Here is a 122,036-nt window from a genome sequence, read left to right as displayed (position 1 = left end):
TTTTTAAAATGTGGGGTTCTGTTTTTGAGAGGGAAGAGGAGGAAATAACAATTTAGGGACAATAGCTTCTACCACAACTCCCCAGAATGAGTCAGAAGAGATTCCCCTCCAAATACATTGGGTGAATGGGAAAGAAGGAAAAGAAGGTTCTGTGCAGGAGAGAATGTGGCAATAAGCAGGGCGGCAGGCGAGAGGAGAGGTCACGGAGAGCTTTTCTCCAGATCTGAACCTGAGGCTCAGTGTGTTATCACCTCCTTGTAACTCTGTTGGGAAATAAGACGTGACTTTCCGTTTGAACTCATAAAACAAGACAAAGTTTAGAAAAACAAGGTTTCAGTGATCAGGTCAGTGACTTTAGACTTCCGCAAAATTAGCAACAAGGCCTTCTGGTGCCAGTGACTTTTAAACTGGGAGTGGCCAGCGCCTGGGAAATGCTCCGGAGAATTTGCTGTCAGGCCCTCATCGCTTTTGGTCATTAAGCAAAAAATGTGGAAGGTCAGCAGTATGAAGATCCCTGAATTTGAAGCCCTGAGTTTAAAGAACGAGGAACGTATTAGGAAGAAAGTGTGGCATCATAAAGAGATGAATGACTTTGGACTTAGACCCGCCTGCATTCGAGGCTTGGTGTGGTGGCTTGCTGGCCATGAGACTCTGGGCAGTTCTCTGCCCTTCCTGAGCCGCAGTTCACTTCTCCACGATACGGGAGTAATATCTGTCCCCAGCTGTTTCCATGGGCACCCAGCCACCTGTCCTGTACTAATCAGGGCTCTTTCAGACCAAAGTGACAGGGCCCTAACTCCAGGTGGCTTAAGAAAAGTATATGAGGCTGAAGAGGGTGGAGGGGAGTGAGGGGAGACTAGATGTCTTAGATCCTGTTTCCAGGGAGGGCGAAATGGAGCTCAGAGCTTCTTGGTCCAGGAACTCAACGGCAGGGGACAGGCTCGTTGTTCATCCTCTCTATGTTGGCTTCACTTTCAGACCTGAGTCTCAGGGTCACTCAGCTTTGTTGGGCAATTGCAGACTTACTTCTGGTGCTAAAGAGGAAACGGATACTTCCCAGCTTTCGTCTGAAAAATCAGAAGAAAGGGCTCTGATTATTCTGGCTGAGAAACCTACCTGTCCACTCGTTGCACCACTAGCTGTGGCCAGGTAGCAGGATGATCCCTAGCCTAGGTCCCAGCCACACCCCAGAGACCAGAGAAGGTGGGGTCTGTCACCAGACGGTGGAGTGAGTAGCACTGCGCAGACCCAGCGGAGAAGTCTGTCTACCCCACGTCCCAGACCAGCCTTCACCTTTGGCCCATCTCTCCTCCCTCGCCCACCCCACCCACCCTCTCTTCCTCCTGCTCCACACCTCGGGGGATGGCACAGCCAAAGGCTGAAGCCAGGACTCTGGGAGTCAGGCTATATTCCTCCCTCTTGCTCACCTCCCGTGTGGAATGAGTCACCAGCCCTAGGAGTCTGCCACCAACCCCTTGTACACCTGTCCCTTTCTCCCGTCCCCTGGCCCCCCTCTCACGTCGGCCTCATCGACCTCTCTCCTGGCTGTACCACAGTCCGCTGAGAGCTGTTCTTCCAAAATTGTTTTCTTGTCACGTGTCTTCCCTGCTCAAGGTTTTCTGACGGCTCCTCATCAGTGTCAGCTGCATCAATTCTGGGACCTGGTGCACAATGTTTAAGAAGCAGGGGGAAATGCCATTAAATGTACTAAAATATGAAAGTGTGAAGCCTTTTCCTTTCCTTCTGTTTTTAGTAGTCTCTCTCTCTCTAGCTCTCTCTCTTAATGTGTCATGGTGTCTTTACTTGCCATTTAATGTAAAGAAAAATTCAAATTATGAATGATTAGCACAAACTTTATCGTTCATCTTTATATTGTGCAATGCCAGTTGTACATGCAAATAGAAGAGCCTTGAACTCATATGTGGATTCACTGAAATGATACAATTTGTATTTTGTAGCCTATTGCACAAAACTGACCCAACCGTTTTATCTCACTTCTTCGTATGCACACATATTATCAGACCTCAGTAGGAGCTGGTAGCTTCCATATTAATGTTTACCTTGTACTTGTTCTGAGTGTGAAACTCCCACACAGTAGGTCCACTGGAATCCTGTGCTCGTGGGCCTTCATGAATCCCACATGTGAGTGAGGCAGGAAGATAGTGCAGACGTGCATGTTGCAAATCCTTCTCTGCTATATGCCAATATCATCATCCCACTGGACTTCACTTACAAAACACATGTGCAAAGACAAAACTAGTAAGAATTTCGAGAGAGCAGTAAACCAAGCCCGGGGTCCGGCTGGGCCTGGAGTCCGATGGGACCGCACGGGTCACGTGTCCACGGAGCTGGTCCCGTTTCCTGTCTTCTAGAGAGTGAGGTCAGACTACTCCAGATGAAATCCCTTTATGACGAGGCCTAACCCTCATCTCCTTCCTCTCTCAATTCACGCTTCCCCTGTCTATGTTCCACTGAATTTTTTCTCTTGCAAGGATGAACTTCTTGCAGTCTTCCCTCACACCGTCCTCACTGCCTGAAATGTCTGTGATCCTTCACTCCTTTCGAAGTCTCAGTTCAAAGGCTGGTTCCCTGTAAACGCTGCCTCAGCTCTCCCCGGGAGACTGTGACCCCACCTACCCTTCCCCGCAGGCTGCGACAGCCTGTGACCATTGCATCACCATTGTTCGTGTGTCTACCTCCCCAGCCCCGTAAGCTCTTTAGGGACAGAAAAGGTCTCTCTACAGTTTTGAGTTCTCAGTGTCCTGCAGAATGCCTGGCAAATGAATGACTTTTTTTTTGTCCTTGTAAACTGAATGAAAGAATGGAATCGTGCCTGGCAGGCAGGAGGCATTCATTAGTTAATTGATTCTTTCAAAAATATCTACTGAGTGCCAACTATCTAACGGGCTCTGTGCCATACCTTCCTTCCTACAACAGGTACTTACTATCTCCTGCATGTCCAGGCCTGTGTTAGGGACTGGGGACGCGTTGAGAACGAGGCAGGCAGGCCCCCCCCGCGCTCCCCCAAGCCCGCCTGGCCTTCCAAGGCCTTACACTTTGGTTGGTTCTCAGTAAATGTCATTTTTACTTCCTCCTCCTTTCCCTGTGCCTCCCAAGAGGTAACCGAATCGGTCATACATATTTTAAGACTTTCTCTGCTTCCACCTTCTGCTCAGGATTCTCTTTCTCTGCTCCATTCTCAGGTACCGAGAGATGGATGTTCGTCGACCTTCCAGACTTGTTTTGTTTTTTTTTTCCAACCACTGCAGAAGTCAACACAGAATGAACATGAAACCAGCCCGTCAGCCCCTGTGCCTGCTCGGGCCATCTCATTAAATTATTCTAGAAATTATTCCACCGAGTCTCAAGAAAGTTGCTGGAGGCCGACTCCTGTTTCCAATCTCTTCTCCTCACCCCCTTGTTTCTCTCACACATTTGAGGTTTACGTCCTTGTAACATGGACCAAGCCTGGTAATCAACACTGCAGGGGTCTCCGCTGGAGTGCAGTCGGCTCCAGAGCCCAGCTCAGGCTAATGGGAGACAGAGCGGACTGTTGTTCGGAGGCTGGAGTTCTTGCTAAGACAGGCCTGTTTTCCACCCTCCCTTCCCTTACCCTTGGCCTTGCCTCCACTTCGAGTAATTTCTAAGTGTTCTTCAGTGGAAAAGAATGTCATGAACACTTCTTTTATCCAAGTGGCCTGACTCGTACAGAGCTGATTCTCTCCATTGTTCTCCCAGCTGAGATGAAATTTTTTATGCTTAATCACGGCTAAAAGAAGAACTATTTTGGAAAATCTGAGAAAACTCACTTCAGAAACTGTTTATGACTTAGAGAATGGAATTAGGTTTTAGGTGAAGAAGTTGCCGAAGGGTCAGGCTTTGGGCTGCATCTCGTCCCTCCCCCCACCAACTTCCTGTGTTGAAGCCCAAATCTCCAAGGTGCTGGTGTTCGGAGATGGGCCCTTTGGGAGGTAATTAGGGTTAGATGAGGTCCTTAGGGTGCGCCCCTCGTGATGGGATTAGTGGCTTTATAAAGAAGAGGAAGGGAGAGAGATAATGTCCTGTCCACCAAGTAAGGACACAGTGAGAAAGCAGCCGTCTGCAAGGCGGGAAGAAGGCCCTCATCTGGAACTGAATCAGCCAACCTCTTGGACTTCCTAGCTTCCCGAGGCCATAATTAACTTCCACATGTGTCTTCTAAGTGCGGGTCACCCTCGAATAGTTTGGGTCCCCTGAAGATCCTGCTGTTGAATAGTTTGAGACTGTTCAAGGCAAGGTTAGAGGCTACATTGAACACATCAATGACTTAGCCACTCATTGCACTTTATTGATTTAAATGATGACCCCGCCTGACCTCTGACACATTGGAAAGAGTAGTAGGTTGCTAGATCCAATGATTGCTTGAAATCATTCCCAATTCATGAATAGGTTTTTATGGAATTCTTGTTCCTGAACAAAGTACTGTTTATGGAGTACTCAGCTTTTAGTCACAGCACTTTGGCTCACTCTGCTTCCCTGGGGGTGCTGGAGGAGGTCATCCAGAGGCTCTGACCACAAGGTGACCTGAGAGCTGGACCCGGGCAGTCAGAGGCTCCGCCCCCTCTCCACCTCTGGAATATATGCTCCACCCACCGTGCCCACAGTGGGAGCCGTTTCAAGGAGTCGGGTGTTGTTAAGACCATCATGAAATACATGACCGGTCACAGCGAAGGCCTCTGTGTAAACTTCAAGATTCTGGTGGATGAGTGGGGAGATCCCTTCCTCTTGCTACCGCCCAAGACAAGCCTCATCAGTAAGTTCCCTTGCTCATTTATATACACACACACATATATATACATATATATATATGAGTATATATATTTTGTAAGATCATATATATATAGATCATATATATATAGATCATATATATGATCTATATATATATGATCTTACACACACACACACACACACACACATATATATATATATATGTATATATATAATCTTACAAAACTCAGGGGAGGCACGTATCATTACTCCTGCTCTACACTTTGGGAAAGAGAGGCCCCAGGGCTTGGACGTGGGACGGAGGCTTGGATTCCGAGCTGTCTGACTCCAGTGCATGTGCTTTGTTCACCGCACGGCGCTGGCCTCTGTGCCCCAGATGTCGTTCCATTCCCGGATCCTGCTTTCTGGGATTCTATGTAATTGAGTCAGTGTTTGATGTTGAGAAAGTACAATCCTGCTGGTCCAGGGAGCAGTGAGAATATGTCTGAAGTCGGACGTTTTTTTGCAAAGGCTCCTTTGATGTAGCATTTGAAGAACAGAGTGTGTTTTGCATATCACTGAATTGTCACTTTGTTATTCAGAGAAAACTTTTTTTGAGGACAGTCAGAAAACCTTTGAACAAAAGAGCCTGCCTTCTTATCTGTTTTATTAAGCAGAACAGACTGGACATAACTAATTCTACTCTGGGCGTGTCGAGGCCGTATTTTGCAAGCACGGATCAGGATGGTCTAACATAAACGCTGTCACCCTGGGGCCCTTGCCGGCGACTTGCGGGAGCTTTCGACTCTGCACTGCCCGGCCCAGTCTACTTCGTGTTTTGTTTTGTTTGCTCCTGTTTCCTCGTCTCTCCCCTTCCTCCTGGAGGCGGCCGGCTGTCACCTTTCCTGATGTACCTCCCACCCCCCCCAGTTTCCAATACGCTATATCTGAACTGCTATTCTTTAAAAATCATCTTGAGTTTATTGAATTAGGACCTTTACTTTTCAAAAAAATTCAATCCATTGTGGGTAAAGGTCTGTGGTTTTCCCTAGACCCTCCCCTGCAGGCAATGTGCATGGGCTTATGAGGGTGCTTATTCTGACCTTCATTTCCTTGGTTTAATTCTGGGTTTGGGACTGTGTTTCAGGCACCTTAGCCTGCTGGGAGTCTGGCTTTGAGTAAAATGGCATTACTTACACAGCGGTGATGGATGCTTTTACTCCCAAGTAAGAGATGGCCTCCCCCACACCAGCTTAAACGATTAGGAAATGTATTATCTCACACGACACTGAGTCCAGGCTTCTGGGTGGCTTGATTTAATGGCTTAACTGTGTGATCAGGGCCCCAGACCTTTTCATCCCTTGGTTCTGCCACCTGCAGAACAGCCACGACAGCAACTAGGGTAACATCGGTGGAAATGAGGGAATCCTTGCCCGCGCACAAAACATAAGTTCTTGCCTTTAATCTCATTGGCTAGTTTAAGCAATAAGCCTGTCTTTGGACCAATAAAACCTGCCAGGGAATGCAGTGCTCTGATTGGCCCAGACCAGGGGTTGGCAAACTTTTTCTGCAAAGAACCAGGTACTAGATATTTTAGGTTTTGTGAGCCTTACAGTCTCTGTCACGCAACTCTGCTGTTGCACCAGAAAAGCAACCACAGGAAAGGATGGGTGTGGCTGTTTTCAAATACACACTATTTACAAAACAGGTAGTAGGCCTGTGGGTGAACCTCTGCCCTAGACAAACAAGGCTCCACCCTGGAACCTAAAGATGAGCCAGTGTCTCCAGAGTCCCATAGGGAGGAGCAGGCCTGTGTGAAGACCTGGGAAATGATTCTATTTAGGGGGGAAGGGGGATGGGCACCACTAGCAGGTGCTGGGTCCTTGCGTTGTTTTTTGGAGGACTGGAGTTCGAAACCACTGTCTTTTCAACTAGGGTGAAAAACAAGGAGAAGGACCATGAGTGCTGGTTGACTCTCTAAACATAAATTTGATATACCTGATCATTCAACTGCTTGCTTTAAGAGCGTTCTCTTCTTTCCTCACACGTGTGCTCTAGCCTCAGAAGGAAGCCAGTTTCCCGGAAGGTGACAGGCTCCCCTGACCCTTGCACTTGCTCCTCCCTTTCTTAGGAACAGTGCTCCCCTCCTTGTCACCCCTCTTGGATGAGTCCTAGTCACCTCTCAAAACTCTGCTCCATCGTCAAAGACCTTCCCTAAGGTGGCTGCTTCTCATTTAGGGCCCACACGGCCTGCACATCCTTCCATGAGGGCACGTGGCACCCTGCACCGCACAGACCCGTTTGCAGGCAGGTCTGCCCCCACCTGACTGCGCCACCCTGGGGGCCCTCGCCCCACTGCGGCGCAGCCCCCCCCCCCACAGCAGGCCCTCAGTGCGTATTTCATGAATGAATGAGTGTTTACACATTGGACAGCAAAAGGGAATTAACTACTGTTATAGTACGTTTCAGTGTTATTGGGAAGCTGAGTAGCAAAATGTATAAAACTCTTTTTCCCAAATGTCTTTCTTGATAAATATGAATTTCAAGTGTTCGAGCCTCCGGTTTCTACATATAAATCTGATTTGATGGTTATCATGTGCCTGCGTCATCCTATCTGACTTCCGACTTCAGTTCCACACCTGTGCCGATGCAGTGAGACCCCACCCCATCCCACCCCCACCACCAACTCGCTCGTGAACAGGTGCATCTTTCTCACCTGTGGCTTTTTATTGAAAGGCCAATGCAGGAGTTTCTGACTCTTCAGTCATGTCTGGTTCTCTTCCTGGGTATTTCCAGTGGTCTCTTCGCTGGTAGCTGAATCCCATTCCTGGCTAACTTGGCATTTGCTGTATGGAGCTCAATGGATTTGGAAGCAAAGCTCTCCTCCGGTGGGCAGAGGGTGGGCCTCTCGGTCACCTGCCCACCCCGCAGCGGTGCCCAGGAGCGGTTAATGTGCGGGCCTAGATTATGTTGCCTTCCTTGGTGACCGAGGAGCTGTTTACGTAGCTTCTCTAATCTACAGCTGCCGTACTGATAAGGTAGAGTTATAAAAGGCCCTACATCATAAGGTTTTTATGAGGATTCAATAAGATAATGCATACAAAGTATACCATAGTGTCTGGCATACAGCAAGGACTCAACGAAAGCTACTAATTGATGCCCAAAATGTATGTGTTCGTGTGCATTACTAATTGAGGATATTAATACATTTAATTTTCCTGTCTAGAGATTCCAGATATGACTCATCTAAGCTTCTGGAGGAGGGTTTTTCTTTTTTTAATTTTTGATGTTAGAAATTTCAAATATGCTAACCAAGAAGAGTGAAATGCAATAGAGTTTCTGGACTAGATTCAGCTGTAACAGCAACTTCAAATAACCGTGGTTTAATCGGCTTAACAATAACCCACAACCTTCGGACCAACTATAACCGTGGTTTAAACAACATAGAAGTTTCTCTTTTATGTAAAAGTCCAGCATTGGCATTCTAGAGCTGGTAGGGTGGTTTCATTCTATGAGGGTCTCAGGGATCTTGGCTCTCTCCCCACCCTGATTTTATTGAGGTCTAATCCACAAATAAAATGTTATGTATTTAAAGGGTACAACTCGATGAGTTGATATACACATACAGAGTGAAATGACTGCCACAGTCAAGGTAATACATTCATCCCCTGACAGTCACTGGTGTTTTGCATGTGAGAACACTTGGGGTCTACTCGCTTAGCAAGTGGCAATATGCAGTCACCACGCTGCACATCAGATCCTCAGAACCTACATGTACTCATCTTACAATTGCAGGTTTGTACCTTTGATGGACAGTCCCCATTCCCCCCACCCTGCAGCCCTCAGCAACCACTATTACCCGTTTTTATGGATTTGACATTCTTTTTTAAGATTCCACATATAAGTGATGCCATGCAATATTTATCTTTCTCTGCTGGCTTATTTCACTTAACATAATGCCCTCTAGTTTCATCCACATTGTTACAAATGGCAGGATTTCATTCTATATATAGGGAGTATATACATACCACAGTTTCTTTATCTATTCACCCACTGATGGACACTTAGGCTATTTCTCTCTCTGTCTTGTTGCTTCACCATACATAACCTCCCTAGATCACTTTATGGTCCAAGAGGGCTGCTCAGTTCCAGCCCTCAAATCTACATTCCAGTCAGATAGAAAGTGGCAAAAAAAAAAAAAAAAAGAAGTATGATGTGTTCCAGGTCTGTTTTAAGGGGGATTCCTAGAAGTTCCCACATGACAGTCCCATTGGCCAAAGCTGAGTCATATAACCTTGCCTAGGTGCAAAGGAGATTGAGAAATTTACTCATTATTCTGCATTGCCATGTGCCCAACCAAAGATCAGGGGTTCTAGTACAATTGAGAAAAGGGGAAATGAATACTGAAAACAGTCTCTGCCACAAATACCCACCTACTTCTCCTCATGATACTCCTTGTACTCAGAGACCACAAGTGAGGTCCCTGAAACTTCATGGTATTCTTTTTTTTTAATCCAGTAAATAGGGCCCAGCATTATGCTTGGCACTGACACACGTGCCCAAAATCTAGGCACTGGGGATATGAAGATAAATGAGAAATGGTTTCTTTCCAAATAAAATTAATACAATGTTTTATGTGCTGTACCAGTGGTGGTTACAAAGTCTCACTGGATGTGGAAGAAGGAATGATTAAGCCTCGTGGAGGAGACCGTATAGGGCATGGTCTGAGGAGTTCTTGCTGAGAACGACTTGTTTGAGACCTTGGCAGATAAAGAGCCTTCCCGGGGATGAGCAGACACAAGCCAAAACCAGCCGCTGGGAGCATTCTCAGCCGAACGCAAGAGATTCGTGGTTCAAATAAGTGAATTCAAGCAAAGAATTGGGGAGAAATGGGGAAGGGAAAACCCTAAGGAACCAGAAGAAAAAAGATAGAATACAATAAATTTTCCTTATTTTCAATGATGAAACTTGGCTGGATTTAAATAAGTTGGCTTAGTCCAATTATTTACCTCTGAAATATTGGTTACTTTTCACGGTGAAGAACAAATGTAGCATAATGTGAACGAGACAGAGTAACCCCTGTTAGGGAAATGTTTACAGCATTGTACTATGCAAGTTAGCTGATATGTGCACGATATGAAATTTCTGCTTAAACATAATGGGAAATAATCTCATTGAGAGAGTAATCGGAGCTCTGGGAGAAAGCTTTGCCAATGGCAATGGAAGCATTCTCACCTAGTTTATTATTATAGATGGGGAAATGAAATGATAAAGTTAATAGCTTTCCAAAATCATGGGCATTACTTTGAAAGGAACTCATATCCTCTCATTCCTGGCGATGTTTGTTTCTCTCTCAGCCAATTTTGAATGTGGACACAGAGTTACTTTCTATACTGCAGGCAATTAATGTTTCCAATTACAATTTGTTTTCTAGTTCCGCCTACCACTTACTCATTCTAATATAAGTTCACAACCTGAAAAGACTTTGAAGTGGCTGTGAAACCGGGTGAGGCTGTTCTCATCAGGTCCCTTGGAAACAACGTAAACGGCCTCAATAGTGAAGCCACGAAACCTCCATTATAAAGGTAGAAGCCGTCCACGTCAACACTGGATTCAACATAATTTGCAGGTGCTTCTTTTTCCTGGAACACAAAATAAGTCCAATTTAACCTCGGGAAGAAGAGAAAGCACAGCCAACTATCTACAGTACGCCAAGGGCACCATGGTGCTGGAGTGGCAAGCCAAGTTCGTGGGCCATAGGTGCTGCTCTCAGCAAAAAGAAAAAGGGCAAAATAAAATAAAGGTGTGATTCCTTCAGGCTGTTTTGTCCCAGTTAGTAAGGGCTTTTTGATGCTGATAGAATTGAAAGGCTCCTTTTAAAATAATTTCACCATGTCCTCGTTAAGGAAATGCAACACAAGTTGCCCAGACAGTACATATTATCTTGTAAAACTTCTGTAGCCCCGTGGTTCTGTTTGTTTGTTTGTTTGTTTTACTTTAAATAATTTTTTATTCTTCAGTTACAGTTGACCCACGATATTAGTTTTTTTCATAGCATTTTATATGTGCCTCGTATTTTCACAGGTGTCACTTTTTCACGTGGAGTTGCTTCCAGAAGTTCTTGTACACCACGCTCTTCTCATGCAGAGGAGCTGGAATTTCATGGCCGTGGCTTCTGAGACTCCTGGGGAGGCTGGTGGGTGCTGGCTGGTCCCTGCACCCACATGCTGATGCACACACACGCCAGATGGGGTTTGGGCGCAGCCTCAGGGGCTGGCAGACAGTTTTGTGGACTATTCACAGTCTCTCTGGGGCCCCAAGAGCAAGTCTCAGACTGGGAAGTTCTACCACAGAGATTCCCTCCCAACTGGGAATCCGAGGAACCAGTGGGAAGGAACATGGTGGCGGTTACCTGCTTGAGGATCCGTTCGCTAGAACGCCAACACTGCCACCACTGGCGGCAAGTTCTCTATTACCCGTTTGGGGACTCCTACAATAAACAGCAAAATCAGGGAACGAAAAGCTTTTAAAAATATCAAAGAGGTCATTTCATTTTCCTTTTCAAACTCTCCAGTGTTTTCCCATCACACTTACCCTAACGTGTAAAATCTTTTCTATGACCTCAAAGCTTCTTCTTCCCTTTCCTGGTCCCTGCCTACCTCCGCTCCCTGCCCACGCTCACTTCACTCCCCGAATGCTGCCTTTTTGTCTGTTTCAAACCCAGCGCCATGGTTCCTTTTCCTCCTTCCGGAGGCTTTCTCACCCCCGGTCTCTTCAGGGAGGCTCTTTCTGTCACCAGGCCGCAGCCCAGATGCCACTCCCTGCCCACTGACTCGAATGTAGCGCCCCATTCTGCTGTTTAGGTTTGTGATAGTCCTGGCACTTACCACTGTCCCGATTTTCTTGTTTGTTATGTTTATTGTCAATTTGTATGTAAGTCCCACCACAGTGGGAGGGATCGTGTCTGTCTTGTTCCTTATGTTCTCAAGTTCAAGCAGAGTACAGTACTTAGCATGTAGTTGGTGCTCAGTAGAAAGTTGTCAATTAAATGACTGAGTGAATGAATAAGTGAGGATAGTAGGAGAGAAAGTGGCCTTCATTTCTGTTCTCATTCCACACTATTAGCAGCACAGATGGTTCCGAGAACGAGGGGACTATACTGAGACACTGCGGTTAATCTCAACATCAAGGTGACGTGGCGTAGTGAGGACCACAGAATCTGGAGGCAGACTTGCTGAGTTCTGCTGCTGTGCGACTTCTAGTAAATTCTTTAAACTCTCTGCAAAATGGGTGTTACAGTAAAAGTACCTGCCGTTTGTTCTGAACGTTAGATGAGATAATACATAAAATACTGGAGTAAAGACTGGACCATGCTGGAGGAGGTCAGCGAGGAGACATGATCTCTAGTTGAAGCCTCCAGCTGGAATCAGGCAGTTTGAAGGCTCTTCCCCCCGACCCTGTCCTTGGACTAGGACACCATTCCTACAGCCATTGTTGTTTCCAAGAATGAAGTTTTGAAAGATCAAGGCATTGCTGAGCCCATCTGGATGGTATGTGACTGAACCCAGGTAAGGCCTTCGTATAAACGTTTAAGATGCTGGTGGGTGGTGTGGAGATTTGGGGACCGCTCAAGGCAAACCTGATAGGTCAGTTCCCTTGCTTATTAAATCTGTCACCCACACATTGTAGTGGCCAGTCTGCAAACCAATAGGTCATGATAAATGATAATTGGTCACTTGTTTAATGGGACTTCAAGCCTCTGCTGCCATGCCCTCGTCCGGCAGCCACCTCATTGTCATTCCTAAGTGTGAGCATGCCTAGTAAGCCCCCGGGGCATCCTCACTTATCCCCACGGCATGTGCTACGGAAATTTCTAGGTCTCTTGGGTTTAGCTTTAAATATATTCCTTTCTCTCTCTCTTGCTTTTTTTACTCTGAACCCTTTGAGAGCTTTTATTTTTTATGCGTAACTTAAAATTTTTAAAAATCATGTTTACTGTTGTTTTATTACAGTCGTCTCACTTTTCCTCCTTGGCCCTCCTCTGCCCACCTGCCCCCCACTCCCAGTCAGTTCCCACACTGTTGTCCGGGTCTGTGGGTCATTCATGCAAGTTCTTTGTCTAGTCCCTTCCTCTTCTTTCCTCCATCCCTTTCTCTTTTAATGGAGAAAGCACTGAGGAAAATAAGTGAACGTGTAGTTGTTAGAGAATAACCTTGACTTTTTTCAAACTTAAAAGCAAAGGTGCAGATAATTAGAAAAGTTGGCTGTCAAATGAGATTGGGAAGCGCTGGTCTTTGTGGCGCATTGAGCAAAGATGGGACTGAAAACGCAACGGAACGGAGGGGAGAGCCCGGAGCGTGACGCCTGCGGGCTCTGGCGACAGGCGATGATGTCACCTGGCGATGGGCGATGACGTCACCCAGAAGTGTCCTGAAACCGGCTCGAGCGGGATCTTCCCTGAATCCCACGAGGCCACTTGCTGTCCACTAAAAGGACGAACTGGATCCCTCCCCTCCACAGGGGAAGCGCCAGAGCTGTGTCCTCAAGCAAACAGAGGAAGCCATAGCCTTCGTAATAAATCATAAATGGTTGACTTTGTAGAGTCAACCTTCCTTGGCAATCTAATTGCTAAAACCCAGATGTAAATCAAAGCTTTAAAAAACAATTAGGATGTCTGTAATTTTAAAAAGCGAAAACCAAAACCAAAACCAAAAAAAACCCAAAACTCAAAATCAGAAAATAACAAGGGTTGACGAGGATGGGGAGGAATTGAAGTCCTTGGGTGTGGCAGTCAGGAACGTAAACCGCGCAGCTGCCCGTGGAAAACAGCAAAAAAAAAAAAAAGTTCCTAGAAAAAAGTAAACCCAGAATTTCCATCTGATCAGCAAGTCCTCTTCTGGGGACACACCAGGAAGAACTGACAGCAGGCGCTCGGACAGATGTCCGTACAGTCACGTCCGTGGCAGCGTGACTCACAACAGCAAAGCTGGAGGTTCCCTACTCGTCCCTCAGTGGAGGCCCGATACCCAACAGGTGGTGGGCGTGTACAAGGGAATATTGTTCAAGTTGAAAAGGAAGGAAATTTTGACCTGTGCTGCCACACAAATGAACCGGAGGACACGAAGCTAACTCAGATTAGCCTGTCACAGAATGTCACATGGTGTCTGAATCCACTTACATGAGGGACCCTGGTAGTCAGATTCACACAGACAGAAAGGATCATGGTAGTTGCCAGGGTCTGGGGGAGGGCGGAAGGGGGAGCCAGTGTTTAGTGGGTGTGGAATTTTAGTTCTGCAGGATAAAAAGTGGTCTTGTGTGGATGGTGGTGATGGTCTCCCAACAATGTGAATGTACTTAATGTGGCGGAAGTGAACACTTAAAAATGGCTAACACAGTACGTTTTTTTGTTATGTGTATTTTATCACATAGACCCTTGGCAAATTTTTAATCATTCTAAAACCTCAGTATTTAAGCCTAAGAATTAATAGCAGCCTTATTAGAGTGCTGTGAGATTTAATTAAGAAGATAGATGTCAAGACAACCCTCACACATAGTATGTCCTTAATGTATATGTAATATACAATATTATAATATTATACACACACACACAGGGTGGGGCAGAAGTAGGTTTATAGTTGTGAATATGTAAAACACAATTAATTCTTATATTATTATTTAATCATTGTATTATTTTTCCATATGGACAACTGTAAAGCCACTTTTGCTACACCCTGTGTTTATAAATTCTTGAAATAGTGAGACCAGGCAAACTGCGCTCTTATTGAGTGTGCAACAAACGTTACTTTGATCTGGAGTGTTATGTTACCAACCACACCGGGAGAGAAAAGACACCATTTGCATGTCAGATCAGCACTTTGTTGGGTATTTGACACCCACAGAATCTTGACTGTTACCCCCAGAGCTTCAAGCAACTTTTGAAAAAGTAACAGGAGAGAACTTTTTGCAACCTGGCAGGTGACTTCAGAACCCTCTCTACCCTCAGCCTGTGGATGAGTCTCATGTGCAAGTCCAAATTCAAGCCTTTAGCTACTGGGTGTGTGATCTTCCTTCCCCTTAGCAAACTCCAGAAGAGGGGGGGTGGGAGTGCCAGGAGGAGTTTGCAGGTTTCCAAGGCAACTGTGTAGCTGGAGGCTCCAGAACGACCTCCAGGTTCTCTCCTCAGTTTGTGGCCCTGTGTCACTCGGTTCCTGAACAATAAAATCTGTCCCTGGACCATAGTTCTCTTGCTGGAAGAAGAAAGTTGTCAAGAGAGAAAATCACTATTTTTTCACGAAACCTCTAAAAGAATCATACAAACTGTTGATTTACCTATCTGCTTGCTTTTAAATGGAAAAAGAAACATCTTTTGTAAAAGTACCCTTCATACAAAAGATACTGACATTTTACATGTTTTTCTTCATTTTTTTGTCCATGATATTATTTGTTTGTCAATAAGATCACTGCGAAGATCTTAATGACATGCTGAAAAAAGTCCTGTTGCATTTAAAATTCTTTTTCTGTTAAAAGAAGAGGCTGTGAATATGTGCTTTTGGATGGTTCTTGACTCTCAGGTGAGAATCAGATTTGGGTTTTAGAGCCGATCATTCCCCCCACTGACGTTACGGAAGACCCATTTTGCAAAAGTGCAATCTAACGGAGGGCAAATGGGTCAGTAAACATGGGTGATGATTGAGTTTTCAAAAGAACATTGCTTTCTAGCAATTGTTCTTGAGAAGGGATTTGCACTATCTCCTGAGTATTTTTAAGCCGTGAGCCAAGATTTGTTTCTCAGGGTGATGTACGAGTATTTGGAGTCAGACCCAGAAGCCACCAGGGTTCGGTTTTCACGGTCTCTTCTCATCCTGTGCTTGTATGGCAGCAAAGAAAAACCCGTTGGATATTTCCACCCAGTGGCTCATGTTTCAGCCCCCACTAGTATTTTAATTTTGTTTCAAGCCTAGAACGAAGGTTGATTTTCTTTTAACTTCCTAATTTCTCCTAGCTTAAATTTCATGTTCTGTTTCTCATGATTATTCCTTAATTTCAGTCTTTTTACTCAGTCATTCAATTACTCAACTATCTATTACATATGATACCTAAGTTCTCACACCCTATTCTGTTCAGAGAAATCAGTGCTTTCCACTTACAAAGTCACCCTCGGCCAAAGTGGGACTGAAATTTCTTAATGGCTATTTCACTTGGCAGAAATCTTGTTTTTGATCTTTATGTATTAAGTTCCAAAGTGCGTGCAATTTCTTTTGTATTACACATGTCTCCAATTGGGTGCAAAACTAAGAAAAAACCCTTCTTGATGATGATGATTTTGAGGAGCATGAGTAGGTCTAGTGATGTATCCAGGCCACGAAATAAGAAATTCAAATAAACAGCCTGCAGGAATTACCTCTAAAGTATTTGAAATTGGTTGGGAGGAATTTTCACAATCTTAACAAAAAATTTATTTTCCTTTTTTACCTTTTCTAGCCATTTTGGAGTTCTCCAACAGGATTTAAAAAAACATTCTTTATTCATTGCATTTGCCTTAAACTGACTTTCATTATCATTGAAGCATCTTGTTCCTGCAATTTTTCCTGCAGGTAGAATTTAAACAACAACAACAAGGCACAAATAGGCCTCTGTGGGGTTGATCTGGGAGCCCTGCCCTTTATAAATTTTTCTATGAGAAAACACGTTCCAATGCGAAATGAACAAAAACAGCACCATTCTTTTGTACATTGGACATGGCTCATGTACCAGGTTAAGAGCTTGAAAAGGAAGTAAGATGGATGGAATTCAAGTCCTGGCTCTGCTTCCAGCTGTGTCACATGGAGCAGGTTCCTTAACCACTCTGACCCTCTGTTTCTTCTTTTCTAACCTGGGGGAAAAGAGGACCCACTGGAGAGGGTTGCTGTGAAGTATGAATGATATAATGTGTGCAAAGCACATAGTAAATGCTCAACAAATATTAGCTATTATGATCATATTCTCAAGGTCCCCTTTAGGCCCTGGACTATACAAGCTGGAATTAAAAAGGTCAGAGCTTAGGGCCAAAGTCCTTTCTTACACACCCAGTGGCTTATTGCAGAGAGACATGCACAAGTAGGAATTCATTGTATGACCTGGAAAGTTTCACCATCACTTATGTCTCTGTTTTTTCTTCCTTAGAATAAGTGTAAGTGATAATAAAACCTGCCTTTTTTCCTCCGGTTTTATTGAGAGATAATTGACATATAACATTGTGTAAGTTTAAGGTGTACAATGTATTGATTTTCTACATTTGTAGAATGAGAAATGATGAATACATAGAGTTCGTCAACACCTCCACCACCTCACATAAGTACCACTTTTTCAGTGGTGGTAACACTTAAGGTGTACTCCCTTGTCAACTGCTAGTATATGCTACAGTCTTGTTAACTGTAGTCACCATGCCAACTTATAACTGGAAGTCTGTAACTTTTCATCGTTTTCCCATTTTCTCCACCCCCAACCCTTGGCAACCACCATTCTATTCTATTTCCATGAGTTGGAAAACTACCTCTCCTTAACTCAGAGACCTACTGAGTAAAGGAAGCAGAGAATCTTTGCTGATGGTATTTGAATTAAACAGTGGTATGCTTAAGGTGTCACAAATCTCAGACTTGTGTAATTTTACACTCATCGTCATTCTCCATGGGCAAGAGGGTGAGAGCCCGATGTACATCAACTGTGAATGTGTTGGCCGATGCACCTGCATTGGGATATTTGGGTTCCTCACGTTCCAGTATTTACTCACAGGCTTTGGCTGCATTGAAGAAATTGGGAGACACATTGACTTGAGGTCTCCCAGTTCTGCCACTTACCAGCTATGTAACCTTGAGCAAGTCACTTAATCGCTGAGGGCCCTGGTGAGGATGAGATGAGATGTTGTACAGGACACACTTAACAGTGTCCAGCACAGGCCCATTGCTCAAAACATTAGAGGTGATGATGGTGGTATTAATGGTGGTGATGGTGGTGGTGGTGAAGGTGAGGATGATGTTGGTGATGATTTTGTTAACTTACTGCTTAAATTGTCTGACCTACAACAGCAGAACTATTCATTTTTCTTTCAAGTTGCTGCTGCTGCTGCTGGAGCTGCAGGGGCTTAAAGTACAGACTTGAGCTCTCCAAAGACATTCTCCTTTCTATTTTTAAATATAGGCTTTTTGCAACTTTTGCCCTTTTTAAATTAAGCTTTGGTTCCATATCCACCTTATGTTTTATAAGACATGTAATTTTTAAAACAGAGAGAAAGAGAAAGAGGCGATGTTAAATATGTCTTTCTACATTTTTTTTCCTATTTAATGTAATGAATTTTCTGCCTGTTTTAAAGAAGTAATGACACTGGCAGAGTTTGCACATTGTCATTTTGATGGATCCTCATAGCACATGACAAGATTTGACAGAGTTGTCAAAAGTTGTTAAGTTTGTCAGAATTCTATTTGGTACGATGTCAAGACATACCGTTGTGCACCGAACTACGAATCTAAGGGCTTGTCAGACAAAAGTCTGCCCAGAGACCACCATCTGTGTACTGCGGGCGCCCTGTCCCACCTGCAACCTGAATGGCTGCAATTTTATATCCTGGAGTTCCAGATGAGATTTAATTTGGAGAGAGGTTCCACAGTGACAGTGCTTGTGGTTTTGTACGTGTATGACTTCATGTAGGCTTAGACGAGAAATACCGAATTTCCAGACAAGAACAATTCTAATTAGCTATTTGTAGTGAGTCATAAAGGTAATGCAGGAATGATGAGAAGTATAAGGAAAAAGGGAGGTAAATAAAACCGGACAAACAGACAGAGCACATTTGAGCAATGAAGTATAATTTAAAACATTTTTTTTTGTTTGATATAAGTTGAACATATTTATGAGCTCTGAGTTCAGCCACCAGCTCGTTGAAGATAGAAACTGGGTTTTGAATGTCATTGAGAACTGGTGTTGAAAAATTCAGGCATGGCTGGATCTAGAAGCTCAAAGACTGATGAGTTCACTTGTCTCCTTTCTGTGTCTAGGCTCTGCTTTCCTGTGTTGACTTCATGCTCAGACAGGATTTTCCCAACTGCAGTGATACCTGCTGCTTCCATGGTCCTCAGCTAGTGAACATAGCAGAAGGGGAGTAAGGGGAGGGGGGAGAGCACTCATCCAATATTACTAGGAACAGTTCTAGGCTTGACCCTCACTGGCCTGAGTTGGGTCATGTGCCCTTTTCTTAGCCAATCACTGTGGTTAGGGGGATGAAGTACTCTCATTGGACATTTCTGGGTCACATGTTCATTCTTGGAGCTAAGATGGGAAGAAGGTAAATCCTATTTGACATTCAAAGAAGGGGTGTTAGTCCAAATGAAAATCAAGGTTTTGTTCTCAAGAGGTAAAATAATCGACAGGTATATATTACACCCCTGAGGCCACCTGGTCCTTTCTCCTCTGGTTTACCACCAGATTTCTCAGAAAGGAATATTGTAAAGAAGCAGTCAGAAACACCAGCTTTGGAAGAAGACATTCTGTGTTAAAATTCTGTCATGGCCACTTACTGACTCGGTCGGTCCTTGAACAAATGACTTAGTCTTGTTGAGCTTCAATTTTCTCATTCTAGAATGAAGATAACAATAGCATTCACCTTATTGGCTGCTGAGAAGATTAAATGGAATGTGGCTAAAGGAACACTCAGACACTTGGATCTAGTAAGAATAAAATTAATGTTATATTTCACAGAAGCTCTGCTAACTACCGTCTGCTTAACCCATCCGATTGAACACCACTCTCCATTACTTCTTAAAACATACAGACAGACACCCATGACACATTAATGACATGTTGGATATCTTGACACTTCTCACCCTTTGACCTGCTTGTTCCAGTTGTGCCTTTTATTATACTGGTAGTTACATAAGTAAGTAGTACTAGACCAATGTCATGTAAGTGCCAGAACAGAGTTGTTTCTACAAATTCTCTTTTGAATGCCCTGTGAATATTTTGGAGAGATTTGATAAAAGAGATTGCTTAAAAGAAGTGTTACAAAAGTACATGTGAGCAGACTAGTGTAATAGATTGAGGAGACAGTAAAGCTCTAGAAGGATGCTGCCCCCAAAATGGTTCATGAGGGGTGTTTATTCTAGAACATGATACGGAGCTTGAATCACAGACCTAGACTCAAATAAAAGGCTTTGGCTGCATATCAACTGAACGGTGACTGCGTGTACAGTTATGTGTTTTAAGTTCAAATAATCCCTAAGGTATTCATGATTTTTTAATGACACTATGCCCTTGCTAATTCTTTCTTTCTTTTTCTTTCTTGCCATAAAACAGGCTGTATGATTTTATTTTTTTAACTTTTTTTGTTGTTCAATTTTTTCAATTAACTAAACAATAACCAGTATCAAGTTCCCCCCAACCAGGCACCTTCCTACAGAAAGAAGTTCACAAACTCATGTTTCACATTCTGTATGAAACTGTTCTCTATCCTTGTACCACCCTCTCTGTCTGCCCACGCTCCAGCTCTTTCAGAGCGAGGACAGGTCTTCTTCATCTTTATAATCTCTATTGCCTAACTTTGTGCCTAGCCTATAGTAGGTGTTCAGAAAATGTTTGCTGAATTTATTTCGTAGTGTAGGGTGAAGAAAAATAGAACATCAGCCAGTTAGAACAAGGGTCTTAAAATATACCGTTAGGCTCCCGGGATATTAGAACTGGAAGGAACCTTCACCATCTTCCAGGGGTTATGATGACAGGAGAAATCACGTGGGGATGGCAGCAGTCTACGGACAGCTCTTTTGCATGTCCTTCCACAGTTCCAAGATTATTGGCCCCCTCCCTGCTCTAAGGGACCAACATGTCCCTACAGTCCTCCGGAGCTTTCGCTGTACTAGGACCAAGAATGGACCTTTGCACAAACAAGGTTAAATAAAGCTTTGTATCATTTCAAATCTGGGACATACTGAACTGACAAGGGCTGAGTAATTATGAAGCAAATAATAGCCTGGCACTTGCTGTACAGGGAATTCTAGATAAAGAGAAAAGCACTCTGTAACACCTTGAGTTGTTTCTTTTTTCTTTTTCTTTTTTCTTTGGTCAGCACTCAGTGATCCCAGAGGAGATTGAAGATATTAATACCACCAGATTTGTGTGTGTGTGTGAAACGCTCCCACAAGGTCATCAGTTTAATGTAGAACACATGAGTTTGACTATTCTTCCGAAATCTATTTTTACTGCAGCAAAATCTATGAACTGTGGCTGCCCACGGGCATCTCAGGGAGATGTTTGTTCTTTATGTACTTGTAACTGAAGTAATATTTAGTAAATTAATGGGCCCAATTCATGTTTGAGAGTGTCCAATTGAGAGTCACAGACTTTCAGAACCTCAGAGCTGGGTTTAGCTTGGAGTTTTCCGATTGAACACCCCTGAGCAATAAAATGTTTACCTTTTGTGAACAGGTTCCCACATCAGAACAGGAAGAAAAACTACCTCTCCACTTAATAACTATCACTAATCGAACACTGTCAGCATCCTCCAGCCAAAGGAGCTGGCCCAGACCCCCGGGAGCACACTGGCTGAGCCATCTGGGTTCCTCATTCCTGGTCCAGGGAGAGCATGCACCGTGTGGAGCCAAGGGTGTCGCAGTGAGAGGCTGTTAGGAGGAGCCTATTGTAGGATTTGGGCTTTGGTTGGGTAATCTTGGGGAAGGTCTGATGAAGCAAGGGCCCATTCCAGACCGATGTTGTCAGAGGCGGGGACAGTCCCGGGAAAGGGCATCTCAATAAGTCTTAGCACCGAGGAGGGAGGACTAAAGCGTGGGATAAAGCTGTAAGAGGTAAAGAGGGAGCAGTCCCTTGTTCTGTCAGAGGGAGGGAGTGTTTGGTAATTTGTGGGCTGCACCGTGACCTCACTGTGTCTCACTTTATCGTGGGCTCAGAGTGGCCTTGTCTGACGTCAGTGTCCTGTGAGATTATCCATGTTCAGCGTGAGAACAACACGAGCCTTCCTGCTTTCTCAGCACCAACTATGCATTAAGTGCTTTGCACCCAGTATTTCATTTAATCCTTACAGTTCTACTAGGCAGATACTATGAGTCCCATTTTACAAGGGAGGAAACAGAGATGTGAAGAAATCAATGTCGGCAGCGAGCAGCCAGAGTCAGGACTGACACGAGGCTGACTCCAAAGCTCGCACACTATTTACATGTCTCACGCGTGATCCTCGGGTGCCTTAGAAATGAAGACAGGACAGAGCATCCGTGTGTGGGGGAAGAGCAAGCTGAACTGCAGAACCTTGGCATGAGCCTTCCTGTCTTCCTGCCTTTCCTCTCTCTGAGACCTTAGATGAGCCGCCTGACATCCCCGCCCCCCAGATTCGTGACCCCTCCCCCAGCTCTTCTGCTTCAGTAACATTCATCTCCAATCCATTTGGCCACCTGCGCTTGCCACCTCTCATCTTGGGACTTGCCGAATCCCCAAATGGGGCATCTCTAAAAACTGAAATTCCAAAATTCCCATACTGGTCTACCTCTTCCATTATCCTGTGTTCATCAAACTCATCCTTTTCCTTTTGACTTCTCCCTACACTCCAATCCTATCTCTCCCTCCTGGCTTCATTTTATTTTCTTTCCTTTCTACTTTGGGCTATTTGGCTCATCAGTTAATTTACCAGCTCTTGAAACACTCAGCTCTTTGACCTTCGAATGGTTCTCTCCCCTGCTTTCATGATGACTTTCAGCTTTCACTGTGTGTCAGATGCTGTTCTCAGCCCTTTTAAAAATTTAACCCATTTAATCATCGCAACAATCCTATGAGCTAAGTTCTATTTTACCCTCGTTTTGCAAACAAGAAAACTAAGGAACACATCAAATAACTTGGCTAGGGTCACACAGCCATAGGTGGAGAAGCCATGATTTCAACCCAGGCTGCCTGGCCCCAGGGTTCATGCTGGTGGTCCTCAGCGTGTTACCTGAATCCTGTGCTCTCCTGACTGCCGTCTCCTCCTCACTGACGCCTCACTGGATGATTTGATAAGCCCATTTGGATCAGTGCCTGCAGGGAAGTCTTTTCTTTCAAGACTACGTTCATCAGCTCCTATCGCTTTTACTCCAAATTTCTCTGCACTTCACCTGGTTTCTTTCCTTTTCTTAACAGGAGATATCGTTGTTGTTATTTTTAATTGAGTTATTTGATTTTCTGGGCCTTTCCCTGTCGTGCTAAAAATCTGTGAATGCCAAGGGTGAATTCTATCTACCATGTTCAACCCATAGATTCAACTTCTCCCTTTTTTTAAATTTAATTTTATTTATTTATTTTTAGAGAGAGGGGAAAGGAGGGAGAAAGAGAGGGAGCGAAACAGTGATTGGCTGCCTCTTGCAGGCTCCCCACTAGGGACCCTGGCCCACAACTCAGGCATGTGTCCTGCCCAGGAACCGAACTGGTGACCCTTCCGTTTGCAGGCCAGTGCTCAGTCCACTGAGCCACACCAGCCGGGGCAATAGGTTTAGCTTCTAAGTCAATGCTTACCAAGCCTGACAGCATGTGAAATGCCTCATCTACACACTAGTAGGACTGGAATGTCGGCCACTCCTCCAGACGGGCATTTACTGAACCTGACACGAATGAATCCAGCCTTCTTCTCTCACCCACATGGTCCGTCTGGTCTGACTGGCAGAGTTGAAGCATGGCTTGGATGGCTAGGACTCTGGGCAACCTTTTCTTTCCAGGGACCAAACCACGTTTTCATCTCTCCGCTGGCTGGAATTTTCCTCCATCCCTGGTGAAGTTCCTCCTGGAAACAAAATGATGTCACCCACCTTGGGTTTTTTCATAGTTTTTTTCATAGAATACCACTCACCCTGTGATGCACCCCTGGCTGCCTAAGGACCACTGTGGTCACACAGAGAAGAGAAGCCCACGCCTATGGGCCTGGGCCTCTCTGATCAGGGAATCAACAGTTCGAATACCATGGACACACTTTGATACGCTCAAGAACATGATGAAAGTTACAAAGACCTCTTTACACAGCGGCCAAGATATAAAGGCAATCTGGGTATCCAGCAATAGATGAATGGGTAAAGAAGATGTGGTGTGTATATACAATGGACTATCACTTATCAATAAAAAATGAAGTCTCGTCATAGGTGACAACGTGGAGGAACCTATATAGTATCATACTAAGTGAAATAAGTCACAGGGAGAGACGAATACTACATGGTTTCACTTATATGTGGAGTCTTATACTAACAAACAACCAAACAAAACAGAAATAGGCGTGTAGATACAGAGAACAGACTGATGCTTGCCAGAGGGGAGGGGGCAAGGCGGTGGGTGAAAAGGTGAGGGGGAGTAAAAGGTACAAACTTCTGATTATAAAATAAGTAAGTCAGGGGGGTGTAATGTAAAGCCCAAGGAATATAGCCAGTAACCTTGAAATAACTTTATATAAGGACAGATGATTCCTGGACTTGCCTTGGTGACCATATCATAAGGGGTTACATTGTACACCCAAAACTAATATGATATTGTATGTCAGCTATACTTTAATTTTTAAAACCCCTTTATAAATATGTATATTATTTAAGTAAATATTCTGAAATCTTATAAGAATTTTTATGGTCTACAGATTCCTTTGAAGTTTTTGTTTTTTTCAGAACTACTCATTTTTATGCTCAGTATAGTAGCCCATACGTGGTACTTAGTAAATATTTGTTGAATTGAATTACATGGGCTCAATATCAACTTTACAATCTTAAATGCAGAAACAGTTTGATTGATACATGCATTCCAAAACAGGACTTTAAGTGGTTAATGTTTGACCGTTGCTTCTTTAAAGTCTTTTCCTTAGTACCTTGGCCTCACTAGAGACAAATGTCATTCTCAATTCAACAAGGTTTCAGAATTTTTTTAAAGAAATATTAAAATGGAACCCAATGTGAAAAAACAAGCAAATCTCTCAAAATCAACTAAAAGGCATAACACCGAATGCGTGCATAGTTTGCATGTTCCTTATCACAGTGGTGCGTAACCTTTCCCCCAATTCAACAAAGCTGTTGATGACGGAGGCTCACAACACACCGAATCCGTGGGAGTTGGCCGAGGGCCACGAGTACCTGAAGGTCAAAGCAGAAGGTCTGGGGAGACCCACGGTTCAGAAAAAGCTCTCCAGGGCATTCTGGGGTGGCCACTTCTCCCTGTGCTCCCATTCACGCCCTAAGATAACAAGGCCGATTCAACCACTGACTTGGTTGAGCTTATTGGGCACCAGACCTCCTACTCCTCTGTTTACTTGGTTAGGAGAATGGCTTTGGGGTTAGACCGTGTGGGTTAGAATCTTGGCTCTGTCACTTAACCTTCTCTCAGTTTCACTGTTACCACCTGCCGCCAAGAGCCATCTCTTCCTTTCTGTCTGCCCACAGAATGTGAATCTGTTCAGAAACTGGCTAGACATTCCTGACCTCCAGTGGAAGCTCCAGTGGTGGCTCCACAGAGTGTCCCAGCCCCAGGGTATGAAGCACAATTGGTCAAGACAGTCATAGAAATCTCTTTCCTTTTGACAGGGACTAATCTAAAGGTGAGACCTAGTTACAGCCAGAGAGACGTCAGGGCAAGTCAGCTGACGGTGAGGTGAGGCCAGCATCCATTCTTGAGAAGAAAACACTATTCTTTGCTCTTCCTGTCTGGGTGCTGACATGATCCTAAAAACAAAGCAACTATACTGTGGCTTGCAAAGGAGAGTCAATATGCTAAGAAGGGAAGATTAAACACTGAAAGAGAGAGATTGGCAGTTTAATTGTGTTATACAGCCTGTGAAACAGCTCTGGACTTTGGACTTCTTGAGTAAGAATAGTGAGAAAAACAAACAATTCATTTGTCAAGCCCCAGTAGATTTTGTTACTTTCAGAATGCATTTTTATGTGGTATATTCAGTTATAACTTATAAAGCAAGGATAAAAATAGTGTCAACTGAAAAGGAAGAAGTAAAATGATCTCTGACCATAAAATGGTCATATACATAGAAAACCCTAGAAATTCCATGCAAAAAACTGTTGGAACTAATAAAGTCAGCAAAGTTTCAGGATACAAAGTCACAAAAATTAGTTGTACTTTTTACATTGACAAGGAACAATCTGAAAGGGGCATTAAGAAAACAATTTTATTTACAACAGCTGGAACAATCTTGAGAAAGAACAAAGTTGGAAGTCGGATACTTCATAATTTAAAAGCTTACTACAAAGCCATAGTAATCAACACAGTATAGTACTCAAATAAAACAAAGATAGAGACCCATGGAATACAGTAGCAGGCCAAAAAGAAAACTCTCACCTATATGGTCAAATTATTTTTGACAAAGATGCCAATTCCATTTAACAGAGAAGAAAATAGACTTTTCATCAAATGGTGCTAGAAAAACTGGATATCCAAAGACAAAAGGATGAAGGTGTACCCTTGCCTTACACTGTATGCAAAAGTTAACTCAAGATGGATCAAAGACCTAAACATAAGAGCTAAAACAAAACAGACCCTAAGAAAAAAACAGGAGAAAAGCTTCATGACACTGAAGCTCGATTTGTCATCAGGTCCTTAGATATGCCACCAAAAGCACAGGGAACAAAAGAAGCAATGGATAAAATTCCATCAAAAGAGGGCTTTATCAAAATTAAAAACTTGTTCCTCAAAGAGCATTATCACCAGAGTGAGAAGACAACCTATGAAATGGGAGAAAATGTTTGCAAATCAAATATGTGATAAAGATTAATATTCAGAAAATGTAAATAATAGCTATAACTCAACCACAAACAACCCAATTAAGTGAACTTTAAGGCTTGAATAAACATTTTTCCAAAGAAGATGCATAGATGGCCAATAAGACATGAAAAGATGCTCAATGTCACCCATTGTTAGGGAAATGAAAACCAAAACCACAATTAGATACCATTTTACATCCATTAGAACGAGTATTATTTTTTAAAAAGAAAGAAAATAACAAGCGTTGGCAAAGATGTAGAGAAATTTTAACCCCTGGGCACCATGGGCGGGGAAGGAAAATTGTGCAGCCCTGTGGAAGTCGGCGGGGCAGTTCCTCAAAAAACTGAACAGAACTACCACATGAGCTCAGGTACCACCTGAGCCAGCAATTCCACTTCTGAGCATAGTATGTATCCCAAAGAAGTGAAAACAGGGACTCAAAAAGATATTTTTACACCAATGTTCATAGTAGCGTTATTCCCACATAGCTAAAGGTGGAAATAACCTGCACATCCATGGACAGATGGATGGGTAAACAAAACATGCTGTATACATACAGTGCAATGTTACTCATCCATAGAGGAGGGGGGAATTCTGATACATGTTACCATGTGGATGAACCTTGAAAACCTGCTGAGTGAAATAATCAGACACGAAATGCTGTGTCATTCCACTTATATAAGGTACTTAGAACAGTCAGATTTACAGACTAAAGTAGAACAGGGCCTCCCAGGGGCTGGGAGGAGAAATAGGTGGTGACTGTTGAATGGGTACGGAGTTTCAGTTTGGGAGGGTGAAGTTCTGAAATTCGTGAGGGCGATGCCGGCGCAACAAGGTGAACGTACTCAATGCTACTGAACTGTACACCTGAAATGGTTAAATGGTAGACTCTGCTATGTATATATATTTTAAGATTTTATTTATTTAGTTTTAGAGAGAGGGGAAGGGAGGGAGAAAGCAAGGGAGAGAAACATCAGTGTGTGTTTGCCTCTCATGCACCCCCTAGTAGGGGCCTGGCCCACAACCCAAGCATGTGCCCTGATGGGGAATCAAACCAGGGATCCTTTGGTTCACAGGCCAGCACACAATCCACCGAGCCACACCAGCCGGGGTATACGTTATGTATATTATACCACAATTAAAAAAACAGTACCAATCCCTCAGGGAAGGTACGAACGTTAAATGAGGTAACTCCTATAAAGTGCTAGGCATAATGTTTAACACGCAGATCCCATTAAAACCATGTTGGTATTGCTATCGATACTGTCATTAGAGTCCTTGTAAGTTGTTCCTAAATGTCCTGTCCTTTCAGTGTCTACCGAAGTCCTGGCATTCCCAGGCTAGGCCTCTTCTTGTCCCTGAGCCAATGGTACCAAGCTTTGCTGGACAGAGCCTTCCATTCCCAGAGAAGTGATCCTCATGGCACCCAGCAGAGCCTCAGACCACAGCAGACTCCTCTCCCCGGCCTGAGGAGGGCTGATTCTGACCTTGAGTCAATCAGGGGTACATTGTCTTTGACCACCTTCTATGTGGGGACACAGTGGAGAATAATACAGACTCTCTGTCCTCCAGGAATTTAGTTTCTACTTGAGAAAGACAGGCAATAATCATGTGATTGAAAAATAAGATGCTTTCCAGTAATGAGAACAAAATAGTACAGTATGATGAAGAGTGGGTGGAAAGAATTGTTTTGAAGTAGAGTGGACTGGTGAGACCCCTTTAAGACACCCAAGCTAAGACCGGATTGAGGAGAAGGAGCATGTACGGACCAGATGAATGATTGGTCAGAGAGAGCATCAAGCACCCAGTTCCAAGGTGCAAAAGAGCGTGGAGTGTTCGAGGGATGGCAGGAACGAGGATGCAGAAGTGAGGGTGGAAGTGGCCAGATGTGCAGCTGGAGATCTTGTAATGTCCCGTAGGACTTGGTTAGGATTTTATTTCATGATCCTCCAGCAGGGTTAAACCGTCGGCAGTTTCCAGGAAGAGGAGTTAAGGAGTCTGGTGTTTGCTCCAGCTGTGTGCAGGATGGGTGGTGTCTGGGTAACAGTGGAGACAGGAGAATTTAGCTGGGAGGCTGTTGCACAAATCAGGCCAGATATGGGGGCTTCGACCTAGGCAGTACAAGGGGAGGTGGTAAGAAGCAGAGTTGCGGTTACATTTTGGAGGTCGAATTAGCAATATCTCCTGCTGGCCCGAATGCAAGCTTTCAGGGAGAGGCAAAATCAGAATAATGGACCCCTAGGCATTTGTTCTGAGCAAAGAAGAGTGTGATGGTGCAATTTAATGAAACGGAGAAGATCTAGTGGGGGAGAGAAAGTGACAGAAAGGTACTGGTTTTGTGAAATTTAGGATGCCTGTTGGACTTCCAAGTTGCTATCTGATTCTGGGGCTTTGGGGGTGGGATGAGAATTGAAAATCATAAACACAGGGATGGTATTTGTAGTCTAGAGATAAGAGGGAGTGTAGAGAAGAGAGAGGGCCAAGAACAGAGCCTTGGGCCACCTAAAACATAGAGGACTTGCCACGGGCAGATGCAAAATAAAGAGACCGAGAAAGAGTGGCCCTTGAGCTAGGAGAAAATCCAGGTGGCTCTGATCTTCCAAGGAGCTCTGAGGACTTCTGAGAATGAGGGAGTGGCCGACTGTTGTAAATGCTGCTGGGAGGCACCACTGGCTTGGGCTAGTTGTGGGGCGAAGGTGACCTGGCTAGTGGGGGAGTGGTAGCCACCAGAGCCCAGCCGGACTGAACTGGTTACGGAAGAAGAGGAAGTGAGGACATGGAATATGGACGGGCCTGTAGAGGAAGCTTACTGAGACGGGCTTTGTGTTTGACTGAATGGGGGGTAGAGAGCAGAGAGATACTAGGATGACTTTCATGACTATGGCCTGCCACCAGGTGGGCAGGGGTGCCGGTCACGGATGGGGAGTTTTTGGTGCAGGATGCTGGGAGACTGGGGGTCGGGGAGCAGGGGTGCTGCCCTTCCACTCCACGTCTGCCCAGAGCTGTCTGGAATTTGCATGAACTGAATAGCCCCTTCCTTGTGGGTGGGCTAATGTCCTCAGCCATTAGCGAACAAAATTTAGTTTCATGAGAAACCCATGTGAATGCCCAATAGTTTACATGTAGGTTTTATATCAGATATGTGTCTTTAAAATCTAAAAAACAAAACAAAACATGAGCTCTCAAACCCGCTACGCTGCACCACTGTGGCTTTTTGAGAAGACATTTCTTATTTATTAACAGATACTCTGAACTGCCAGACACTTTCTTTTAATTTTATTTATAAAAACCAATTAGCACATGCTGCTTTCAATTATTCAGATTAATTAACCTCAATCTAGGTACTCAGTTGTGGGAATTATTCCAGAATTACTTGTCAACCCACATAAGTTCTTAAAGATAGTGAAGTGATGAAATAAAAGTTGATTTTTAAAGTTCAGCCAGAGAAAAGAAAAATTAGCTTCTCTGATAATTTTTAATTAGAAAAATACCCATGAAGAACACCTTTCCCTGAAATTTTTTAGATTAGTCTGACGATTTCGAGGAGACGAATACGAATTTATTTTGTTTAAAATGCTAGGAAACAAGTTCAAAATAATCACCAGTACTGTCCCTGCAATAATGTTATAACATGTAAACAAGATTTTAAGAAAGTATCAGCATGCCTGGGAAGGAAAAAAGATTAGACCTTGCTGGTGATTGGCTGCAGGTTTCTCTGTCATTCTGGTTCTCGGCGCCCATCTCTTCGCTCAGTCGTGACAGCAGCGCTCATCTCAGGAAGTCGACTTTAAAGAAGGAGCAAACTCGAGAGGAAAGGTAGGCGTGTATTTTCTGAAGACTGAAGGGAAACACTTCTTGCTGCTGGGGATCCTCTTCTGAGAAACCCAGGGATGTAACCTAATGTGACTTGTGATGTCTACTTCTCCTCTTTCATTTTTGTCAGGTACCTTCCCTGCTCAAAACCTTGTTTAAAAAGCTGTATTTTTTTAAAAGAAGCTTTTAAGTTCATAAAGAACAAAAAGATATGCTGAGAGCTATCCTCCCCGGGCTTCCCCAGTCACTCAATTCCCCTTTCCAGATTCAGTGCTTCCAGCTGGTGTCGTAACCCTCCCTTGCAGAGATTTTATACATTCACACGCGATTACAAATACATGTGTGTTCATTTATCAACTCCTTTCAGAAATAACTTTATATTTTGAGCTAGTTTTTTAATCACAAGGAGATATAAAAACATTACAGAGTTTCTGTTTACACTTTATACACCTTCCCCTGAAGCAAAAGCACAAGCTCAGCACACACTCAAAACCAAAGAAAATGACAGTAATATGATCAGATACAGACTGTATTCCACCCATTCATTTCCAGCCATCCTATTTTCATATAGTAACATATTAGGATGGCATAATATAGTGTATTATATTAGAATAACAGCACATTATACTTCTGTTCGGCGCCTTAGTTTTTTACACTTAACAATATAACTTAGAAATGGTCTCATATTGATAAAGTTCTTTTTCTTTTTCTCTTTTTTAAGGCTGTAGAGTACCTGCATGAGAAATAAATTTAACCAGATCTTTATTGCTAGGCTTTCAGGGGGTTCTCAATCTTTTGTAATTACCAACAATTCTACCATGAATAATTCTCTACATAAGTTATTTTACATGTTTGAGTATATCTGTAGAAAGAATCCTTAGAAGTAAGATGATAGGGTCAAAGGCTATGTGGATTTGTAATTTTGGTATTGCCAGATTAAGCTCCAGAAAAAGTTATCAATTTATATTTTGTGTGAGAATATAAAAATATTATATATAAATATAAAAATATTTATATTTTCCCCAGTTTTGTGTGAGAAAATTCTTAATTCCTCAAACCCTTGCTAATGTAGTTTACTAATCTGAGAGAGGGAAAAGTATCTCAGTGGGGATATAATTTTACTTTTTTTCTTGTTGCAAATACAGTTGAGCAGATTCCCATAGATTTAAGGGCCATTAGCATTTTTGCTGTGGTAGTATCTTGTGTGTTTTTCTATTGAGTCATGAGATTGTGCTTATTGATTGGAGAAAATGTTAATATTTAGGGAAATTAGCTTTCACTCTAAAGTTTCCAACATTTCCCATTAACTTGTTGCTTGTGTTTTTTCCAAAAAATGTAATTTCTCCCTGGCTGGTATGGCTCAGTGGATTGAGCACTAGCCTGTGAACTGAAAAGTTGTGGGTTCGATTCCCAGTCAGGACACATGCCTGGGTTTCGGGCCAGGCCCCCGATGGAGGCACGTGTGAGAGGTAACCCACTGATGTTTCTCTCCCTATGACCCTCCCTTCACTGCTCTCTAAAAAGAAATAAATAAAACCTTTAAAAAATTTTCAAAAGTAAAATTTATCATCCTTTTCTTAGCTTCTGGAGATTGTTTTGTACTTAGTAAATATCACTGTACATTACCAAACCAAATGTTCATAGAGTTGAGAGATAGCATCTCTGAGAACCAGCAGAGAAAGGTCACGTATCCGAGCAGCTGGGTTGGATTGGTTAGGCCACGGTCCCAACAAGCGGAGTACAAGGGCCTGAACCAGATCTTGTGGCAGAGGTTTCTGAGTAGTTGCTCTTGGTGTGTTGCAGATCCCTAGTTACCGGGGCTCAAGCTTCACTGAGATGATTTTCAGCAACCAACAGACGTTCCAAGACAGAGAGAGAGAGAGAGAGACAGGAAGAGAGGTCTACAAGAGGGGATGATTATAATAGTGGAACTTGGCATCCAAGCCAAGTAAAAAGGTGGATGGAGACATGGGAAGTGGAACCAGAGATGGTGAAGAGCTGTTGGGGTCAACGGATTAGGGCCTGGGGGGAGACAGAACGCTGCTGCACTTGGTACTTGGGAAAAAGAATTGGAAACACAGGAAGCAGTCAGTCATCAGGGAAAGGGTGGAGTGCTTAAGACGGAGGGGGTGGAGGCTGTGGCAGAGACTGTTGTGTCTCCATGAAACCCATTTCCTTCACCTCCCGGGGACACAGCTCCACTGAATTCCCCACACGCCCTTTTAGGTGCTTGGGGCCTTGGGACCGTGTTTTGGACAAGGCAACGTGGATGGAAGAGGACTATGAAATTTGGAGGCACAGGGATTCGGGGATTTCCTCAGGAGGGGAGAGGTGCAGCTCTCCTCCCCATCCCTTCCTAAACAGATGCGAGTAGAGAAAAAGCTCCATCTACCCAGAACAGTTCATCATTGTCGTTGTCTCTGGGCTGTGTATAGAGTTGGCACTGGAAAGAATTTAATTTTCTACTTCTGTATATCTCCAAAGTGTCTACATTTTCTTGCAAAAAAATTAATCCTTTGATATTGATGAGGTAAAATACAGTTGAAAAAAAAGGGAAGTAAATTTATAGAGACTGGAAGTAGAATGGTGGTTGCCAGGGGCTAGGAGGGCAAAGCTGTGAGCTGTGATCTAAAGGGTAGAGTTTTGCGAGATGAAAAAGTTTGGAGGTTGGTTGGGCAGCAGTATGAGCACACTTAACTCTGCCGAAATGGACACTTAAAAGTGATTAATGTGGTAACTTTTCTGTCATGGGTACTTTACCACACTTTTTTGAAAGGGTACTGCAAAGGAATTTTTTTAAAGCATTTTGAGAGGCAGAATTTAATACCCCATTGGAATGAACACAAAGTCCAGATAAGAAGCCTTCCAAATACTTAATGACCTTATATGGTAAGCCCCTGAGAAATGATGATCTGATAATTTTAAACCTTGTGCTTCTCAGTGAAAGAAAGAGAGAGCCAGTGGAAATAACCACAGTCGTTTTTCATGAAAATGCCTTTTGATATGGACCACACTCTTAGGGTATAGAAGGAGAATATCTAGAGTTTGTTTCTTAACATTTATTCTCCATCAAAATCTTGAAATAATTAAGTCAGATAAGCTTTGATGTGCAAAACTTCATATAAGTTTACTGTTATGGATATCCTACCAAATAGGTTTCTGGTCAAAGATTATATTATCAGGGATAAAGAAGGCTAAAGGTCATGTTATAATAAAGAAGTCAATTAATCAAGAGGATGTACGAATCTTAGATATTTTTAAGGGGCATATGCTTATCCCTGATATTCTAATTGGGAGCCACCAGCAAAGCAACCTGGTTGGAGTAGGGGTAGAAACAGCTCTTGCAAAGCAGGAGACGTGAGTAGAAACCATAGTAAATGCCCATTACAAAATGTTTGGTTTGATCAGTCCAAGGATATAAACAGGGACATGGTGCAGAATACTGGATGTTAAGATGTTCTGGGAAGTCAGGTACCTTTTTAAAAAATTTTATTTTAATTGTTGTTCGAGTACAGTTTTCTGTCTTTTACTCCCATCCCAGCCCACCCCCCAGCCCTCCCCACCTCCCTCCCATTTCCACTCGCCCCTAGTTTTTGTCCATGTGTCTTTTATACTTGTTCCTGTGAGTCCTTCCCCTTTTTCCCTGAAATTCTCTCCCCTCTGGTCCCTACCTTGGTCCAGCCACAGCAGGGTCCAGGGGTTCCTGAAAGGTGGGTAAGGTGTCGGCGATGGGTAACAGATGACAACATGCCTCAAAGGACAGTGAAGCTCTGTTCCATTTATTGCAAGTACAAGTAGGTTTTTATATTTTCATTTTTGGTAGTGATTAACATTTGCAGGTGCATAGCATGATCAGTTAAGCAGAAAAAATCAATACAAAGGGAACCAGGAAAAGTACAAAAGTTCCCATAGATTCATTTATATTAAACAAAGATTGTTTTGGCCAGGAGAGCCATAAATCAGACAGTTAGAAGTAGCTGTATGTACAGAGTTTGAATGTCTTAATGTTTATTAAAATTTCTCAGAATTTTTCATGGGGCAAAAGGATACGCTAGATTGAGTAGAGGTAATAGGAAATTTATTGCAAGGCCTTTGTGATGTCTAACTTAGCTATCTATTTTTTCTGTCTAAAATGTTTCTCTATGTTCTATAGACTCTGACTCCCTGGTAATTGTTTCTATGTGTTTAGTTTGTAATAGCTAACCAGCTTTTGTTATTTCTTTGCCTAATTGATACATATTCCTATTCAAGGTAAAGAAGGGGCTGTTACTCCAACAACTTTTAGACATACAGGGATTTTGTTCTCTGGTCAAGAAATTATTTTGTGCAACTTCATTGGAATTATGCTAATCAATGAGCCTGAAATACAAGTGTCTAACAATCCCACCACCTTTTGATCACCCAAACAAACATGCAAGGAGAGATAGACAGGAAACCCAGCCACAGTTGCCTCTGCCTTGCAGATGCATCTCAACCGTCCTGACCTTGTCAAGGGGTGGTTGCTGGCCAGCTCCCGACAGGTCCCTGAACAAATCTGTACGACATCCTTTCTTTCCTGCTCTCAAGGCTATAAATTATTGGCATTTGTGGAAGAAATGAGGACATTTGTGAAGCTGTCAATTTCAACTCTAAAATTGGCTTATTTCTTTATTTCTTTGGGGCAAACCTGAATTATTTTATTATAGAATTATGGCTACTAAATTATGCAGAGCATTTAATAAAGCTAACAGGTTTTTAAATATATATGTTTATTTATTTATTTTAACAAAAGACAATATGCTTTTTACTATTGAAGGAAAGCAACCTTCGGCAAAGTAGAGTTCTTTGATACTTGACTATTGCACATTCCCCTCACTTCACATTTCTAAACCTACAGCTCCTAGGTCTGGTTTGCATGACGCCGTGAAGGGAATCCATGAGCATGAAACTTTTCTCAGGCTCCATTTTCATATGTACCTGACAAATTGCACAGCTTTACTTCTGTGTTAATTCCTGTGCCTTCACCATGATGTCACGTGCGTTATTTCTTGGTGATTTAATTCGAAAGGTTTTCTCCCGCTCCAGATCTGAGGAGGTCTCCGTAGCGCTTACCCCGTGAGGACTTGGAGGAGGAAGTGACAGTCAATGTGACCACAGTCTCATAGGTGAGGGGACTTTGTACACACACAGAGGGTGTGATAAAGAAATCATCCACATCACCACTTTTGAATTCTAGTTTGCAGGCATGATTTGGGAGCACGCTTCATAGTCACTTGAAGGCTTACTGGCTCTCTTGGGAAAAATAAAAAAAAAATAAGAAGACATTTAGAACTAAGGGATGGCTATGGAAACATTTGCTTTCTTCTACAAATACTTTCTGACTCTTTTTGTTATAAATAACCCTCCTTGTTCCAAAATAGACCTACCATTTTGTCCTTGAAAAGTTTGTCTGAAAAACTTGATTGCTGAAGCAAACACTTTATTTAGAAAAAAATAGTCTAGAAAATTGTTCCAGCTAGTGTAATTTTCAACCTCTCTAAATGATAATAAATTTTTGGCCACAGTTCTTTTTTTTTTTTTTTTTTTTTACCACTCAGTTACTTGCTGTCTTCGCATTATTACATAATTGTTTCAGGCTTGTGTATAGCTTATCTCCTACCCACAGGGGCCAAGGTGGACTTTCTTCTCTTTGTATGTCCTTCAGGGCTGAGCACACCCCTCTGCAGATGGTACGCATGCAGCAAGCGCTTGCTAAGTGAGTGCATAAAGTCATGAGTTAATGATTATTCAAAGTCTGACGATTTTGAGGCTGTCCGAAAGCCTTCTATTCAATGTATTGTGGATTATGTTATACTTTGTTTTGCAATAAAGTGATCAATATGTGGGTGTTTCATGTTTAGGCATGTTGGCATTTTGAAAATATTGATGACAGAAAAAGTCAGGAGGGGCATCTGGAACTAGAGAGAGATGGTCTCCAAAGTGGAAAGTGTGAGCATGCGAAGAGTCTTTGGGAACGAGGGTGGGAAGAAAGAAAAGGAAGCTTTCTAGCGGTTCATTAGGCACAAGGAACCTCTACATTAGGCTGGTGATCATTAGGCACAACACTCAGATGAGGGCAAAGGGGTAAAGAGGGTTCTGATGTGTATGTGTGTGCCGGGGGTGGGGGGCGGAGTCCCACACAGTACCATGTCATTCTTCCGGCACCGGCGGAGCGCTCTACCATTCAACTCAGTTCTGACTCTGCCTTCCTGGAAATAGCATTAGCTCCCGTAGGCTAATCACTGACTCCTACAGGAGGGCTCCACCCCCACCTTCAGGGGCCAGTTATCACCTGCGCTTCTGACTGACCAGCTATAGACTGGAGCTTCCAGCGACCCCCTCTGTGGGCTTCAGACACCAGCTGCAAGTCCGGGTTGCTACCTTCACTTCTCACTGATGGGCAGTAAGTCCTAGGTTTCCACAACTCCCACCTTGGGTTTGACTCATTTGCTAGAGTGGCTCACAGAACTCAGAGAAACTGTTGACTTACTAGATCACTGGTTTATTGTAAAAGGATGTAAAGCCAGATCGAGGAGATGCAGAAAGCAACGTACAGTAGTCCACCCTTATCCCCAAGGAACATACTCCCAACCCCCAGTGGGTGCCTGGAACCATGGGTGGCGCTGAGTCCTATATCTACTGTTTTCCCTATACATACATATGCAAGATAAAGTTTAATTTATAAATTAGGCACACTAGGAGATTAACAATAACAATGAATGATAAAATAGAACACTTTTGTTATGACAATATAAGTTATGCGAATGTGGTCTTTCTTTCTCAAAATACCCTACTGTCCTTGTTCTCACACTTCTTGTGATGACGTGAGATGATTCGGTGCCTACGTGATGAGATAAACAGGTAAATAGCTACAGTTTTTATGAATAACAGTATGTTGGCCACCGACAATCCAACTTTTCAGGAGGGAAGTAAAACAGTAAAAAATTTAGCTTGGCTTATGGATCTTTTTATTAAAGAAAGTGAGACAAAGAATTTTATGTACAGAACATAGAAGATGGTGGGTAGGCATTTAATTTCTCAGTTTCCATCGCTGGAAAAGTATTTTTTAAAAGATTTATTTATTATTATTTATTTATCTTTAGAGGAGAAGGGAAGGAGAGAGGGAGAGAAATATCAATGTATGGTTGCCTCTTGTGCATCCCCTGCTGGGAACTGGCCTGTAACCCAGGCACATGCCCTGACTGGGAATCGAACCGTGATCCTTTGGTTTGCAGGCCCACACTCAATCCACTGAGCTACATCAGCCAGGGCTGGAAAAGTATTTTTAAGACTTTTTTCCCCCTTGGACCATAATGTTTCTACCTCCAAATTTCAATGTGAGTTGTTTACTTATTCCTCGCCATTTCTTCTCCTTTACTTTCTGTGTAGATGAGTGTTTGCAGGTGTCAACATTTCCTTGAGGCTTGGTACTCACAGGATAATTAGAACTTGCATCTTGAGACAAAATACAAATTCTTTAACTGAGAAATGAAACTAAGGGACTTTTTTTTTTTTTTTAATCTCATTTGCCTGATGCAATGGTCCCTGAAATTGGCTGATGGTTGGAATGCCCTGGGAAGTTTTCCATATATTTTCCACTGTTGATTAATTAATTTCAGTGACAAAAGTAATATGTGCTTGGGGTTAAAATAATTCAAAAAGTGTAGAAGGATGAAAAGTTGAGAAAGTAAGCGACCTCTCTACGCTAAGTGAAATAAGTCAGACAAAGACAAACGCCATATGATTTCACTTATACAGGGGTAGACAAATTATGTTTATAGTTGTGAGTACATGAGATACAGAGTTTATTCCTGTATTGTTATTTATATATTATTTATTCATTATTCATCTTCTTCTTATTGTTATTATTCTGTATCCTTACTTATGATTTACCTTTTACGTAATGATGGCTGGTGATCTAAACCTACTTTTGCCCACCCACATAGGAGGAATCTGAAGAATGAAATAAACAAACATAATACAAACAGACTCATCAAGACAGAGGATGGACTGGCAGTTGTCGGAGGGAAGGGGAATTGGGGGCCTGGGTGAAAATGGTGAAGGGATTAAAAGCACAAATTGGTGGTCATGAGGCAGGATAGTAAGAAGCCAGGAAAATTCCTTGGCAAGTGGAAGGTGGAAACTGAGACAAATGGCTGATTCCAACTGGCCCCATCCAGCACCCCAACACCCCAACTCACTGCCTCCCTCTCTCTCACACAAACGACTCCCTTAAACATTAAGCCCTCATGACCACAGAGACAGAGTTTTGGTCAAACTAGAGATAACATCTAGGCCTCAATTGTGTTTCAGCTCCAGGCCCAGAAAAGCAGCAAAACCAGATGAAGCAACACCATGCTTGGCTTCAGGACCAGATGCAATGACCAATGACCCCCCTACCTTAGTGCCGATCAGTAGAGACCATGACTCTGATCCTACCTGCTCGTTTTGATGAATCAGCATATTAAAAACATACCTGGAAAGCTGACGAATACTCTACTGAGACCCTCCCCCCAGACCTCCCCTAAAATTCCTGCTTTTAGAAGACAGATAAAACATGTTAAGACAAAGAACCCAGTGAAATCCTCTCTCTGGAGCATGCCTGCACCTTCCTTCTGGAGGCACGTATCTTTGCTTTCTTCCTCCTGAGCTCTAAGGGTCCTCACAAGACTTGCAACCAGGAGAGCAGTGGGCAGCGGCAGCTCATCCTGGGCCACCTCCCTGAACACATCTTCAGAGGCCATTCCTTTGCCTCCGTAACTGGTTTCCTGCGTCCATGACGCCCAGCTGGCGCACTTCTGCCTCTGTGTCTTTGTTTCTAAATGGCCAAGGCAGCCCTCTGAGCAGCCTGTTCGAATCTTCCCTCAGAGTGTGCTTTTGCTTTGTATGCTAAATAAACTTCCTCTTGTGTTAGAGTTCTTGGCTCTGAATCCTTTCTTTGCTAAACTCAAGAACTAAGGTCTAATATCACCGCTAATGGGTACAGAATACTCACAGAGAGGTGGATTACAGCAGAGGGAATCCAGTTAATAATATTGTAATTACTACTACATACGGGGCCAGATGGGCACTTGAAACACTGGGGACTCACTCTGTAAAGTGCATGACTTTCTAGCCACTGTGTTGTATATCTGAAAGGAATACAGAATAATACTGAATGCAAGCTATAATTGAAAACTGAAAAAACCCAAACCATTAAACCTAAGGAAAAAAGCGCAAATGCCCTCTCCCGTACTTTGTGCTTTCTAGAATAACTCCCCTGTGCATTGCCTTCCAAAACCTTTTTGTACATAATACAACCACATGCTCGTTTACATCCCCCCTAGCAGATGTAATTGTTCTACAACTACCGTTCTGTGACCTGCTTCTCCGGGCCGCTGTGTTCTGAACACCTTTTCATGGAGCATGTACTACTCCACTTCTGTCTCTCAAACGCATGTGTGCCCCGTGCAAATGATTCAGGCTCACTGGATCAGGTGGGGCCGGGAAGTCACCTTTTCAAGAAGCTCCTCTATTATCAACACGTCTGACAGAAGCTAGTCCACGAACTACCACTTAGAAACCACCGTTTTAGCTCATGTGGCAAAACATGTTTTAAGGCGTATCATTTCCATGTTTGGCTGAAGCTTTTCCTCATTAGGATTGGACCCTAGGCTTTCCTTCCTGTTGCTTGACAAGAAGGAGAAATAAAATATACAACTGCCTCCAAACAGGTTTTTTTAAATGACAATAAAATTCTGCTATCCACACAAGGAAGAAAAGTTTCCTTGGCAACTAGTAGCAAGTATGGAAGATAATAGGTAGAATTTATCATAAAAACAAGGCGATGTTTCTGCTGAGAAAGTCTCAGAGCAGTGAAGCCCTCTAACCGTGGCCCTCACGGTCTGCGTGCATCTGTGAGATCGCACATCTGATTCACGGATAAATGGGTGATAATGGCAAAGTAGTTAAAATGAAATACCTCCCTTTCTTAAAGCCATAATTATATCTCTCCTACCCAAACCGTCTTTACCTTGAACTTAGGTCCTGGTGAATTGCCTTAACTATTTTTCCCTGTCAAGAGATGAAGAGTTTATTGTTGAAAATGCTATCCAAAGTTGTGTGGGTGGAGGTTTGAACAGGCTTCTAGGAAACATTGAAAAGTCCATAAACCTGCGGAGGAGCTTCTCTGCACCCTCCCACCCCCACCCCCCCACCCCGCCCTGCAGTATCAGTAGCTTGTCATCAACCAGCAGTGAAAAGTGTTTCTCTGCTTTTCTGCAGGGTGAGTCATGGCTGGTCAAGTTAAGACTTGCCAAGAGCCCTAATAAAAGAAATAGACATTAGAGTCCATTTTCTCCCTTAGTGAAGATTACAAATGCTGTCGGGGAGGGGACTTGAAAATATTGGATCCATCAAGTCCCTTAGCTGAGAGGCAGGCACCGGCCCCTCCAACCTGAACATCTCCCCAGCTGGTGACGAGTAGCAGAAATGACAAGCTTCCCAGGCATGACGATCAGGCTTTGTTTATTAACCACAGTGTAGCTGCCAAACTGAAAAACAATAAAAGCTCAAAAGAGCTTTTAAGCATATTTTTTACTACACACACACACACACACACACACACACACACACACACACACACACATACACACACAAGAAAAACTGGAATAGAAGCTGAAACACTCAAAGAACATTCTCAGAGATTCCATTTGGGATTTTTTTCAGCCACGAGACTATCTCCCTTTGGAAATTGCCACTTTAAAAAGTAGAACAGCCCTGGCTGGTGCAGCTCAGTGGATTGAGCACAGGCCTATGAAGCGAAGGGTCGCTAGTTCAATTCCCAGTCAGGGCACATGCCTGGGTTGTGGGTCAGGTCCCCAGTTGGGGACACAGGAGAGGCAACCACACGTTGATGTTTCTCTCCCTCTCTTTCTCCTTCCCGTCCCCTCTGTCTAAAAATAAATAAAATATTTTTTAAAAGTCGAACAGAGTGAGAGTGCATATTGCAACTATGAAAACTGAAAGAATGGCATATTTTACTTTGTACTTCTAACTTGGCTTCTGAAGACATAGTCATTAATTAGTGTATCTATTAGTCTCTACATAAGTTATAGTTCTTTGGTTACAGTTAAACATGAAGTCAGATTAACTTAGGAAAAAATAAGATAGACTGAAGAGAAATCACAGTTTTACACAAAGGAGAAATTTGTCATAGATAAATAAGGCCAAAATCATTAAAATTAAATAAGCTTTCTTTAAAGCTAAAATTATTCTCTTCTATCGAAAATCACCTTCACCTTGAACTTGGGTCCTGGTGAGTTTCCTGAACTATTTCAGTTAACAGCAGGCCTTAGAGGAAAGTAAGCAGAAATGCTGGGGAGAGTCCGTGAAGAGGCGGTTTGGGGCTTTGCTCTGAGATGACTCAGCTTCGCCCGCTTTCCGCCTCGTGTCACGCTGCTCAGGTTGCAGACTCCTGGGAAAGGGCTGGACTGGCCCAGCTGGGTAACAGCTGACTCCTCAGCCACTCCTCGGTGAGACATCACGGCTTCTGGTCCCATCAGGACCACATTGAATGGGAGATGAGGAGTTACCCAAATGAGAGTCGGATTCTTTGATAAATAAATAGAAGGGGGAAGAGATGGTGGGCAAACCCAAACCAGAGAAATTCATTACTGTCACCTAGTATATTAATTAAGCTGACTTCAGGGGCAAGCGGCAATAACTAATAGGATGGTGAACAGCAGAGATTTGGTTGTCTCACTGCCTGGCAAGATGTCCAGAGGTTGGTGGTTCCAGAAGATACTCCAAAAATACTCAGGAGGAGTAGACACGGAGATCGGGGAAAGACAGGAGGTGGCCAGAAATGGGGGAAGCGAGAACAGCTAGAAAGAGCAGTGGAAATAGAGCCAAACAGTAGCATTTATTTCTACTACTGGGGGAGATACTGACCCTTTTAAAAGCCAGAGAAGAGGGGAAAACTGATGCTCTCTGTGGGAGAGAGGAAAGTGGCAAAAGTGAGATGTCTTTACTGGTGGCATGGGCTGGAGTCTAAGGCGCAGGTGGAAGGTGCCTACGTACGTACAGAAAAAGTGCATGCGGGCACTTTCACGGGTGGGTGGGGCTGCAATGCCCATCTCCGTTTTTGATGAGCATGGCCACATTGTGTGATACCCCAGTGGCCCGACTCTGGTGACGTGGCAAGGGAAGAGATTTGCTGACTTTAAATGCCTTCCTTTGACTTTTGCTCCTCCTGTGAGGTGTGGTTCGTTCTCGCTGATGTTGCTGAAGCACTTTCCAGCACCATTTGGCAGGGCGACCTGAGGGCCAAGTTCCCACTTCCAACTGCAGAACCTGAAAGGGCTTCATGCATGTCCCTGGCAAGCTGTGAAGGAAAAGAATTTCATTCTGGGCCAAAAGGTGGGAATTATTTCCAATTTACTGTGCAGGGAAATCTAGGTCATGGTCTCTCATGGCCAATGAGAGCTCACAGGATGGCAAGAGAAGTTCAAATACCAGGCCTGTGTGCTTCACGGGGACTGGGGACTCCAAAGCTGCAATTTCTTCCAATGATTTTTTTTTCCTGCTTGGCTGCTCTTTTCAAAAGCAAGTGCTCGGGAGACTGAGGATGGAGAAAGTCGGGCAACGCTGCCTGATCTTCCCTTCCCCAAATCCTGGGAGCACTCTCTGATCTGGTCGGTTGGCTCCTTCTTCAAGTTCTCTCTATACTGACTCTGGGACTCAGTGGACGTTGGCTCAACGTCCCTCAGAGAAAGGTAGCTCAAGCTGACTGAGCGCTTACCAGGCGTGTGGCTAAGCTCTGGGAATGCAAGGTTGGGTAAAACCTTGACGTGGTGGAATTTGTGTGTTAGTGGTGATGGTGTGTGTCGGGGGGACGGAGGTAAATGGGACATGATGATACAATGCGGTCACGAATGTGCCTAAAGTGTACAGGGAGGAGGAATCCTTTCTTCCCTGGAAAAGAGGAGAAGGCTTGCAGAGGAGGTGAAGGGCTTCAGAACCAGCCTTCCCAGAAGGTGTCACTTTGGCATGTAGATTGTGAGCTAAAGACCATCAAGGCCCCCAAAGACTCAGAAAGAGCTTATTACCTCTCCTTTAACAGCCTGACGGAGGTCCTGGCCCAGGAAGAAAATGCTCACCAGAGATAACTCCAAAGCCTATGAGTTAGGTGTGGGTGAGGAAGGGGGAAAACGGTGGGTGTGGAGCAAGGCAGGGCCTGGAGATCAAAGTCTTCTCTGTGTCTCCTTGTCCCTGAACTAATTTATGTACGTTAGCTCATTGAATTCTCAGGGCAGCCTCTGCTGAGGTACTATTATTTTTCCTTTTTTACAGATAAGGGAACTGAGACAGAGAGAGTGACTCAGCAACTTGGTAGTCAGTGGTGAACCTGAATTTGCGCCCAGGTTGTCTGGCTCTAGAATCTGTGCAGCCTGCAGTTTAGATTAAGGCCATATCGTAGGTTTAAAGAGGTTAGGGGGCTTTAGATTTTTCCGTTATAAGTAATCAGGAGTTGACACTGTATCTGCCTGGCTCCAAAGTCCCAAGCCTTCAACTTTTTGCTGTTCAATCTTAAACATAATAAGAGTGCTCATCAGGTTATTACGAAGACATTTAGAAAACGAAATCTCTGCAGAATTAAACAGAGCACAGTAGAGAGACCTTTGATTCCTAGCGGGGTAGGAAGCAGTCAGTGATGGGGGAGACTGGAGAAATGGAGGTGGGTGGATTGAAAGTCTGTAAGGAATTGTGATTCAGAATGCGGCTGCAATCTACACTTTCGAGATGGAGACGCTGTACCCAAGATCACACTTTAAGATCTTCAAGCTGGGAGCCACAGCACCCACTGAAGCATTTAAAAGCAGAAAGCGATGTCCCTCGTTATCTCCCTGAACCCCGACAGACCGTCCTCTATTAAAAGGGCCTGAACTTGGAAGTCAGGGCCTGAACTTGGAAGTCACGTCCTTCGGCGATCCCTTCGAGTCCAGACACAGGAGTCCAGATTCTTTGTGCTTTAGCTAATGATTAAATGTCCCCCTTTCACCTCCCAGTTTTCTCCTCTTTTTCCAAGCAATTTCATGGTAACCATGTATGTATATTGTTTAGTTAGTCATGGCAACGAAGCCATTTGATAGGCCAATTAGCAACTAAATTTAGACGTGATATTGACAGTCCAGCTGCGTCAGCCAAATTTTTGAGATTCTAGCATAAAGGCTTGACTAATCTCCATGACTAGCCAATGCACTTGGAAATGATGGTGTTGTAACTGAGGAGAAAGTTTCTTTAGCACGTTGGAATATATCACTTTGGACTTCAAATACATTGGCAAGGCGATTACCAGGGGTGAGAATGCAGCTCATTTGGTTTCATGTAAAGCAGTCTGTGAAGCAATGATCTGGCCAGGAGAGGAATTCCTTCAGAGGAAAAGGACTTTTTGGGAGAAATGTAGATTTCAGAATTTTAGTGTCAAGCTTCCTTTTATTTTCCTTTTTAGAGAAACAAGTATGGAGCTGTTCACAACCTATCTTTAAAAATTAAACTTATAACAGTCTGTTGCAACGGAAACTTCATATATATGCATCTAAATCGTCATTCCCGGGTTTCCTGAAGGTTTGGTAGTGTTTCATAATTTAAAAATTTTTATATTTATTGATTTTAGAGAAAGAGGAAGGGAGGGAGGGAAGGGAGAGGGGTGGAGAGAAAAGGAGAGAGAGAAATATCAATTTGTTGTTCCACTTATGCATGCATTCATTGGTTGATTCTTATATGTGCCCTGACCAGGGATCAAACCCAAAACCTCAGCGTATGGGGAATGATGGTCTAACCCACCGAGCTACCCAGCCAAGACCACGTTTTATAATTTAAAACATGTGATCTTAAGTCTGATTTAAATAAAAGGGCACTTGAAATTTCACATTAAATTTGTAAATGAATATGTAACGCTGAGAAAGTTTCTCTGCCCATTTTTTCTGATGCCATCAAGATGATTCAACCACATCTCAAATCTCCAAAAAATATGTAGAAAAAAATACCACATCAACAAAAAAGAATTTCAGGCACATTGCTTCCAGGTTACAGTTTGGATTCTAGCTTGATCTCTTGGTTCATCGGGGCAAGCTTGTCCACTCTGTGCAGGTCCCGAATGTTCAGCTGTGCAAGGAAGATGTTCACGATTCCCTGAAGGAAATGAGGACATTTGCTTAAAAGTCTGCTTCAGAGAAAAGGAGTAACATTATTTATTTTACATGTGTATTAAACATTCACCACGGTACTCGTTAGGCAACAGGCAACAGGTTTGTCACCTGCCTGCTGGAGAGCTCTTCCTAGTTTCTCCTCATTGTTGTAACTAACCATTGACTTGAGTAAAACCTTTTATGCTAGATCTCAGTTGGACCTATTCAGTTTATAAGTTCACGGGAGGACATAGCAATGTACCAGCTTTGATCATGTCAAAGTACAGTGGAATAGACCCCAATTTAAAATGCAACAGCATCTGCCTGGCAGATGTGGCTCAGCTCGTTGGAGCATCCTCCCATAACCAAAAGGTTGCGGGTTCAATCCCCAATTCGGGTGCTACATCATCCCCAGTCCAGGTGCATGTGAGAGACAACAAATCAACGTTTTTCTTTCACATCAGTATTTCTCTCTCTCCCTTCCTCTTTACTCTCCTCTCTCTCTAAAAGCTATGAAAAAATGTCCTCAGGTAAGGATAAAAAAATGAAAAAGAATGCAATAACATCTCCATTTATGTGAAATACTCAGAATAGGCAAACCCGGGGAGACAGAAAGCTGATTGGTGGTTGCCAGGGACTGAGAATGAGGGTCGGGGGTGGGGAGCAACCACTCAAATGGGTGCAAAGCTCCTTCCTGGGGCAATGAAAGGGGTTGGAACCAAGCAGTGGGGATGATTGCACGATACTGAGAATGCTAACCGCCAGCAAGTCGTACAGTTTAAAGTTGTATGTTTATGTTACGTGAACATTAATGTCAATTTCAAAATGTAGTAACATCCAATCGTGAGGGCTGGCAGTGACCGGTGAGGGAAAACGATGTTTCACAAGGAGGTTGGAGTCACATGCCTACATTTGGCTTCAGCCCACCCCGCTCCCTTTAAAAATGGCACACGAATTAGGCATCGATCTAGACCAAATGAAGTGGATACATGGTGTGAGCTCTAAAATGGGGTTGCACCACATACCTGATGGTAGGACACTGGACCCCAGTTCCTGGGACCCCTTCTTGCTCTGAAGATGTAGGAAGTTTGCTTAGCACACTTGGCTCTTCACCACTGGGGCTTCGCCTGTTCATTGACTGTAAGCCCGGTCTTGGTGCCCTGAGGTGGCCATATCTGAAACACAAAGCCCAGATGCCTTAGGCGCCCAGCATCTTCTTATCCTCAGGTGTCACCTAAAATGTCACATCACCATCTAAGTAGCTTCTCCACTTATGTTTTCATCTCTGCCTGTTATGTCAGCTGACTACATCTTCATTGCACTTACCCATACTGTTGTTTTGGGGCTTTTTCCTTTTTAGTCTGTTTCCTTCTTTAGAGGGTCAACAACATGGCGGCACAGGTGGATGCTCATACATATTCCTGGGCTCCGGCTTTGGCCTGCGCACTAAGCCAGGTACTGGAGAAACAATGATGAAGCCAAAGCAGGCCTGATCTCTGCATTAATGAATGGATAGCCCAGTGGGAGAGACAGGTGTTAAGCTAAGAGCCACGTAGAAACCTAGAGCTGCAACCATGACCACTGCTTTGAGGACAGACAGGCCGCGTAACAGGGAAATTTAACCTCGTCAGGGAGGGGAGACAAGGCTTCTCCAAAGAAGTAGTACTTTGCAAAGTTTGAAAATCAAGTGGGAATTAATCAGGCAGAGGAGAGAAAAGAGTTCTCAAGGCAGAGGGAAGTCAGTGCAAAGGTGTCGTAGTGAAAGGGACATCACTTGAACGAGACACCAAAGAAGGGGAGGTGGGTGGAGGTCAGACCAGGCAAGCCAAGGTTAGGACTTTTGTCGTTATCAAAAGAGTAATGGGAAGCTATTGAAGATCCTCAGGAAGATGGGGGGGGCGGGTTGTGTGTGATCCAATCAGATTTACATCCTGAAAAGGCACTCTTTAGTGCAGGGGGTGCAAAGGGAAGGGGAGCCGAACTTGATGCCTGACCAAGCTCTCCTCTTCCCCTTCCTCTCTTAGTCCCTCTGTCTGGATGGAATGACAAGGGTGGGACAAGCCTGACCAATCGGATAGCCCTGGCTCTGCCAGAATGACTGTCAGGAATTTAGCAGGAACTGCCAGAAAAGATGCATGAGCTTGCTCTTTGGCTTTGAACTTGAGCACACAAGAGGAGCTGCTGTAGCCATTCTGCCATCATGATATGAAGTTTGATGCCAGGTGGGACCCAAGAATGGGGCTGAGCTGAGAGATGGTACGAGGCTGAGACCTGATGACTTCCAGTATCTTGTTAGTTAAAGCACAGCTGAGGCTGTCCCAGCTTCAGTACATATCAGCTTCTGTACATATCAGTTCCCTGAGCCAATGTTTTCTTGTTTTGCTTCTGCCAAATCTCACCCAAGGGTGAGGGGGTTGATAGGCAACACGGGAGCTTGGAAGCACTTTCCATCTGGGCGTGCCCATCTGCTGCGCCAGGACAGTGGAGGACAGGAATTCCTGTTTCAGCTCCTCCTGCCAAGCAGAGGGACACCAGAGTGGGGGTGGGGACAAGGGGAAAATGGCCTTCGGCCTGAGAAGATCTAATTTTGGATTCCTGGTAATCTCATAGTTAGAATAAGCTGTGTGAATTTATCCTTGTCTATACTAGAAAGTTACTGCGTAGGTGCTATTCTCTTTTGGTTTCCTAGTAAAGTCCCTCTTAGAAGCTCAGGTCTGCTCTTGGATGATCTGAACAGGAAAGGGAGGAAACCAAGAACCAGAAAGGTTGGGGTGCCCTGGAAGCTGTAGGGTGATGAAGGGGGTGTATGGCAGCCACTGAGGCCGAGCTTCCGCTCCAGGGAGTACGCCTGTGGCCAGGCGCCAGGAAAAATAACTTGGCTCTCCGAGTCTCCTACCCATGATGAAGCTCCCTGCTAAGTACCTCCCAGCGCAGCCTCCCCAGGCAGCCTCTCCTGGAGCCTCAGCAAACTCTAGGTTTTTAGAACCAAAGCTGCCTCTAAATCTGATGATTAGTTGAGGCCCTAAAGTTGGTACATGTCGTCCCCCAAAGGAGTAATATCCACAAGGGGCGATAAGTCGGGGAGATGCCACCATCTTGGGCTGTCTTTCAGGATGAAAGAGGCAGAACGGTATCGTCGAGAGAGTTGGACAGGAAATGAGAAGCCATGGGTTCAAGTTTTTGGTCTGCTAACTAATAAAGCAACGGTGAGCAAGCCCTCTTTGCTCTCTTCTTCACCCTCAAGTGAGAGCCTTGGCTCTGACGTTCTTCCGTCAGAGGCTTATATGTTATGGTGGGTAACTGCCTTTTTAAGTTACTTAGAAAGGGAACCCTCTCTCAAGGTTTGGGAAAACTAGCTCCTGTTTAAGAGGACTCCCACCGCTTTCTCAACTGAAGGGAGGACAGCTTCTCTCTCTGAGCCTGCACAGCATCCGACCCTGGATCTTCCCTCCTCGAGTTTTGAATCTAGACAGAGTGCCACGTAGGTAAGTGCGGGTGGGGCTGGGCCTGTGACAGGGACGGTGGTAGGTAATGGCAGGGCGGCGCTAGTGCGCAGGCGCAGTGCACCAAGGCCGCATTGGCCCCTATTGCCCAGTCTCTCTCGCTTGTCTACTTCCCAGGTTGGGTTCCTACTGAGTCTCTGAACCAACCAACAAAACCTCCCTTTGAGCTTTTTCATGAGGGTTAAATGAGATGATCCATGCAACGTACTTAGCAATGTGCCTGACCCATGTTTGGCTAACAGCTCAAACATGTATTATTATTGTTTTCAAAAAGATGATGTAAGTTGTTCTGAAAAACCAGCCCTGGGATTAATAATGGCTGTCGGACTCAAAAAGTGTTTCTATAAAGATTTTCTTTCTCTTCCCCTCACCTCGCTTCATTTACACTCGTACAAAGGCATTTCATCCGCTCTCACAGTGCAATAAAGAAATAAAGAGTATGGGACCGCATCTCTGTCCTCAAGTTGCTGACGGTCCCATCAGAAAGATATGAAATACATATGGTCAATGTCATTTGTTTAAAAATGTCATTTATGGGCTGAATAAGTAGCATAACCCATAAGAAAGTGTTTTGGACCATGTCCAAATATTAAATCAGGATAATTATAAGGAAAGTCCCAATATATTTCCAATCACCACTTTCATAGTGATAATTCTCTCCAAGACAAATTAAAATCAATTGTAAAAATGTTAATACCTTTTTAAAAGAAATGCATTTGGAAACAAAACAGTTCTCACTGACTCCTGGATTAATAGGTAATGGAGGTTATAAAGTACTTATAATTGAATAACGGTGAAAACACAAAATATCAAAACTTTTGGGAGGTAGCACAGGCAGTATTTAGAAGAAAGAAAGATGTAAATGAGTTTGATGTTTTACTCAAGAAGTTATTACACAGTAAACTCAAAGAAATTAGAAAGAATAAAATAATAAAGATGAGGACTGGAAATAAATGAATTGAAAACAAAACAAGAAATAGTAAAATAAATAACAGCGGGTTCAGCAAACTCTGATAAAATGGACAAATCTATCACAAGTCAAATAAAGAGATAAAGAAAAAGTGCAAATAAACCCTCTGGGAGGGCAAAAGGGGCCACGGCCACAGATATGAGATTAAAATCCCCACAAGAAAATACCGTGGCCAGGTTTATGCCAGCGCATTTGAACACGTATCCTATGGCAGGTACAGGTAGCTGCTGTATTTCTGTTATGACAGGGTATGAAAGGCTATGCTCTGATTTGATACGATACGGCATGTTATGATGACACAATCTTAACATCCCAGTGGCTTAAACACAACAGAAGTTTCCTCTTGCTCCTGTTGCAGGACCAGTGTGGCTGTGGGTGGGGACCCGCCTGATGTAGTGACTTAGGAATCCAGGCTGCTGGAGGATGCAACTCCTCCGCCTGTGTTTCTACCGTCCTTGCAGCTGGCTAATCTGGCATTTGAGACCAAGAGCTCCTCCTTGTGCAGCAGGCTTGGAGACATGCTGCTCAGATCTCCATTTAAGAGAGAACCTGCTATGAGCTGTGAAGTTGGCAGATGGCTCCCAGCTATTAGAACTTTCAGGATATGCTGCTGTGTTCTACTCCAGGTCAAGATCTCTCTGGTCAGGGCAGCCCAGTGTGGTTCCTAGGGCCTGGCCATCTCACCACAACCTGGAGCTGCCCTTACCCTTACAGGCAATCTGCATTTGAAGTTCCTGCTGGCCTTGGCCCAGGCTTCCTCCGAGCTGCACCGAGGTCAGAACTTCTTCCTCCCCAGTCTCCTTATGTAACTCTCATCTCACTTGCCCCGTGGGTGTCAGATCCACCATGCGGCCTGAAGGCTTCCCCAGCCTGCTTCTGATCGCTTTCTCCTCTGCCTTTCAAGCATCACCCGTAATACATCTGTTGCATTCCTGACTCCTGACTCCCAGCAGACCAGAACTCGCAGAACCTCTAAGTCGTATTTCACTCTTACTCACATTTTGTTGGCCAAAACTAGTCATTGGTCCATGCCCATCTTTGAGGGGGGTAAAAAGGCTAATCCAGAACACAACTAGATATTGGGGCACATTTGTATATCTATTAAACTACTGAAATAGATATTAATTATTCCCAGCCCTCTTTTTTAGGGGGGCCAGCAAAGCCCCGGTTTTGTTCAGGTGTCTATCTTCTACTCCCTATCCTGACTGAGGGGTAAATTGTAACTTACCAGAGCCAATTACAACCATCCTGTTTACCTTCTCAGTGGTTGGATCAGGAGGAGGAGTATGACCCAATTCTGGCCAATGAGATGGGAGAGGAAGTGTCCTGGCTTTAAAAAGGGACGGGAAGGGTGAAGGCCCTTTTCTGTTGCTGAGATTGTTGTGTGTGGATGTGTGGATGCGTTACTCAGAGCTGAGGAAGTCATCTTGTCGCGTGTCAATGGGGAATAAAAGAAAAGCAAAAAGAAAACTCAGGCTGGTAAACTTCTGCAAGGAGACTTTTATGGAAGAAAAATGAACATTGAGACTTAGTTAAGTCCATGTTCTCTTTCCTCTTGCTTTCTTTTTCTTATGAGACCAATTTCAGTCACACACCCCTCTCTTTCACACCACATCAGCTCTCGTTTGAAGAATGAAAACAACAGCTAGCAGTCGGATTCAAGGGGCACAGACAAAAAAGCTAAAATCGACCAGTCAGGAAATGAGGCAGGCATTCATGATTTTCTTTTGAATCACTATTTTTTGCAAGCACCCAAATGCAAGCAACTGTTGTCTATAAAGTAAAATAAAGTCCTAAAAAGGAAAAAAGAAACACTGGATTACTCTTTCACTTCATATCGGGGAGAGAAACTGCCATTTATGGGGCGCTTATTATATGCCTGACACTTTATTAGGAGCTTATCGGCTGCTGCCTCATCAAGTGACTCTGCGTCGCCCTGTTGCAAGGTGTTAACTCCTGACAAAGCCCATCACACCCAGTGTGAGCCGGCCTAACGTGTCCATCCATCCCCCTCCATTGCCACTGTAGCCCAGCCATCCTGACCTTTTTCTGTTTATGAAACACATCCAGCACGTTCTGTTTCAGGGCTCTTGCACTTGCCATTGGCCTCTACCCGAAATGCTCCTTCCTTGGTCTTCCCATCTGATTTGCTCCTGTCAGTCAGAACTCAGCTAAACCACCCTGTTCTCTCAGAAGCCTTTCTCGACTATTCTGCCTAGAATAGCATCTCTCCCTCTACCCCTAGTCACCTATTCTAGTGCCCTACCTTATTTTCTTTCCCATTGAGCTTATAGCATCTGGAATTATCTTTTGTTTGACTTTGATCTGTCAGCTCCCATTAGACTTTTCCCTCTGTGGCTTTTTCACTGCTGTATCTCGAGCATTTGGAGAAGTGGCTCGCACAAAGGAGATGTTCGACAGTGTTTGTGGAAAAAATGGAGAGATAACACACTCTATTAATATTATATGGCAGAGTACATGTTATTTACAAGGATCAACGTCCTCCAGCCAGAGACCACCAAGAACACACTGGTAGTTGAGCAAGTTGGGTTTATTCCTCATTGCAGTAAAAGTCAATGCACACTGTCAGGGACCACCAGGTAGCTCAGTAACGGGGTGCTAGAAAGGAACTTACAGGTTTGGGTTTGAGTCAGCTGATTTCGATTAAGGTTTAAAAAAGCAGGACACCCCCCCCCCTTTTCTTTTCTCCCTGGATTGGACGTTGTCAGGAAGCAAGGGCAATTTGGTGCTAGAATATTCTTAATAAATCTCGTCTGTGAGGCAGGAAGGCTTGAATGAGGCTGAAACTGTGACCGCTAAGCAGGTGTTGCAGTGTCATTCACGTGAGCCCAGACTGGTCGACATTCGGGGTTTCTGTGGTTCACCAGTGACTTTGTTTTTGTCACACTTAGCCAAGATTATCGAGCGGCCTTGCCTGATGCTGGTGTCTGTGCAACTGTGTGTAAGGGGAGAACATGAAGGCCTCGCTGGGTCGCGCCCGTTCCTGGATGTCAGGGTCTGGTTTTTCTTTCCTGTAAGTGTCCTAGGGCTGGAGTCCTGCGTCAGAAAGTGCAGAAACCAGCCAGAGTATTTCCGGTGGCCTGCTGATAGTCCCCCACTCCTCCCGCTAATTCTGGATTTGCATGGGGGTAGCCACTGATCCAAGATAGTGGTAGAGAAACAGTGTTCCCAGAAGCCAGACAACTCAGACATCCTTATTTCCCAGAGAATTAATTATCATCACAGCACATGCCCAGGCATACCTAATTTTCGAATCATGGATGGCCTTTATTTTCTCACTTTTTTTAGTGTATCTTTTTTCATTACCATTTAGCCCCCCTTTAAACCCCCTCCCTCCACGGCAATCACCACACTGTGCTGTCCATGTCCATGAGTCCTTTTCCCTTTTTGCTCAACGCTTCCACCCACTAACCTCCCTGGGATACCTTCTGAATCTTGAGTGATAGGATTACTCAGTCCTCACCATTGCCTTCAAGGTCATGGTCAAGGTCAAGGCTCTAGGTCACTAGAGCCTTGCTTCTGCTTCGAAGTTTTCTCTAAACACAACTATAGAGTTTTTAGGAGTCTTTTAACCAGTATCCATCCCTACACCCTCTGGGTGCCTGTAACACCCCGTATTCCTCTGGAAACACCCTGCTATAGTGTAATTAGTTGACTGGTCCCCACATACTTGTATCCTTGGGACTTAATTGTCACAAAAAAACTTGGCACAGGCTAGGCTCTCTATAAATATTAGATGGATTTAAAATGGAGATTTAACTTCTGCCTTGAATTCGTCTCACAAAACATTTACTGAGTCTGTATTATGAGCCAGGACATTATGATAAATCAGCTAGTCCTTGCTTTCAGGGAATTAGTATTCACTTCTAGTAGATTTAAGAAAAAGAATGCCTGGCATTTATTTAGGGTGAGGCACCGTGTTAGGTCTTTACATGGGCAGCTGAGTTATTATTGCCATTTTCCAGGTAGAACAACCCATATACTAAGGGGTTAAGTGACTGTGCTGAGGTCAGAAGGGGCGGAGCGGGGATTTTAACTCAGGACAATCTGACTCCAGCAACACTTGCCCAACCATTAGGTCGAAAGGTGCCCTGTAAATTCACAGTTCGGCCATTAACTCAGAGCGGAGGTCCTGTACCCAGATTATCAAAATTGCGGCATTTATTTTAAAGTGGAATGAGTTAATATGACCAATGTGGGGAATATTTATATACTTTATTAGCCAGTGTGAACAGGGGGACAAAGAGATGCATTAGCTTTTTGTTAAAGCAGAAATGAATTTCAGTGTAGCTTCAGATCTGAACATTATTTAGTCAATAACATCTATTGCGCTCCCACTGTACGCAAAACAGGTGTTCCCTGCCACTTCCTCTGCTCCCCACATCCTGGAGGAGGAGGGAAAGTGGGGAAGAAGAAGAGAAGGCAAAGAGGCTGTGCAGGGTGAGCAGATGAGCAACCTGGGCTCCTTTGACACAGCCCCGCGCCCGCGCGAGTCACACCTCTCAGCCTGGCCCTTGCCCCTAACCCTTCAAACTCCCGCCCCCTCTTAATGATTACCAATGCCTGGCCAGGGAGCCCGTAGGAGGCTGCGGATTGGCAGGCGCCGCGGTTGCCGAGGTGACGGGTGAGCCGGGTGGGTCCCCGAGCAGAGAGAGGGCTAGGGTGCTCGGTGGTTTCCGCCGCGCCCTGGCCGGCGCCCGTGGGCGGCAGGAGAGGGCGGCCCACGCGCGCCCCTCGCCACCGCGCGCGCCGCTCCGGCCTCCCGCTCGGGACGCACCGCCCTCCGCCTCCGTCTCCGCCCCCAGGACCTGCTGCCGCCCGCTTCCAGCGCCGCTTCTCCAGCCGGCGGTGCGATGGGCTGCGGGAACTCTACTGCCACCAGCGCGGGCGCGAGCAGAGGTGAGCGCAGCGGGAAGCCCGGGGCGTGGGGACGGCGAGACTGGGGGTGTTGTGGGGAGTGAGCAGGGCGGGCCATCTCTGCGAGAGAGCCCAGGACAAAGGTAGCGGGAAGGAGGGGTGCAGAGAGCCGGGGAAGGACGGCGTGCAGACCCCTCTACCGGCCCCCATCTTCGGGACAGGAACAGATCATCCACTTTTGGAACCACGGAAAGCGAGGCATTTCCCCCGCGCGGGGGCGGTCACGCATGGACGAGGAGAGCCTGCAGGGCGATCCTGCGGAGGACTGGCGGCAGGGCTTTCCTGCGGCGGGTAGGCTAGGCATTCTCCAGGGGGAGAAGGTTCCTAGTGGCGGTCCGCGTCCGTGCTTTGCGCTCCCACACTCGTCCTGACACTCACCCTCCCATCGCCAGGCCTTGCCCCCAGCCCCTCAGAACCCAGACGCTGCACCCTGGAAAAGTGTAGCAGAACAATTCAGGACTTTTTTGGTAGTGCTGCTGGGGGGATGCGAGTGCGGTTGAGAAGTGCAAACAGGGCTCTAAAAATTCATCCCAGTCGGTCTTGACGCTGAAGATCGCTGGGCTGTTTGTAGGATTTTTCTGAGAGGCTGCGGTATAAAGGACGTTTTGGATGTGTGACAGAGTCTTAATATTAGTAGCGATCTGTTCCCGTATTTTGAATTAAAAAAAGAAAAACATACTGAAACTTCTTTTTACACGACTTCGCGTCGTTGGTTGGCAGGTGAGGTCTTCGGGAGTCCCCCAGTCCCTCGGGCTTTGTATCCAGTGACTGGTCCCCAAATTCACCCCTTCCCTTTCACCCCGTGCCTCCCAGATGGAAGAGTCTGGATCTGTTTTGAGTGGTATCTGCTGACCTATTTTAGTGCCCGTTAGGATAAAGAACTTGTATCTCCTCCAACTGAGAGTCAGTCGGATGCCACATCCTACCCCAAACAGCCAATGTCAGCAGGGGGCTGGTGCTGCAGTGTCTCCCAGGCCGGGCAGATGCCCTGTCAATGACTCTGTGACCTTGGGCCTGGCACTTGGGTTAACCCCGACCTTGGTGGAAGGTGCATTTTAAGATCCAAGCCTTATTTGGTTGTTTATTTTAAAGTTTATTTTGATGTTCATGTACGGGGGAGCAGGTATGGAAATCTGCTCAGTTAATTGGCCGAGTTTGTTTTTTCTCTTTGGTTGTCCGAGACCACACATATGGAATATTTTAAGAGAAGGTGCCCAGGTAATAACTTATTGAAAAGTTTATCTCTTACAGGTAACATTTATTATCCTGAATTAAATTTCTATTCTTGTGACGGGCAGAGAGAGGGAGGCACCAAGAACAAATCATTTTGACTCATGTAACAGGGACACAGGTTAGTTGTTGCCTTATGCTAAGGAGGGCAAGAGCAGGCTTCTCCATGGAGCACAGCCAGAGAGCCCTGCATGGAAACCCAGAGCAATGCCAAGGCCACATCCCACACGCACCTGCCCTGTGGCCCTATGCCACCCACTGTGTGTGCACCCCCCGAACTTTACAGAAGGTTAAGGACAATTATCCACATTAAAAAAAATCATAGGGAGGATTTGTCACAGATTTTCTTTAACGTGGAGCCAGTTTAGTTCATTTACACTTTTACTACTGAACTGCTTATCAGGTGTAGGAGTCGTATTGCTAAGTCAGAATGATGATAAGGTAGCTCTGAAATGGGCACCTATGAACACAGGCAAATATGATTCTCCTTACACATATCTGGCTGACTTTCCACACGCCCTGCCCCCCCCCCCATCCCCCAGGAGCACATCCCTATTCCATCCAGGGAGGTATAGTTATGTCGGAAAAAAATCACTTACAGCTCAGTCTGCTTGATGAGTAGCCTTTTGTTTACGAAGGACAGCTCATTCGAGTGCACGCTGTTCTCTCTGCTGTTCTTTACTAAAAATTGCTTTGTGTTCAGAGGAGAGCAAGATAGTGAGTGCAGACTGGGAAACACCAAGGAGCAGAAAACATCGTGAACAGGCAGTTACTGCACCATCTCTTTGAGGGATCTGCCCTTGGCTTTGGGAAGTCATTCCCCAAACCTGTCCCTGTGGGTGAGTCTAGCTGGCTCGCTTGGGGATTTGTTGTCCTCCCCAAATTTCATTGTTATTTTGATTTTTTTTTTGTTAGCTGGTGGTAGGACTTTGGTTTTAGAAAGGGAATGCATCAGATTGAGAGATGTCAGGCTGAAAAAAAGAAACCAGAATGCAGAGGTACTTAAATTTCTTTCAGTTGCGAACTTCGACATCAGTATCAATATGCTGTTGACCGGGCTGCAAATTTGAGCACTGAACCCAAGGTCAATGAAATGCATTAAATAGATGTTGTCCCTGTGCTCCAGGTGCTTCTAGTATGCAACTTCTGAAATGTCCCAGGATCATACAATTCAATAGTTATACTTAAGCTTTTCAGCCAAAAAAAAAAAAACCCTCCAAAAAAACAGAGAGATGGTGGGAAGGATGCTGAACTTCAGCCTGGAGAGTGAGGCTTAAGCTTGACTTTGGTACTGTGCTGGCTGCGTTTCTGTGGCCACTTCATTTCGCTTATCTGGAGTTCCAGGTGGAAAGCACTCTGTACTGTAATTATCACAGAGTAGGGGAATATTACCGTGTTGAAGGTGAAATGGCTTTCCCTGAATATTTTTCTGTAAGAACATGGCAAATCCACTTTCAGAGGAAGCATTAGCACATTGTGAATAAAGCTCCCGAACCTGAAATCTCCATTATGAGCCCTGTCTTACTCCCTCAGTAATTCAAGTCAACGCAGATCATTGTTTCTCCCTCCCCCGAGCTATCTGGACAACTACCTTCCTTGGCTTTTGTCTGGTGGAATTGGTTAATGTGACACATTGGTATTTAGTAGGGTACTTGAGTAAATTTGATTCTGAATGTCCACTCTGTGTTGAAACGAAGATGCAGTAAAATGGTCAACGGCCAGAAGAAATCAGCCCCTAGGTCGGCCTGGCCCTAGATAATTCAGGTTAGATTTCCTTAACCGGGGATCTCTAACCGTAAACTTAAACACATCTATGTGCAGAACACTGTACTCTCCTAGGAATTAGCAATGCTGGCTGTAGAACGAAATCAAACTTTCTTGCCCTTGAGAAGTTAATAGTCTAAGTAGGAAGATCAACCATTTGAGGACAACTGCAAAGCCAATGGAACACACATGGAACATCTGTGTGGCCAGGGAATGTCGAATAATTGAGTTCAATCAGAGGAGGCTTCTGGGAGGAATTCGGCTGTCAGTCTAGATGGGGTCATGGGAATCGTTTAGATCACACGAGAGCTCCCTCCATTTTAATGCTGTAGTAAGATCGCTCTCTCAATGGAGGGATGTGACTTTTCCCTTCCGAGAGTTATAGAGGAGCAGGACTTCTTATGTTTTCCATTCAGTGAAAACTCAGCATGTTTTTTCCTGCATTGTTAGAATCTAAACTAGAGAGAAACATCTGGATTAAATAGTCCATTTTAAAGGGTTGCATTTTCTATAAGGCAGGGAGCCTTTGTTCTCTCTGTGTTTCTCTCTGCCGTCAGACTTCTGTTCCTCTGGTTTTCTTTGAACGCACTCCCAGCCAGGCAGCACACGGAGCAAGCCTGCATTTGAGGAAATGGTTTATGACGGGTCAGTCATTCCCTCTTACGTGGTTATACATATAGATTGCTAAGCGAGTCCAATGTCAACCAGAAAGCCCCTTAAGAGTTTGGATGGTTCCAAATGTCTACAATGGCCTGTTTTAAGGCTGGCTAAGGCTGTAGAATTCTTAGCCACAGCAGTTGTTTCAGAAGTATTCTGCTCGTGAGAGTTGATCGAATTGGTTTGTTGTCACTTTCCTACCAGAGGTATGTAACTGGCAGCCATCTAACCATAATTTTGTGGGCAGTTTATTATCAGAATGTTTCTGTCATGGTTCTTCTGCTATTTATATAACAGCCTGAGGAGAAGATGTTTAATAATTATTTCATTTTATCAGTGTACCCAGGGAGTTATTATCATTCTTTTGAGTCCAGTTGTTTAGATTAGTTATCTTCATCCCCAGTTAGACAGATCATTGCACGCTCTTTGGTGCAGCTGTATGATGCAGCCTTAATATGCATCCATCAATGCTCTGGCAGCATCGAAATGCCACCCCTGTGCTTAGCATTAGTGCAGGCTGAAAGATGCTGGAAATACTACACAGCTTTGTTGATAGCATCAAGCAGTCCTGTTATCGTGTGCTAATCAGCTCGCTGAGGCCCTGGCCCCACCATCCTCCTCTCTGTTCTTTAAATGCTTGGAATTCTCTCGTTTTCTCTCAGCGACCCTTTCTGCTGGAGAGCTGATATGTACTGTCCCTCTTGTTCTCCTGCACCAAAGGTTGGCTTTCTGAGACCCTCCTGTACCCTGTCATCGCTGGGCCCTCAGCCTCTAGACTAATAGCCAAACTTCCAAAGGAATTTTTTCACCCTCAAAAAATGTTGTTGAGTACATAAGTATATTTAGGGGGAGGGGAAAGGTGATACAAAATTAAGTCATAAATTGTGTTGAGGGCACTGTGACTGATATAGCCATTGAGAGAACAAAATAAAACCTTGGGCAGTGGGGGACGCCTGCCTGGAAGAAGCTGAACTTGATTTAGTTTTGAAGAACAGAGAAGAACTGGATAAGCAGAAACAGGAGGGAAGGCACTTCCAGAACCCCTATGAGATCAGAGGGGCAGAAATGGCCTTGGCCCATTTCAAGGCAGTGAGAAGTCGGCCCCCGGCATTAGTAGTTCGGATTGGTCCTGGGTGCTAGGGCGGAGGTAAGAATGGTTAGGATGCGGCAAGGAGGACAGGGAGGCTTTGTCATTTTGTCATAGCAAATCCTGCTTTTGTTACTTATCAGCTGCATGGCTTTGACATTCTTAACGTTTAAAGTGTGATGTGTGTTTTGTGAAGCAGTCGTATGGGGGATGTTGACTGTTTCCCCATACTTCTCGTCAGCAAATGGAACCAGCAGAGATTCCCTTGGGATGTGTTAGAGCAGCCTCACACCAAGCGTGAGAGGGCACGAACAGGTTGCCCAAAAAGGACATGAGGGACCTAGCTAACTTCAGGACCACTCCACTCCCCAGGGAACAGAGCTTAGTGAAAACAGCTTAGCAAGAGATCAAGGCTATTAAGCGCAAGTTACGATCACATTTATGGTTTGGGGCTGCATAGTTCTTGCCCGAAGGTCTCCTGTTCCCAAGCCCTGAGGGACACTTGGGACGGGTCACCAGACGACCTGTCTCCTGGAGGGCTGGCTTAAACATGGCCCTGACCATGCCCAGGTACTCTCAGCTGTCCCCGCTTGCATGATGGGGGAGTCATTAAGCAACCGATTCAAAGTTAGCTGAGTTAATGTATGTGAAGTGCTTAGAACAGCGCTCTGTATAGTGTTAAGCACTCAGTGTGCCATTTATTATTAATATAGAGAAAGACATTGGTAGCTGTGGTAGAAGGAAAGTGGGAGCTCCTGGGGTGACGTGAATTAAAGCTGCTGTCTGGGATCAGTGAAGCGACCAGGGCCCAGAGCGGTGGCGGTGTTGATGTCAGAGACCCTTGGAAGACAGCCAGACTGAGGGTGGACTTCATGTCAGGGAAGAAAGAGGAGGGGGAAGCGAAAGTGCACCCAAACTGTTAATGCCTGGGTAACTGGAAGGAGACGCTGCCACCCCTAAAGGGACAGTGGGAAGATGCAGGTGACCAGTGCAGTCTCGGCTGCACCCTTTTTGAACAACGAGATGTGGAAATATCTCACTCAGGCACCCCCCCTGGTCCGACGGAGTCAGGAAGTTCACTGTTCCAACTCCCCAGAACTGACCTCACAACCACGTGACCTAAGGAAATTATTCAGTCCTGCCGAGAGCCGCTTTTCGCTCAGTAGAGACGCACCTCGCATGATCGCAGCTAAGTGTCAGTGCGAACCTTCGGTCTGTACTTGCTGATATTTTCCTGCACCTGAGATGGAGGTGCAGCAGCGCAGCCAGGAAAACCTGTAAGCAAGGAGAGTTTTCTGTACGGGCTCCCGCGTTCATTGATATAATTTTATATTTCTGCGACAGGTTGACCTGCGTGGTTAACCCCCCCCCCCCCCCGTTGTTGAGGAAATGACTTAGGAATCCGTGTCCTTTGTTGGCTTCTTGAAAAATAAACATTGCTTTGGATGAGCCAAAGAGCTGTCGTTCCCCTTGTTTGGGCCAAACAGTCTGTGCGACAGGGTTTCCGAGCGGCTGTGGGCCAGAGGAGGTCTGGCAGGCTGTCGCAATTAAAGAGAACGTTGTTTATTTTCCTGTAGTCATGCCTCTACCGTTCTCAGAGGGGCTTTTTCTGTAAAGCAAATAATGGGTAAAACATTCCTGGCGACTTTTATTATTTCCCATAAGAGCCATAATCACTTATGTTTCTGATCATTATAGTGGAAGAAGACTGATTTATAAATCTTTAGTACTTTTTTTGAAATTCTTTCTGTATATAATTGTATTTTTTGGTGTGTGTTTAAATGATTACCACGTAGTCTGAAGAAAGGAATATGATTTAATATGTAATTTAACAGTTCATTTACTGGTGTGAAGAATTCCAATGCATTACATAAACTATAATAAAAGTGCATAGAAAGTAGTGATGAAAAAAGGCATTCATAGACTGTTTTTTCAAATGCAAAAATGTGTGCGATCTTTCTTTAAAAAATATAAATATTTTCTTTATATTAGAACTTGACATGGGCGAGGAGCTCATAACAGTAAGTACATGAGTCTGAAAGCTATTAAAACCATACTGGGAAGCAGGGCTCACTCTCCTTCACTTACCAGACTGATTTAAACTGAGAAAGGACTTCTGGCTTTAGGAGCCGAGATTGAAACCACGGAACTGATGCAGTGTCTTGCAGCTGGCTTGCTTTATTATTCATTAGGAATAAAGTTTGGTCTGTTTTTGTGAAATGTATGATACGCTATGTAAAATTTTATTCTCCACCCTCACCCCCCATATGTAGCTTTGCTACATATTTCTTTTCCAAAGGGAATTTCTGTTTTTGGAGGGGTAGGTGGACGGGGGTAAGAAGGTATAGCAGGTTGAATGATAACCCCTAAAAAGTTAAGTCCATGCCCTAATTCTGGAATGTGTGAATGTTACCTTAGGCAGCAGAAGGGCCTCTGAGATTTAATGAAGTGAGGAGGTCATCTTAGATGATGTGGACAGGCCTGAAACCCAATGATAAATGTTCTTATAAAAAAACTCTAGAGGAAACGGAGATACCAAGAGGAGAAGGTGGGTGCGGACGAGCAGAGTGACGGGACCTGAGCTGAGGAATTGCTCCCTGCCACCAGTTGCTGAGAGGCAGGTGTGGACTCTTCCCCGGAGCCTCAGTGGGGCTTGTGCACCCACTGACACCTTGATCTTGTGCTTCCGGCCCCCAAAACTCCAGGAGCATAACTAACCACCCCCCACTTTGTGATGATTTATTATAGTAACCGCAGGAATCAATTACAGCAGGTTTTCCTGCGGTTGTTTGGGGATGGGACAAAGTTAGAAAATAAGAAAATGTCATTTAAAAAGTCTATGCCTGGCATGTAAGTAATTATTTGTTGACCTAAATCCAGCACAATTCCATCTTGGTGTGATTCATAAGGTACCTTGAGGTTGTTCAGAGCCCTATTTATTAGGGTAGCAAATTGTTACAAGGCACGAAGAACATATGATAGTGTTCTCCCCTTCTGACACCAGCTGGCGGGCGTTTGATGACTCAGCTCACATCGAATGCCGAACCCATGCACCGCCCATTGCACCGCCCGTTGCCGCAGGGTTAAGGGCTCAGCGCCACAGGATGCCCGTACTTCAGACACGAGTCACCAGTGTTGGGCCCCAGGGTTACGTGCAGTTTTGGGGGGGATGTTTCCACATTCCCTCTCTCAGATTTCATAATTTGTTAGAAAGGCTCACTGAATTTAGGTATTGTACTTTCCAGTTTAAACTCACCGGTTCACTGTAGGGGGTATAAACTGTAGGAGCACCCTGATGAAGAGGGACGGAGGGGGAGGCCTGGGAGTGTCCTGAGTGCAGGGGTCTCTGTGCCGTGGAGTCGGGATGCACCACCCTACTGGCACATGGTGTGTTCGCCAACCCAGAAGCCATCCCACCCCATCGTTCGGTGGTTTCTGTGGAAGTTTTATTAGGTAGGAACAGCTGATGAAATCAATGCCCGTTGGTGATTAATTCAAGCTTCAGCCCCTCTCTCCGGGGCTGGGCGTGGGGCTGACCAAGCCAAACTTCTCATCAAGTGTTGGTTCTTCTGCTGACCAGCCCCCATCCTAAGGCTCTGTGTGGTCTTGCCCAGCGTCACCTCCTTAGAGGGGAAAAGGCTCCGGTCACCCTTATCAGTCAGGAAATTCCAAGAGTTTTAGAAGCTCTGAGCCAGGCATGGGGGATAAAAACCAAATATCTTTGTCTGATTTCACAATATCAGATTAAATTCTTTGACTGTTCGCATACATTGCGTTTGCTGTGCATGTTCAAGTAACCGAGACTTTGAGACTCATGAATAAAATATTAAAATCTTTTGAAGTGGGTAAAGTGAAAAGTGTACATAATCACCGTGAAATGAAGTGATTTTGTGAGCAACAAGAATGTTTACTGCTTGTTAAGAACCAGCGTTTCCTTCCTTCCAGAAGGAAATGTTCTTCCTCTTAGACCCTAGCCATTTGCAGTTACTTTTTGTCACTGTAACTGCATGTGATACTTTGATGAAAGCAAACCTCTCCCTCTTCTATTTTTTAGGAAGATATTTAAAATTATGATGACCATGGATACAGTGGGAAAATAGTCATGAACTCTTTTGACCCACAAAAATTCTAACGAGTCCGTATAGTTTGTAGTGCTCTTACTCCACAAGAATCATTGTTATCTTTTGGCATCTCTATTTCTTCTAAGGTGAATACATCAAGGCTTGTTTGAAAAGGGAAGAGTCCTTTTGGCAGGAAATGAGGTGGTGGGAACAGGGATGGTGGCTGTGTCCCCGGGGCCTGGAAAGAAGGAATCTCACCGCTACAAATATTTGCTTAATGAAAGACAAATCATGTGAACCATCAACCCAATTTAATGCCGATGGGATTTAGCTGCTATCTGAATAGTTCTAATCAAAGTATTTTTTGCATAAATTAGAGACCTCCATCTGGTTAATTATGTTCAATATTTAGGTGAAGTGTGATTAAAATGTTACAGTGAGGGTAATAATATGTTTTCTGCTATTTATAATACTTAAAAAAAAAGATTTTATTTATCTTTAGAGGGGAAGGGAAGGAGAGAGAGAGAGAGAGAAATATCAATGTATGGTTGCCTCTTGTGCGTCCCCTGCTGGGAACTGGCCTGCAATCCAGGCATGTGCCCTGACTGGGAATCCAACTGTGGTTATTTGGTTCGCAGGCCCACGCTCAATCAACTGAGCTACACCAGCCAGGGCTATTTATAATACTTTTATGATTTTATACTTTTGCTGAACAAAGATATTTCACATTTATATTCCTAGATATTTTGAGAGTATCTCCGAGGGTTTCCTACAAATGCAATTTTTTTAACACTTTATTCCTGCCCTGGCTGGTGTGGCTCAGTGGATCGAGTGCTGGCCTGTGAACCAAAGGGTCGCTGGTTTGATTCGCTATCAGAGCACATGCCTGGGTTGAAGGCCAGGTCCCCAGTAGGGAACACACTAGATGCAACCCTAGTGTGCATTGAAGTTTCTTTCCCTCTCTTTTTCCCTCCCTTCTCCTCTCTCTAAAAATAAATAAATAAAATCATTTAAAAAATTAATTCTGAGAAGTTGTGTGTTAGGGAGCCATGTTCTACCTGCCCTTGTGAACCTGTCATCAACACCACATTACCGTGCTTCAGAGATGCACATTCGTCCCTTTAAAAAAGCAGAGCACATATTACAATCATACATATGCACTTGATGTAGTGTTTCGGACTTCTTTGCTCTCCTTGCCAGTATTAAATAGGTGGTGACATAAATAAGGGACATTTGAGAACAAAGAAATGATGTGTGACTTCCTTTTGGAAGGTAACACCCACTGGGGCGTTCGATGGTGAACCCAACCGGGAAGAGGCCCACGGGTGCCCTGAGCCAGGTTCAGTCTAGGTGAGCTGGGTGGCAGGTTCCTGAGGAGGAATGAGTACTGGTTAGACAGTGTGGTGCCATCTGCAAGGAAATCACATACGTTACTGTCTGTCTTCTCCGCGTCTTTCTCGGCCCCGTGTTAGGAACTGAGACTGATGGGCTGTTAGACAAATCCTGGAGCCAGGCCTAGAGGGAGGCCTGCTGCCTTCCAGTTCCATGGCGCTCTTGTCCTGCAGCCGTCCCCGAGACGGCGTGCGGTGGTTCTGTCCCCTCTGCCGTCCTGGGGGCTGTACTGGGTGGCCCTCCACTGCTGATTGGGCCCATGGTCCACATGAGGGTGTCTGCATTCTTTTCCCTGTGAGACTTCACAGAATCGAAGTTTCGGATACGTCTTGTTCTCCCTTCCCAACCTCAAACATTCTCTGTCCTTTTCCACGAAAATAAAAATGAGAAAATGAGGGTATTGTTTTCATTCCAGACTGTCTTCCAGCTTCTCATACTTGTTTTGACTTTGAAATAAAACGTTCATTTTCACGGGTTTTTGGTGGCGCTGATCCTTTATTTTATTTTCTCTCAAAACACTCCACTGTTGGCAGTCTTTCTTAAGTGAATTTTTTTTAAAGTTTAGGATTTTTTGTTTTTATGATTTCACACTCCAAAGCAGTTTTTATTTGTATAATAATTGAGATGATAGTCGTGACACAGAAATATGACTCTTCTCTGAAGAAAGGAACTAAGTTTGTTACAAAACTGAGGTTAGGTCAAAGCCCTAAACGTCTTTCTTTGAGACATAGTCTTGGTCATGTCAGCACTCTGCTTTGGATGCGCAGTGTGACAGCTGCCGGATCAGCGTCGCTGGGCCCTGGCTCTGGCCAGCTTGCCAGGAACTCTTCCTGCAGGTTTGCTCGCTCACTTTGCAGCAATTCTTCCTTTATTTCCATGTTTCTGTAACTTGTGCAGAAGTGTTTTCTTTTCCATTTCGTAGATATGGAAATTGAGATATCAAGTTAGATGTGACTGTTAATAATAACTGAGCTATTTTTATGGCCAGACTTGGTGCTGTGTTTATATGTGTGTTTATTTTTTTAAATCTTCACAACCTTTGAGAGAGGCACTCTTACTACCCTCATTTGACACATGAGGGAAGTGAGGTTTTACGAGGGTTATCGGGCACTTGAGGCCATAGAACTTGGTTCTGTGTCGCCAGATTAGGACGTTGGGGGAAGTGTGGGGCTCGGGCTGTGCCGTGGGTGGAGAACCTGTGATGAGCATTGAGAGTGGGGTCCACGTGACTGGCTGGGAAGCAGAGATGAGAGGCTTCCGCAGGAAATAGGAGCACCCTTCTACGTGTAGGTGACTCCTGGCGGAGCTGGGCCGTTGTCCTTGACACTTCCTACTCCACTTAGGACAGCACCTCCCTTTCATCTGGTGGCCTTGCTTTACTTCGCAGAGTGAGATTTATAGTGATGCCGCCCAGCTTAGAAGGGGTGTGGCTTAGAAAAGAAGCTATTTCTCCATCTTCATCTGTCAGGTGGGAAGATTGGACTCGGTGATCTGTAAAACCCCTTCAGACCCAACAACTTGTGATATGTAGGAATCATTAAAAATGGGCAGAACAAATTATAAATTTACAATTTGAATTTTATGATTGTCTTGCACTCCTTTTTCTGAAATAATCTTTTAAAACACCATTTTCTCAAGTTGCCTCTTGCAGATTATTATTTTCATTGGGCGTCGGGCTGATAATTTTTGTAGCAATATTCTCACACTAATACAAGCCCATCTTTTTTCTGTCCTAGGCTCTGCAGGAGCAGCTAAAGACGCGTAAGTACTTACTGTTACAATTTGCTAAACTCTTCCTGAGAAAGACGCTGTTTTTCATGTTTATGACCTTTTGATTTGTGTAGCTGTGGCCAAAAAGACCCTGGAATACGTTCTGTGCTATGTACACGTGAAGATTATTATCATTCGGTTTGTGACTGAAGTACTAATTGAAGAATGTGATTATTGGTGACTTTTCATTTTAGCTTTTTAGTTGCCCAAGGCCTTTAACGTGGAACTCGAAGAATGGGAAATGTGCGTGTTTCCCTTCCAACTGTGGTAGAGATTTCTGCCGAGGTTAAAAGCAAGTGGCGATGGGAGGCTTAAGCGCATGGGCCTGTGATTGTGCAGTGTCTCCGAGTCAGCCCTGGGCAGCGGCTTGAGCCGAGCACTGACCGAGCGCATAGGGAATCGATTTAAAGTTGATAATTAGGTACATGAGTGGATGTGCATGACCATCGGGCACAGCCAGCCAACACAGAGTTGATCTTGAGACCACAGGACACTGAATGAAAGTGCTGCTGGTTTCTGGGAACCCTGTTGGTACCTCCGTCTACTCCTCCCCTGCATCCCTACCTCCCACCAGAGTGGAGTGAGGACTTTGCACGAGTTCACTGTTTAAGAGTGTGGTTACTTCATGGAAGGTGGGAGCAACCCCCTGCCCTGCTCACCCCATGCTGGTTCAATGTCAGGACTGATGGTGCCGCACACACACCAAGAGGGTGTGAAAAGGTTTATTACTCACACCATGAGGCCTTTCTGGGAGGGCAGGGTTGGCATCAGCCTGGTCCATTCAGCTCGTGTGAAGGAGGGGATGCTTGGCCTTGGTTTTTGCTGGGATAGGGCAGGGGCCGGCATGGTTTGCTCGTCTCCGCCAGCACCAAGGGGGTGTGCCCGGCTTTCTCAGCAGCTTGCACAGACATTGGGTGGAAGGAGGGCGGTGGCACTTGAAAGCTGTCTGTGGTGAAATACCCAAAATAGATCATTTTTTTAAATTATTAGGAAGAATTAGGAGAAGATAAGAATGGGGTTGTATAGTTTTTTGGAAGTTAAATGTGTATTTTATATGGGACTTAGGTACAAAAAAGCAGTATAGATCGCTTCAGTTTATTATGAAAACATTTGGCCACAGTGAGTCCAGCATCTGTGCCCCTTTCCTGTCCCTGCAGTGTCCCCGTCGTTCCCTTCCCTGTTTACATGTTGTGGCCAGACTGATTTCTTCAAACACTCTCCTGCCCTATCAGGACCCCTGCGTAAAAGCTTTCAATTACTTTTCATTGCCCACCAGACTGAGCGCAGAATGCTTTGGGAGTGGGAAGGTCCTTTATGCTTTAGCTCATAGCTCACCGACGCCGCATGAGGTAGAAGGAAAGGCCGCAGCCAGGGATGGAGCAAGGCCCAGGACAGAGTGACGGTCCCCTCTGCGAGGTCGCTCTCGGGGGCCCAGACGGACCTCACGGCCCCTGTCTTGGTTCCGAGTGTTTTGCTCTTCCCCCTGCCTTGAAATGACATTTCCCCCAATGCTCTTTGTAAAAATTCTGTTTTCCAGGGCTTACATCTTATTCTTTGGGAAAAGAATTTGATATAATCATCTGGATATAAAGTGTCTTTCTCTTCTGAACTTTGATAGCAATTTGGACCTCTCTTCTGATACATCACATTGGGCCTTTATTTGAGTTATTTATCTTCTCGTCTTGTCCCTATGGAAACTGGAGGAATTGAGGGAAGTGAAATGCCTTGCCCATCTCCACTGTAGTTATTCGTGTTGTGCTTTGAATGTAGTGCTTAATGAATGAATTCCATCAGTTATTTATAAGCAGCGGTTGGTTTCATGGCTTTCTCTTTCCTTTAGATTATGAAATTTTCTAGTAAAATTTATCAATGCCTTGTGGACATCTGGCTTACAAAATTAACTAGTCTAGGATGTGAGATGTCATTTAACTACTTTTTAAAATCCCAAAATCTCCAGATTTAATTTTTCTGTGGGTCTGTGTATAGCTCATTGTATGTCCTATAATTAAAACAATATAATTTTATTGAGTAAATGGCCCTTTAAAAAATCAATGTAGTAAATGTAATTGGAAAAAGTACAAGAATATTACAGTATTACTTTTCTGTGTGTAAAAGTTATACTCAAACATGTTCATTTTTTAAAGCAGAAGATACAGATTTACATAGAAATCTGATTGTACTATTAGGTGATGCTGTGAATGAACAAGGACCTGAGAAATTAAGACAATTTAAACGTCTTATTATGAAGATTTAAACATTTTTTATAAATTTAAAGTAACTGACCCCAAACCAAAAGCAGTGGCGAAATCACTCAGCGGGTGCTGAGAGTGAAGAGCTTCGGACGGGACCACCACCAGGTTCTGCAGACCACACAGGGTCTTTGCGGGGGATTGGGGTTATTTGCAGAAGTCAGACATGCTGTACTTTCTCCCTTAATGTACAAGCAAAACTCAGTTCTTTAGGGAGGCCTACAATTTCTGTTTTACCCGACTTTTCCTATTTATTCATAGGCAAGAAGCCAAGGTATAATAACAAATAAGACATTTCTTCCCTTAAGTAGGTCAGTGTCTCCTGGGGACTAGAGTACACTGTGGTAAGTGCTAATTATTAAAATACTAAGAATTTAATGCTAGTCTGAGTCTTTAAGGGGGAGCAACAGTTCCTAGGGAAAGGGGGAGAAGGGCAACCAGGCCCAGGAAAGAGTCCGCAGAGAGGCACTGGGTGCAGGACGGCCAGGACAGCCGTGTGTTTCCATGGAGAACAGGGATGCAGCTGATGGGCTGCCGCTGGCTTGCGAGGGGCCCTCCGTACCAGTAATGATACTTGAGCTTGTATGCATTCAAGAGACATTTTAAGGCAGGGGAATTGAGTCATTGTGTTTGAACTTTAGGGTGATAAAGATGAGGGAGCGGTGGAGGCAGAGAGGAGTGATGGGCGTGAGGCCGCACAAGGGTCAGACATCCGACAGGACAGTCACCATGGGACAGGAGAAGAGGAGATGGAGTCAGGGTTTGCTTGGAAATAGAATTGGTAAGGTTTGTCCAACAGCTGAATGGGGAAGGGAAGGGGAGAAAATCTGAGAATATTGTTTCAGATTCCAACTTGAGTGAAGGGAAGGGGTGGTTGATGATCCCCAGAGGTCGGATGGGCTACAAGGAGAAGATAAGTCGTAGGATGCAGCGTGGTGGCCACACTGGTCACCATGGGGCTGTAGTTTCAGGTCAGTGGTATGAGTCAAAGTGGGCGGGAGGGAGGAGCCAGGGAGCAAAGTGGGCGTGGCCTTTCACTTAATGTCTGGCAGTCAGGGATGGGAAGATGTTAGTTGCTGAAAGAGGAAGCGTAATATTTCTCTTATAAAAGAAATACCAAGATTTGGAAAGTACCGAAAATAATTTTTTTTACAAAAGAGAGAAAAATCAGCTATTATCCCACCACCAGAGACAACCATCATTAATAGTTTACACTATTTCATTTTTTTCTTACTACTTCTGCCTGTCTGGTGTATGTGCGATTTTGTGTATTGAAGTCTCTTACTCTTTCACTTAATTTTTGCGTGGAGGAGATAGAGTTGTACTTACAGGATAAAGGGTAGAAACTGGTAGCGTTGGAAAAGCCGAGGGTGGCCTGGGGAGGGAGTTATCTGTGGCAAGGGAGAGAATAATTGAAATAGATAGTAGGACAAGCGACAAGGATTAAACATGTAGAAGATTAGCCTTTGAAACCTGAGATAAGGAGGAATGCATGGGTGAATATAGAAATTTAATTACCTTAAGAGAGACTCACTTGCCTATCAGGGAGCGAGCCTTTCTTCTTTCTCACCTTCTGTCTCTTCAGAATTGAATCACTGTGCAGTGACAGGCAGAAGAAATACAAGTGGATTCAATGTGATGACATTTGGCTGTTTTCAAAAGCCTGCAGAAGTAAACCATGTTTTTTTTTTTTTTTTAATCTCAGTGAATGATCTTAGCTATTTGGCACAAATAGGTTGTGTTGGGATATTTTTGGTTGGAAATGGCAGAAGCCCAGCTTAAAATGGCTTAAACCAACAAACAAAAAAGGAATTTATTGGCACATGAAACAGGAAAGCTCCAAGGGTTTGGCCTTGGTCGCAGCTGGGTCCAGGTAATCAAATGACAGGAAGAGGCTCTCTCATCTCTGCCTTCCTGTCTTTGGCTCCATTCTTAGGCAGTTTTCTACCATATGGTGATGGAGATGCCAGTTTATATCTTAACAGCTTAATAATTTCCATGGGAAAATTGCTTCTCTTTCCCTGAGGTTTGATTAAAAGTCCTAGGGCTGGGCTGTCCCTGGCCAGGACATGGGGTCAGTCATGTGCCTCTCTCTGAGTTAGTCAGTGGGCCAGAGGAATGTGAGCTTCTCATTGGTCAGGCCTAGGTCATGTGACCACTGCTGTAGCCAATCGGTGCCATTAACTCTACCTGACTATATGTTCAAAATCTGGGAGAGTGGTGGTCCCCACACCAAAGAAAAATTGGGATGCTGGTACCAGAGAGGGGCGCAGTTATATCTGGCAGGCAGAAACAAAGCATGTTCTCCATGGGGATCAATTTTCATGTTATTTTTTGAAAAAAAAACCCTCAAGACTTTAAGCAATACTTATAAGAATATTATAAATACGCTTCAAATAAGAAACAATATTCAATAAATTGACTGAAATTTGATATTTGCCATTAAAAATAAAATGCCATAGTTACTCAGTGTAAGCAAGATAATTCAGACACTTCTTTCACTTGAAACTGGTAAAGTGACATTTCATTAAGATTCCATTCTTGGACTTCTGGTCAAGATGGAGGCGTAGGTATATACACTTCACCTCTTTGTGCAACCACAAACAGGAATTATAACTAAATCTCAAAACAAGTGACACCCAGAACTATCAGAAAATTGAACTGTATGGAAGTCCAACAACCAAGGGTTTAAAGAAGCCAGATTTGAACAGATTGGTAGGAGGGGTGGAGGCATGGAGATGGGGAGGAGAGGTGAGGAAACACGGTGTGGTGTGGAGAGGCAGTGGTGGCAGAATGAGCGCGGGCAGTCCCACATTCACTTGTGGTGGATAAAAATCAGGAGGGACACCTTGGGAGCAAGCAGTCTCAGCCCCAGGCCAGACTGCACAGCCCAGGATGTCAAGGTTGAGAAGTTAAGTCCCCATAACTTCTGGCTGTAAAAACCAGTGGGGGCTGGGGCAGTGGAAGAAACTGCCATATCTTCAGAAAACTTCACTTAAAGGGCCTGGATGGTTTTAAAAACCACACATTCTGGATTCACCACCAGAGCAACAGCTGGAGGGTGCCAGTCACATACAGGGAGTGGGTTAAATGACTGGAAATGGGGCCAGTGCTGGGCAAACCCCCAGAAGCCAGGCAGTGGCACAGTACCCTCTCCAAGCCCTCCCTCCACACAAAGCCACAAAGAGGTGAAGTGGGTTGCCTCATCCTGGCGATTACCTAAGGCTCTGCCCCACACAGTTTACAGATGACTTTCATAGGGACTCAAAGCAGTTCTACCTAATGCACAGAAACGATCACAAGGAGGCTGCCAAATTGAGGAGACAAACAAATATGGTCCAAATGAAAGAACAAAAAAAACCCAGAGAAAGAACTAAGTGGAATGGAGATAGCCAACCTATCAGATGCAGAGTTCAAAACACTGGTGATCAGAATCCTCAAAGAACTCATTGAGTATGGCAACAACGTAAAGGAAGAAATGAAGGTTACACTAAGTGAAATAAAGAAAAATCCATAGGGAATCATCAGTGAAGGGAAGGAAGCTGGGATTCAAATCAATGATTTGGAACATAAGTAAGAAATAAACATCAACCAAAACAGAATGAGGATACAAGAATTCAAAAATATGAGGATAGTGTAAGAAGACTTGAGGACATCTGCAAAAGTGCCAACATCTGAATTATAGGGGTGCCAGAAGAAGAGCAAGAAATTGAAACTTATTTGAAAAAATAATGAAAGAAAACTTCCTTAGTTTGGCAAAGGAAAGAGACATACAAGTCCAGGAAGCACAGAGAGTCCCAAACAAGTTGGGCCCAAAGAGGACACACCAAGACATATCATAATTAAAATGCCAAAAGTATAAAAGATAAGGAGAGAATCTTAAAAGCAGCAAGAGAAAAGAAGGGAGTTACCTATAAAGGAGTTCCCATAAGACTGTCAGCTGATTTCTCAAAAGAAATTTTGCAGGCTAAAAGGGACTGGCAAGAAGTGTTCAAAGTGATGAAATGCAAGGACCTCAACCAAGAGAACTCTATCCAGCAAAGCTGTCATTTAGAATTGAAGAGCAGATAAAGTGCTTCCCAGACAATGTAAAAAGCTAAGGGAGTTCATCATCACCAAGCCATTATTACATGAAATGTTAAAGGGACTTATTTAAGAAAAAGAAGAAGATCAAAGCTATGAACAGTAAAAAGGCAGCAAATTCACAACTATCAGCAACTCAATCTAAAAAACAAAAAGCAACTAAGCAAACAACCAGAACAGGAACAAAATCAATCATAGACAAGGAGATCATTTGGAAGGTTATCAGCTGTGAGGGGGGAAGGGGAAGAATGGGGGAAAAGGTGCAGGAATTAAAAAGCATAATTGGTAGGTACAAAATAGACAGGAGAATGGTAAGAATAATATAGGAATGGAGATGCCAAAGAACTCATATGCATGGCCCATGGACAGGAACTAAGGGGAGGGGTTGCTGGAAGAAATGAGGGTACCGGGCAGAGGGGGGCAAAAGGAGGAAAAGTGGGATAAATGTAGTAACATAATAAAGTATACTAAAAATAATAAAAAGATTCTATTGTTAACAAAGCAAATTTATTGTTAATGGAAGGTGTCCACTATAGAGAAAATTGTCTTGGAATGAGTTAACATAAAGCATGTTGCAGCTCTGTCTTTTTTAAAACTGAAATTATCCATCTCTAATGCTGAGTTTCCTTAGAATCCTTTATTTACTTATTTATTTTACACAGACTCGTTTTGTGTTTTATTATATTTTATTCATTATGCTATTACGGTTGTCCTGATTTTGTCCCCTCTGCCTCTCTCCACCCAGCACCCCCCACTCCCTCAGGCAATGCCCCCACCCTTGTCCGTGACCATGGGTCATGCGGGTAAGTCCTTGGGCTGCTCCATTTCCTGTGCTGTTCTTTGTTAATTCCCACGTCTAAAGCACGTGTGTCAGCTGAGCCCTCTCTGTTCCTTGTTCCAACCCTGAGGGTATCTGATGGGCTCGTTTCTCCTCTGTGAAGCAGCAGGCAGGGTGCGGAGGATGGGGTGGGGGCAGCATTGAAAAAGCATGCCTTTTGGAAACAGGGGGACCTGCCACCATTTACTAGCTGAGTGATACTTGTCCTCAGGATTCTTATCTGCAAAGCTGGGATAGCCATAACTGCAGGGTAACCATCATCATCATTGTTCTGTCAGTAGCTCCTCTTGATGGAGGACTGTATGCTCTATAGTGAGTCCAGCACTTCAAATGCATTGTCTCATTTCGTCCCCATGACCGTCTGATGGGACAGGAATGCTGTTTTGTTTATGAATGAGGAATGAGGCACAGAGTGCCCGAGTAACTGCTGAGGATTGCGGTGGTTCTTGGTACAGTAGGTGCAGTATCTTAGGATAATGCTTGGCACATGCTTTGCCATCCCTGTAAATGCTGTAGATTTTTAGGTGGTTTAAGGGTTGTCAAAGAGATTAGGCAGAGCCTCTGTCCTGAAAACCCTATGGCAGGAGACCCGTTGCCTCGAGGGCCTTAACCTTCATTAGAAACCACACAGTCCCAGTGGTTGTGCGTCAGTACACGGTTAAATTTTCCTCGGGTGGGACCCAGTGGAATAGGAGCAGGACGAGAGAAAGTGGGTGGGTGGGGTCATCCAGGACAGAGAGGGAGAGGTGGTGACCTGCGGGTGCTGCTGAAATGCTTGACTGCGAGGCACATGCTGGGGCGGAGCCAGGGGGTGGGGCACATGCTGGGGCAGAGCGGGGGTGGGGGGGTCCCCCTCAGGGGTCGATGAGTGGGGAGAGGCGGGTGCACTGCAGGTGAAGGTGCGACAAGAAAGCAGGTGACTTGGGAAAGGAGACTTCCTTCCCCCCCAGAGAGTGGAATTTTCTGCTCTGAAATGTCAGAGGTGAAGTAGCTCTGGGAACTGAGCTCCACTGAGCGGCCGCAGGAGTAAGTTCTTAGAGCAGCAGTTACAGTTGAGGGGCCAGGGAACTCAGGCAAATGTGAAGCAGGAGGTGGATGGGGGAGTCACATCCTCGTAGATCGTGATGCTTAGGAAGAAAGCCCAGATCTTTAGTGCACTGGGCTGCTAGAGCCGGCTCTGAGGCCAGAGGGGAGAGGTTTTGCGTGGGGTGGGACTGGCCCCGTGGGAGAGCTCTGCAGGGAGTTTGCCCCATCTCCTGTTTGGAGACTCTGGGGTATGAGCAAACCAGCTGCTTCTGCTCCGGGTTTTGGAGAAGCGATACCATCAGGAATAAGCAAGGTCTCTCTAAGTAAGGCAGGGGAGAGACCATTGCTGACTGACTTATGGCAAATGGTTCTTTTACAGCCAGCCATGGAACAGCCGTGTGCTTCTTAGAAGGAGAGCAGCAGAGGGGTGGGGAAATTGTAATTAGGCTCTTGATCCGTCACGCCCACACAAAGAGGGAGTGTTACCAGGTTCTCCAGCGGTGCATTCTGCAGGACAGGAAGGGACCAGTGTGGGCCAAGGGGCCCGTCCAAGGTGGGAGATTTAAAGATAACTGTCCAAAGAAGTTCTGAAATTTTGAAGAAATGAATGAGATAACATGCAGGCCCAAACAGTCCGTGATAAAACATTCTGTCCTAAATCAAATGTACTTAAGTGTTTGGTAGACTCGATCAGAACCACCCCAAAAAAGTGGGAGCTGTCATATAAACGTAAAGAAAGTGAAATGTTACTACTTTACCAGAGAACTGCCGTGTGACTGGAAGTCAACGTCGTTCATTGAGAGGCCTTTCCCAAAAGGTCACCGTGAGTGGTGACTGAAAGTGCTTAGCCACACACACGGCCTCCGGAGGGTTGACTCCCTGGTACATTTTACCGTTTCCAAACCAAACCGAGTGGCTCTGCCGCTCTGGAAAAGGAAAAGACCGCGGCCTGTTGTTCTGCTTCTTAAGTCATCGCTAAAAAGAATAGCCCTAGATGTAGAACATTTTTCTTGATGAATAAGTAAAAAAATAAATCTCTCTTTTTTGTGTGTGTGCCACATAACTGTGTTAGGTCTGGAAAGCCGGGCGAGGGAGAACTCTGCATTCTGAGGCCGGCTGTAGTCAGGACGAGTGATGTCGGCCGGGGGTGGGGGAGGCTGCTGTCTCACGTTTGTCATCTGTGTTTATTCTTGAGAGTGCACATCGTGTGTCCATGCTGTGGTTCTATTATTTTACCTTTGAAACCCCCCTTTTTAGGTCACTCTGATTGCTATTTTTGTACAACCTGAAACTAAGCAAATATAGTGATGAAAATGTTTTGATTACCATGTAGTACTAAGGGAGAAGATAGTAGTGGTTTATATTTGTTATATTACTATAAGGTTATAGTAATGTAAGGTTAAGGTTTCTCTTAATTAAAGGGGTAGTCATTGATAAGCCGGGAATCGTAGCGGTGTGAACTGATTGACGGGTTCAGGTGGTCTGTGCTTTCATATTTGCTTTGAAATAGGCAAGCCCAGAATTCAGTGATAAACAGGACAGGCAGAGAAAAGCCATCTTGCCCCAGAGAGTGACGACCACAGACCCGTAGCTGGTGGCGAGGCAGTCCACCTCCTGGAACCTTTACTCCCAAGAAGTCAGAGTTACGGTTAGAGAGAAGTCCAGTCTCTCTGGTTCATTCAGGAAAGGTCTACAAAGCTAGTACAAAGCAGGCGGTGTGAGGTTCCCCAGAGAATCTGGATCTGAATATTCAACCCGAGAAGGGTTAAGAGAGTCCCATGCTGCTATTAGCAGGTTCACGGGAAGCAGGCCAGAAGTCCTTGGTGGAAACTGAGATATAACAAGGCAGTCTGAAACCTGAAGTTATCCAACTGTAAATTTAGTTGTGGTTGCTGACGGCTGGCTGCTTGCTTTCTTTTTCTGACACACTTGTGTGAGAGTCAAGTGTTGGGCCGACTTTGGTAAGATAGGTATCACTCAGCAGTATCCTACTCTGCAGGGGTGTGTCATTTTAAAACTATCATCTGAGGATTTATCTTTTTAACAATCTCCAGAGTATGGGGTGGGGGGATGTTCGTTAGTGACTGGTGGTCCATCCTCACACATTTTTATGGATCCTCTGAGCAAGACTGTAAGTCAGCCTGCGAGCCTGTGGTCTCACTCTTGAAGGTTTTTGTAACCGATGGCTCTAACCTTGATGAATTCTTTCTCCTTGAACACCTGCTCTTTGATAAAAGAAGCTAAATCTTTGCTATCAAAAAGACCCAATTTTAATTAAATGCCTGATGTTTTTTTTTTAATCTTCATCTGAGGACATTTTTTCATTGCCTTCAGGAGAGAAAAGAAAGAGGGGAGAGAGAGAAGGAGAGAGAAACGTTGATCAGTTGCTTCCTGTGTGCACCCCGACTGGGGATCAAACCTGTGACCCTTTGGTCTCTGGGATGATGCCTCACTTAACTAGCCCACATCGGCCAGGGACCCAGTGTATTTTTTAAGCCTGGCCCCAAATTGTTAATAGAAGTTCCACATTTCTTAGGGAATGTTTTTATGGTCTAAAAAGTTTTCTCCATAAGGTGGGATATGAGCTTATGATTAAAAAATAATTGCATTATTACATTTGTTCCCAAATAGTACATTGCTTTCCAGAACTTTCCAAATGACGTATATGGTTAGAAATATAACACTATCTTGGTATCAGAGAAAGCAGTTTATCACTAGGCTTTCGGTCATGCTCCCCCTGGAAAAAAACAAGTTTATCAAACAAGCTTGCCCTTCCGAGTAGTGGCTTGCACATAGCTAGAAAATGATGTAACTACTGGTGAACACTGATGTAAGCCCTTGGGCACTCCTTCCCTCCTTTACTCTCCGGACTACAGAAGCAAGCCTTCCGTCTAAGACTGAGCCTGGACGCAGCTGTGGAGTGGACGATGTTGGTACCCAAACCCCAGCCTTAGTTCTAGCCCCTTCGCTGGGGCTTCCCCTCCCCCCTCGCTCTTTCTCTCTCTTCATTGGCACTGAGGCACACACAACCGATAATAGGGAACTCAAATTTGTAACTTCAGCCAACAGATACAATTAAACTCTACTTAAATCTTATTCTTTCCAAACTCTTAAAAGTATTCAAACAGTTGGTTACTTGTACCTCTGAATTAAAAAAGCCGACCTACCTGACTATTTACGCCTCTCCTCGCCTCCCTTTGCTCTTTACTTCACGGGGAGGCCAGCCGTCGAGGTGGGCGGCGACTTTCTTGACTCCTCACCTTCCGTCATGCCCTTAGGGCATGGACACTGCAGTAAAAGGCGGGGCTTCCTCCGGTGGAGTTTTAGATTCCGTTCCAGGTGGCAGGGGGATTCTGTGGCTGTTTCGTCCCTGGTTAGATTGGGGACAGTGGGGGTAGCCTCTTTCCTTCCCCATTTCCTCTCTCACTTGATGGGCCTATGTTGGAATCCGGCGAAACCAATGACAAGGAGCGGACTTCCTTTGCCAGCCAGGAGCTCTCTGTTTTCCTGGCAGTGCCTTTGAGAAAGGGGTCCTCCCGGTGGGTGGGAGGCACGGAACTGGGCCCCTCACCTGGAGTGGTTGCCTTGTTAGGAGAGGCTGGTCCTTCTCGAGACCTACCCCAGTCACCCCTGATCGCCACTTGACCCAACAACAGAGTCAGATCTCAGTGTGGCCCAGAGGTCAAGTGCACAGTGTGACCTGGGAACGAAGAGCTTACACTACAGCATAGTTGCCGGATTTTGCCGTTTGTATTACCAGAAACCTGGGGAGCATGTGAGGGCATGGATTCTAAGTGAGTTAGACTGAATTTATTGTTACACCCAACAGGGATTCGAGACCGAGTGATTCAGGTGCATGGCTGGGACGCTAACGGTTCGGCAGACCTAGGGGATGAAACAGGGGCTTGCCCTCTACCCAGGGGAGGGGCGTGACCTTCCGGAGTGTGACCTGCTCCTCTCCACAGAGGAGCCCCCTTCGCTCAGACAGGAATGAAACTGAGAAACACACAGTGTAGGGAGTGTCCCTGATAAGCTCTAAGGGGGCTGTCCTCTGTCGGATGGCAGTGACGGTGGGAGAAACTGTCCCTGAGCTGGGCTCTTAGGAGCAGAGGCCGAGTGGTAGTAGAACTTAACCCCTGGGACAAGGACAGTGACTGTCACAGACAGTGGGGATGGGGGGGCCATCGACACGGTCTGTCCTGGAAGGGTCTGTGCTCGTAGCTGGTGGATCACAGCCTCTCTGGGGAGGAACGAGACGGACGGACGGCCTTCTGAAGGTTAATTTCCTCCCTCCTCGTATTTCTATGGGGGGAAGACCTCGGTCTGGGAGTCAGGAACCTGACTTGGGGCATCACAATGGAAAGACATAACCTCGAGTTTCCAGGCCCAAGTCGGGCTCTGAGCCCCTTGATTGAGGCGAGGCCCTGCTCCCTGCAGGGACGCTTGGCAAGGCCACAGGCGTGTTGTTCAGCTGTCCCTCCGTGTCTGCCCCAGAGGATGCGTGTGCATTTGCTAGAGCAGCTGTGCCCAGGGCCAAAGGCAGTACCTGGACTTTTCAGAGATTTCTAGACACTGGCTCTGAGGGATGTTAATACCTGAGGATCCCAAAGCACCACTGTGGTCCACCAGTTCATGAGCCGGCTTAGAGTATCCAAGTGAAAAATGGAATTTTGGCTAATGTGCAACATTACCGTGGGCCCAGTCGTCCACCGTGCTCTGGGTGTTTTCTCAGTTTTTGACTTTGTAATTGCTATAGATGTATTTGGCATCTGGCTGAATCCCCGAGTTGGCCCTCTGACCTCAGTAGGAAGGGCCACGTGGAGGCCAGTGGAATTCCCACTCCTTCCCTGGAGGAACCAGAAAGAGTGCTGCATCCTGGGGAATTTCAGAGCAAAGTGTCCTCACAAAAGACTTGAGAAAATGAAGGCCTGGAGGGACCACTCATATCCCCGTTGAACTTGCCTGTTTGGCCAGTGCAGGAGGCAGATTTATTTTAGAGAGTGACGTTGGGTTATTGTAAACCTGGTGAAGAGTGATTCCAATTTCAGCGGCTGGTCAAGATGTGGTATCTTCATTGAAAATAACCCGCATAGCCCCAGCTCCTGGCATGCAGCCTTTGGTCTGGCAAACCCTTTGTCCCTGCACCTGTTTGCAAGAATTCCGGAAGCGTTTGCTGCTCCTGCCACGGCCACCGGTACCATCACAGTCTTCCCTCTGTGCTTCAAAGATCTCCCTGCTTCCTCGCATCCTCTCTTCTGCAGCATCTACATCTGATTGATAAACTGCAGCACGTCACACTCCAGTATATGGATCCCATTGTAAGAACTGGATCTGATGAACAGAGAGTGACAAGTACTTTAGACCCTTTAGTAAGAGGATTCAGTGTGTGAGATAACCCCCATTCTTGCTGCCAAGTAAGGCATCAGTTGGTGTCCCGTCAGTGTGAAGGAAATCACAGTAACTATTTTAGAGAAGAGTTTGCTGCTAGGAATCGGTTAAGCAGGTGTTGGAGGACTAGGCGGTAAGGAAGGAAGACCGAGATGAACAGAACTAGTAATGGCAGCAAGTGGCTGCCTGGGCTGGGGCTGGGGCAACAAGGAAGGAGGCAGAGTTTTCAAAATCTGGGGGCTGGAGGGAGAGGGACTGTGGGGGCCTGGGGCCCCAACTTCCAAGGGGTCAGTGTTGCTTGGCTGCTGCTGGCATCTTAGGGCCTAGAAGACAGGGCGCTGCCAGGCTGGAGCTGTTACATCTGACTTTTGAAATCCGTCAGGGGCCACAGCTGCAGGCCGCTCATAGGCACGCGCCCCCCCCCCAGCCCCCTTGAGCTGTAGGGACTGGAAAACGAAGGCACTGGGTCCTGTTCTGGACCCCGGAGCCAGCTGCTGGGGCGGTGCTGGCAGGAACAGCACCTGGAGCCACAGAGAGTAGCCCTTTTCCTCCTTTGGCATCGTGTCTGTCTCCAGCGTGTCCTTGGTAGGACCTAACAGGGAGCCAGATGGCCAAGGAGAACGTGGTTTTCAGAGTCCCGTCCCCAGCATCACAGAGCAGGGGGTGAGGATGTGGTCCGAGAGACAGTAGCTTGCTGTCCAGCACAGGTCTCCTGGCAAGAGCGGATTTTGTCCCCATGTGCTACCTAGTTGCTTCCAGATTGCCCTTGACCCTTTGGTAATTTGTGCTAGTTTTCTCATTGACCTTGGCCTTTTGCTCCCTAATGGTGACATGGGAGCCAGGGCAGGCGAGCAGGGAGGGACACTGGTCAAAGTTACCCTCCACTTTTTGTGTTTGGGTGGTTTGGTTTATGGTACCTGGTCCTTTACCTCCTATAACCCCGTGTTTTTGGTCCTCTTGGTAGAAGCCTTATTCTCAAGGTGTCTTCCCCACTCATGGTGGATTGAGGGGAGGGTGCTCAGGGGGTTCTCAGATTTCTTCTCTCACAGTTCCCATTTTTCAGCGCCCCTGCTTGTAGGTGTCTGGGCCTCGACTCCTGAATCTGTTTCAGAACTGTTATTCAGAGGTGCATTACCTCCAGGAGATCCATCCTGGCTGCTGTACATCCACTTCCTCCTTTTCTGAGGGAGCAAGATCGCTGAGTTGATCGAGATACTCAGGCCACTTAACCCCTGGGTAGCGGTACCAAGGGCAGTGGGGCAGCCGGGCCTCCTTTCCAGTTCGTCTGCTGGGAGACGGCCTCGTTTTTACTTTCACGTTCCTGACCTGGGGTAATTCAGTCTCCAGCCTCTCCTCTCTAAAGGAGGATTCAGGGGTGAGGCCGTCTCACTCTGCCCTTGCTGGTCTGCAGGAAGTAGAGGGGCGGAGCCTGTTCCTGGGGACCTCCCAGGCTCTGGTCGCGGAGCCCAGGGAGGTGTGGCTTTGTGTCGTGTTCTCCCGCCCTACTCCTGTGCTGGTCTTGGGGGCAGATTTCATAATCCATCAGCCATCACGGCTGCAGGCCACCCCAAAGCCACTCTTCTCCTGCTTATGCTGTAGCTACCAGAAAAGAAAAAGAAAGTCCTCAGTGAAACTCAGCGTGGCTCATCCAAGATCTCCGTGGGGTCGGGGGGAGGGTTGGGGGGGGGAGAGGGCTCTGGCCTGAACGCGGTTCTCACTGGGGCATCTGGATCTCGGAGGCTGAAGAAGGGCCGCAGCCCGGCTTCATTACTTCAGACACGGAGTGGGAATCTGCATGTGCCCACAGCGAGGCCGCACAGGCCTCCGGAAATGTGAGCCTCATTTGCCTCTGGTTCCAATTACATTCGCTGCCAGTGGGAACCTTGGTTGTCCCCGTGTGTATCAGAAGCTCCCTCGGGCGGTGTGTGTCTGACAAAACAGCAGTGAATTAGCTATTAAGGCCAGTTGATAACAAAATCTTTCCAAATATGTTTTGTGGGAGAAAACAAGTGCAGTGATATCTGGACTCGGTGTCCAGACGAGCAGCCCCAGGGTTCGGATGCCCAGGGCTTCGTTCCAAACCTGAGACTCTGCCAAGGATAGAAGCCCGGAGGCAGGCTTGTTGCTGAGTCGCTCAGTGGTTAGACAACCTTAACAAACCCCACTTTTGTACTGTCCCGAGGTAATGTCCACTTCTCTTATCAACCAGAAATGACTTTTCAGGGGAAGGGCTGACAAAATGGTAAAAATTGGCAATTACAAAACGGTCACGGGGTGTGAGGTACAGCATGGGAAATACAGTCAATAACACTGTGATCACTAAGTGAGCTGCCAGGCGGGTACTAGATTTATTGGGGTGATCAGTTCAGACGTTATGTAAGTGCCTAATTGTGGGCTAGTACACCTGAAACTAGCATAATCGTGCAGGTTAGTGGTGAGGATTAAAGGAGATGAGGTAAGAGCACCAACCAAGTGCCGTTTACACAAGCAGGTTGTGAGCCAGGCGTGATGCTGAAAGTGTTCATAAAGTGCCCACTTTAGGGGCAGCCGCCATGTTGGCGTGTCACCGGACGGGTTTTCGATGTTCCCATCTGCCTACGTGATGGGCGGAGTAGTGGGTTAGAATGTGGAGCAGGGCTCCGGTGTCGGATGGGGTAAACGTTGGGCTTGCTTGTTGGTCTTGCACGTTTATTAATTACATGGCCCTCTGAACCTGTTTCCTCAGGTCTAAATTTTCAGTTGTTGTGAGGACTAGCACTGATGGTGTGGAGTGCCCCGCACTGTATGTGACACAGGAGGGGCCCCTGGAGACTCCATTCTCACCCACGTAGTCTTCGGTCTCCGATCACTGTGCCGTGGAATCACTGTTCGTGGGAGGAATGAACGAGGCAGCCGTCTCGTATGTGGGGGCATGGGCACCGAGACAGGATGATGACTCAGAAGGTTTCTTATAAGCCCTTACAAGTGGTATTTTTTTAACATTTCGTATTATATCTGAAGGTTAATTTAGTATGCAATATGGCAGCTATGTTACCATTCCCTGCCAGTTAGATGAATAACGTTATTGATTAATTTTATAAAGGAGAATACAAATTGGGTTTTAGCATATTGACTATTTAATAAGGTATAATAGATTAAAATAATTTATAATTTTTTATACTTGGGGAAATTAAAATATATTTCAAAACCTTCACTATGTCCTTAGTCACAATTAGAAAGGGAAAGAATGGTAATAAGCAGATACCTAATTGGATATGAAAAGTGTAGCTGTGGCAGGAAATATGAGGCTTTGTTTGTGTCCAAATCCACCATTTATTTGTAGCTTCAAAAACCAATTTCATGATAACATTAGTTACTCAGGGCCAAAGTAAGCCGTTCTAACAATCTTGAATGAATTGATTTCGTGTTCCTGTTATCTGTACTAACGGGTTATAAATCCATTCTAATTACGAGTAGTAAACAACACTTTGTTGGACTGCTTCAGTGAGCATAACGCCATTTAATGCAGCACAGCCTTGACACCTTTGAATTAAAAAACGACCCACCGTTAGCAAGACAGAAACGAGGTTGGTAATTGGCCACTGTAGGTTATGCGCTCACCTCAGATCGATGGGGCGTCCAGGGGAGTGTGTGCCCTGCGGAGCCTCGGCTGCGGGCCAGGCCAGTGTTCGGCTGGTAATTGCCGCATTTACACTCCCCTCCCTCACAGACTTGGGCCTTACTGGCTGTTGCAATGAAGCCAAATCTCATGGACGTGCACACTTGAAAAATTAACGACTTTGAAATGGGGGAAACCACTATTAGTCCCTAGAGTTAGGAGGTTCAGTGAAGCTGTTTAGATGTTTTCAGTTTGCTTTTCTTCTTGACCAAAGCGCCTAAGAATTACGTGTTGAGCTCAGCCAGAAATACTTAGATCTTGTCGAGCTGTTACTTTCTTTCAAAAAGCATTTGATTGACCCCCTTATTTTACAAATGACATATGGGCGGGCCACTTGCCCACTGCTTGTTTGTGACAGGGAGCAGGGGGCACAGCCAAGAGAAGAACTTGGGCTTCCTGATGTCCAATTTCTGTGCTCTTCTCCATGTCGGCTGCCCTCGATTTTTCGTTTTGTTTGCGGTTGGCATTTGCTGGGTTCGAACGTTATGGTAAGTAGAAAGTTAACAGCTTTTTTAGTGCATGAATGATTGAGGTGGAGACAGAATACTGTGTTACAGAAGTACTTGGTGGAAAAATGTGAAGTAAAAACACTGTGACTCGGAGCCCCTTTTCTCATAACCTCAAATGCAGTCTCTGACTATGTACCCAGACAGCTCACAACAAGTGTTTTTGACCTTTCAGAACAGAAGAGTCGATAACAGAAGATGACAAGAGGAGGTATGTTTGATATTGAAGTGGGCTTTCATTTGGATAATTGTGGCCACCTCTCGTGGATTTTACTTTAACTCGCAAATCTAATTTAACACCATAGCTACCAGTATAACATAGGTGCCACCCAGAAAAATTTCGGCACAGAGTGTGTGAGCTGGAAAAGAACTTGCCCAGGGTTCGGTATCTGTGCTTCTTTCAAGCAAGTTTGGTTTTCGTCTGGGGCACGTGGCCGGTGGCGGTTTTCATCTGTGGCCGGGAGTGTGCGGTGTGCGGTTCTCCCCGACTGGGCGACTTCCCTCCATTCTCTCAGCCGCCCGTCCTCCCGCTCCTCCTCTGCCTGCCTGCTCCCCGCTCTCATGACTCCCCAGCTCTGTCTCCGAATCTTATATTTAGACCTCCCTGTAGATGACAGGTGTTTTTGTGTGTCCATAGCATTGAATGTATCACTTTGGCCGCTCTGAATTCTTGATAACTGTCACCTGTCACTCCACTGTGTTTATTACTACACTAAATTATAGCATTCTGACTTCTTTTTTTTCTTATTGTCAGTAAAATATCTAAAATTCCTACCAACTGAATACAGCTTTCTTTGATATATATGTAGCTTCTTTTTAACAGGAAAAATTACATTTCCAAGGGCAATAACATTTTAAATTCTACTTTTGAAAAGTCATGCGTTATTTTAATAACTTGTTTGAAGTACTCCATGCTGCTCTTGCTTTCTTCAAACATGTGGCACCATGTGAGTTGGTCTGACTTTTTTTCTGTATTTTTTTTCTTTTCACAAAGAAACTATGGAGGAGTGTATGTCGGTCTCCCATCTGAAGCTGTCAATATGGTATCGAATCAAACAAAGACCGTTCGAAAAAGTAGGTAAAATCGCGAGATATTTATTTTCTCTGACCATCTATTTTAGGTTTGGTGAGAAGATGCGAAGTGTGTATTTCAGCTGGACTCCACCTCTATACGCTTGAGTGGCAGGGAGCCCGGTGTCTGTCTTTGTAATCATTGGTGGACACCGCCAGCCCTGCCCAGCTGGGAGTCATAAGTCAGCTTCTGTCTGTGGTTACCCTCCATGGGTATTTTTAATTTCACTAGTATCAGTAGTGATCGGGATGAAAATGAAAGCGAAGGCGTCAGTCAATTCATGGGGGAAACACAACCGTGAATTCCTGTCCTATACTATAAAGACGACTGACTGATGATCAGTGATTCGAGGAAGAGTAATGGCCTATTGTCTGATTAAATGAAGTGAGGCTCCCTTTTCTGAGTTTTCAGAGCAGTTTCGAGGGGGAATGAAGTCCTTTTGATGGCAGGCGCAACTGCAGCCATGCAGATGGCTCCTTGCATGAGTCAAGGTTAAGTGGGGGCTCTGGTAAAGAATGCTGACTTCCTAAGTACTGTGCAGTTGTCTTGTGTATAGGTTTAGAGAACTTTTCAGGCGGTAGTACATTAATTTGACATACTGTGGTTATTTGTTCCTCATTGTTATTTTCTACTTTATAATTTGAACTAGCAAATAATTTATGTTGTGATTGTTTGAGCTTTTATAAGAAACTAGAATATGCTCTTTATAATCTGATCACTTACCTTTCTTAATTTTCTTTTTAAGACTAGAAGACAAATACATGACTCAATAATCAAGAGGTACTGTATATCTTTCTAAATAATTGGATATATTTAGCCTTGATGATGAATGAACTGTAGATATTATTTTGCTATATTATTTCTAAGAAATCTTGGGACTTCAAGATTAGGAGGGGGTTTCGTCTTGTGGTTAAATCTGTGGAACTGAACGTATTTTATTGCAAAGAGGTCTTTAATGGTCAGATCGATTTTCTTTGCGGGTTTAAAAAACGTTGATTGTCTTGCAAATGCAGCTTAATTCATTTAAAAAGAGCAAGCCAAGTGTTTACCAAAAACAATGAGTTTTCACTGTTCATTGCCAAAAACTTTAAGAGTCTCAGACCTTGGAAATGACAGGGAGAGACTAGGAATTGGGAATTACATTAGGATCAACATGAAGTGTTTGGCCACAGCCAGGAGCCAGTGAAAGTACAAGGAGGAGCTGTATCGGTACCACGGCTCCAGTGGAGACAGGTGGTACCTCTGCCCCGTTACGCAGGAAGGAAGAGTAAACTCACAGGCCAGGTTTGCTGGTTGGAAAGCATAAACCATGTTCAGTGTGGACAGAAGAAAACCTTGTCTACATCATGTACTGTGAACCTGGGATCCTGGTGAAGAGCTTGGAGCTAGAGTTACAGTAAGATGAGCAAGAACAAGGACAGGAGATAATAGCTTTCATTTGTTAACTACACCCTGTCTCTAAAAGATGCTAAGCAGCCATCCGTATAGAATAAGAGCCTCAGCTCACCTGGTCCAGCAACACGTTGGTGCTTGGATCCCTACTGTCTCTCAGTCTTGCTGAATCACCTGTCGACTCCTTTGGACCCCCATTCATCATGGATGCTGTCTCCTGGAGACGTTAATCGTGGACTCCTGAGATAGCCCGTTCTCTTTAGGGAGCCATACAGCCTTGGATTTGAACTCAGGCGCTTTTGCTTAGGAGCTAGGCACATTGCTTTCCCTTGGTGGCCTTCATTTTTTAAATCTGTAAAATGGAACTAAGGCTTAACTCGAAGGGTGGTTGTTAGGATGAAGTATGAAATAAACAGTAGCTTCCGCTGTACTCATCATCCTCATTGCTATTATCATCTTCATTACGATGCTCTTTTTGTAACCAGCACCCAGCCACTGGCTGACCCAAAGCAAGAGTGATTTAACAGTGGACCAGCCTCTTGCTGAAGGACAGTACTGGAGCTGGTGTTTGGGATGGGGGAGGGGTCACAAAGTAAGCTCACAGGTGGAGACAAATAAGCTTTCCCACTGGGGTTTGGGGACATGGAAATTGGAGTCAGTTTCTTTCTGGGAAGAAACGTAACAGTCTCGGCCAGCAACTTCGGAGATGTTCCCATCAAGGCAGTGACATCATGGGGCTTGGTCCCCTGGTGCCCACAGTCATGTGAGGGTATTGAGTTTCTCTAGGAATTTGATCGAGATTTTCTTGTATTTTAAAAAAAAGATTTATTTATTTATTTTTAGAGAGAGGGGAAGGGAGGGAGAAAGAGAGGGAGAGAAGCATCAGTGTGCGGTTGCCTCTCATGTGCCCACCCCCCTCCACACTGGGGACCTGCCTGGCAAGCCAGCCATGTGCCCTGGACTGGGAATCGAACCATCAACCCTTTGGTTTGCAGGCTGGCACTCAGTCCACTGAGCCACATCAGCCAGGGCGATTTCTCATATTTTTAATAGAGTTCTAACCCTCCATGTTGGTTTCTCAGTTTCCTGCCAGTTTTCCCCCATTGTAGTAGTATTTTTGTTATTCACATCCAATCGTAAAGATAATGTAGTTGAAACAGAGCATATGTTACTGTTTACCTTCCTGAAAACAGGGTGCATTTCGAAACGCATGGGAATGGAGTGGAAAAACGTGCTCTAAAGATGGATATCGGAGACGGGGTAGCTCTGCTAACACAGGATTGTAGACCCATCCTTTACCTTCTCTCAGCTTCTCCGTGTTAGTTTTTTCATGGGAGACACAATAATTGCTAAATTTTGTATGTGCACCTAGAATTCCCAGATAACAGTTTAGCAAAATTGCTGGTGAGCCAGCCCATGCAACTTCAGACAGCTGGCGAGAACAGTTCCTTCCTGCTCTGGGCGGAAATGTATATTGTTTTGTTGCCATCCCTCTCTCTTTTCCATTTTCCCTATTTCTACACCATTGACTTGATCGTGCTCTTTCTCCTGACACCTCTGAGTTACCCACAAAGTTACTCTCCTTTGAGTTACAGCCTTTCTAAGTAGAGAGGCTGACCCTTTGCTTAGTTGTTATTTATCTGTAATACAGCTGAACTCATGGCCCTCCCTGCTGCCATTATTGGGCAGAAACCCCCACGTGAACGAAGAGGATCTTTTGGAGTGGAAGACATTTTTATGGAAAGGAGTGGAGACATCCTCTTTGGCCTGACCTGTAAAGTCTTCTTTGAAATAAAGCCACTGAACTCACTCAATGACCAACATTCAAACTTGTCTTGGTTACTTTTTGAAGCAAAGTGAGGAATGATTTCAGAATCTTTTAAAATTACTCATGTCACGACGCACATGTGTAGTTTCTTCTGCAGATGACTGCAGGGCGAGAGTTGTGCTCACTTAGACCTGTGGAGCACAGCCAGTCCAGAGGAGCTTAAGAGAATGGCTCTCAAAGGCCGGTGGACGGACCAGCTGCATGAGAACCTCCCCTGACATAGTGAGGATGGCTAGAGCCCACCCAGGAGAGTCTGCCCATGGAGGGAAGGGATGGGTTGTGGCCCAGCAGTCTGTCCCTTTCATTGGGGGATGATGACATGCAGCTAGGTTTGGGCATTATTTTATCGTGTTTTAAGTGTCCGTTTATAAGTCTCTTTTTCTACCTGACTTTGTCTTCTTTACATCAATCAGTGGTTGGCGCTGTGCATGAAGTCTTAAATAAATAGCAAGTGAATGCTGAATGTGTGCTTTACTTAAAATGAGTAAATGATTTCCAGGCTTAAAGCTGATGTATTTTTATTGAAGTTGTACTTTTCCAAGCTTGCTAAGTATTTCCCCTTTGTCTGTTATCTTCATAGCTTGCTCATCAAGATTTAGAAGGCGTTCCGCTCCATGGGGTGTTGTAATGTGCACAGACATTTCCAAGGAGAGTTTAAACAATCACTCGCTCCCCCCCCACCTCCTTAAAACGTTTAAGTCGGTAGTTCAGACCATGGGTGCACATCGAGCGACGTGGTACCAGAAGGGACTCGGTTAAACAGGACACCCGGGTATGGAGCTTTCTGTGGCCCACCTTCGGGGACCAGCTAGCAGATGCCGCCGCCCAGCCAGCCCGCTCTGCGCCAGCAGCGTGTCTACCCCGCCATTCCACGCCGTTCACGACGATGGTGTCTTTTCACTGATACTTTTTTGATAGTTTTTATATAACGAAATCCTCACTCTATTTGTAACTTAAGAAGGCACTATAAATGAATAGTCTGAAGTCATCTGTTTGCCTGTGATCTGTCACTGTTTCTCCTTCACGTTAATTTTCAGCTGCAGCATTGTTAAATTGATTCTTACTGTGATCTCTTGCCCCTTTTTACTGGTTGGTTTTCAGCTTTATTTAAGTGTCAGAAATTTTCCTTTATTAGGGACAGGGTATGACATTGCCGTAGTTTGAGAGGAACCGCCGAAGCTGGTGTGTCGTGGACACATTCCGACCAGCTTCCTGTTCTCTTCAATCCGAGGCTCTGTGACTGCAGACCCTTCCCAGGCGTCAAGTCTCCCATTCTGCCCCCGAGTGATCACAGCATCTCATCGCCTTCCTTCTGTCCTGTTTCATGGACTTGTGACTGATGCTCAGTGGGATATTGGGGGAGTTTTTCACCTGATAATGACCATGTGTATCCATGTACTATTGCCATGTGAGTTACTCAATTTACCAACGTATTTCAATAATTAAAACATTTTTATCTCTCTTTACTTGGTTCTCTTAATTATTTTCCAAAAGAACACTTTCAAGGAAGTCATGCATGTCATTGTCATGTATCAATGCAGTATATCAATATGTAAAGATAATGTATAAGCAAATTACCATGATAAACCAAAATTTTTTCATACAAAAAGCATTATCTTATATATTTGGTCCATACAACAACCATAGGGACATCAAAATGATAAAAAAAATCATCGAAGGTAGGAATCACTAAGAGCCCTGGCTGGTGTGGCCCAGTGGAGTGAGTACCAGCTTGTGAACCAAAGGGTCGCCGGTTTGATTCCCAGTCAGGGCACATGCCTGCCTAAAGCCGGGCCAGGTCCCCCGTGGGGAAGCTGTGAGAGGCAACTGTACATTGATGTTTCTTCCCCTCTCTTCTTCCTTGCCTTCCCCTTTCTCTACAAAAATAAATAAAATCTTTTATTAAAAAGAATCTTTTATAAAATAAAATCTTTTATAAAAAAGAATCACTGAGAATTGGCTGTGATAAACACATGCCTGTCTCACATCCACAAGCCCATAGTGGTATTTAAGTGGACTATCAGCAGCTTGTCCTGTTAGATGTGTTAGGGAGAGTCACTCTTGGAAAACTTTTAATTTTAACACAATTTTAGATTTACAGGCAAGTACAAAGGTAGTACAGAGTTGTATACCCTTCAGCCAGCTTCTCCTTACATAAACATAGTACATTTGTCAAAACTAAGAAATTGAATGTTAGTGCAGTGCTATAAACTAAACTATTGTCTTTACTTGGATTCTGTTCGTTTTTTCATCAATGTCCTTTTTGTGTTTCAGATCCAATCCGAGATTCCACTGCACTCTGTTACGTTGGTAGGCCTATTTCCTTAGTCTCTTCTTCCTGGTGTTTTTTCAGTCTTTCCTTGTTTTCCATGATTGTGACACTTTTGAAGCCTACCAGTTGATATTTGGAGGTATTTTCCCTCAATTTGGATTTGTCTGATGTTTTCTTATGATTAGGCCGGGGTTATAGATTTTTGGAAAGGATATCCTCATCCCATTGTATCTTAATATCTCATGACTGTTACTGGTGACATTGACCATGGCCCCTCAGTAGGGGGTGTTCGCCATGTTTCCCCATGGTCAGGTCTCCAGTTTTCTTTCCCACCCTCTATTTATTCCTCACGGGTGAGTCACAGTTTTGGACCACACTCAAAGAAGAAGAGAATTAAGGACTACCTCCTGAAGGAAAGAGTATTGAGGAATTTTTGGACATTTGTTAAAGGCAACACAGTAATAAGTATTTTCGGGGAGGTACTTTGAGACCCTGCCAACAAACACCCTGTTTCTCTTCAAGGTTTGCCCGCTGAATGAGCCCCCGTCCTCAGTATTGCCTGCAGTGTTATCACCCCCGGACTGTCTGGGGCGGTGTGCCTTTTCCTCTGTTCTTCACTGCTGTTACTTGGGATTCTTCTCCAAGGAGTGTTCATTTGTTCCTGACCCCTGTTTATTTATGTATCCAATCATTGATTTCTATCCGTATGGACTCACAGGTATTCATTTTGTTTTTTAGGTTATAATCCAATCATCGTTTTATCACCATTTTTTTTTTTCTGTGCAAATTGTTTGCACTTTGACCATGGGCGATTTTTCCAGGTTACTTCCTGACAAACCCCATCCTTTCCCTGCCCCTCCCCCATTTACACTGACTTTTAATAGCAAGCAGGCCTGCGAAATAAAGTTCCAGTTCCGAAGTTAGTTGAAACTTCCCTAAAACTTGACCGCATTTCATTCTCTTCCATGTTATGATAAGCCTTAATGTTTTCCTTCACCCAGACATTATTTAAATTTAGAACCTACTGTGTATTATACGCTAATCACGCTTTCCGCCCACCAACCTGTGTCCTAAAACTAATGCTTGTGACCTTTATTGGGTACTGAGGACTCTGGAGTGAGAGACTAAGAGCAGAGATTTTTCAAAAGAAAAGGGAGTCTTAAAAATGCCTAAATTTTAAGTTAATAACTTTTCAAGCAATGTTGGTTATTTTCAAGAATATTATTAAAAATAGGTAAGAGAGGGATGAATTTTAGAGACTTTCTGATGAACAAAATTATCTTATTAGAAAAGGTTTTCTTAAGAAACCTGAGCCAGGAGACATTTATTCTTAGACGAGTTAAAAGACGCGCCTAGAATTTAGTTTTGGGGAAACCCTCTGAATCCCCGGAATGTGGAAATCTGGTTTCGGCAAGTACGACCAACTTCTGGGGCTTTACAATGAAAGATGGCTCTGCCCAGCCAACTGAGAGTGTTTGCAGAAGTGATCTGGAGTAGGCTCCAGAGAGGGTGGGGGGCAGAAGATCAAAGGCGCTAAGTCAGTACTGTGGGGAATCGCCTCTCTGAGCTGCTGAGCTGGTAAGAGCTTGAAGAGGGAGATCAAACAGGCTCACTTTGGGAAATGGGAGCTTTGTGTAGTTGTACTGTAGCCATGCCTGGGGTAATGCTTTCAGGGAGCGAAAAAGGGAGGTAAGGAACTCATTCCCAGGAAGGTAGTTTACATCTTATTTCTCATGTAATGTACATGAGAAACTCTAACAGTGCAGAATGGTGTGCTTTTCACAGACTGTTCTGATACCCAGCTCTGATTTTCAGTCATTTATCAACCATGGCCAGTTGAGCTCCTGCTGTGCCCAGTGGGCACTAACTATGGAGGGCATGGCTGAAAGACCCTGCATTCGCAGCTCTTTGGAATAGCAGGGGTAGCCTGGAATGAACACAGCACTGCCCAGAGTTGGCGCGGATTACTTTGGAAGCATCAACGGGCGCCTCCGTCAGACTGGCGGGTTAGGAAAGACCCCTGCTGCAGTCTCCTACAGAGTCAAAGGAGAATGGAGTAAGCTGGCTTTAGGCAGGAGGAGCAAAGCTTTGGGCTGAGAACTGCAGGTGCAAAGACAGAGGCCTGGGGGCCCGTGAAGCGTCCTGGGAACCGCTTAGAAATTCGTCCAGGCTGGGTGGAAGTGGGGGCATGGGGTGACAGGTGAGCTCCTGGGGAGTTCCAGGGGCCGTGCTGGCCTGCAGTCTGTGGGAAGCCATTGGGAGTGAAGCAGTCATGGAGCCTACCTGCTGGGTCTCCCCAGGTACCCACCTGCTGGGGGCCATCGGAACGTTTGCTCCCCTGGTCCCTCCTAACTCTGGTTGGCGGGTGTTTGTAGGAGGCGTGGGGAATGCAGCCCTGTTCTGTGCGGGTGGGGCTTTCCCGGTTCATCTATGGCGCACATTCCTGGGGTTTTCAGACAGCGCCCTCTGTGGAAGGTTTGGGAAACAACCAAGAGCGAGGGCGGAGGTGAGTGATACCGCTCGTCTCCCCCAGGACAGCACACCTTTGGGATGGGCAGAGCTGGTGGTTCTCTCCAAAGCACAGAAACCAGAACAGAGAGTCAGGGAAAATGGAAACAGCAGGCTTTTGTTCCAAACGAAACATTCCTCCAGGAACAGGAGAAGCATTCCGATAGCGCAGGGCCATGCCTTTCCCGGCAGCAGGTAGAACCGGCTGCTGCGAAATCAGATTTTCTGTAATGTCAAGGACGTCCTGTGGCTTCACCTATTTCTCCCATTTCTCTGTCCACAAAAACCACTCCATTAAATGAAGACAAACTTTTTTATCCGCTGGAGTCTAACAGTCAGATAATTTAGCGCTCAATTACATGTTTCAACATATTCTCTAAATGTTTAATATTGAAGTACTGTGGACTCCTTAGGAGGCAGGAGCCTTACATATTCTTTTCCATTCTTAGAATTGGGTCCCAGGGACCCACTGTATGGTGTGGCCTTAGTTGGTATGAAGACAAATGTGCAACTCTCCCAGAGTGGGACAAACTTCTGTGGTAGTCGGTATCTCCTCTAGAGCGGAAATATCTTTGGGACAATTTTTAAGGCCTTTGGCAAGTCATTTGAGTTTTGTTCACCTTGGGAGTTTTTAATGAATGAGACAAAATCTAATTCTCTTCTAAGATTGTTAGCAGAAACCATCCATTCATTGACACATTGATCCAACACTTATTTCCTGAGTGCCTGCTTGCTGTGTTAGGCCTTGGAGATGTAGTAGTGAACAGAGCAGAAAAAAGTCCTTGACCTTGTGGGGCTTTCGTTTCGCAGAGGGGAGACACGCTAAACAAATGGTATGTATGTAGTTGTCAAGGTAACAAGTTCTAGGGGGAAACTATACCAGAGAAGTGAAAATAGAGAGCTAGTTGGGAAAGTGGATAGTACAATTTCAGTCCTGAAAAGGATGATCAGGGAATTACTCACCGAATAGATGATATTCGGAGGTGAAGGAGCAGACGGAGAATAGCTCGCTACCCACGAGGGCATCCCTCGGAAGGACATTTTAAGGAGCAGGGACAAGTTAAAAAGCCTCATGCAGGAGTGTTTGTGGCATATTTGAAGAAGAGCAAAGAACTCAGCGTGGCTGGACACAGGTTACAAATGGGAGAGGAACAGACCAGGCCAGAGGTGTGCCGGGGCCGGGGTGGTATTCTGGATGCAGATTAGGTTTGTTGTTGACTGGTGGCTTTTCAATTTATTTATTTATGTATTTAAAAATACATATTTAAGGTATATAAACAGCATGATGATTTGACACACATATACATAGTGAAATGATGACTATAGTCAAGCTCATGAACACATCACCTCACATAGTTACTTTTTGCGTGTGTGGCAGGATCTCTTGAAGTCCACTCTAGATATCATACAGTTTTTATCTTCCTGTCTGGTTATCAGATGATTAGATACTTCAACTGTGAGATGCTTCTTTTTTTTTTTATATTTTATTTATTTATCTTTAGAGGGGAAGGGAAGGAGAGAGGTAGAGAAACATCAATGTATGGTTGCTTTTCAAGCGTCCCCTGCGGGAATGGCTCAGGGAACTGGTCAAAGGCATGTGCCCTGGGGGTCGGCCCGTCGGCTGAGAGTCTGAACCTCAAAGTGGAGACATAGAACAGGATGTCAGGAGGGAGGCGATAGCTAAAGATATATAGATATAATATATGAATATAATGATATATAATCTTATATATAATATATAAACAAATGTACATATAATATATATATATTTAGATACTTTATAATCTATATAAAGTATCTAATCATCTGATAACCAGACAGGAAGATAAATACTGTATGATATCACTTATGTGTGGAATCTTAAAAAAAAAAATCAAACTCATAGGAGTGGAGTGGAATGGTGGTTTCCAGGGGCTGGGACAGTGCGGGGCGGGGGGGCGATGGGAATCATATGTTCAGCATATAACTATAGTCAATAATACTGCATTGATGACTGGAAATCGCTAATAGAGTAGACTTCAAGGGATCTTGCCACACACACAAAAAGTAACTGTGTGTAGGTGGTATTCATGGCTGCAGAGTGGCGGGACTGCCAGCACAGTGCGTAGATGGAGGAGAGATTGCAGGGGGCTGAGTCCTGGCCGTTCAGCCTGGAGTCCAGAAAACGAGGAAGGACCAGTGAAGGAGAGTGAAAAGGAGTAGCCAGGGAGCAGCTAGACAGAGAGGAAGGAAGGCCCGGAATGTTTGTTGTCCTGAAATGCACACGAGAGCCCTGAATGAGGGGCTGTATTAGAAGTGCCACGCAGTAGGAAATGGGCCGCATAACCGAATTCTCACAAGCACAGATTACCATGTAAACAAAGCCGAATAGAATAGAGCAGAGTCTAGAGATACTGATGTTGCTTTAGGCAGATGGGGTGGTACATTGAGAAGGAGGGACCGAAGGAGGTTGTGTCCTGAGGGAAGAAACTATTTTCCCACCTATCTTTGATGTTTATTACATGGGGATTTGGGGGGGCAGAGACCCCTCCCTTCCCCTCTATCTCATCCAACGGCTCTTGCTGGGTGTCCTCTTCTTTTTCTCCAAAGGCATAAAGACATTTATGGAACCTTAGTCCAGAGTACTGTCTTCTTGGAATACGTCTCCATTTCTGCCCATCTGACTTGCAAGCTCTTTTTCATGTTAAAGCTGAGTTCCCATTTCTCCAGGTGGAATCTCTCACTCCCTCTCCTGCACTCCTCCACCCCTGGGCTCTAACGCAGCACTTAACACATTGTTTTTCAAATTCAGGCTCATCCAGTTGCTCCAAATATATTCTGAGTTATCCACTTCTTGCCCCCATTCCAGACCAAGCTACCATGCACCTGGTGCCCGGACCAACTCTATGACCTTTTCACACAGAATAAGTGTGAGTGCACGGTGCTACAGTGGCGTGGTGGGTCCTTGTCTCTCATCGTTCAGGGACCATCAGGCCCGGTGCGCCCTGACCCCTGGCAACAGTGCAGTGTCTGGCTCAAAGGAGGGAGCAATAAAGGTTTAGTGAATGTTGATGGAGTGAAGCCCTTGCATTTGCTTGTCAGTTTATCAGACACTTTGCATATATAATATTTAATTCTCACAACAATATTATATACTTCAAGGTAGTAAGAAAATAGAAAAGTAGTTTGGATTAATTTCTTCCTTAGCAATCTGCATCGAATATGTGATAAAACTTTGTGTTTAATATTAAAAAAAAAAATTCTATGGGCTAGTGTCAAAATGCGTGTGTCTACTCCCCCCTAGTGGAATTAGCTTTAATAGCTTCATTTTCCCTTTAACGCCAGTGGGAATAATCCTTATTTTACTTTAAAAAATATATTCATGAAATCCAGGATTCTTCAGCAGTGCCTTCACAATAGCAGGGAGTTTGTATCCTGCCTTATTACATTAGAAGTATTATTATTATTACACACACTTATTACCTGTGCACCTTGAACAGTTTACTTCTCTGTCTCTCAGTTTCCTAATTTGTCAAGCAGAGACACTAGCAATGGGGTCTTTGCAAATGTAATGAATTTACACGAGGTCATGCAGAACTAAGTGAGTCCCAAGTCGAATACCTTTGATGTCTTCCTTACGAGCAGAGAACACAGACTCGGGGGCACACAGGGAGAAGGCGGTGTGAAGACAGAGGCAGAGCTTGGAGTGATGCAGTTACAAGGGAAGGGATGCCAAGGACTGCCAGAAGGCATGAGAGTCTGGCAGAGGCAAGAAGGGTTTCTTCCCCAAAACCTTCAGAAGAAGTACAGCCTTGCTGACACCTTGATTGTGCATGTCCGGCCTCCAGCGCTGTGAGAGAATAAATTCTCTCACGGTGGTTTATTGCAGCAGCCACAGGAAACTGATACACCGAGGAGCACATGGCTTTCTGTTTGCAAGAAAGAGGGTTTGTGGGTGCATCACAAACCCTGAGTAGATGGACCTGCCCACCCAGCCTATGACATGCTTCCCCTGCATGGCCAGGCTGGATCCTGAGGAAGAAGGAGATGAGCTGAGCACAGGACCTTTTCTGAAGCACACCAATCAGAGGACAAAGACTGGAGGTTGTGTGTAGCCTCGAGTCCCTCCCACAGGAAACACGAGGACTGGAGGGCAAGGGTTCCTACCTAAGAGTGGACCTCCCCACTCCCGTGCCAATTTTTCTGTTGGCACAAAGTTTTCCTAAAACTATTTGAATCAGTTCCCAACATTGAAAAGTTGGGAGATTTCATATAAAATCCAGATTTCAGGCTTTTCTTTGAAAATGGAAAATGTAGCTGCCCTGGGCCACATGCTCACAGAGCTGTGCCTCCTTCAGATGATGCACTGGTTCAAGTCTGAGCTCTGTCACTTCCCAAATGTGTGCTCTGGGGCAATTGACTTAATTTCCCTGCACCTCAGTTTCCTCATTTGTAAAATGGGAGTAATGATAGAACCTATGTTATGGGGATGTTGGGAGAATTCGATAATGTAATCGTGTGAGTCTTTTTGAACATACACAAGACACGTAAGTGTCCAATAGGTGGGAGCAATTGTTACCATTTGAAAAGCAAAGCTGGGCAACGTAAGAGGAAACCTGGCAGAGGGAGCCAGCCTCTGGCTTCAAGCATGCTCTGTCTGGCTTTAGCACTGCCCTCCGATTCACCGGTTTTCAGAAAAATATTTTACTAAGCCAGCTTCCAAGATTCCCCCTTCTGGAGGAAGGAGTCCAATAGCAGATTTGAGAATTGGAGGTCTAATTAAGGTGGTTTTCCCTCCTGCCCACAATTTGATTTCTTTCTGGAAGGGAGGTCGCAGGGACGCAGGAAACTCTGGATCCCATCCAAATACTTTGATGTCTGGGTTTTAAAATAGCTGTGATCTTAGCTGGCTTTGCAGACTTCCTAGTGGCCCCCGAAGGACGGTTTCTCCTGTGACCGATCGCTCCTCCTGGGCAGCCCAGAATGATGGATGATGCAGAAGGAACCAATTGACTCCAGGTAACCTGCTTCTAGGTAGAGGTGAGAGACCAGATGTAATTGAGGAGGCGGGATGATGGGGGTTATTTATTTATTTTTTAAATGAAGAACATACAAACGTCTGTGAGAAAGAATATCCAGAAAGAAGGTCATTGGCTTCTGAAATGATTATAAGGAAATCAACTCTAGCCAGTCTTTGTAAAAAAGTGAGTTTATTTGAAAAGATACTGAAGTATTTTTAGAGACTCCTACCCATCCCCCACCCTGCAGGACAGCAAGACCTGCTCAGGGACTAGAACCAGGCACTGGAAAGTTTCAGTTCTATTCAATGCCATCTGTTATTCCCGGTAGTTATGGTTTGAATTGTGTCCCACAAAAGAGACGGGTTGAAGTCCTAACCCCCAGTACCTCAGAATGTGGCCTTGCTTATTTAGAAATAGGGGTAATCAAGTTAAAATGAGGTCACTACGGTGGGTCTTAATCCAGTATGACCGGTGTCCTCGTAAAAAGAGGAAATTCAGGCCCAGGCACAGAGGGAGGGCATCTGTACGAAGGGAAGACTGGGTGCATCTGTGAGCCCAGGACGGCCGGCCAACCACCAAGGGCCAGGAAGAGGCATGGGCTCGTCCTTCCCCAAAGGCCTGAGAAGTAGCATGGCCTTGACCTCAGCCTTGCAGCCTCCATGCCTGTCAGACAGTAGGTTCCTCCCAGTTGCGGCGCTGTGTGAAGGCGACCCTGGCAAACTAATGTGACGCTCTAGTTCCAACTGTTTTATTTATTATAGATTTCTAGTATTTATAAATACCTGCTCACATTCATCCCAGGGAGGATATTTTTAAGGCAGGAAACACTGAGTCCAAAGTTAATAATGCTGAAGATTATAGTCTAGGATATCATTTAAAAAATTAACTTTAATTATTTAGAAAAGGCATTGAAATACGCTCTTGAAAAGGGGACATTTTACTGCACGTTCATTATACCTCAATAAAACTGATTAAAAAGAACTGTGCAAACAACACAGACTCAAATGTATTATATACCACAATGTAGCAAGTGGGGAACACCCACCCCTGTTTTGCTTTTGTTGCGGTTTATGCACACTTTGGCCCAGAGCTCTGCATATAGTTAAAATTCTTGTGGAAGTCTCGCTGACTTGTGGGGCTGGGGTGTTACACTAATATTTAGAAATAATTTAGGCCAGCACTCAGCTACTTGCTTAAAACTGCAAATGTATACATTCTTATAACACATGTGCTGGCCATTCTCAAGTACGAGCTGGTGAGGCTCTGTCGTAACTTCATAGATCAGCTGGGTAGTAACAGCAGAACATAAAACATGCTGAGTTGTGACAATATAATTTCATAGATCATTTATGTATTTAAGTTTTTGTTACAGTTCTGGCTTTAGTAAGCAGAATTGTTTCAATATGGCAATGCGGGGCTCATCCTAGCCAGGCCTAGAGGAACCGCTGAAATTTCCTTCAAGTCATTGGAAGGCTACATTTTGGACTCAACATTCAAAACAAAATAAATCAGGTAGTTTTGAAGTGCTTTGTGAATATCTGATAGAATGGGAATGGAGATGTCTGATAATTAATTACACATGTTGTTGGATGTTTCAAGATATATTTGAACAGTGCGCTGATTTTTCAAATGAAGGAAAATTTATTTATTTACTTTTTTCAAGGTTTTGAAAATGTATTTTATTGATTATGTTATTATAGTTGTTCCTTTTCCCCCCTTCATTTCCCTCCACCCTGCTCACCCTCTCCCTCCCACATTCCCCCCCTTTAGTTCATGTCCATGTGTCTCAAGTTCTTTAGCTATTACATTTCCCACACTATTCTTGCCCCTGTCTATTTTCTGCCTGCTATCTATGCTACTTATTCTCTGTACCTTTCCACCCCCTCCTCTTCCCACTCCCCTGTTGCTAACCTTCCATGTGATCTCCATTTCTATGTTTCACTCCTGATCTAGCTGTCCTCTTAGTTTGCTTTTGTTTTAGGTGTGGTTGTTAATAACTGTGAGTTTGCTGTCCTTTCACTGTTCATCTTTTTTATCTTCTTTTTCTTAGGTAAGTCCCTTTAACATTTCATGTAATAAGGGCTTGGTGATGATGAACTCCTTTAACTTGACCTTATCTGAGAAGCATTTTATCTGTCCTTCCATTCTAAATGAAAGCTTTGCTGGATAGAGCAATCTTGGATGTAGGCCTTGTCTTTCATGACTTGGAATACTTCTTTCCAAAAGAAGGAAAATTTCAATCGGATGGAGACCTCGTTCATCAAATCCCTCCTAAGGTAATACTGGATTATGAAATGTGAACAATGGTTAGTGCTAGCTATTCATCGTTAGACCAGAAAGTCCTGCTACCTCTCAAGATCTGGATTTATTCCATTGGACTGAGAATGGAAAGTGGGCTATGAAAACGGTTAAATATGAGGCTCTTTATGGAAATTCAGTGAGCTGTATTAGCTGCAGGTTTTGTCCAGGTAGCTCCTTCCCCTGCTCCCCTTTGTTTTGCTAACGGAAGCTGACTTCCCCATGGGCATCAGTCAGATCCCCCCAGGTTGGGAGGTGCTGAAGTCCTATCCTCCCTGACCACCCAGGTGGCCAGATGACCCTAACCTGGTTGGTAGGAGCCCACCTTTTCCTTACCTGTCATCATCCCTCCTGCAAAGGACATATGTCCCGAGACTGCCCTCTTGGTGTCTGCTCTGGAATTTTCTCCAGAACTTCAAGGAGATGAAAATCATTCTTTTTTTCTTCTAGGAAGAAAAAAGCTTAGAACTCCTGGGTCCACCCTTCCCCCCAGTTCAGGGAGGCCCCCCAGCAGTGCAGAGAGGGGAGCTGGGGGGCGTTGCCCGGCTGAAGCTCTGCAAGCCCTCGACGTTTCCTTATGTGAGCTGAGAAATGCTCCCCCCCACTCCCCTCTTCTTAATCTAAACTGAATTGAATTTCTCGCATTTGCAACACAAATGGTACAAGAAAATTGTAATCGTAATCACTGGCAAATTGCCTGCGTATGAAAATAAGAATTTTCTTGCAACTGTGCAGTAGCAGCAGCGTCAACAGCAATTAGATGCAGAAGCCAATAGAGATCTGAGCTGGCCTGCGCTGTGCAGAATTCCACAGCGTAATTTTTGGATCCATCACAGGAACCTCAGTGAAACTCAGTGACAGAGAACTTGAAATGAAAATGATGACACTTCTGCCCTGGCTGGTGTGGCCAAGAGGACTGAGCACTGGCCTGTGTACCAAAGGGCTGCTGGTTCGATTCCCAGTCAGGGCCCATGCCTGGGTTGGTCCCCAGTAGGGGCTATGGAGAGGCAACTGCACACTGATGTTTCTCTCCCTCTCTTTCTCCCTTCCTTCCCCTCTCTCTAAAAATAAATAAGGTCTTAAAAAAACAGAAAATGTTACACTTCTATGAAAAAATATTACTTTATCTCCCCATTTTCTGCATTAGGGTTTTGGATAAAATTTCATCTGACAGAAGTGTTTTCTTGCTAAAAATTATTTGAAGATGGCTCTATGGGATGATCTCAGAGCTCTCCTAACTTGACATTGTAAGATTCAGACATCCTTCTCTGGATTGAATGGAAAAAAGAAGAAGAAAAATATCCAGGAGAAGGAAATGTTAGTTTCCATTTTTTTTCCCCTGAATTAACCAGTCTGTGTTGGTTCTCAGCTGGGCTGAGAAGCCAGGCACGAGGTCCCCTTCAGGAGAACGCATGGATTCATGGGAGCACAAGGTGGGGAAGCAGCGGGCTGTGAATGCTTATTGAGATCCTCTCATTTATGTTGCTTCTTACCCAAGTTGCTCAAACAGCTCTTCTCACCAAGACTACTTGGGTCACGGGACAGACATGCTCATTTGTTCAGTACTAGAACTCTCTCCTTCTCTCAATGAAGAAACGAACTAGCTTCCTTCCGTTAGCAATAGCGGGTTTTTCTGAAACCTTCTTTAATGGGCTCTGTTTAAACACATGTCCTCTCCCTTTGCTCTCTGACAGGAGTTGGTGTCCCACCCCCAGGAGCTCTGAGACAAAATGAGCCACAGAGACGTAGGACCGGAACGGTGTGTCCAGCAGGTATGGCATCTGGATGCTGGTCAGCCCCCCAGGGCTGGCATCTCACTGGGCGGAATGACGGAAGTGGTGACCATTTATAGAGCTCTGACTGCCTGCCAGGCTCTGCTCAGGCTCAGCCTCATTTAATCCTCACAAGAGTCTCAAGGGTAAATGCAGTTATTATCTGTGACCTCTGCAGGCTGCATGAGTCTCTCCCATACTCTTGTATAATATTCTGTAACTCTGCCTTGGACCACTTGCCTCAATATGGAGTTATATACGAGGTCTGTTCAGGAAAAGTCCAGCCATTGTTAATACGACAAGAACAGTTTGCCTGACATTGATGTAACCTGGCAGCCAAGGAGAGTGGACTGGAATGCGCATGTGTAAACAACGACGACTTCGCTGTACTAGTCAGTGGGGGCGGTAGACACCACTGAGTGAGCATGTGTACTGTGTGGTTGTCACATTTAAAAATGAGTGAGTAGCAACAAATCTGCATCAATTTTTGCATTAAGCTTGGACATTCTATGGGCATCTGGTGACTGGCAGCTTCATCATGACAATGCGTCCATTCATACACCATGTCTTGTGCAGAGTTTTTTTGGGAACATCAAATTACCCAGTTGACTCATCCCCCAACACTGTCTAGATTTGGGGCCATGTAACTTCTGGCTTTTCCCCAAACTAAAATCACCTTTGAAAGGGGAAGAGATTTCCGACCATCAGTGAGATTCAGGAAAATACGACAGGGCAGCTGATGGTGACTGGGAGAACTGTTGCGTGGGGTCCCAAGGTGCCTGCTTTGAAGAGGACTGAGGTGTCCTTGTGCTATGTACAGTGTTTCTCATATCTCGTATCTTCTTCAATCATTGTCTCTGTTTTCCACGTTACATGGCTGGATACCTTCTGGACAGACCTTGTATGTCTCCCCATGGTAATGTAACCTTAACAGTGGCAAGAACTATGCATGTCGACTGTGGATATCCAGACCTAATACAGTGCCTGACATATAACAGGGACTTGGTTAACATTCGTTGAATAAATAAACCCTCATTTAATATGAAGAAAGTAAAGCTCAGAGAGCCTAAGTTCCTTGCTCAAGACTCCACAGCCAGCAAGTGGGGCAGCCCATGTTGGAACCCATGTTCTCCTCGCTGCCTCTCAGCAGGGAGCAGCCTTTCCAGGCTCCCTCCGTTGATGCCTCCTCCATGCAGGGAAGCAACTGTGCCAGTGCAGTTTAGCAGCAACACTATGGTATTTGAGTAACCAGGTGACAGCCCTGTGCCCGGTGATGGGAATCGGTAGGACCAGAGTGGAAAGAGTGGACTCTGCATCATGGTGAAGGAAATGAAGTTGACTCAGAATTCACCCACGGGCAGCCCCTGATGTTTAACTTAAGTTGCTTCTGAAAGATAGTCACCTAACATATCCTTTTTCTCCAGAAGTACTTGAATCATAACAGGGATAAGTATTTCAGTCCTAGGAATGGCTGTCTTTCCTATGCAGACACTTTGAGCTATAGGTTTCGGGTGCGGGAAGGAAGAGGGGTGGGGTGAGTGACGGTGGAGGTGTCTGTAGCCTGGGTCAGAGGGTCATGGGCTCAGATAAATTAGATAGAGCTGGTTCCATTTCTGCCCTGGTCTCCCTCCACCATTGACTCAGGACGATCATCGTGTGCCCCCAGACTGTGGCAATAACCAAGACCATGGTGCAGGTGTAAATCAGGACAGAGCAGAAGCCCTGTCTCAGTGAATAGTTGAGGAAACAGGTGAATGATTGACTTTCTGTGGGGGTTCATTTCTCCAAAACTCCTGCCAATGTGGTTTGCCTTTGAAGGCATGAAGGTGAAGTCTTGGCCAGAAGAATGTCTTGGTGGGTGAGGCCAGGAGGAGTGATTGCCAGCTCTCCTTCCCAGGGCTTGTCTCATTCTCTCCTGGAAGCACCCAGGCTGCCACACCAGGGTTTGACCTTCCGCCCTGTTGTAGGTTGCATAACAGACACCCTGGGGGACTCCGAACTCACAGATCAAAATAAGAAGAAACTGACATCACAGCCTAAGGAGTACAATGACCTCCAAAGAAAAGACGAGAAACTGGACCACATCGAAGCAAACATCTCTTGTTAGAACAAAGACGTTCAACACAGCAAAGATTGGGACTTAGAGAAGGGACTAGGACAGACGTGAAAAGGAAGGAGAAAATCATGAAACAGAATTGGGTGGCAATAACAGTTTTGAAAAATACTTTGCTTGAAATCATCAACTGTAATTTTATGATGCAGTAGAACCGACACAACTGAAAACATGCATTAGTGCGTTAGATAATCATATTGATGAACTCTACCAGTAGGAAGCAAGGGTAATAATAATAATGACTAATGGCAATGATATGTAGAAAGTTACAATATGGAGAAAGCAGTTTATTTTGGCTTTGAGATCAAGGCTGAGTTTTACTAATTGGCGAAAGGAGTGGTGGGAGGCTTTGGCTGTTAGACTCTAGATTCTTCTTTGCTGATCTGTGGAAAGCGCCTTTCCTGGCCAACGTCTTCTCAGATGGCGCTTTCAATGGTGTTTTTTTTCAACTAAGGATGTGTGGTTGAGAGTCAAGCTGCTGGGAAAGGCTTTTGGCAGGCTCCTGGGCACGCCAGTGAACTGCTGTCCTTCCTCCTGAATTTTCGGCAGTTACCCCGTTGAGTTCTAATGAGCACCCGGAAATGTTTGCCTAAGTTATTCACTCTCAGTGACTGGGGATATTATGTTCATTAGGATCAGCACTTTTGTCCCACACGAGCCTCAACATCTGGACATTTTTTTATGCGAGGAGTGTGTTGGTTCTAATCTCCAACCGATCTTGAAATTTCTGCTTTTGATGTTCTTGTTTTAGGGGCTGCGATGGGCTTGATCGTTTTCTGTGCTACAATGTCGTGTCTTCCAATGAAAATAAGAGCTGCCCTTTATTTAGTGTTTACTCTGGGTCAGGCACTAAGCTAAGTGGTGTATCTGCATTATCTCATTGAGCCCGCCCCAACCCAGGGGGCTGAGGACCATCACTGCCATTTGGTAGATGGGGTGCTGGCAGGTGAAGTGGTTTGGTCAAGGTCATGCAGTCATTCAGTGCACGAGGAGAGAAGTGACCCCAGGGCAGGGGTCACTGGCTTGTTTAACCACAGCACTAGGAGGCCCCTCTGCCATGCCAGCACCCTTTTGCCAGGACAGAATCTGGAAAGCTGAGGGCAATGGAACAGCGGCTGCCTGCTGGCCCAAGCCCCCTCCTAAGGTGAGTTTTCTGGGACTCCTGTTTTAGCAGGTCACTCAACATCAAGCATTGCTTTCCCACCTGGAAGAACTTAAAACACTAATCAATCCAACCAGGACTTCAGTGACAACAAAAACACAGGTTATTCAACAAGCTCTACCTTTCCCCGAGAAAGTCTGCACCGAGGAGGCTTTATACACTCCATCCTCTTGAGATGTGTTGAATGTGTGTGCCTGTGTGCCTTCATGTGCGTGGGTGTGAGGGTCACGCAGGAAGCCTTTGCTCTGATATCCCAGCCAGCATTTCTGCTCTCCATTCCCTGTCCCTGGCATGCTGGGTACTGTTGTCCTGGTGGTCATTTCTACCTGCAATAGTGCCCCGCGTCCTGGGTCTGCTGGCTCTTCCCGGTGGATGTTGCCAGTACCTATCTCCACCGCGCAGGGCATTCTTGTTCTTCTAACACTTCAGGTGCATTCCCTGTATCTAGCCCCCCTGCTGGTGGGATGCTCTAGCAGTTAGCCCACCGTTTCAGAGTGAGTACCCCTCTTCCAGGGGAAGGGTGGTGAGGTGCTTCAGTGAAGACTATGGAATCAGGCTGCCCTTTGTCGCTCCCCTGCTTTACTCTCTGCTCACTGTGTTTCCTTGGGCATATTGCTTAACGTCTCTGAACTTGAGCCTTTTCACCTGTGAAATGGAGCTCATGAGACTTATCCCACTGCTGGCAGTGGAGAGTAATGGAAATGATGTATTTAAGTCTTGCAGATAGTATCTAGGAGACTGAGGTCTTTTTATCTTTTTCCTGATTCACACGTCTTTTTCTTTATTCATCATGCCTTGAAGTTTTGGGGAGTAGGTTCCAGCAGTTCAGGCTCCCTGGGGCTCTCAGTAGAACCCAGGGGATTTGTCTTTGGTTTTCTCTTTGTCCTTCACAGGCTTCAGGGTCTATGTTGGCATTTGAGGACTCGGGATGCTCCATGTGAGCATTCACGCCCCTGGTGAGACTCTCGCCCCTCTCGGCTCTGCTCCGGAAGCCAAGGGCGTGACATTGACATGACACCTTGTGGGGCACCATGTGTTGTGCTGGCTACAATATCGCCATCCCTTCAGTTTTATTTGTAATTAGCCCAGGAGACACAATCCCGCTGTGAAAGGGCCCAGGGAACATGCACTGCCCACCTCCTCGTTCCCTTGCCTGAAAAAGGGTGATTCCGGCTGGAAGACATTGACACCATGCGGAAGCACAGGATGGGAGTGTCACAAAGGCCTTCAGTGCAAATTCCGTTCTACGGAGGAGCAGACTGAGGTCAGGAGAAGGCAGATGTCCGTGTGGTTTCAGAAGACAGCACCGTGGCGTCATAAAGGCTACTCAGGTCGGAATCTCAGTTCCTTCCCATGTGGGACATGTGGCCCTGAGCAAGTCACAGGATGTCTCTGAATTTCAACCTCCTTGCCAGCGAAATGAGAAGGATAATGATAGTACCTGATTCGCTGTGAGGATTCATGGAAAGGTTTAAATGGGATTGCGTGTACCCATGTGTGCATTTGTGTGCTTGCACATGTGTGTGCGATGCTCAGCCCAGTTCCTGGCACTGAGGATGTGCTCAACCAGTACAAACTCTTGCCCCCACACACCCCGTTCTCCCTCACTCTCTTCGTAGCACCCTTGCCATGGAGAGCCCTCTGAAGCACCCAAGGGTTCTAGTGAAAGCTCACACCTTTCTCTATAATGCCCACATTCTGGAATCTGGGGACCTGGGAATAACCCCCATTTCATTTTTGAGGTTTCCATAGAACCGATGGTCACGTACATGCAGGGGACAACTTTGGTTTCCTTACTTATAATCATGGCATAATAACCAGTAAAAATTATAGAATCTCATGTCTTATAAGAGGGGCAGTGAGTGTCTATGGGATGTGTCCAATATGCCACCGCACATGAATCTTCACACCCACCCTCTGAACTAGGTGCTATTTTTGTCACCCTCACTATCCAGATGAAGACACGGAGGCACTGAGAGGCTAAGCCACTGCTCAAGGTCACTATAGTTGCTGCATGGCAGTGTCCCAACGTGGTCCCAGAGCTGTCTGATTTTGGAGTTATAGTACTTCCCTCTGTAAACTCAAACAGTGTGCCTTCTTTATTCTTAGCTGTTGCTTTATTTAAAGAGGATCGCCCTCCTTTCTTTTGTCTTTTAGGATCCATGTCAACTTTCCAAGTTTTATGGGCAGTTATATAGTTTCCCAGTTGTTGGTTCTTGGGTGTGGGCTGGTGGTTGCCCGTGAGATGGCCAAGGTTGACCAGTTAGCTGCAGACACGCAGCCATTTGACAACTGGTATTCTCTGCTACATTTTCTCTTTCCATTTAACAACTTTTGTCTCAGATGGAAAAGTTTATAGTTTTTCTTTAATGACTTTTTAAAAAATGGGAGGGGTGGAGGTTGTGGGTGGAAAAACAGGCAGGGCGAAGGAAAAGTTCTTTATTTTTTAGTCTGGTCTCATTTAAAAAGCTCTTTTCGCTCTGTTCTTAGCATTTTGGCTTTCCAATTTTTCCCTTGTTAGTGGTTTTTCCCTGTCTCTGTTTATTTTGTGACTCGTGCCTGAAGGGATGTTTTCTCAAAAGGGAATTATCCACACCACATCTCGTTCTGGCCACATGTTGACCACTCTCTCGGTCAAGGTCTCCTTTGTTCAGCAGAGCGGAGAGTTTATTCTGGTTAATGGGGATGCCATATAGAAGCAGCCGTTAGATGGGGCAGAAACAGAATGAACTGCCATTAGCGGAGGCAGACATTTGAGTTGTAATATCCATTACATGATGTTTTTCCTGGCACCAGAACCGCTTGAGCAGAGGGTTAGTACACAGATTCTAATGTGGCTGACTGGAGTACATCAAGATTCCTGTCGCTCTCCTCAGAACTAAGAACAGGAGCCTGTTCAAAGGAGGGTGCTCTCTCAAGGGCCACAACAGGCTGTTTCGGTGGAAAACGAAGATGCCGGGGCCTCACGGGAAGTGAAGTTGGACTTTAGGGCTGCGTCACACCCCTGGCTTCCAGGCAGTGCAGGGGTTCCCTCCTCTCATTTCTCCACTCAGATCATCACTGAGCCTCAGTTTCCCCCTCTGCACAATGAAGTAGTCACAGAGCTGGTAAGGGTGCAGGCTCAGAGGCAGAGTGTCGACATTCATTCCTGCCATCGCCAATTTCCAAGTGTTTGGTAAATCAGCTTGTGCCTCAGTTTCCTCATTGGTGACGTGAGCATTGCCAGATTCTGGGTTAGCTGGGAGGTCTCAACACTTGTCAAGTCCTTTCTTTGCACAGTGCTCGACACTGGGCAGTGAGCCATCCCTACTGCAACTGGTTGTCCCTTGTGACTGGCTTCCCTTGCTCTCGAGTGGCCAAATGTAGCCATAGCCAAGGATAGTATTAACTCTACTAGAAATAATGATGAGAACTCATCGTTACAAAAGTTTTAATATATATTTTATAAATATTTTCATTTAATTCTCATGAAAATCACGTTGATATAGTTACTTTTATTCTTCCAGCATCGAGGATTAGGGGACTTGGGTGCAAGGAGGCTAAGTCGCTTGCCCAGAGTCACACAGGAGCACTGGGACCCATCCATGTGCATACTGTGGGAATACATGGCTTAGTCTGTTCAGCTGCTCTGACGGAAGAGCATAGACTGGTCGCTTATCAACAATAGAAGTTTATTTCTCACAGTTCTGAAGGCTGGAAGTCAGACCTTGGGGTACTGGTCAGGTTCTGGTGAGAGCCTTCCCGCAGGTAGCAGACTGCTGACTTACTGTATCCTCACAGAACAGAAAGAGGTGAGGGAGCTCTCTGGGCTTCCTTTTATAAGGACACCAATCCCATTTATGAAGACCACACCTTCTTGACCTAATCACTTCCCAAGGGCCCTACCTCCAAACATTGGGGATTAGGTTTTAACATATGAATTTTGGTTGGGAGAGGAGGGGGAGACAAAATTCACTCCATCACAATGAGCATTTAAGTCCGATGCCTCTACTTCTGGCGGTACGGTTTGCAGTTCTTAATCTTGGTTTCTTAGTTTCCTAGTTCCAACTCTTGATGAGGACACTAAGCTCAGCCTATGAATTTTTCCCCCCTTGGGTTAGGTGTACATTCTTGGTTCAGTCAGCTGTGGCTAGAGGGGTGGGGTCCTGTGGCTTCAACATGGCGGCCCAAACCACAGAGAGACTGAGAGCTTTTCTCAGAAAGGGAATTCGCGGGCAACCAAATCCTTCTCTTATGCACACCCCCATTCAATCCTAAAATTGTTTCGGGGTTCTCCCGGGAGGGTTAAGGCACTGCAGGATTGCTGTCTGCCTTTCCCCTGCCAAGCTCGGCTGTAGGCATGGGGGACCTTCACTGACAAGCTCCCCCAGTTCTGGAATTAATCCACACAGTGTTGGCAGTACATTGAGTGCCCTGTGCCTGCCAGGGGCAGGGTCTTACTCTGGCAACCAAAACCAGCAAGTGTCTATATGTCTGCCATGCTGGGCTCCTCCCACCTCTTGCTAGGTCTGTCTGGTTCTTGGGATTGTACTCCCATATTAATGCTGTTGCTGGACCCCTTTGATGAGCCTGGCCATTTGCCTAGTATGGCCTCCCCACTCTCTAGGGCCCCCACCATCTGCTAAGATTCTGCCTTAATCTAAACGTAAGGTACGAGGCACAGACTTGTTCTGCCACTACCCACCCATCAAATTAGGCCCCTTCGCATGTTTTTCTCTTAACTTTTATTGTGGAAAATCTCAAATATTCACAAAAATACAGAGACTCATGTAATAAATCTTCATGTACCCATCACCCAGCCTCAACAATGATCCAATCATGGCCAGACTTGTTTATCTATGCCTCCATGTAGTCTCTCCTGATATTATTTTGAAGCAAGTTCTGGATATTATTGCATCTGTAAATCTTTTAGTGTATACCTCTATACTATTGGAACTGTTTGTTTTTAACAGAATCACAATCCCACGATCACACCTAAAGGTAACAATGATTCCTTAATGTCATCAAATAACTGAGCCAGAGTTTACATTTCCAGTTGCTTCATAAAAGTTTTAAAGGTTTTTTTTCATGAATGGTTTGCTTGGGTCAGCATCCAAATAAAGTCTACATATTGTGATAATAAAACCCCTCAATTTCTGTTCCTGCATCTATTTTTTCCTTGCAAATTATTTCTTAAAGAAGTTGAGTGGTTCATCCCGTAGAGTTTTGCCGTTGGATGACCTGCCGACAAGACATGCCTGCATGCATTGGTGTTTGATTAGAAAGTCTTGCTTGCATTTAGATTTGATTTCTCCTGGCAAGACCACTCTGTAGGTGGTGCTGTGTTCTTCTACCACAGGCATGAAATATCCGGTTGTCTCATTTTGTGGGTGTAGCAGGTGTCGATGCTCACACTGGAATTAATTCATTAGAGCTTGCAAAATGGTTCATTTTGACCCCAGCTGGTATGGCTCAGTGGGTGAACCTTGGCTCACGAGCCCAACGCTGCTGGTTTGATTCCCATCCAGGTGGGGACCTGGGACCACAACCTATCGGTGTTTGTTTTTCTCCCTCTTTCTCCCTTCATCCCCTCTCTCTAAAAAATAAATTAATTAAAAAAAATGATTAGGTTTGGATTCTCTGATTCTTTCTTCAATTATTAAATAGAATACCTTAAAAAAAAACCTTCCTCATATCTACCATTTGGTCACCCAATGGCATAGTCCATATAGAAAAAGCAGAATAAAGGCTGCCTCTTTTTCTTTGCTTATCAGCTTTATGAATATGGACTTAGTTCACAAGCAATTAGGGTTTTTGAGAAGTATCATTAAGACTCATGGAATTAAATGTATTTGATAGGTTTCAATACTTTTCAGTTATTGTATTTAATCAAACTTCATCTTTGGCCAGTGGAAGCCTCTTCAAACTGCTTCTGAGTCCTTTTAACAACTCCTTTCATTCTCCCCCCACCCAACTGCCTCCCCGCCCCGGCATATTGAGGGGAGCCTGGACTGAGCCCCAGTTTTTTGGGCCATTCGTCTGCTCAGTTCAATGTCTGGCACGTAGTGAGTATTCAACAAATGGTAGATGGGAGCGTTATGATTATTTAATAGAAATATTAACCTCCCCATCCGGGGCCAATTCTATAACTTGGAACACCTGCCCTACCCCGGTGTAACTTCTAGGGGCAGGGAGAGGATGAGAGAAGGGGTGGGGGAGTTCCATCTCTCTCTCTTTGGGTACAACTACATCCTGATTGCCACTCCTTTTACTAATCCCTCTCCCCCGGGGGAGGAGGGACGAGCTCCTTGGTGAGACTGAGACCAGGGGAAGTAAGCACGTGCAGCGAAGCCCCTACTTGCATTCTTGCAGAGACAGGCGTCGGCCACATGCTGTGTGTGTCCCCTTTGCACCTGCCCCCTGGAGGGGGAAGCAGCCAGGGAGGGTCAAGCATCTGGAAGGGGTTGCCTGGAATTGGTGGGGGTGAGGGAGGAACATAGGGGAAGCTGCAGCTATACCCCCAAATGAGGGTGTCATTTAATTCAGGAAGGAAGGAGTCAAATGCTGCTGTCGGCTTCATATCTAAGCAGTGTTATCTAGTCCAGAGAAGCCACAAAGCCGATACTGTTGGTCTTTATTGGACTCCCCTTTCTGCTTCTCAAATGGCTGTTGTCCAAAGGAAGGAGGAGTGAACTAAGACAGTGTCTCAGAAATGCCACCACCTGCCTTCCTTTCCCTTCAGCCACTGGCTGCTGAGGTCTCACTGTCCCCAGGGACAGCCTCCTCCCAGGCGATACAGGAGGCTGTTGGTTACGTGCAGATGTTACCTAGAAGAGCTGTCAGGTAGGTAGTAAGTCACACCGCACACTTCTGAAACAGGTGTGGCAGAGGCAATAAGGAGCAAAGAGAGTCTTTCCTTTTATAAACCTTTTAGATTCAAGAAACTGAAGACTGTGCAGCTTGTACTGTACTTTCTAGCCAGCCCTGCAGCTGGGCACATGCGTGAGCACATGGACCCTGAAATCGTTAGTGCCACATTTGCACCATGCTGGGGGCCCCAATTCTGTGCCTTTTAGGTGGATTTGAAGTATGCTCAAGGCTGGTGGTTAGGGTATATCTTAGTATGTTTGGGCTGCTATAACAAAATACCATGAATTGGGTAGCTTATCAACAACAGAAATTTATTTCTCACAGTTCTGGAGGCTTGCCGTCCAAGATCAAGGTGATAGCATGGTCAAGGTCTGATGAGGGCCTCTTCTAAGCTGCAGACCGCTGACTTCTTGCCGTGCCCTCACACGGTGAAAGGAGGGAGGGAGGGAGATCCCTGGGGCCTCTTTCAGAAGGGCACCAATCCCAGGTATGCGGGCTCCATCCTTATGACCTAAGCACCTGCCCAAAGTCTCATCTTCTGACGCCATCACATTGGGGATCAAGATCCAACATACGACTTTTTGGAGATACAACATGCAGTCTATGGCAGGGTACAGCATGGACTAGATGTGAAATAGACTCCCTCTAACAATGTATTAAATTAGACAGAAATGTATTTCTCTCATGTAAAAGTCTGAGCTGACATAGCAACTCTGCTTCACAAAAACACCAGGAGCCACAGCTCCTTCCATTGTTTTTGGTGGAGAATTTAATCTGTGTTGGCTACAGGAGACGAGAATTTCTTTACGTGGGGCCAAGAGGCTCTTGTGCTTTTGCAGTTAGTTTTTAATGGGCCAGTAGTCACTCTGAGTCTTTTGTTACCTTTCCCCAAAGCACCCATTGTTCTCCAGCAACACCCATTCAGTTCCTTTGCCCTGAGCATGACTATTTCCTCCAGGTGTTTCGAAAGCTTGCTATGCCACATCCACTTCCTTTGCTCCTCCCAGCATCCCATCCCATTGGACCGCGGGCGGCAGTTTGACCGATTTCACCACCGTCTTCTAAACTCAGAATTGGGGTTCTCGTTCTGTTGGCTGTCAGTGACCCAGCCCCTGTTATGCTTTAGCATCTGCTCTCTGCGACTCCTCCTGGTGTCAGCTGGCAGCCATTGGCGTCCCCAGGGAGCAGCTGCTGGGACTGAGATCAAGCTGCAGCAGGTCTGATGAGGCAGGTGTTCTGGGGGGGGGTGCTCTGGGCAGAGGCCTGTGTGGGGAGGGGGAGCAGGGCTGGGCGGGGATAGGAGTTCGACTGCATGCAAGCCAGGTCCAGCAAAGGCCCCTGCTGACCCCTGGGGAGCTCGGAAGCCTGGGCGACCACTCACACTTGCCTTGAGCCTGGGCAGGGAACTAAGCCTTCCTATCCCAGTATTGGCCCGTTACCACTGCGGGCTTCCCTGGGAAGGAGGAGTGTCCTTGAGAGAGGTGGCTTTCTTTAGAAGAAAAGGAGCCGTTTCTGAGAGGGCTGGCAGTTCAGGGCCTTCCGCCAGCAAAACTCCCAGCAGCTGAAGGAATAAGAAAAAAAGAAATGGCCGCGATAACTTGTAGATCTGCCTGTCAAAAAGTGGAGACTGTTTTTTCTCCCCTTGAATTTGGCTTGGCCTTGTGACTGGCTTTGGCCAGTAACATCCACCAGAGGAAAGAATCTTGAAAAGTGCTTATCCATTGGGGTTGCTATTCTCTGGCTACTAAGAACCCTTCCATGGGCAGGTAAAGACGCCCAGGCTAGTGCCCTGGGGACGAGAGAGGCCCATGCACCCCAGGTGTGCCTCAGTCATGAGGCATCCTAGAATACAGCATCCTAGCCCATCGGGGCCTGGCCAAAGGGGCCCACATGGACCACCAGCAGACCCCCAGGATCATGGGAAATAATAAGTATTTATTGTTGAAAACAATACATGTTTTCAGCCACTAGGTTTCAGGAGTCATTTGTTACAAAGCAAAAATTTATTGATAATAGGCCAGCATGAACCTGGCATTGGGTCTGAACAAATGGGGAAAATGTTCTGGGATTTGGCAAACTTGCATAGCTTTATTCCCCCCTCCCCAGGTTTCTAGATTTCTAATAAAACTCTAGCCAAACCCGTGTTTTTTTTTTCAGAGCCCTGACAAAGCACCCTTTCAACTACCTTCAGCTCACAAAGGAGACTCTACGACACTTTCGCCATTCATATTTGCTATGGAAAATACATGCTTTCTGAGCTGCCAGTGTTACTGAAGAGAAAACACAATCCCTTTTCTGAAAGCCAAGAACTGCTCTCTGGTCATAAATGAGCTCAAGATAGCAGTGTGCTGACTACTAGCTGAACTGAGTTTCTGGAGGAGTGCTGGGGGACCTGAGGTAGTGAACTACAGTGAAAGGTGATAAAATTTGAAAAAATCAGATCAACAGAAAATGCAAATCAAGCACTTTTGTGTTGTTACCTGGAAAACTATTTTCCTGGTGCATAGTTCTTAGCACTTGAAAAATGTTTGCTGAGTGAATGAACAAATAAACACACAAATGGAAGGGGTCTGTGCTACTTACTGTGCTCGGAAAACCCGCTGCCGGGCTGCCCAGCTTGGCGATCTTGGGAAGATCAAAACGGCATTAACGTAGGAGCTGGGTTGAGTCGGCTCAAAGGTTTTTCTTCCCAGACCCCACAGGGCTCTTGCTCAAGTTCTAGGGCCACCATGTCCACAGACATGGAGATCTTCTCTCTATTACGCAATTTTCCCTTCTGGAATGAGAAGATTGGACCCTCTAGGAGGCCTCTCAGAAAAAGGGGTCTGGGTTTATGCCTCCTTGTTCATCCTCTCAGCAGCTCTGTGCGTGTGTGACCTTGAGCAAGTCACTCGCTCTCTGCCTCAGTTTCTTAATCTGTATAATGAAGCAGGAACACTACTTGCAGGTCATTGGGTGAATTAGGAATAAGATACGTAAAGCGCTTGGAATATAGGTGCTAAATAGCTGGAAATGATGAACAACGGGTGAGTTGTGCATTCTGATGGGGTGAAATCTAACGTTCCCGATTTTAGTCATGACTGTCAAATATTGGGGGGAGCCCTTCTGGGCCTGTTCAGCTCTGCAACCTCATTCAGCGTTCTGAACCCTTTCTCTCTGACTGTTCCCACTCCGAACCCCCGTGGGGACGCGTCACCTTTCTCAAGCTGCTGAGTTGAATGACAACAGCCTTTTGTTCCATATGGTTCTCATTCCAAACTGTTGTTTCGAATATTTCAGCTACTAAGCACAAGCTTTTTTTTTGCACTTTCAGATGCTTGCTTTTGGGTTTTGCATTATTCTATGGGTTCCTACTCATTGGCTCCGCCCTTTAATTACTCCAGCAGCACTTAGTCTCCCAGCCTGCCAAGGCATCTCCTCCTTTTCCTAATATTCCCGGCTCTCCCCGAGGGCTGTCCTGAAGCCAAGGGGCTCTCCAATGCTTTGCAGAATTGAAAGTCCTCTGTTTACCCGGCTCCCGCCCGGCAATGTTAATGTTCGGGGCAGTTATCTCGCTTGGGCTCCCATTTCCTGCTCTTATTCTTGGCTCCCTGCCAGTCATCACACATTCACATGAAATCCTGCCTCTCCTCGCAGAAGGGAAAGGCTGTTTCCATTCACGGAATGCTCACTGGCCACAAAGATGCTACACCCTCGCCACAGGCAGGGTGTTCTCGGGTTTCCTGACATGCCCGGAGCAAGGCTGAGGGGGGGCTCTGGTCCCAACAGTTATTTACCATGATGACAGGTCGGGCTAGAGACCAGTGTGGTCTTTGTGGTGAAGGGGAGAGAGCACAGGGACTGTCGATTCTGACCGACCTGGAGCTCGGTCCATGGGGCCATTGCTGAGCCTCAGTTTATTTATCTGTGTGATGGGACTCAGGATAATACCCACTTCACAGCAATATCGTGAAGCCTGTGGATGGAAAGGGCTGTGCACAGGCCCTGCCTGGAAAATGGCATTTATTCCATAAGTGTTTTATTTTCTCCCTCCCTTACTGGTTGCTAAGCCCAATGGATCCATCAGAGTCCCAGCCATAAAGAGAATGACACCTCGAAGGGCTTAAGAAGACAGAGTAATGGAAGGATCATGCCTAGATTTACAGACGTGTGGGCAGGGGAGGAGGAACCTCTTGGGACCAGCAAGAACCGGAAGCCACATCAGGTGAGGAAGGGCAACGGAGGGTGTGCACCTGGCCACCCCTGCTGAGAGCTGCAGCCCCAGTGCAGGGCGCACTGGCTTGAGACGGTGTTTGGGGTCTTAGCAAACTTAGCTCATTTCCTCGCCTCTTTCCCAGGATTCTAGATTTCAAATAAAACCTAGGCAAAGCCAAATGCCTTTTTAAAAAAAATTAAGGTGGCTGGATGGGGACTGTGGCTCAGGTCTCTACCTGCTGCCACTACTAAAATTGTAGCCCATCGGGGAGACAGTGGGGGCCCATCGCCCCCTTTTTATTCTTCCTGCCCATGGTTTCTATTGGCTGAACCCAACTGGAAGCCAGAGAGCGAGGGGCTTGGGGGATGAACTCCAGAGTGTGGGCCTCCCAGGTACACAGAAAGGCAGAGGAAAGTGGAGAATGGACCCGGAGCAGCAGAGGACCCTCCTGTCATCGGTCACTGATTATATGGTCCCTTTGGGCAAAAGTCTGAGCTTCAGTTTCCTATAAAATGGGCATTGAGCTAACTTGCTCATCTGCCTCATGGGTTCTCATGAAGGTGAAACGGACACATTCTCATCATGTCCTTTGTGGGCGAACCTCTTCGTGTGCATTGTCTCACTCAGTTCCCCAACCACCAGGCCAGATACCAGGTAGAGGGACTCTGGGCTCGGCGGGTTGTCAGTGGTGGCCTGGCCAGGCTCTCTATGTGTGGGATCACGGGCAGCTCTCTGGGCCTCAGCTGCCACCTTACATTGGGTTCCCCACAAAAGCAGATGCAGAGACAAGTATCTGAGTGCAGGCGGTTTATACGGGAGCTGATTCCAAGGAGCAGAGTGGGGCGTGGGCAGGGAAGGGAGGGAAGTTCGTGGTGGGTCTCATCAGCCTCCTGGAGACTGTAGGATTATCGCACGGCAGGGTGAGGGGCCTGGGGTGTTTGCCCACCGGCGTCCACCCCTCCTTGTCTGACCGTTGCTCCTAGGTTCACTCCCTGGCCCTTCCTGGCTGCCTGTGTGTGGGCAGAAGACACTAAAGCAGCCAAAGAGACACAGGAAGCCACGCAGATGCCCTCCGGTGAGCCAGGAGGAAATGCCTGGGACCCTGACAACATCTGCTTTGGTTTCCTAATTTGTGTAATGGGGACGATGTCTATCTCACGGGCAGTTGTGGAGATTAAATAATTAATGCTGACGTGATTAAATGTCTGACATGTGCCGGGCCCACAGTAGGTACTGGACAGAGAGGAGGCATTCACGATAAGGTGGTAAAATATTCACCTATCACCGACGGAGGCGAAAGGGACTCAAAGAAGTTAAGGCGTTTGCCCTAAATCACACAGGCTTTCCTTAAGTGGCCAAGTCCGGTCTGACTCCTGGTGTGTCCCCCTTCACTCAGTCGTAGCTGCCGCCTGTTAATGGACTGTAGGTGCAGAGTGTTTTTGCATCATAAAGTGTGAGGAGCTCCATAAATATAAAATGTTTGTAGTCCCAGGCGTGCTAGCTCACGTCCAACTTAAATCGACTCCGGGTAGCTCTTCCTTCAGCCCTGATCCTCATAAGCTCCCATATAGATTTTCTTAGCCCCCTGGGTTTTCCCCTTCTGTGCCCCAACAATCCCCAGCCTTTCATTAGTGATGCCTAGGTGTCTCCACATATTTCAAGGGGTGCCAGAAAGTCTCCAGACAAAATAAAATGTGCCATAAAACACGGAGGGCATAAAACTCTAGACACCTTGTTCTCTGTGTAATGGTTCCTTTTAAAAACAAATATTTTGAAATGCCCTCTTTACTATCCTGCTGACACATACATAAAAACTAATAAAAGGCATAAGTTTTTTTTAAAAATTGCAGTTAAAGAAACACAACACAACATTCACCATGTTAACCATTTTTGAGCGCACAGTTCCGTGGCACTGAGCACAGCCACGCTGTCCTGCCGCCCTCACCGCCATCGGTCCCCAGGACCTTGCCATGTGCCCCAACCGCAACTCTGTGCCCGTCAAACACTGCCTCCCCCTCTGCGCTGTGCCCGACCTCTAGTGACCCTGGGGATTTGTCTAAGCGGGGTGCCTCATGTAAGGGGGATCATGCAGCATTTGTCCGTGTGTGCCTCGCTGATGTCACTCACACTGTGTGCTCAAAGCTCATCCGTGTCGCAGAAAACGTCAGAATTTCCTTCCTTGTAAAGGCCAGAGGATATTCCATCGCATGTCCGTATTGCATTTTGCTGGTCCAGTCATCTGCTGATGGACATAGTCGCTGCCTCCACCTTCTGGCTACTGTGCATGATGCCGCTGTGAACACAGGTGGACGGATCATCTGAGTCCCTGTGTTCCGTGCTTTTGGGTTTGTAGCCAGAAGCGAAGCTTCTGGATCATCAATAATTTCACATTTAATTTTCTGAGGAACGTTCATGCTGTTTTCCTTAGTGGCCGCACCATTTTACATCCCCACTAGCACCTGGTCTCATAAAGGAGAAAGCCAGGCAAGGCATGTGCAACTGAACACACATGGTCTTTCAGAACATAAAGTCTGGGGCCGCGCCGCAGACTGGCCCACGGTGGAGGTTGCCACCTGCCGCCACTGCAGACCAGCGTGCAGGGTCCACGCGGCCCATGCTCCTTACTGAGAGCGCTGACATCAGCGATTTTTCCAAAAACAGTCAGCAAATGAAACATAGCACCCTCTAGAAATTCTAGTGTTTATTAAAATGGGAAATAGGTACCTTGGCATTTGTTGTGAAACAAAATCATAATCAGAAAGCTTTAAACAAGCATTTCATTGACATGTGTCTCCAGCTATACGTGTGCAAGTTGTCCGGGACAGGGATAGTGTTTACTGGGCAACACCGTCCTGTGCACGCTCTCTAATTTCCAGGAGCAACACCCCCCACCACACTGCAACAACAATGACAATAACGACAACAACAAAATGGCCCTACAAATTCCCCAAATGCCTCCTAGGGGATGAGATGCAGCCCCCACTTAGAAATGCTCTCGCGAGCCCACCGAGGCTCTTGAATGTGGGAGATGAGTGACTTTTGGTTGCTTGACAGCAAGAATGAGAACTGTAGGGGTAACGCCGTTCACAAACACCCTGGGAGTTCCTGGTCTTGGTCAGAAAGTTTAGTACTTGGAGTTTCTTCCCAAGTGTTATGTCCATGGGAGCCCAGTTGTTCTCAAAACCCATTTTGGTGTCCAGCTCCACGGGTGAGAAGGACCCACGCCTGGGCACGGATGGCCTCTTTGGGAAGGACCAAAAGGAGGGCAGATAGTTGAGACGTTTTCTGTTGAGGAAGAGTCTCTAGAACTTAAGTGATTCGAGGTGGGGAGTGAAGAGAAGGTGGTATAGAGTTTTTGAAACTGGGTGCTGGAGAGCTAACAGCCGTTAACACAGGAGCGTGCCATTTGCAGGGGGCCGCAGAGTTCTGCAGGTGAGGAGCTGTGAGAGGTGAGGCCCAAGCATCTCTGGAAGGCCAGGGTGAAACAGAGAGAGCTCGTTTTTGGTGGTTCCAAGGGGGAGCAGCAGGAGCGAGGCATTTTGGAGGAGGAGACTGGGATTTTGGTTTCTGCTCTACGGTTCGTATGATGTGAGATTTGGGACAAAGCTCTTGCAAGTGCCAGGTTCCTCATCTGTAAAATGGGGCTAACTCCAGCCCCACCCTCCCTCCCGGGACACCTGGGTATGAGCCTGTATTCTTGGTTTTGCCATTTTGTCCGAGACCTGGTACTCTGCTCACCTCATACCTGAAATGTGAACAACTACTCTTTGAACTGGTCACGGTTCTCCAGAGAAACAGGACCAAGAGAATGCATGGTCTAGATACACAAGGGGATTTATTTTAAGGAATCCGTGGGGGTTGGCAGATCCAGTCTGCAGGGCAGGCTGGCAGGCTGGCAACTCAAGCAGGACTTCCACATTCTAGTCTTGAGGCAGAATTCCTTCTTCCTTAGGAAACCACATTTTTTTCTCTTAAAGCCTTCAACTGATGAGACGAGGCCCCCTGCCTCATCAAAGGTAATCTTTACTCAAAGTCAGAAGGTCGTAGATGTTCATCACATCTACAAAATACCTTCGCAGCAACATCTACACTAGGTTTGACCCAACAGCTGGGAACCCCCGCCCAGCCAAGCCGACACACAAAAATTACCCCTTACACCTCAGACACATGGAGAGACAGGTGTGAGAAGGGTCTAGTGTGCAACCAGAATTGAGCAAATTGGGGTTTGCTTTACTTGTCACATAACCAAGAATGTGCCCTGGCCACAGGCCTCGTATGCTTTAGTGGTTAACCTGCTGCTAGAGCACAGTCCTGCCAAAGCCCCAGGAAGGGCTGCTCATCTTAGAGGGGCCCTACCAGAAGTCATGGCCCCTCTTTTGGGCCAAATGCTGTCCAGGGGCCGTTTCCAGTGCCCTTGACTTCAGAGGCATGAGTGGGTCAAGGTAGGGGTCTGCAAAGAGGTGGTCTTTGTCCCCAAGCTCTCTGCATTTCTCTGACATTGTTGCTGGCCCACTGCATTTGTAGACTGAAAGGCCCCCAGATGTGCCTGCCATTTGCACACAGAGCAGGGCCCTGTGGCACTTAGCAGCAGCTGAGCCTGCAGAAGAAATCATTTGCCAGCTGCCTGCACAGGGGCTCCAGGTGGTTCCCTCTCCTCCCGGGCCTGTGGGTGCCTGGTTCCTGGGACCCTTTGGGTTGACTTTTCTAGGTCAGGGTGCAGGGAAACTAAGGGGCTGTGGAGATTATGGCTTTTCTGAAAGACATGCCCAGGTAGCCTGGGCCCCTTGCCTCGCCAAGACTGCAGTGCAATCCCCGTCCCCCCCACCCCTACCTCAATCTCCTCTACAATCTGTGAACAAAGGTAGCTGTTATCAGTATTATCATCAATGTCGAGGACATAAACTCTTGAGGATTGTACCCAGATTTGCTGTCTCTGACTGGTCACGTTAAGAAGGCCACACACCCCCTCT

The 122,036-nt window shown here is 45.4% G+C and overlaps 1 protein-coding gene and 1 long non-coding RNA gene across 5 annotated transcripts; both read left to right on the top strand.

The window, feature by feature from the left end:
• The first annotated feature begins 54,647 nt into the window (after positions 1–54,647).
• On the top strand, positions 54,648–92,110 carry CUNH12orf75 (chromosome unknown C12orf75 homolog). Of its 4 annotated transcripts, XR_008391018.1 has the most exons (7): positions 54,648–54,878; positions 66,824–66,848; positions 84,781–84,816; positions 85,600–85,679; positions 86,423–86,457; positions 91,172–91,207; positions 91,692–92,110. XR_008391018.1 is itself a non-coding variant. In XM_037160739.2 (6 exons), the coding sequence occupies exons 1-5, from the start codon at positions 54,833–54,835 to the stop codon at positions 86,425–86,427; spliced, it is 192 nt and encodes a 63-aa protein (XP_037016634.1). In that variant the 5' UTR covers positions 54,648–54,832; the 3' UTR covers positions 86,428–86,457; positions 91,172–92,110. The 4 variants fall into 4 exon arrangements, 3 of the variants coding, with proteins under 3 accessions (XP_037016634.1, XP_037016633.1, XP_037016632.1); XM_037160739.2 differs by having other exon boundaries at positions 91,172–92,110; XM_037160738.2 differs by lacking the exons at positions 91,172–91,207; positions 91,692–92,110 and adding an exon at positions 88,721–88,883 and having other exon boundaries at positions 54,649–54,878.
• Positions 92,111–100,859: 8,749 nt separating this feature from the next.
• Positions 100,860–115,351, top strand: LOC128626814 (uncharacterized). Its single transcript, XR_008390871.1, has 3 exons — positions 100,860–100,953; positions 102,670–102,747; positions 115,029–115,351. It is a non-coding gene; the product is annotated as an uncharacterized LOC128626814 (long non-coding RNA).
• Positions 115,352–122,036: the final 6,685 nt, after the last annotated feature.

Source organism: Artibeus jamaicensis, unplaced genomic scaffold (assembly GCF_021234435.1).
Source record: "Artibeus jamaicensis isolate MK-2021 breed Jamaican fruit bat unplaced genomic scaffold, CSHL_Jam_final contig_233, whole genome shotgun sequence".
In the NCBI taxonomy this organism is placed as follows: Eukaryota; Metazoa; Chordata; class Mammalia; order Chiroptera; family Phyllostomidae; genus Artibeus; species Artibeus jamaicensis.
Note: the sequence above shows the minus strand (reverse complement) of the source record. Positions and strands in the feature narration are given on the sequence as shown.

Coding starts and splice junctions, on each gene's coding strand:
- CUNH12orf75 (XM_037160739.2), top strand. CDS start 54,833: ATGGGCTGCGGGAACTCTACTGCCACCAGCGCGGGCGCGAGCAGAG. Junction 54,879..66,823: donor CAGCGCGGGCGCGAGCAGAG/GTGAGCGCAGCG, acceptor TTTCTGTCCTAG/GCTCTGCAGGAGCAGCTAAA. Junction 84,817..85,599: donor ACAGAAGATGACAAGAGGAG/GTATGTTTGATA, acceptor CTTTTCACAAAG/AAACTATGGAGGAGTGTATG.